General features: G+C 45.6%; 7 protein-coding genes, 1 long non-coding RNA gene and 2 other non-coding genes across 23 annotated transcripts; 2 read left to right on the plus strand and 8 right to left on the minus strand.

Moving 5' to 3' along the window:
* The first annotated feature begins 6,181 nt into the window (after positions 1–6,181).
* LOC111761475 (small nucleolar RNA SNORA70) lies at positions 6,182–6,316 on the plus strand. Its single transcript, XR_002794833.1, has one exon. It is a non-coding gene; the product is annotated as a small nucleolar RNA SNORA70 (small nucleolar RNA).
* A 36,622-nt stretch (positions 6,317–42,938) lies between these two features.
* On the minus strand, positions 42,939–49,270 carry LOC131279469 (uncharacterized). Its single transcript, XR_009186840.1, has 2 exons — positions 49,193–49,270; positions 42,939–44,174 (listed from the first exon to the last, which is right to left on the minus strand). It is a non-coding gene; the product is annotated as an uncharacterized lncRNA (long non-coding RNA).
* SPATA31G1 (SPATA31 subfamily G member 1) lies at positions 48,639–52,737 on the plus strand. Its single transcript, XM_058302025.1, has 2 exons — positions 48,639–48,869; positions 49,237–52,737. Exons 1-2 carry the CDS (start codon positions 48,639–48,641, stop codon positions 52,735–52,737), a joined length of 3,732 nt encoding a protein of 1,243 aa, XP_058158008.1.
* A 5,415-nt stretch (positions 52,738–58,152) lies between these two features.
* Positions 58,153–74,547, minus strand: VCP (valosin containing protein). The gene is made up of 17 exons (XM_004483970.5): positions 74,152–74,547; positions 70,721–70,832; positions 70,365–70,537; positions 69,121–69,263; positions 68,455–68,585; positions 68,174–68,305; positions 67,008–67,110; positions 66,322–66,455; positions 66,108–66,243; positions 65,636–65,748; positions 65,079–65,243; positions 64,866–64,988; positions 64,377–64,589; positions 63,872–64,180; positions 63,548–63,703; positions 58,981–59,135; positions 58,153–58,817 (listed from the first exon to the last, which is right to left on the minus strand). The coding sequence occupies exons 1-17, from the start codon at positions 74,166–74,168 to the stop codon at positions 58,712–58,714; spliced, it is 2,421 nt and encodes an 806-aa protein (XP_004484027.1). The 5' UTR covers positions 74,169–74,547; the 3' UTR covers positions 58,153–58,711.
* A 1,808-nt stretch (positions 74,548–76,355) lies between these two features.
* FANCG (FA complementation group G) lies at positions 76,356–82,510 on the minus strand. Of its 5 annotated transcripts, none has more exons than XR_011649424.1 (14): positions 81,915–82,472; positions 81,648–81,738; positions 81,173–81,304; positions 80,724–80,926; positions 79,916–80,051; positions 79,608–79,738; positions 79,360–79,506; positions 79,068–79,219; positions 78,636–78,702; positions 78,066–78,355; positions 77,868–77,914; positions 77,515–77,670; positions 76,904–76,995; positions 76,356–76,750 (listed from the first exon to the last, which is right to left on the minus strand). XR_011649424.1 is itself a non-coding variant. In XM_004483967.5 (14 exons), the coding sequence occupies exons 1-14, from the start codon at positions 82,008–82,010 to the stop codon at positions 76,642–76,644; spliced, it is 1,881 nt and encodes a 626-aa protein (XP_004484024.2). In that variant the 5' UTR covers positions 82,011–82,510; the 3' UTR covers positions 76,356–76,641. The 5 variants fall into 5 exon arrangements, 3 of the variants coding, with proteins under 3 accessions (XP_004484024.2, XP_004484023.2, XP_004484025.2); XR_009186842.2 differs by having other exon boundaries at positions 81,173–81,340; XM_004483967.5 differs by having other exon boundaries at positions 76,904–77,027; positions 81,915–82,510.
* Positions 82,511–84,415: 1,905 nt separating this feature from the next.
* PIGO (phosphatidylinositol glycan anchor biosynthesis class O) lies at positions 84,416–95,744 on the minus strand. Of its 6 annotated transcripts, XM_058302031.1 has the most exons (12): positions 95,630–95,706; positions 94,333–94,844; positions 93,566–93,709; positions 93,257–93,380; positions 92,779–92,938; positions 92,414–92,590; positions 91,932–92,156; positions 90,635–90,686; positions 89,902–90,108; positions 89,479–89,699; positions 88,781–88,851; positions 84,416–88,627 (listed from the first exon to the last, which is right to left on the minus strand). In XM_058302031.1, the coding sequence occupies exons 2-12, from the start codon at positions 94,841–94,843 to the stop codon at positions 88,498–88,500; spliced, it is 2,022 nt and encodes a 673-aa protein (XP_058158014.1). In that variant the 5' UTR covers position 94,844; positions 95,630–95,706; the 3' UTR covers positions 84,416–88,497. The 6 variants fall into 6 exon arrangements, with proteins under 6 accessions (XP_058158014.1, XP_058158010.1, XP_058158012.1 ...); XM_058302027.1 differs by having other exon boundaries at positions 90,635–92,156; positions 95,630–95,715; XM_058302029.2 differs by having other exon boundaries at positions 90,635–92,156; positions 93,566–93,737; positions 95,630–95,689.
* LOC111762045 (U6 spliceosomal RNA) lies at positions 87,895–88,001 on the minus strand. Its single transcript, XR_002795260.1, has one exon. It is a non-coding gene; the product is annotated as a U6 spliceosomal RNA (small nuclear RNA).
* A 3,245-nt stretch (positions 95,745–98,989) lies between the features above and the next one.
* On the minus strand, positions 98,990–102,474 carry STOML2 (stomatin like 2). The gene is made up of 10 exons (XM_004485333.5): positions 102,128–102,474; positions 101,755–101,892; positions 101,171–101,270; positions 100,989–101,047; positions 100,800–100,901; positions 100,521–100,655; positions 100,223–100,367; positions 100,024–100,103; positions 99,684–99,812; positions 98,990–99,240 (listed from the first exon to the last, which is right to left on the minus strand). The coding sequence occupies exons 1-10, from the start codon at positions 102,170–102,172 to the stop codon at positions 99,103–99,105; spliced, it is 1,071 nt and encodes a 356-aa protein (XP_004485390.3). The 5' UTR covers positions 102,173–102,474; the 3' UTR covers positions 98,990–99,102.
* Positions 102,475–103,203: 729 nt separating this feature from the next.
* Positions 103,204–114,723, minus strand: ATOSB (atos homolog B). 5 transcript variants are annotated; one of them, XM_058302035.1, is made up of 9 exons: positions 114,615–114,723; positions 107,135–107,278; positions 105,920–106,888; positions 105,707–105,765; positions 105,409–105,514; positions 105,121–105,279; positions 104,845–104,913; positions 104,579–104,754; positions 103,204–104,446 (listed from the first exon to the last, which is right to left on the minus strand). In XM_058302035.1, the coding sequence occupies exons 3-9, from the start codon at positions 106,811–106,813 to the stop codon at positions 104,293–104,295; spliced, it is 1,617 nt and encodes a 538-aa protein (XP_058158018.1). In that variant the 5' UTR covers positions 106,814–106,888; positions 107,135–107,278; positions 114,615–114,723; the 3' UTR covers positions 103,204–104,292. The 5 variants fall into 5 exon arrangements, with proteins under 5 accessions (XP_058158018.1, XP_058158017.1, XP_058158016.1 ...); XM_058302034.1 differs by lacking the exon at positions 114,615–114,723 and adding an exon at positions 114,158–114,345; XM_058302033.2 differs by lacking the exon at positions 114,615–114,723 and adding an exon at positions 110,123–110,208.
* Positions 114,724–126,884: 12,161 nt separating this feature from the next.
* Positions 126,885–130,902, minus strand: LOC101443736 (magnesium transporter NIPA2-like). The gene is given in 6 exon segments (XM_071216524.1): positions 126,885–127,690; positions 127,692–127,919; positions 127,921–128,010; positions 128,104–128,413; positions 129,389–129,412; positions 130,844–130,902. Coding segments are annotated over 6 exon segments (1,476 nt in total). The 3' UTR covers positions 126,885–126,925.
* Between the last annotated feature and the right edge of the window lie 10,326 nt (positions 130,903–141,228).

A 141,228-nucleotide genomic window follows, 5' to 3' on the forward strand; every position in this document is an offset into this window, starting at 1 on the left:
AATGAGAAATCAGCATTTATTCTTATTGAGGGTCCCTTGTACTTGACATTATGCTTCTCTCTTGTGGCTTTACATAATTCTCTGTTTATCTTGGCATTCAAAAGTTTGATGATAACATGCCACAGTGTGGGTCTATTTCATTTTATCTTGTTTGGAGTTCACTGAGCATGTGGGATGTGTGTATTCATGTCTTTTGTTACATTGGGAAGCCTTCAGCCAGTATTTCTTTGAATATTCTCTCTGCCCCTTTCTCTCTTCTCCTTCTGGGACTGTCACAATGCATTTATTGATATGCTTGATGGTGTCCCACTGGTTCCTCAGGCTCTGCTTTTCTTCATTCTTTCTTCTTTCTGTTCCTCAGACTAAGTGATTTCAATTGTCTTATCTTCAAGATCACTTGATTTTTTTCTTCATCAGCTCCTATCTGCTGTTGAACACTTCTAGGGAATTTTTCATTTCTGTAAATGTGGTCTTCAGGTATATTGGTTCCTTTTCATAATTTCCATCTCTCTATTATTATTTTCTTTGTGTTCATCTAGCATTTCCTGATTTCCTTCAGTTCTTTGAACACGTTTTTCTTTAGCTCTGGTCATATTTATGACTATTTTTAAAAAGTCTTTCTCTGGTATGTCCCACGGCTGGTCCCCCTCATTGATGGTTCTAATGGTTTGATCTACTCCTTTGCCTGGACCATAGCTCCCTGTTTCTTTGTATATTTTGTTGGAACCTGGTTATTTTTATATTTGAATGGGTTATTGCTGGAATTTAGACTTTGAGATGTCTTTTCCTTAAACTTGTATCCAGCTAGTGTTGTAACAGAAATTTCCTAGAATGCCAGGAGCTAACAAACAAAGTAGGAGGAGGAATAAATGAAACAACTTTCTGAGTATTGTAAATTAATCTTTCCTAGTGTTCTCCTTCAGGGCATATCCATAAAATGAGTTTAGAGATAACTCCAGGCCAAAGCATAGGTGCCTCCCTGAACCTTCCTGTGCATGTGTCTGTTTGGGGCATGTATGTGTGGCCCTAAGAATTCCCCCATTTAAATGGATATGAATGTCCCTTCTTCCCTAGGAAAGTTTCTTCAAGATTCCAGGCACTACACTAAATGTCCTACAGCCAGAAATCCCTTATCCCAGGCATCACTATGTGACTTCTTTCACAGTGTTCTGAAGGAGAGCTCTGTGAACTGCCTTGAACACTCAGGGCAAACACTGGAATGGTAAGTCCGTCAGGCTACCATAGACACACTGGGACAGATATACAAGTTCCCAGTATATGTACAAGGGTGACTATGCTCCCTCTAGAACCAGGACTAACGTTTGGCACTAGGAGCATGGGCTTGCATCATGCCCAGCCAGTCATGGATGGAGGGGGACAGACAGCTCAGAGACTAAACACCAGAGTTAACACATTAAAATATTAAAATGTGAAATGTACCACAAAAGCTTACAAGTCAAATGAAGAAACAAGAAATTATGGTCCATCCAAAGGGAAAAGATAAACTTCAGAAACCTTCAACAAAAAAGACCATGCTTTGGACATACCATACAAAGCCTTAAAAATGTGTCTTCAGTATGCCCAAAGAGCTAGAGGAAAATCAGAGAAAGAAATAAGGATATCAGGAAAATGATAAATGAATAACATGAGAATCTTGGTAAATGAAATAGGAATTATAAAAAGGAAACAAACAGGGAAATGGCTGTGGCTCAAATCAGTTGGGCTCCCATCTACCATATGGGAGGCCCTGGGTTCACATCCTGGGGCCTCCCTGTGAAGGCAGGCTCACCCACATGCTGCAAAGTGCAGCCTGGCCCACAAGTGCCTCAGGGAGCCAACTCAACAAGGTGATGCAACAAAAAAAAAAAAAAAAAAGAAAAGAAAAAAGGGAGACAAGCAAAAACACAGAAGAGCATGCAACGAATGGACACAGAGAGCAAAGACCAAGCAAGCTGCAAGGAGAGAGGGGAAATAAAATGAATGCAGACAGAAAGGAATGCACAGCAAATGGACACAGAGAGCAGACAGCATGCAAAAAGCCACAAGAGGAGGGGGGGATATTAAAAAAAAAAAAAAAAGGAAACAAACAGTAAAACTGGACTTGAAGACCACAGTAACTGAAAGTTTTAAAATTCCTTACAGTGATTCAACAGCAGATTAGAGCTCTCAGAAGAAAGTATCAGTGAACTCAAAGATAAGACAATTTAAATGATGCAGGCTGAGGATTGGAAAGAAAAAAGAATGAGGAAAAGTGAACAGAGCCTAAGAGATCTGTGTGACACCATCAAACATAAAAATATTTGCATTATGGAAGTCCCAGAATGAAAAGAAAGAGGGAAAGGAGAAGGAATACTAAAAGAAATAATGTGAGAAAACTTCCCAAATTTAACAAGAGCCATGAATATTCAAGGATATTCAAGAATCCCAGTGTATCCCAAACTGGATAAACTCAAAGAGAACTATGCCCAGATACACTGTAAACAAACTGTTGAATGCCAAGGACAAGGAAAGAGTTCTCAAAGCTGCAAGAAATGATAACATGTTATATACAAGGGAGTGCTAACAAGATTTCTCATCAGAAACTACAGCAGCAAGAAGGCAAAGGATAAAATATTTTAGGTGCTTGTATTAGCCTGCCAAAGGGGTGCCAATGCAAAGTACCAGAAATCTGTTGGTTTTCATAAGGGTATTTATTTGGGGTAAAAGCTTACAGTCCCAAGGCCATGGAAAGTTCAACTCAAGGCACCATAGAGATGCTTTCTCACCAAAGTTAGCTGCCACGTGTTGAAGCAAGATGGTAGGCAATCTCTGCCTGGCCTCTCCTTCCCCTTGGGACTTCCTCTTCCTCTTGAGCTCCATGGGCCCAGCCTCTTGAGATTTCATGCTTAAGTGATCAGTGATCCTGTAGTCCTCTCTCCTGGCATAGGGCTTGTTTCTTTCTGGATCTTTTCTATAGGTCTCAACTGTTCTGCTCTCTTCCCAATTTCAGATGTAAGCTATCAGGTAAAATGGTTTATCTGTCCCCAGGGCCTCAACTGTTTGAGTCTTCTCCTTTCTGTCACATGGCAGGATCAAAAATGTCCTCTCTCTTCCTGTGTCTGTCTGAGTGAGTGTCCCTTTATATTGGACCCAGTAAGTGGGCAGGGACTCAACCTGAGTCACACCCACTGATGTAGTTGAATCAAAAACCCTAAATCAATATTAACAGGTAATCTAATCAAAGGCCCCTCAACTGAATTTAATGCAATCAAAGGGTATCACTCAGGAAGAGATTAGTTTACAAACATAATATTTCTCTTTTTGGCATTCATAAAATAATCTCAAACTGCCACAATGCTGACAGAAATAATTGCCCACCAAGAATTTTATATCCAGTGAGACTTTTTCAAAAATGAGGGAGAAATAAAGACATTCCCAGATAAAATTTTTTTAAAAGCTGAGGAAGTCCATCACCACTAGACCTGACCTACAAACTATGCCAAAGGGAGTTATTCAGATTGAAAGGAAAATACACTGACAATATAGATTCAAGTGGCATAAAGAAATAAGATATCTGGTAAAGATAACCATATGGGTAATTATAAACACCAGTACTATTGTATTTTCAGTATGTCTCTCCACTTTTCACTTCTCACAGACCCTAAAATAAAAATTTATAAAAAGTAATAATAAATCTACGGTTCTGGACACACTGCATACAGATATAAATTGTAACTACAAAAAAGGTGAAAGGATAAAGGATATATGAACATGGTTTGTGCATGCTATTGAAGTTAAGTTGGTATCAAATCAAATATGATTGTTATAGATTTAGGATGTTAAATTTAAGCCCACAAAGAAAATATCTGAGAAATATACACAGAAGGAAATGAGAAGGGGCTCAAAATGGTTCACTAAAAAAAAAAAAAGTAGATACTACTGGATGAATTAAGGGACAAAAAGGTATAAGACGTACAAAGACCAAATAGTAATTTGGCAAAAAAAATTCCTGCTTTATTAATAGTGACTTTAAACGTAAATGGATTAAAATCTTCCATCAAAAAGGCATAAATTGGCAGAATAGATAAGAAAGCATGAACCAACTATATGAGAAATTCACTTTAAATTCAAAGACACAAGTAGAGTGAAAGAGAAAGGATGGAAAAAATAGTCCATGCAAATGATAACCAAAAGAGAGCTGGAGTAACTATACTAATATCAGATAAAATACATTTTAAGTCAACAACTGTTACAGGGAAGCAGATGTGGTGTCCGCTTACCAGGTGGAGGGTCCAGGGTTGGATCCCCAGGGCCTCCTGATCCATGTGGTGAGCTGGCCCATGTGCAGTGCTGATGAGTGCAAGGAATGCCGTGCCATGCAGGTGTGTCTGCTGCATTGGGGTGCCTCATGGACAAGAAGTGCACCCCACAAGAAGAGCCGCCCCATGTAAAAAAAGCACAGCCTGCCCAGCAGTGGCACTGCACACACGGAGAACTGATGCAGCAAGATAACACAACAAAAAAGAGATGCAGTTTCCCGGTGCCGCCTGATAATACAAGAGGACTCAGAAGAACACACAGTGAATGGACACAGAGAGCAGAAAATGGAGAGGAAGGGGAGAGAAATAAATAAAATAAATCTTTAGAAAAAAATAAAACTGTTACAATGGACAAAGATGGATACTATATACCGATAAAGGGGGAAATTTGACAAAAAGATATAACAATTATAAACACATAATAATGGCAGAGCCCCAAAATATAAGAAGTAAATATTGACAGATTTAAAAAGAAGAAATAGACAGCTCTACATTAATAGTAGGAGACTTCAGTACACTACTTTCAATAATGGCTAGGACACCTAAACAGAAAACTAGTAAGAAAATAGAAGACTCGAATGATATTCTAAACCAACTAGATCTAACTGATATCTATAGTACACTTCATCTAGCAACAGCAGAATACACATTCTTCTCTAATTCACATGGGTCCTTCTCCAGAACAGACCATATGTTAGGTCACAAAACAAGTCTCAATAAATTAAAAGGTACTGAAATTATACAATGTGTCTTCTCCAACCACAATGGAATAAAGCTAGAAATCAACTACAGAGTAGAATTGGAAAACTCCAAAAATGTGGAAATTAAACAACATACTCTTAAACAACCAGTGGGTTGAAGAAGAAATCAAAAGGGATATTAAGAAATATTTTGAGGCAAATGAAAAGGAAAACACAACATACCAAAACTTATGGGATGCAGCAAAGGCAGTGCTGAGAGGGTAATTCACACTTCTAAGTATTTCCATTTAAAAATATGATTAAAAACCACTCAGAAAACTAGGAACAGAAGGATACTTCCTTAACATGATAAAGGACATATATGATAAACCCACACTTAACATCACACTCAATGGTGAAAGACAGAAAGCCTTTCCCCTAAGATCAGGAACAAGAAAAAGATACTTGCTTTCAACGCTTCTATTCATTGTACTGTAAGATCCAGCAAGAGCAATTAGGCAAGTAAAAGATAATAAAAGGCATTCAAATCAGATCTTATATAGAAAACCCTAAAGGATCCATTAAAAAATTATTAGAGCTATTAATGAATTCATCAAAGTAGCAGGATACAAGATCAACACACAACAATCTGTTGTATTTCTTTACATTAGCAATGAACAATAGGAAAAGGAAGCTAAGAAAACAATTCCTTTCACAAAAGCATTGAAAAGAATAAAATATCTAGAAATAAATTTAATGAAGGTGAAAGACTTGTACACTAAAAACTGCCAAACAGTGCTGAAAGAAATTTTTTTTTAAAGATTTATTTATTTAATTAACCCCCCCCCCCCCCCCGTTGTCTGTTCTCTGTGTCTATTTGCTGCGTCTTGTTTCTTTGTCCGTTTCTGTTGTCCGCAGCGGCATAGGAAGTGTGGGCGGCGCCATTCCTGGGCAGGCTGCACTTTCTTCACGCTGGGCGGCTCTCCTTACAGGGCGCACTCCTTGCGCGTGGGGCTCCCCTTCACGGGGGACACCCCTGCGCGGCATGGCACTCCTTGCGTGCATCAGCACTGCGCATGGGCCAGCTCCACACAGGTCAAGGAGGCCTAGGGTTTGAACCGAGGACCTCTCATGTGGTAGACCGACGCCCTAACCACTGGGCCAAGTCCGTTTCCCGAAAGAAATTTTAAAAGACCAAACAATCTGCAGCCAATTAAGCCGACCAGCCACCTCTCCCCATGGGGGCCCGGTGTGCAGTGGCTGCAGACAGCAGCCTCCATGGTAGTGTATGTGGCCTGTTGCCTGTACAGGTTGCCCTAAGGGACCTTGGAGACAGCCCTTCCTTGCCTGTTGCTGGTCCTTTCTGTGACCTCATGCCATCCCCAATCTAGGCTCCAGATGGGTATGCGAGGTGCCTTTGGAAAGCCTCAGGGGACAGTGGCCCGGGGCCACATCGGCCAGGTCATCATGTCCATCCGCACCAAGCTGCAGAACAAGGAGCATGTGATTGAGGCGCTGCGCAGAGCCAAGTTCAAGTTCCCTGGCCACCTGGAAATCCACACCTCCAAGAAGTGGGGCTTCACCAAGTTCAATGCTGATGAATTCGAAGACATGGTGGCCGAGAAGCGCCTCATCCCGGACGGATGGCTGTGGGGTGAAATACATCCCCAACCGTGGCCCCTTGGACAAGTGGTGGGCCCTACACTCGTGAGGGCTTTGCCAACACTGCCCTCCCCTGACCCCCTGACCCTTGCCCTCCAATAAATGACTTCCTGGCTGGCTAAAAAAAAAACTAAAGGGAATGACATCCCATGTTGGAAGACTTAATATTGTTAAGATGGCAATACTACCCAAAGTGATCTACAGATTCAATTCAATCCCTACTAATATTCCAAAAGCTTTTTTTTTTTTGCAGAGGAAAAGCCAATCCTCAAATTCATATGGAATTTCAAGCGGGCCTTGAATATCCAAAACAATCTTTAAAAAGAAGCAAGTTGGAGGACACACTTCTCAATTTCAAAACTTACTACAAAGCTACAGTGATGAAAATAGCAAGTTACTGGCATGAGGACGGTCATTCAGACCAGCAACAGTACAGAAATGAACTCTTACATCTATGGCCAGTTGATTTTTTTTTTACAAAGGCGCCAAGATCATTGAATGGGAAAAAATAGTCTTTTCAACAAATGGTGCTGGAACAACTGGATATCCACATGCAAAAAAATGTACTTGGACCCCTCCCTTACACTACATGCAAAAATTAATTCAAAATGGACCAAAAAATCTAAATGTAAGAAGGAAACATAAAGGTAAATCTTGGATTAGGCAATGGATTCTTAGATACAATACCAAAAGCATAAGCAATGAAAGAAAAAAATAGATAAACTGGCCTTCATTAAAATTAAAAACTTTTGTGCATTACAGGACATTATCAAGAAAGTAAAAAGACAACCCATAGAATGGGAGAAAAAAATTTACAAGTCATATATCTGATAAGGGTCTAGTATCAAGAATATTTTAAGGGGGAGCAGATGTGGCTCAAGCAATTGGGTGCCCACCTCCCATATAAGAGGTCCCAGGTTCAGTTCCCAATGCCTCTTAAAGAAGATGAGCAGATACCACAACCAGCAAGACGCTGCAACCAGCAGACACCACAGCCAGCAGAGAGCAGATGTGGCTCAGGTGGATGGGCACTGGCCTTCCACATGGGAGGGCATGGGTTGGGTTCCCAGTGCCTCCTAAGAAGACAAGCAGACTATAAACAATGAGCAGACAGATGAGGAAGCCATCTTGGGGGTGGGAATAAAAATTTTAAAAATAAATAAAATAAAAAACAAACAACAAGCAAAATCAAATGAAAAAAAAAACAACCCAGGTGAGCCGATGTGGCTCAGTGGTTGAGCACCAGCTTCCCACATACGAGGTCCCAGGTTCAATCCCCTGCACCCAGTACCTCAAAAAGAAAAAAAAAGGGAAACGGACTTTGGCCCAGTGGTTAGGGCGTCTGTCTACCATATGGGAGGTCCGCGGTTCAAGCCCCGGGCCTCCTTGACCCGTGTGGAGCTGGCCATGCGCAGCGCTGATGCGCGCAAGGAGTGCCATGCCACGCAAGGGTGTCCCCCGCGTGGGGGAGCCCCACACGCAAGGAGTGCGCCCGTGAGGAAAGCCGCCCAGCGTGAAAAGAAAGAGCAGCCTGCCCAGGAATGGCGCCGCCCACACTTCCCGTGCCACTGACGACAACAGAAGCGGACAAAGAAACAAGACGCAGCAAATAGACACCAAGAACAGACAACCAGGGGAGGGGGGAAAATTAAATAAATAAATAAATCTTAAAAAAAAAAAAAAAAAAAGGACTATACGAAGAACTCTTACAACTCAACAACAAAAAGACAAACAACCCAACTAAAAATTGCACAAAGGACTTGAATAGATATTTATCCAAAGAAGATATACAAATGACCTATAAGCACATGAAAAAATTCTCAATTCCATTAGTCATTGGGGAAGTTCCAGAGCCATCACTCTCACTAGGATGGCTATAACACATGTATTTAAAAAAAAAGAAAGAAAGAAAAACAGCAGGTGTTAGCAAGGATATGGAAAAACTGGAACACTTGTGCATTGCTGGTGGAAATGCAAAATGGGGCAACCACTGTTGAAAACAGTTTGATGGTTCCTTGAAAAGTTAAACATAAAATTACATGACCCAGAAATTCCACTCATTAGGTATATATCCAACAAAAATGAAAGCTTATGTCCACACAAAAAACTGTACCAAATCCTTATAGCAACATTATTCTTAATAGTCAAAAGTGGAAACAACCCATATACCCATCAATGAACAAATGGATGAACAAAATGTGCTATACTGGGAGCGGATGTGGCTCAAGCAGTTGGGTGCCCACCTCCCATATAAGAGGTCCCAGGTTCAGTTCCCAGTGCTTCCTAAAGAAGATAAGCTGATGTAACGAGCAGACACAATGTGCAGACGAAGAGCCATCTTGTTGGTGGGGGGGGGGGTAGAATAAATAAATAAAATGTGGGGGAAAAATAATTTTTTAAAAATATGGTATACTGTGAAGTAAGTTGCTTCATGGTGCATTGTGGGAACACAGGCTCAGGCAAAACAAAAACTTTCCAAATGAATGGCTGCTTTATTAACACAGCACAAAAGGTCTAAAAGAGCAGGAGAAGAGATCCCATTATGGCTGGTCCCCCAGGGAGGCCAATGATTGGGTCAGGATTGGAGGATGGCAGCTTCACATGCCCTGCTTCACTTCAGAGATGAGAGATCCTGTGCTGCCCAAGAGCTAGGTATTTATACAACCCAGGGGGAGGGGGCCCTGCCACTGAGGAAAAAGCATGTATCAAGCAACCTTTGTGCAAGGTTCCCACCCTGATAAACAGCAGGGTCTGCTTGTTCCCAGTATGGGGTTCAACATATGGTCAGATCATTCCATTAGACCTAACAATCTCTCCCAGGCTGTGAAATGGAAACATACTGAAGCAGCTGCACACAAAGAAAATAGGGTGGAGGAGTAGGAGAGAGTTGGAGGATGGCACTGAGTGTAAATTCCCTAGCATATACCCATACAATGGAATATTATTCAGCCATAGAAAGGAATGAGTACTGAAACATGCTACAACTTTGAACCTTGAAAACATTACTCTAAGAGACTGAAATCCAGTCACAAAAGTCCACATATTATATGATTCCATTCTAATGAAAGTCCAGAATAGGGAAATTTATAGACAGAAAGTGGATTAATAGTTGCTTAGGCTGGGGGGGGTGGGGAGCAGGGTATATGGGAACCTCTTATGTTTTTTAATGTAACGTTTTGTGAGATCTATTAACTTAAAAAAAAAGATAATTTAAAAAATTAAATTAAAAAATTTTAAAAAATAGTTGCTTAGGGCTGGGTGAGAGAAAATGGGGGAAGAGGAAGGTGATAGCTAAGGGTACTAGGTTTCTTTTCAAAGTGATGAAAATACTCTAAAATTTACTATGCTATGGGTGGTACATTATCTGTGATATACTAAAAATCATTTAATTGTACATTTTTAAATGGGTGAATTGTGTGATATGTGAATTATATCTTGATAAAACTATTTAAGAATACAAACTGGGAAGCAGACGTGGCTCAACTGATAGAGCATCTGCCTACCATATGGAGGGTCCAGGGTTTGATACCCAAGGCCTCCTGGCCCCTGTGGTGAGCTGGCCCACACACAGTGTTGCCGCGTGCAAGGAGTACCATGCCCTACAGAAAGCACAGCCTGCCCAGGAGTGGTGCTGCACACATGGAGAGCTGATGCAGTAAGATGACGCAACAACAAAAAAAAGACGCAGTTTTCCCAGTGCTGCTGACAAGAATGCAAGCGGACACAGAAGAAAACACAGCGAATGGACACAGAGAGCAGACAACAGCAGGTAAGGGGAGAGAAATAAATAAAATAAATCTTTAAAAAATATATATATAAACTCATGCTGAAATTTTTAAAAATGAATAAGAGGGAACCATGAGTAAGAGATTGGTATCTTGAGAGAAAGTGGGTTAAGTGAAGTGATATGGTCCAGACATAAAGTAAGGTATAGCTGGAGAATAGGTTTCAGTATCTGAGTATACTCTGAAGGGAGAGGCAGAAAGGCAAGGGTTAGTGTTGGAAGAAAATCCAATAAGAAAAGTGGGATCCAAGGGCAAAAAGAGCTGGTGACAGAGAGGCACCAATGATGAGGGTAATAGATTGGTTACAAAGAGAAGCCCAGTCTTTATAATAAAAATGGGGGATCTGGAGGGAAGATACGGCCTAGTGGTAGAGAGGAATCTGTTGGCAAAGATGAAAAAGGCAGGGATGGGATCAAAGGAGTTTAAGTGAAAAAAAAGGAGGACCTAGCAGCAAGGAAGACTCTGAAGATGAAGGAGATGAAGTGATAGGTGGGTGTGTAAAGCAGGTTAGTTAGAATGTGCAGAGTGGCCTCTAGTGGCAGAGAGGAGGCTAATAGTGGTAATGAAAAGAGTAATGTGGGAGTAGAGTACATTGGGAACTTGGGGTATAATGAGAAGGAGACAATGAGAGACAGCTGAGATAGGGAGCAGGGTCCTAGGCTTTGACAGGATGATAAATAGGCCAGTGTTAGAAAGGGCTGACAGAGAGGGGCTATTAAGAAGTCTTCTGGAGGATCTAGTGAGAGTGTGGGGGCCAAAGGTAAAGAGAAGACTCAGACAGAGGACCTGTAAAAGCCAAATGGGACAAAGAGAGAGGAGGATCCTCTGCAGACTCCCCAAACAGCAAGGTCAGTTAATGCAGTTGCTCTATTGTGACTCTTCCACAAGAGATGTTGCTGCAAACTGCCCTCATCATAGAGCTTGCCCAGGTGGCTGCAAAAGACAGGAAGTAGAAGCTGCAGCTAGGAATAGAAAAGGAATCAGAGGGCCCAGCGAGCCTGGCAGGAGTTACATTGCTCCATATCCCTGATTTCATGATACTTTCATGTCTAATACTGAGGTTTTCTTTCACATTCCCTTTACTATCAAATCCCCCTCCTATGTCAACCTCAGACACAGCAGGGCCCTAGAATTACATAGGGGTATAGGAAAGGAGGAAGAGAGATTATTAATACCTTTTCTAAAGAACAAAAATTCCATGCCATTTCACCTCCTTTCCAGCAAGCTCGGCAAGATAGGAAACCAGGAGACGAAATTACATGTAGTGAAGGTAGAAGTAAGGATATCTTATAGGAAGCTGAATAAAATGACCCTTTAGAGGAAGCTTTTAGGAGACTAGACTCTGAGAGACTCAGAATTCACAATAGGGGAAACGGACTTGGCCCAGTGGTTAGGGCCTCCGTCTACCACATGGGAGGTCCGCGGTTCAAACCCTGGGCCGCCTTGACCCGTGTGCAGCTGGCCCATGCGCAGTGCTGATGCACGCAAGGAGTGCCCTGCCACGCAGGGGTGTCCCCCACATAGGGGAGCCCCACGCGCAAGGAGTGCGCCCTGTAAGGAGAGCCGCCCAGCGCAAAAGAAAGTGCAGCCTGCCCAGGAATGGCGCCGCCCACACTTCCCCTGCCGCTGACGACAACAGAAGCGGACAAAGAAACAAGACGCAGCAAATAGACATGGAGAACAGACAACCGGGGAAGGGGGGGAAATTAAATAAATAAATAAATCTTTAAAAAAAAAAAAGCATATTTAGGGTTCCTGGCAAGGGGTGGGTGCTCTCTCTCAAGAAATTAAGAGACATTATTCTCTGAGGAGAGTTGGTTCACCAGGGACCTGTTTGAATCTCCTCTGGGAGCCCTCACACAACCTTCCTCCTACCCTAGGAGAGAGGGAAGTGAGGAAGGGAGAAAAGGGGAAGGTCAGACTCCTAAGCAGTTTATTCAATTGCAAAGAGGATTCCTGCCTTGAGGCCTTGTCTGGTCTTTCTTGTTGGCTTATTTTCTTGTTTCTCCTTCCTCTTTATCCCCCCATGGCCCTTTCATTTATTTTTGTCCTTTCTCTTTATCTTCATTGCTCCCCCCCACCTTTCCCTTTTTCCCTTTTTTTTCCCCTTCTTTTCTCTTTTTTTTTTTTTTTTACATTAGGTGCTGCAGACAACAATTTTTATTTGCTGTGCTTCATCATCCTCAATTTCCTCCTCCCTGTGTGTACTGATTTTGGCTACCAACTCTACCCCCTTTCCTTTATACCTTTCTATCCTCCATCATTTAATGTTTCTCTTGCATTCCACCTCTTTTTGTTTACCCCCAATATTTCTGACTTTTTATCTCTAATACCTCTATTCTGTTTTCTATCTTTTATTCACTCTTTATATTACTGTCCTTTCTTTTCTCTTTACCTCTCTCTGGACCACACTGACCTTTTAATTCATACTATATTCCTCCCCATATTCAGTTTACTATCCCATTATAGGTACTCCACTTTTTTACTGTTAAAAACCCACACATCATATATGAGTTCAATATCCATTCTCCTAGATCTCACATGGTTCTTCTGCTAACACCCACTATCAATACTACTATAATCTTTTTCTTTTCTTACCTCTTTGGCTGTCTCTGGCCCTAATATTTTCCTTCAAGGTAACTTAGCCAACAACAAGGAAATAGAATAAGAAGAACAAAGTGACAAAGGGAAGACTTAAAACACACACAAAAACAACAAATTGAACCCTGACACTAAAAATTAATCAACTGAATAAACACATCAAGATACAATGATGAGGGAAGCAGACTTGGCCCAATGGATAGGGCATACGCCTACCACATGGGAGGTCCACAGTTCAAACCCCGGGCCTCCTTGACCCATGTGGGGCTGACCCATGCGCAGTGCTGATGCGTGCAAGGAGTGCCCTGACATGCAGGGGTGTCTCCCACATGGGGAGCCCCAAGCAAAGGAGTGCACCCCATAAGGAGAGCTGCCCACCGCGAAATAAAGTGCAGTCTGCCCAAGAATGGCGCTGCACAAAGAAAGCTGAAACAACAAGATGATGCAACAAAAAGAAACAGAGATTCCCAGTTCTGCTGATAAGGATAGAAGCGGGCACAGAAGAACACACAGTGAATGGACACAGAGAGCAGACAACTTGGGGAGGGGAGGGGAGAGAAATAAATAAAAAATAAATCTTTAAAAAAAATACCATACCAAAAATCAGGAAAGCATGACCCAATCCAATGAACAAACTGAAAACCAGGAAGAGGAATGGAACACTGAACAACTAATTAAAGCTCTCAAAACGTGTATCATGGACCAATTTAATAAAATGAAGGAAGAGATTAAGAATATTAAGAAAACACTTGGGGAGCATACAGAAGAAATTGCAATCATGCACAAAAAGATAATGGATATGATGGGGATGAACAGCACAATCCAAGAAATCAAAAATACACTCTCAGCAAATAACAGCAGATTTTGAAGAGGCAGAGGAAAGAATTAATGATTTGGAAGACAGTACATCTGAAATCAAACAGATAGTAAAATTGATCAATAAAAAGATAGAAAAAATCCAGCAGGGATTTAGGGACCTGAATGACAATGCAAACATGCAAACATATGCATTATAGGCATTTCGGAAGGAGAAGAGAAGGGAAAGGGGATTGAAGGGATGTTGGAGGAAATAATGGCTAAAAACTACCCATATCTACTGAGGGAGATGGATGTACATGTCCAGGAAGCACAACACACCCCAAATAGTATAAATCCCAACAGGCCTACCCCAAGACATATACTTGTCAAATTATCCAATGAACAAGACAAGGAGGAAATACTAAAAGCAGCAAGAAAAAAGAGAACCATCACTTACAAAAGAGGCTCCATAAGATTAAGTGTGGATTTCTCATCTGAAACCACAGAGGCAAGAAGGTAGTGGTATGACATAGTCAAGGTACTAAAAGAAAAGTATTTCCAACCAATAATACTCTATCCAGCAAAGCTAGTCTTCAAAAGTGATGGAGAGTTCAAAATATTCACAGATAAACAGAAACTGAGAGATTATGCCAACAAGAAACCTGCCCTTCAAGAAATGCTAAAAGGAGTTCTGAAGGAAGAAAGAAAAAAACAGGAGAGACAGAGTTGGAGGAAAGTGTAAGAACAACTAAAACAACCAAAAGAGATTTTAAAAAATCAAACAACATATGACAAACACAAATCCAAAGAAAATATGGCTGATATAAATAATTCCTTGTAAGTAATAACACTGAATGTCAATGGATTAAATTCATCTGTTAAGAAACACAGATTGGAAGAATGGATAAGGAAATATGACCCATCTACAGGCTGTCTAAAACAAAGACATCTTGGACCCAGGGATTCAAGGAGAGTGAAAGTGAATGGCTGGAAAACAATCTTAGAGGCAAACAATAACCAAAAAAGGGCAGAAGTAGCTTTATTAATATCAGATAAAATAGATTTTAAATGCAAAACTATTGTGAGAGACAAAGATGGATGCTACATATTACTGAAAGGGATACTCTTTCAAAAAGAAAGAACAATCATAAATACTTATGCCCCTAACAAGGGCACCTCCACATATGTGAGGCAAACACTGCAAAAACTAAGGGAAGGAATAGGTGCCTCAACAATTATAGTGAAGGACTTTAACACACCACTGTCACCATTGGACAGAACATCTCAAAAGCGAATCAATAAAGAAACAAAGAGCCCTGGACCTCAACAGACTTGCAGCTCCTACACTCTGTTTTATTGGACTTACCCCACTGAGCTAACATGGAGGTGAAGAAGGTCATCCACCACACCAGGGAGCCGAGTGTGTCTACAACTGAAAGCAGGAGAATTGCATTCAGCATCCATGTGGAATCTAAGCCCCCTCTTGATGTAGATGTGAAGTGGACACAGCCATTCTAAGGTCCACAGGATGGAGGAATAGAGAATGGATTAGAGTGGACTTACTGATATTCTATTCATGAACTATTGTGATTAGTAATCGAAGAGAATGTGGCATTGGTGTGAAGAAAGTGGCCATGGTGACTGCTGGGGGTAGGGAGTGGGAGGAGGAGATGTGAGTGATGTGGGGGCATTTTTGGGGGTTGGAGTTGTCCTAGGTGGTACTGCAGGGACAGTTACCAGACATTGTATGTTCTCCTATGGCCCACTGGGTGGACTGTGGGAGAGTGTGGGCTATGGTATGGACCATTGACCATGAGGTGCAGCGGTGCTCAGAGATGTGTTCGCCAAGTAAAATGAATGTCTCATGATGATGGAGGAGGTTATTGTTAAGGGCGGAGGAGTGGGGAGTGGGGTAGGGGGTGGTATATGGGGACCTCATATTTTTTTAATATAACACTAAAAAAACAACCTCATATTTTTTTAATATAACATTAAAAAAAATAAATAAAGAGAAAAAATATTTTAAAAAAATAAAGAAACACAGGCTTTGAACAATATGTTAGAGGATCTGGACATCATAGACATATACAGAACATTACACCCAAATACAGCAGGATAAACATTCTTCCCAAGTGCACATGGATCATTCTCCAAGACAGACCACATACTAGGCCACAGAGAAAGCCTCAATGAATTCAGAAAGATTGAAATTATACCAAACAATTTCTCTGACCTCAGTGGAATGAAGCTGGAAATCTGCAAGGGCCAGAGACCCAGATTCGGCACCAAGATATGGAAGTTAAACAACACACTCTTAGAAAAACAGTGGGTCAAGGAAGAAATCTCAAAAGAAATCAATAACTACCTTGAAACTAATGAAAATGATAACACAATATACCAAAACTTATGGGATTCAGCAAAAGTTGTACTGCAAGGAAATTTCATAGCCATAAAGTCATACCTCAAAAAAGAAGAAAGTGGGAAACGGACTTTGGCCCAGTGGTTAGGGCGTCCGTCTACCACATGGGAGGTCCGCGGTTCAAGCCCCGGGCCTCCTTGACCCGTGTGGAGCTGGCCCGTGCGCAGTGCTGATGCGCGCAAGGAGTGCCCTGCTACACAGGGGTGTCCCCCGCGTAGGGGAGCCCCACGCGCAAGGAGTGCACCCATAAGGAGAGCCGCCCAGCGTGAAGGAGCAGCCTGCCAAGGAATGGCGCCGCCCACACTTCCCGTGCTGCTGACGACAACAGAAGCGGACAAAGAAACAAGACGCAGCAAAAAGACACACACAAAAACAGACAACCGGGGGAGGGGAGGGGAATTAAATAAATAAAAATAAAAAATAAAAAATAAAAAAGATGTCTATCCTACGAAAACTGATCTACAGATTCAATGCAATTCCAAAAAAATCAGCACAACCTTTTTTTAAAGAACTAGAAAAACTAACTATGAAATTTATTTGGAAAGGAAAGAGGCCCTGAGTAGCCAAAGACATGTTTAAAAAGACAAATGAAATCAGAGGAATCATACTACCTGACTTCAAAACATATTACAAAGCTACAGTAGTGAAAACGGCATGGTATTGGCACAAGAATAGACACACTGACCAATAGAACCGAATTGATAGCTCTGATATAGATCCTCATGTATCCAGTCATCTGATATCGACAAAGCCATCAAACCCACTCACCTGGGAGAGAATGGTCTCTTCAACAAATGGTGCCTAGAGAATTGGATATCTATATGTAAAAGAAAGGAGAGAATTACCATCTCACACCTTATACAAAAATCAACTCAAGATGGCTGAGAGGGGAAGCGGACTAGGCCCAATGGTTAGGACATCCACCTACCACATGGGAGGTCCACGGTTCAAACCCTGGGCCTCCTTAACCCATGTGGAGCTGGCCCACACACAGTGCTGATGCGCGCAAGAAGTGCCCTGCCACAAAGGGCTGTCCCCCTGTGCAGGGAAGCCCCACGCGCAAGTAGTGCACCCTGTAAGGAGAGCCGCCTAGAGCAAAAAAAAGTGCAGCCTGCCCAAGAATGACTCCACACACACGGAGAGCTGACACAACAAGATGACGCAACAAAAAGAAACACAGATTCCCAGTGCCGCTGATAAGGATAGATGCAGTCACAGAAGAAGACAGGGAATGGACACAGAGAGCAGACAAGTGGGGGGGGGATATAAATAAATACATAAATCTTAAAAAAAAAAGGGGGGGGGGGATAAATGTTTTTAAAAAAAAGATGGCTGAGAGACCTAAATATAAGAGCCAAGACCATAAAGACCTTAAAAAATAATGTAGGGAAGCATCTACAGGAACTCGTAATAGGAAATGGCTTCATGAATTTCATACCCAAAGCACCAACAGCAAAAGAACAATTAGGTAAATGGGACTTCCTCAAAACTAAAGCCTTTGAACCTCAAAGGAATTTGTCAAGAAAGTGAAAAGAGAGCCTATCCAATGGGAGAAAATATTTGGTAACCATATATCTGATAGGAGACTTATATCCTGCATATATAAAGAACTCCTGTATCCCGAAAATAAAAAGACAAACAACCCATTTCAAAGATGGGCATAAGACCTGAACAGACGCTTCTCCAAAGAAGAAATACAAATGGCTAAAAAGCACATGAGAAAATGCTCAAAATCACTAGCTATTAGGGAACTGCAAATCAAAACTACAATGAGATACCATCTTACTCCCATAAGACTGGCAGCTATCAAAAAAACAGAAGACTTCAAGTGCTGGAGAGGATGTAGAGGAATGGGAACACTTATCTGCTGTTGGTGGGAATGCAGAGGGATCCAGCCATTCTGGAGGACAGTTTGGCAGTTTTGCAAAAAAACTAGCTATAGATTTGCCATATGACCCAGCAATTCCACTGTTTCCAGTAGAACTGAAAACAAGGATACAAACCGATATATGCACACCAATGTGCATAGCAGCATTATTCACTATTGCCAAAAGATGGAATCAACCCAAATGCCCATCAACAGATGAATGGATAAATAAAATGTGGTATATACATACAATGGAATACTACTCAGCTATGAGAAGGAATACAGTACAAATACATGTGATAACATGGATGAATCTTGAGGACCTTATGTTGAGTGAAGCAAGCCAGGCATTGAAGGACAAATACTACTTGACCTCTCTGATATGAAACAAGCAAAATAAGCTGTTTCAGAGAACTAGAGACTGGAAGATAGGCTTAAAGCATTTGTGGGGTGGGGGGAGGAAGGTTGCAAGTTGATGCTTACATGGGTGAAGTCTATGATAAGCTGGAGGTAAGTATTTGTAAAGGGAAGAGATAAGATGGGGGCATAGGGATACCATTGGGTGGAGCTTTGCATGCTTGAGGGGACCTAGGTTTGGAGGGATGGGTCAGATGGCCCAAGAATTGGTGGGGAAATAACTGAATATGGTAGAATCTCAGGTATATGGTTGAAACTATAAGATTGAGAACACGCTTTAGAAAATATAATAAGGATGGATTACATGTTTAAGGAGCTAAAGGGGGGGGCATCCAGCATGGGAGAAGGCTGCTAGGGAGTGTGTGAGTGCTCAGTTTGTCATAGTGTGTTATATCATTTGGTGGAGACTGTACAATGAGTGTAAAGGTGTACCCACATCCTGGGGAGACCTGATGTTCCCAAATGGAGAGAATTGTGTCCTTCAAGAGAATCGGTGGCTATGGAGCTTAGAGTGATTACAACTGAAAATGGGAGGATTGCATCCAGCATCCATGTGGAATTTGAGCCTCCTCTTGACATAGAGGTGCAATGGACACAACCAATCCAATGTCCACATAGAAGAGGTGGTATTGGATTGAGAAAAGTGGACATGGTGGACGATGGGTATGGGGAAAGGCAGGAAGAGATGAGAGGTGGAGGTGTCTTTGGGACATGGAGCTGCCCTGGATGGTGCTTCAGAGGCAATCACCGGACATTGTAAATCCTCACAGGGCCCACTGGATGGAATGGAGGAGAGTATGGGCCATGATGTGGACCATTGACTATGAGGTGCAGAGGTGCCCAAAGATGTACTTACCAAATCCAATGGATGTGTCATGATGATGGGAACGAGTGTTGTTGGGGGGGGAGAGGAGGGGTGGGGGAGCGGGGTTGAATGGGACCTCACATATATATTTTTGTTGTAATATTATTACAAAGTCAATAAAAAAATAAAAAAAAAAGAGAATCGGTGGCTCCCAATGGGTTAGGGCAGTCAAGTGTGTCAAGCCCTCATCATTGTTGCAAGGAACTGTAAATCTGGTTCCTTAAGTAGTGAAGATTGATTGTCACTGTGGGCCCCAAGGGGAGGGAGAGAGAGGTAAAGAATAGATGGAAGCAGGGCAACTGGGGGGCAATGGAAGTGCTCCACAAGATCATGCAATGCTGGTTATAGGACATGTTAACATACACCAAAAATGTATACAAGTTTATAAGCTAAAATGCAAACCGTAATGTAAAACAGGAAATTTAGAAATCTGTAGTCTAAAATATAAACCATAATGTAAACCAAATGGAACCGTGTTTGAAAGTCATGTTTCAAAATCTGTACATCAGCTGCAGCAAATGTAACATGGACATGTAAAAAGATCATTGCTGGGGAAGGGGGAAAGGGTTTGATATTGGATATATGGGAGTCCCCTATATTTATATGTGAATTACTGTGATCTAAAACTTTTTTGAAGACAAAATTAAAAATTAGAAAAAAAAATTTTTTTTAAAGGAATGGATGTAGACACTGAGGAAGAAATGAAAGGAAGTGCCTTGCCACTGTACATACAGGGCAACACCTATTACAGTGATGAAAGGCAAAATATTAAAAGCAAATCTCTATAATATTGTTCATTTTTATTAATACACCAATTTATTTTTACTTTATCTTAGTATTTCTAAATTGGTATGTAGACTTCTATTCTTTAAACCCATCACTATATTTCATTTTCCTATTAATTGAATTTGGCAATACATTAGGCTTCATTGTTGATTAAGTTTTGGACCACAGAGAGGTTCAACTATGACAGGGGAGGAACACTGGTGTGGGGTGTTATTGATGGAGGGGCACATGGTTAGGAGGGAGTTCTCAGGGCATGTATATAGGGGACATAAAAATGTTTAGATAACAGTTACAAATGACAACTGAGGGAGTGCTAAGTTCCTAGCCAGGGAAGCTCTATCACATTCCCCAGTGGAACAGCAACCATCCCCCAAGTACAATGGCAAAGACCAACAAAGAAGGATTTTCCAACAATGAGCTCTTGATACTAATGACTTTGCTTATGAGTCTGTGTGCCTGAAATATGAACTAGGCCTAGAGCTGCAGGGTACCTAAGAATTACCTCCTGAGAACCTCCATGTTGCTCAAATGTGGCCACTCTCTAAGCCAAACTCAGCATGTAAATGCATTACATTCCCCCCACTCATGGGACATGACTCCTGGGGATGAGCCTCCCTGGTGCTGAGAGATTACTAGCAAGCACCAGCTGCTGATGTAAATAGAAAAAGACCTTGAATAAAATGGTCAAGTCAGACCAGCAGAATATTTCAGCCCACATGTATGATCATGTGTTAAAAACTGCTGTTTGACCTTGAATAAAAGGGGGAAATGGCAAAGTCAAATGAGTTTATATGGTTAAGTGCCTTCAAAAAAAGAGTCAGGAGGTCCTCAGAGGGGTCACGCTTACACAGTCCTTAGGAGGACCCCAGAAACAGACAAAGTGGATACAACCCCAGGTATTAGTTCTCCTGAAGGCTACGGAGACCCACAGAGATATGGTCATGGCAGATAGCTCTGGAGCTCAGTACCATGTCAGTGCACCCTACTTTGGAATTTTTGTGTTCCTGAGTGTGATGAAGTTGGACTCAGATGTGACCTTTCTACACATGCCTTTTATGTCACTTTTACTGAACCTTTGGTTGGTGCTAGCGTTGGTGTATACTCAGGAGACTTGAATCTCTGGACTGTCCATGTGCCAGCTGGGCCCTGAGCCTCAGCAGAGTTGCAACTCCTACTCTCTGGTTCGTTGGGCTTACGCAGGTCAGCTAACAGGGAGGTGAAGATGGTCAATCACCACACCAGGGAACCGAGAGTGCCTACAACTGCAAGCAGGAGAATTGAATCCATCATCCACGTGGAATCTAATCCCCTTTCAATACAGAGGTGGAGTCAACATCACCATCCCAGGGCCAACACAATGGAGGAATAAAATATGGATTAGAGTACTTACTGATATCTATAAAACTTTTATGAAATTGTATCATTGACAGGGAGAAAGTGGCCATGGCAGTTGCTGAGAGCAGGAAGTGGGAAGAAAAGATGTGATGAGGGGGCATTTTTGGGACTTTGGAGTTGTCCCAAATGATATTGCAGAGTCAGATACTGGACATTATACATCCTGCCATAACCCACTGAATGTACCGGGGAAGAGTGTGAACTACAGTGTAAACTATTATCCATGTGGTGCAGCAGTGCTCCAAAATGTGTTCGCCAAGTGCGATGAGTGTGCCACAATGATGGGGGAGGTTGCTGGTGTGGGAGGATTGGGGTGGGGGGATGGGGGGGTATAGGGAACCGCTTATGTTTTTTATAATGTAACCTTTTCTGTGATGTATGTATCTTCAAAAAAATACAATTTACAAAAATGATTGGGGTGGGGCAGTGGGGTGGGGGTTATACAGGAACCTCTTATGTATTTTTAATGTAACGTTCTAATTTAAAAAATAAAATTTAAAAAAGGAAAAAATTTAAAAATAAAATAAGTCTATAATATTTGTTTCTGGCAGTTTAAGTAGGCTAGATATTCTGAAATGCCTTTCTACTGCAAAATATCATAGTGCTGGATAAATGAGAACAAATATACTACTTTTTTAAAAAGCATACAATATGTTATATGATATATTTGGTTCATAGTAACGCAATCATATAGTATTTGTCCTTTTATGTCTGACTTACTTCGCTCAGCACAATGTCCTCCAGGTTCATCCATGTTGTCATATGATTGACGACTTCATTTCTTTTAATTGCTGCATAATATTCCATCATGTGAATACACCACAGTTTGTTTATCCATTCTCTGTTGATGGACACCTAGGTTGATTCCAATTTTGGCAATCGCAAATAATGCCACTATGAATATCAGTGTGCAGGGAAGTGGATGTGGCTCAACTGATAGAGCATCCACCTATCATATAGAAGGTCCAGAGTCTGAACACAGGGCCTCCTGGCCCATGTGGTGAGCTGGCCCACGCACAGTGCTGCCCCGTGCAAGCAGTGCCATGCCATGCAGGGGTGTCCCCCGAATAGAGGAACCCCACACACAAGGAGTGCGCCCTGCAAGGAGAGCCACCCACACGAAAAGTGCAGCCTGCCCAGGTGTGGTGCCGCACACATGGAGAGCTGACACAGCAAGATGACACAAGATTCCCATGCCGCTTGATGAGAATGCAAGCGGACACAGAAGAACATACAATGAATGGACACAAAAGAGCAGACAATGGGGGTGGGGGGGAGAGAAATAAATAAAAATAAATCTTCAAAAAAATGATTATCAGTGTGCAGATATCTGTTTGTGTCACCACTTTGGTTTTTTTTTGGGTATATACCCAGTAGTGGTATTGCACAGTCACTTGGTAAGACTGTATTCAACTTCTTTAGGAGCTGCCAAACAATCCTCCACAGTGGCTATACCATTCTGCATTCCCACCAACAGTGAATAAGTGTTCCTATCTCTCCACTGCCTCTCCAACACTTGTAGTTCTCTGTCTTTTTAATAGCAGCCATTCTGATAGGTATGAAATGATCTCTCATTATAGTTTTGATTTGCATTTCCCTAATCGTTAGTGATGTTAAGCATTTCTTCATGTGTCTTTTTGCCATTTGTATTTCTTCTTTGGACAAATGTGTATTCAAGTCGTTTGCCCATTTTTCAATTGGGTTATCTGTCTTTTTATTGTTGAGGTGTAACATCTCTTTATATATCCTGGATATTAAACCCTTATCTGACATGTGGTTTCCAAATATTTTCTCCCATCAAGTTGGCTGCCTTTTCACCCTTTTGACAAAGTCCTCTGAGGTGCAAAAGTGTTTGATTTTGAGGAGGTCCCATTTCTCTATTTTTTTCTTTTGTTCTTCACGCTTTGGGTGTAAGGTCCAAGAAACCACCACCTATTTACAGGGTCTTGAAGATGTTTTCCTACATTTTCTTCTAGTAGTTTTATGGTCCTGGCTTTACTATTTAGGTCTTTGATCCATTTTGAGTTGATTCTCATAAGGAAGTGATATATGGGTCCTCCTTCATTCTTTTGGTTATAAAAATCCAGTTCTCCCAGCACCATTTGTTGAAGAGACTTTTGTCCAATTAACATGGACTTGATAGGTTTGTCAAAAAAACAGTTGACTGTAAAGGTGAGGGTTTATTTCTGGATTCTCAATGCTATTCCACTGAGCTATGTGTCTATCTTTATGCCAGTACCATGATGTTTTGACCACTGTAGCTTTGTAATATGTTTCAAGGTTGGGCAGTGAAATTCCTCCCATGCTTCTCTTCTTGTACAGAATGCTTTTGGCTATTTGAGTGCACTTTCCCTTCCAAAGGAATTTGGTAATTGCCTTTTCTACTTCTGTAAAGTAAGCTGTTGGGATTTTCATTGCCATTGCACTGAATATATAAATCCGTTTGGGTAAGATTGATATCTTCACAATATTTATTCTTCCAGTCCATGAACATGGAATATCTCTCCATTTGTTTAGGTCTTTTTAAATTTCTTTTAGCATTGTTTTGTAGTTTTCTGCATATAGGTCCTGTACTTCTTTGGTTGAATTAATTCCTAGGTGATTGAGTCTTTTTGTTGCTGTTGAAAATGGAATTTTCCCCTGATTTCTTCCTCAGATTGTCCAATACTAGTGTACAAAAAATTACTGATTTTTGCACGTTGATCTTGTATCCTGCCACTTTGCTGAACTCATTTATTAGCTCAAGTACCTTTGTTGTGGATACTTCAGGATTTTCTACATACAGGATCATGTCATCTGCAAACAGTGTGAGTTTCACTTCCTCTTTTCCTATTTGGATGCCTTTAACTATTTTTTCTTGTCTAATTGTCCTAGCTAGAACTTCTAGTACAATATTGAATAACAATGGTGACAGTGGGCATCCTTGTCTTGTTCCCAATTTTAGAGGGAAAGTTTTCAAACCTTCCCCATTGAGTACAACATTGGCTGTGGGTTTTTCACATATATGTCTTTTATCATATTGAGGAATTTTCCTTCTATTCCTATCTTTTTTTTTAAAGATTTATTTATTTATTTCTCTTCCCTTCTCCTCCCCACCCCAGTTGTCTGTTCTCTGTGTCTACTTGCTGCATGTTCTTTGTCCTTTGCAACATGGGAAGCTGTGTTTCTTTTTGTTGCGTCATCTTGTTGTGTCAGTTCTCCATGTGTGCACCGCCATTCCTAGGCAGGCTGAACTTTCTTTCGCACTGGGCAGCTCTCCTTACAGGGCACACTCCTTGCGCATGGGGCTCCCCTGTGTGGGGACACCTCTGCGTGGCACAGCACTCCTTGCACACATCAGCACTGCACATGGGCCAGCTCCACATGGGTCAAGGAGGCCCGGGGTTTGAACCGCGGACCTCCCATGTGGTAGACAGACGCCCTAACCACTGGGCCAAATCTGCTTCCCCTATTCCTATCTTTTGAGTGTTTTAATAAAAAAAAAAAAAAAAAGATGCTGGATGTTGTCAAATGCCTTTTCTCGGTCAATTGAGATTATCATGTGTTTTTTTTCCCTTCAGTATGTTAATGTGGTGTATTACATAGATTGATTTTCTTATGTTGAACCAGTCTTGCATACCAAGAATAAATCCCACTTGGTCATGATGTATAAATCTTTTGATATATTATTGGATTCAATTTGCTAGTATTTTGTTGAGAATTTTTGCATGTATATTCATTAGGGAGATTAGTCTGTACTTTTCTTTCTTCTAATGTCTTTATCTGGCTTTGGTATTAGGATGAAATTGGCTTCATAAAATGTGTTGGGTAATTTTCCCTCCTCTTCAATTTTTTTGGAAGAGTTTAACAGGATTGGTGTTAAATCTTTTCAAAATGCTTGGTAGAACTCACCTGTGAAGCTATCCGGTCCTGGACTTTTCTTTGCTGGGAAATATTTGATTCCTGCTTCAATCTCTTTAAGTGTGACTGGTTTGTTAAGTTTTTGTATTTTTATAGCATCAGTTTGGGTTGTTTTGTGCATTTCTAGGAATTTGTCCATTTCATTTAGGTTGTTTAGTTTGTTGGCATACAGTTTCTCATAATACTGTCTTCTGATCCTTTTTATTTCTGTAGGGTCAGTTATAACTACCCCCCTTTCATTTCTGATTATATTATTGGAATCTTTTCTTTTCTTTTTTTTTTTTTTTTCTTTGTTAGTCTAGCTAGGGGCTGGTCAATTTTATGGATCTTCTCAAAGAACCAGCTTTTGGTTTTGTTGATTTTCTCTATGGTTTTTTGTTCTCAATTTCATTTATTTCTGCTTTAATCTTTATTTCTTTCCTTCTGCTTGTTTTGGGACTGATTTGCTGTTCTTTTTCTAGTTTCTCTAGTTCAGTTAAATCTTTGATGTTAGCTCTTTCTTCTTTTTTAATATAGGCGTTTACGGCTATAAATTTCCCTCTCAAGACTGCCTTTGTTGTATCTTATAAGCTTTGGAAGGCATGTTCTCATTTTCACTTGTTTCAATGTATTTCCTGATTTTACTTGCAATTTCTTCTTGACCCACTGATTATTTAGGAGCCAGTTGTTTAGCCTCCACACATTTGCGAATCTACCTCTTTCCTGTCTGTTATTATTATTATTATTTTAGTTAGGCCAGTAATTTATTCCAGTAGGGAGGGAAGAGAAATGGGAGAAAATAACAGATCAGAGGTCCCAGGTAGAGAGGAAGTGGCTGAAAAGTGATAAAGAGGACTGACTGACAGGCTACAATTTCCCATTATAGGTTATAAATGCCCAGGTTTTACTTTCATGGTGATCCAAGTGGGGAAGAGGGCAGCTGGAGTCTGGGTCCAGAGGCAAGAGAGTGCAGAAGAGAGCAAGAGAGCTCATTCAGGCCTTGCATCTAGCTTTTTCTTTTTAAGATTTTATTTATTCTTTATTACAGTTAATAGATTACAAAGAATGTTACATTTTAAAATGTAAGAGGTTCCCATATAACCCACTCCGCCCACCCCCATCATTTTTGTAAATTGTATTTTTTTGAAGATATATACATCTCAAAAAATGTTACATTAAAAAACATAAGAGGTTCCTGTATATCCCCATCTCCCCACCCCACTCCTCCTACACCAACAACCTCCCCCATCATTGTGGCATACTCATCACACTCGATGAACACATTTTGGAGCACTGCTCCACCACATGGTGAACCTGTAGTTCACACTCTCCCCCAATACATTCAGTGGGTTATGGCAGGATATATAAATTCCAGCATCTGACCCTGCAATATCATTTAGGACAACTCAAAGTCCCAAAAATGCCCCCACATCACATCTCTTCTTCCCCCTCCCTGCCCTTAGCAACTACTGTGGCCACTTTCTCCACCTCAATGCTAGAATTTCTTCTATTACTAGTCACAATAGTTTTATAGTAGAATATCAGTAAGTCCACTCTAATCCATATTTTATTCCTCCATTCTGTGGTCCCTGGGATGGTGATGTCCACTCCACCTCTATATCAAGAGGGGGCTTAGATTCCACATGGATGATGGATGCAATTCTTCTGCTTGCAGTTGTAGGTACTCTTGATTACCTGGTGTGGTGGTTGACCATCTTCACCTCCCTGTTAGCTGATCCTCCTGTCTATTATTGATCCAAGTTTCATTACATTAGATCTGAGAAGGTTCTTTGTATTATTTCAATCTTTTTATATTTATTGAGAGCTGCATTGTGCCCTAACATGTGGTCTATCCTGAGAAAGATCCATGGGCATTTGTTCTGTCTTTGGTATCACTCACTCTTTCTTCTTTCATTTCAAGTCTGCTGATGTATGCCTCTAATGTAGTTTTTTTTAAAGATTGTTTTTGTTTTTTTCTCTCTCCTTCTCCATCCCCCACATCCCACCCCCCGCCCCAGTTGTCTGCTTTCTGTGTCCATTCACTGTGTGTTCTTCTGCGTCCGCTTCTATTCTTGTCAGTGGTACAGGACTCTGTGTCTCTTTTTTGTTGTGTCATCTTGCTGCATCAGCTCTCCATGTGTGTGGCGCCACTCCTGGGCAGGCTGGACTTTCTTTCACGCTGGGCAGCTTTCCTTATGGGGCGCACTCCTTGTGCATGGGGCTCCCCTATGCGGGGGACACTCCTGCATGGCATGGCACTCCTTGCGTGCATCAGCACTGTGCGTGGGTCAGCTCCACACGGGTCAATGAGGTCCTGGGTTTGTTTGAACTGTGGACCTCCCATGTGGTAGGCAGACACGCTATTCATTGAGCCAAGACCACTTCCCTAATGTGTTTTTGATCTCACCTATTATATCTTTCATTTCCATGAGCTCTGTTACTTTACTAATCAGTATTTCAAATTCTTCTTTGTGCTCACTCAAAGTCCTCTTCTGTTTTTTAAAAAGATTTCTTTATTTTTCTCTCCCCACCATGCGCCGCCCCCCACCTTGTCTGCATCTGTGTCCATTCACTGTGCATTCTCTGTGTCTGCCTGTCTTCTCTTCAGGCAGCACCAGGAACCAATCCTGGGACCCTCTGCAGTGGGACCCTCTGCAGTTCAATCTCCTGCACCACCTCATCTCCCTGGTCTGCTGCACCTCTTATTGTCTCTCCTCTGTGTCACTTTCTGTTGCATCATCTTTCTGTGCCAGCTCTCTGCTCAGGCCAGCTTGTCACATGGGCGAGCACTCCTGCACTGGCCAGCAGTCTGCTCAGGACAGCTCACCAGAGAGGCCAGCACTCTGTATGGGCCAGCTCTCTGCTCAGGCCAGCATGCCAGGTGGGCCAGGTTGCCTTCACTAGGAGGTACCGGGAATCAAACCCAGGACCTCCTATATGGTAGACGGGAGCCCACATCTGCTTCCCTCAATGTCTTCTTTTTTTTTTTTTTTTAAAGATTTATTTATTTATTTAATTCCCCCCCCTCCCCTGGTTGTCTGTTCTTGGTGTCTATTTGCCGCGTCTTGTTTCTTTGTCCGCTTCTGTTGTCGTCAGCGGCACGGGAAGTGTGGGCGACGCCATTCCTGGGCAGGCTGCTCTTTCTTTTCACGCTGGGCGGCTTTCCTCACGGGCGCACTCCTTGCGCGTGGGGCTCCCCCACGCGGGGGACACCCTTGCGTGGCACGGCACTCCTTGCGCGCATCAGCGCTGCGCATGGCCAGCTCCACATGGGTCAAGGAGGCCCGGGGTTTGAACCGCAGACCTCCCATATGGTAGACGGACGCCCTAACCACTGGGCCAAAGTCCGTTTCCCTCAATGTCTTCTTGATGTCATTTCTCTCTTTAGCCATATTGTCTTTCAAGTCATTAATTTGATTTTGGAAATTTGTGTGAATCTTGTTAATTAATTGTCTCAAATCCTGCATCTCTTCTGGGGCTTTGATATATTCCTTTTCTTGGGTCATATCTTTTCTTAGTATGGCTCATAATTTTTTGCTGATATTAGGCATCTGATTAGAATGGTAGTTTATTCAGATGTTCAATTTCTTTCTCTATCATAGGGATTTAGTGGTGGGAGGCTGTATGTTACTACTTCTCTTTGATTCTGAGTTCTACCTGGATCATTAGGATTGTTCCTGTTAATTGCTAAAAACTAGGCTCTGGATCCAGCAATCGGTTGTAGACCTGCCTCCTAGGGCCTTGGGGAGGGAGGCTATAAAGGCTGGAAAAAAGCCTCTCTTAAATTTTTTCATGTGCACTTCTTTTGTCTACCAGAAGATGGTGCTCTTTGTCAGTCCTCTCAGTTCAATGCCTGCAACACAGAGCAGATCAATGTGATAGAGGTTCCTGCCTGGAGGCTAAAAGCCTTGCATTTCAAACTTTCTCAGAAACAATTCTCCATCCTTCTCTGGTAGTCCCTTCCTTTTTCCTGGGTGAGATATAATACCACTCCCTTCTGCTCAGTAGAGAGGGAGATTGTGAGGGCTTCATCTCTTTAGTCCGGGATCTCTTTAGTCCCTTTCCTAGGGAGGTGCATCCTCAACAATCAGTCCCAGTTAGAAGAGAGGGAGATTGAGAGGGGTGGATCTCTCCAGTCCCATGCCAGCTCCCAGGGCAGCCTGGAATGGCTGGTGGGACATAGCAGACCAAATTTGTGGGTCAGAGGCTGAGTCAGCCTTAAGCTATGTGTGTCTCTCTCCCCTTTGCTAGGTCGGTGGATCCCCGGAGCCCCATTTGTCTGCAGCTGGCTCATCAGCCTCAGAATTCTAAAGTGTCTTTAGTGTGGGGGAGGGTGCCAGCAGTAGCAGCCTCTGGTTTCAATTCACAGTTTTGCCATCACTATTTCCCTCCTTTGTCCCTTTCTCTTTTGGTGGTGTCCAGCCTTTGCTTGGTATCCTAAATCTTAGCCATTCTCTTTCCAGGCCATTTCAGCCTGTCCTCTAGTTATTTTTCTGGGAGAAAAGAGAGTCCCATGTCTTCCTAGTCTGCCATCTTCTATACTGTTTCTTTTTTAAGATTTATTTATTTTTATTTATTTCTCCCTGCTCCCCCCACCCCCGGTTGTCTGTTCTCTGTGTCTATTTGCTGCATGTTCTTCTTTGTCCACTTCTGTTGTTGTCAGTGGCACGGGAATCTGTGTTTTTTTGTTGCATCATCTTGTGTCAGCTCTCCATGTGGGTGGCGCCATTCCTGGGCAGGCTGCACTTTCTTTTGCGCTGGGCAGCTCTCCTTACGGGGTGCACTCCTTGCGCGTGGGGCTCCCCTATGCGGGGGACACCCCTGCATGGCATGGCACTCCTTGCACGTGCATCAGTACTGTGCATGGGTCAGCTCCACACGGGTCAAGGAGACCCAGCGTTTGTACCGCAGACCTCCCATGTGGTAGACAGATGCCCTAACCACTGGGCCAAGTCCACTTCCTATACTGTTTCTTATAATTTCAATATCTGCAGTTTTTGCATGTCTGATTATTTAGTTGGTGGGCTTTTTAAATTTTTTATTTATTTATTTCTCCTCCCACACCAGTGTTTGTGCTCGCTGTCTGTTCTCTCTGTCCATTCATTGTGCGCTCTATGTGTCTGCTCATCTTCTGGAACCAAACCTAGGACCTCCTGTATGGAGAGATGGGTTCCATTGCTTGAGTCACCGCCACTCCCTGCTTTGTTGGGTCTGTCATTGTGTTTATTCTTTGTGTCTCCTTGTTGCATCATCTTGTTGTGTCAGCTCACCAAGCCAGCCCATCATGCCAACTTGCTATCTTGCTTGTCTTCTCTAAGAGGGACCAGGAACCAAACCCGGGACCTCCCATGTGGTAGGCAGGCACCCAAATGCTTGAGCCACATCTGCTTCCCTGTGGTTCTTTTTTGACTCTGCTCATGGAAGACTTTTACATCACATGTTTACTATATGTGATTAGGAGTTCATATTTGATTAAACTTTAACTTTGGGAATACTGAGGTGCTTGGATTGAGATAATTTGTCTTGGTTTCTCTTGGTTGCTAAGGAGCACTACCAACCTGCAATCATTTCTGTTTAGTCCTTGGACTAAGGTTTCTTGGACTGTGGGTGTGGTATAAATTCAAATCCTAGGACTGCATGTCATGAGGACTGTAATTATAAATTATTAAAGAAAACCACCAGTATTAATATTATTAGACTTTTCACCTACTATTAACAGAAACAAAGTGTTGTTCATGCTAATTCTTCTTAGTTCATATTGCTTAAGTTTGTCTCTCCAACAAAAGATATAACCCTTTTGGGTATCTGACTTATATGCAGGTATTAGGTTTAGTCCCCCACTGTATCAAGTTTAAATACTATTCCTCGGTGGAACTGATGATTAGCAAAGTCTTAGGTGTCTGGGTTGAAAAATACTTCTAGGGCAGCCCTGACATCTATGTTGGCTTTCTACTCTAATTTCAACTCTAGGATTTTTTTTTTTTTTTTTTTTGGCCATTGAGAGCTCCCCTTACTTTCTTGGAGTTCAGTAATGTATTTTAAAGTATATTTGCTAGGGACTTCTGGGAAGATGGCAGACCAGAAAGATACGGGACTCTCTTCTCCTCCAGAAAAATAGCTGGAAGACAGGCTGAAACAGCCTAGGAAAAGATCTTCTAGGGTTTGGACACTGCCCAAAGGAGAGGGGGAAACTGCAAGGAGAGAACTGTGAGTTTAAACTACTGACTGCTACTGCCGGCACCATCCCCCACAAAAAAGTCACTTTAGAATTCTTGGGCCTCTAGGCCTGCAACTACAGACAAAGAGGGCTCCAGGAACATACTACCCCAGAAAAGGGGAGAGAGAGGAACACATCCTAAGGCTGACTCAGCTTCTGATCCACAAATTTGGTCTGCTGTGTCCCACGAGCACTTCCAGGTGGACGGAACCACACAGTAATTTGCCCTGGAAGCCTGCCAAGGAGTGGAGAAACCCGACCCTCTCAATTTCTCTCTCTTTTGGTCAGAAGTGATTGTTGAAGATGCCCCAGGAAAGGGGAGAGAGAGGGACACAGCCTAAGGTTGACTCAGCTTTTGACTCACAAATTCAGTCCACTGAGTCCAAGGAGACCTTCCAGGTAGGGTGAGGCTGCACCATTATTGGCCTTGGGAGCCAGCAAGGGGCTAAAGATAAACGACCTTGCAATCTCCTCCTCTACTGGCAGGGACTGATTGTTGAGGACTCAGAGGGGCGTGGAAACATTTCCTACCTGGGAAAAGGGAGGGGGTTGCCAGAGCAGGCAGACTGTTTCAGAGAAAGTTTGAATTACAAGTCTCATAGCCTCCAGACAGGAAACTCTATCACATTGATCTGTTCTGTGTTGCAACAAATACACTCCAACCAGGCATTAAATTGAGAGCTGCCAAAGAGTGCCATATACTGGCACACCAAGGAAGTGCACACAAGAAAATTAAAAATAAGTAAGAGAGGCTTTTTCTGGCCTCTATAGCCTTCCTCCCCAAGGCCCTAGAAAATGGGTCTACAGCCAGTTACTGGGTCCAATGCCCAGTTTTGAGTAACCAGCAGGACAATCCAAACAATCCAGGTGGAGCCACATGTCAAAGAGCAGTGGTAACTCACAGCCTCCAGCCACTAAATCCCTACAAAAAGAAAGAAATTAAGCATATGAGTAAACTACATCCTAATCAGATGCCAAGATATCAGCAAAAAATTATGTGCCATACTTAGAAAATAGAAGACATGGCCCAAGGAAAGGAATATATCAAAGCCCCAGAAGAGATGCAGAATTTGAGAGAACTAATCAGCAAGATGCACACAAATTTCCAAAACCAAATTAATGACTTGACAGATAATATGGCAAAAAAGATAAATGACATCAAGAAGACACTGAGCAAGCACAAAGAAGAATTTGAAATCCTGAACAGAAAAGTAACAGAGCTCCATGGGAATGAAAGACACAAAAGGTGAGATCAAAAACACATTAGAGGCATACAACAGCAGACTTGAAATATAGAACAAAGAATAAGTATACTGAAGAGAGAAGAGCTGAAATTGAAGAGAAAAAAGAATGGAAAAAAATTGAGCAGGGACTCAGAGAGTTGAATGACAACACAAAATGCAACAAAAACCACGTGTCATAGGAGTTCCAGAAGAAGAGAGGTGAAAAGGGGCAGAAAGATTATTTGAGGAAATAATAGCTGAAAATTTCCCAACTCTCACAAAATAAACCTATATGTCCAAGAAGTGCACTGTACCCCAATCAGAATAAATCCAAATAGACCTACTCCAAGGCACATACTCTCTCTTGCCTTCACCCTGTCCCAGTGCCTGTCCTGGTGCCAGTCTATATGCCTGTTCCTGCCTTTTGCACCCTTTTTCCCCATCATGACGGCCCCACAAGTAAAACCTGGGCATTTACAATCTATAATGGAGAATTGTATTCTGTAAAATCAGTCCACTTTATCACTTTTCAGCCCCTTCCTCTGTACCTGGGACCTATGATCTGTTATTTTTTGCCATGTCTCTTCTCATTCCAAGTAAAATTACTGGCCTTACTCACCAGACATGCTTTTGAAATTCATTTCTGCAGCAGAGTCAAGAACCCAGACAAAACCTGGTTACAAATTTGGCACTGTTACCCAAGTGGTTACTGGTGAGTGAAATTATGTCCTACAGCCTGTTTAATGTCTTCCTTTGGTTATCCATTTTAAACACGTTCACCTACAAGCTCCCACAAGATGTGGGGGAGGGAGCCGGGGCCCAGGGACTCTCTGCATCCATACCATGTGCTCAGGCTTATTAGGCCTAACTCCAGCCAGGAGGTTAGGGGCACAGCACAGTTGCCCAAAACAGGGCCTTGCCAAGACAGAGGTTCCCCAACTGAGCACCGGGCACTGTGAAGCCGCTTTTTCAAGCCCTTTTACCAGCTTAGCTGTAAGCTTTGCCCTCGGGGCCGGCTGCCATTGCCTTTTCCCACCCTCTTCTCTCTAGGGTTGCACAGCAGTGACAGAGAACCAGGGGCTTGCACCTCCCCATGGGTCCAAGCCTTTGCAGGCCCACCTTCCTATCTACCACACCCAGCTACCTGGTCTGGGACGCGGTGGGAAGGCGGCAGCGGGCAGAGCCAAAGATGGATGCCGTGGGAGCCCCTTTTCCAAGGGGGGACACAGGCCAGGACACCCTTGCATACTTAACCTTTACCCATGTTTTACCATCCCACATCTACTACTGATTTTCTCATTCCAGGTTTGTGTCAAAATGCTTTAGAATGTCTAAAAACTGTAAAACTGAAAATGCCTTTGCTAAGAAGGAAGTTATTGTCGCAGGGCCAAAGATCTGTTAGAACAATTGATTTCTAATTACTTAATGGCCTTTTGATGGCTGGGGAAACCACCAGACAGTAAAGTTATTAAACCAGGAGGGCTTTCAAGACCTCTGTAAGAATAGGAAGATTTTTTCCTGCCCCTTCTCCAGGAAGGAGCAATACTCAGCTCAGAAGGCATCTGATCTATTTGGTCTGTCTTCCAAGTACAGAACGGCCCCAGAAATGCCCAGTGGTACGGTTTCTGTGATTCCCGGGGTGGCGGGAAACAGAGAAGTAACTCTGAATGTCCCCCAAGACTTGAAGGCTTGGTTGCTTTGATTCAGAGAGCAGCCAAACATTCCCTGAGATTTAGCTCAGGAGCTTCTGTTTGGGTAACCATGCAGTCAGTCTTGGACCCTGGAATGTAGGGGTACCAAAAACCAGAGCTGTTTACTCTAAATGGCCCCCATGCTCTGGGCTCTTCCATTCAGAGGGCAGCCAAATGTCCCCTGAGACTTATCTTTGGCCCTTCAGGAGATTGATGGGTGGGATAATCAATCAAAACAGCAAATAGCTGGGACTCCTCCCATGTCATTAGCAAAGGGGTAGAACAATTAATGGTTTAAAAAGCAAGATTTCTTGCTCTCTCTTGCCTTTGATCCATCCCAGTGCCAATCCTGGTGTCAGTCCATGTGCTGTTCCTACTTTCTGCACCCTGCTCTCACCATTTTTCCCCTGCCATCACAGTCATGCAAGTAAAACCTGGGCATTTATAATCTATAATGGGAAATTGTAGTCTATAAATCAGCCCACTTTATCACTCTTCAGCCTCTCTCTCTCTACCTGTTATATTCTCCTATTTCTCTTCTCACCATTCCTTAATAAATTACTGGCCTAACTAAAACAAAAAAACACATACTACTCAGAATGTCAATTGTTAAAGATGAAGAGGAAATACTGAGAGCAGCAAGGGAGAAGCAAACCATCACATACAAGGGACATCCAATAACACTTAGATTTCTCTTCAGAAACCATGGAGGAGAGAAGACAGTGGTATGAATCAATTAGGATACTGAAAGAGAAAACTGATAGCAGAAAATTCTTTATCCAGCAAAACTGTCCTTCAAATATGAAAGATAATATAAAATATTCACAAAGAAACTAAGAACATTTGCAAATAAGAACTCATCTTGGCAGGAAATATTAAAGGAAGCCTTAGAACCTTAAAGAAAAAGACAGGAGAGACAGGCTTGGAGGAGAGTACAGAAGAACACATAGCAGAAAGGATAACCAAAAGAGTAAAAAGACAGACAAAAGTAGGATATGACATATGAAAACCAAAGAATAAAATGGAGGAAGTAAACAGTGCATTTACAGTAATATCGAGGAATGTGAAAGGATTAAATTCCCCAGTCAAAAGATACAGGCTGACAGAAGTGAAAAATAAACATGAACCATCCATATACTGCTTATAAGAAACTCACCTTAGATAGAGGGATACAAACCAGCTGAAAGTGAGTGGGTGGAAAAAGATACTGCGTGGAAATAATAACCGGAAAAGAGCTGGGGTACTATATTAATATCAGACAAAACAGACTTTAAATGCAAAAAAGTTCTAAGAGATACAGAAGACTATTATATATTAATAAAAAGGACAATCCACCAGGAAGATAGAACAGTCATAAATATCAACGCACCTAACCAGGGTGCCCCAAAATACATGAGATAAACTCTGGCAAAACTGAAGGGAGAAACAGACATCTCTGCAATAATCATTGGAGACTTCAACACCCCACTCACATCATTAGATAGAACAATTAGAAGATCAACAAGGAAACTGAGAACTTGAACAAAATGATAAACGAGTTAGATCTAACAGACATACACAGAACACACATTCAAACTCCGCAAGCTAGACATTCTTCTCAAGTGCCCATGGATCTTTCTCCAGGGTAGACTACATGTTAGGGCACAATGCCATTCTCAATAAATATAAAAAGACTAAAATTATACAAAGCACCTTCTCAGATCATAATGGAATAAAACTGGAAATCAATAACAGACAGGAAACAAGTAAATTTGCTAATGTGTGGAGGCTGAGCAACACATTCCTAAATAATCAGTGGGTCAACAAGAAACTACACAGGGAAACGGACTTTGGCCCAGTGGTTAGGGCGTCCGTCTACCATATGGGAGGTCCGCGGTTCAAACCCTGGGCCTCCTTGACCCGTGTGCAGCTGGCCCACATGCAGTGCTGATGCGCGCAAGGAGTGCCGTGCCACGCAGGGGTGTTCCCCGCGTGGGGGAGCCCCACGCGCAAGGAGTGCGCCCTGTAAGGAGAGCCACCCAGCACGAAAGAAAGTGCAGCCTGCCCCGGAATGGCGCCGCCCACACTTCCCGTGCCGCTGACGACAACAGAAGCGGACAAAGAAACAAGACGCAGCAAATAGACACAGAAAACAGACAACCGGGGGAGAGAGGGGAATTAAATAAATAAATAAATAATTTTTTTTTTAAAAAAAAGGAGAAACTACAAGTGAAACCAGTAAATATATTGAGAAGAATGAAAACGAGAACACAATTTACAAAAATTATGGGATACAGCAAAGGCAGCCTTGAGAGAAAAATTTATAGTTTATAGCCCTAAATGCCTATATTTAAAAAGAAGAGCTAAAATCAAAGATTTAACTGAATAACTAGAGAAACTAGAAAAAGAACAGCAAACCAGTCTCAAAGTAAGCAAGAATAATAAAGATTAGAGCAGACATAAATGAAATTGAGAATAAAAAAAACCCACAGAGAAAATCAACGAAACCAAAAGCTGGTTCTTTGAGAAGATCCATAAAATTGACAAACCCCTAGCTAGACTAACCAAGAAAAAAAGAGAGAAGATGAAAATAAATAAATCAGAAATGAAAGGGAGGAAGTTACAACTGACCCCACAGAAATAAAAAAGAATAAGAGGGTTTTATGAGAAACTGTATACCAACAAACTAAACAACCTACATGAAATGGACAAATTCCTAGAAATGCACAAGCAACCTACACTGATGCTACAAGAAATATAAGAACTTAATAAACCAATCACATTTAAAGAGATTGAATCCTTCATAAAAAACTCCCAGGAAAGAAAAGTCCATGACCAGATGGCTTCACAGGTGAGTTCTACCAAACATTTTGAAAAGAATTAACACCAACCATGTTTAATCTCTTCAAAAAAATTGAAGAGGAGGGAAAATTACCCAACACATTTTATGTAGCCAACATCACCCTAATATCAAAGCCAGATAAAGATACTATTAATACAAGAAAAGAAAATTATAGACCAATCCCTCTAATGACTACTCAATGACCAGAACTCAATTTCTAGACCTTCTCATCTCATTTAGCCTAATCTGGACCTTCAAGGTAGATTCCCTGAGGAGATGATGCCTGAGTTTGGCTAGGACATTTAAGAATTAGCCAGGTGGAGAAAAGTGGTAAGGGCATTCCAGACAGAGAAATCAAACTCATGATGAGCAGGGAAGCGAATTTGGCTCAATAGATAGAGCATCTGCCTACCACATGGGAGGTCCAAGGTTCAAACCCAGGGCCTCCTGACCTGTGTGGTGATGCTGGCCCACGCACAGTGCTGAAGTGCCGATGTGCACAAGGAGTGCTGTGCCACACAGGGGTATCCCCCGTGTAGGGGAGCCCCACGCACAAGGAGTGCGCCCCGTAAGGAGAGCCACCCAGCGCTAAAGAAAGTGCAGCCTGCCCAAGAATGGTGCTGCACACACGGAGAGCTGACACAACAAGATGACGCAACAAAAAAAGAAACACAGATTCCTGGTGCCGCTGATAAGGATAGAAGTGGTCACAGAAAGGAAGTGGACTTGGCCCAGTGGTTAGGGTGTCCATCTACCACATGGAAGGTTCGCAGTTCAAATCCCGGGCCTCCTTGACTGGTGTGGGGCTGGCCCATGCGCAGTAGCGGATGCGTGCAAGGAGTGCCGTGCCACGCAGGGTGTCCCCCGCGTAGGGGAGCCCCATGCGCAAGGAGAGCCGCCCAGCGCGAAAGAAAGTGCAGCCTGCCCAGGAATTGTGCCGCACACAGGGAGAGCTGACGCAACAAGATGATGCAACAAAAAGAAACACAGATTCCCGTGCTACTGACAATAACAGAAGTGGACAAAAAAGACAGCAAATAGACACAGAGAACAGACAACTGGGGCTGGGGTGTGGGGGAAGGGGAGAGAAATAAATAAATCTTAAAAAAAAAAAAAAGAAGTGGTCACAGAAGAACACACAGCGAATAGACATAGAGAGCAGACAACTGGCGGGGAGGGGGAAGAAGAGAGAAATAAATGAAAAATAAATCTTAAAAAAAAATGATCAAAAAAAAATAGAACCTGGGTTAGAAAATAATCTGACATTCAGGCCAAGTTTTATGTTTTTGTAAATAATACAGTTTGTAAGCAAGTACAATTATGTACAAAGATATTAAACTCTCATGGTACCTAAAAGTCAAAGAACAATAGAATGGTTAAATTAATATGATATAGCCACTTCATAGGATATCATAATCATTAAAAACAATATTTTGGAGGAGTTTGCAGTAAGTAATATAGAAAAAGTGTATGATCAAATGTGTTTCCTACCTTTTAGAAAACACCTACATATTATTTTAAAATTTAAAAATATGAATAGCAAATCTGGATGAAATTACATCAAAATCTATGGTAATTATTTTGGAATTCGAAGTGCATGGGATTCTTCCTTCTATATAGTTCCCAAATTCAGTATATAATACTCTTATAATGGGGGGGGGGTACTATTTAAAGAAAAAAACAGAGTTCCTGTCAGACACAGGACCTGACACGTAGTAGTACCTCAATAAAAACAGGACCTCAACGAACGCAGCAGAATGTACCCCCGATACCTGACATGTGAAGGCTGTGGCCTCAGATTTTCCGCCTCTGCCAAGCCGGCGGCCTGGCCTGGCTGCTGGAGGCCTGCCCCGCGGCCCGGCCTGCGGAGATGCCACCCTGGAGTCCGCAGGGCGGCCCCGCGGTCCTCTGCCCCTCGGGCCTCGGCCTCATCTCTGGCCCCTGACCTGCGCCTTGAGGGGCCTGTTCGGCCCGCACACCCGTCCTCGCCTCCTGCGGGCAAGTCGGCCCCACGCTCTCGCGTCTCTGGAACAGTTCCGGCGGGACTGCGGGGCCATCCCCCTGTGCAGGCTGGTGCCGCGGGGACCTGAGGAGCTGAGCCCTCAGCGAGGGTGGAGGGGCTCCCTGCCTCTCCTCGGCCTTCTGACGGGTCCTGCTAGTTCCAGGACCCCCGGCCTCTGAGGGGCGCTGGGCAGGGCTGCCGCTCCAAGCCCACGTGGCACCCTGTGAAGAAGGGCGTGAAGGGTGAGGGGAAAGACGAGGAGGAGGAGGAGAGAAGGAAGGCTAGTGAGGCCAGGAAGGAGGCCGCGGGCTCGAGTCAGGGCTCTGAGGCCCAGTGGGCCGAAGTGGCAGGATAAAGGGGTCTGGAAAGTTCTGTCCGAAACTTCTCTGTGAGCTTAAATCCCCAGTTCTAGTCTCAAGGATGCCGAAGAGGCCGAATTCAGCGGCCCGAGGTTATAAGGAGTAAGGCTGCTACTGGGAAGCCTTAGGGTGGCGCCCGCAGATCCCGTCCTGGAGCAAGTACCGCCTCCAGAGCGCACCGGGCGGGGCCTCTCCCCAGAAATCCCGCCTATCTCTAATTCATTTCCCCAGAAGGGACTGAGCGCTGAGCCTCAGATCCTGGAATTAGGGCTATGGGTGAACGGATAATTAAGACACACGTTACAACCCAGCATGGAAAGAGCTGTGATGGAAGGAAACTTGGGAGAGTCAAGGAAGTTCTCCCAGATGGATAACTCATTGTAGCAGGAAGGAAAGAGGTAAGGAAGTGCGGGATGCAACGGTTTTTGATGATGGAAAAGTCCTATCTGATGCCTTCTAATTTCTCTGAGAAATGGGAGTGTGACACCTCTCCTGGGGTGAGGGAAAGTAGAAGCTTGAGGACAGGGGAGACAGTTTAAATTGGTTTTGACCAAGGAAACAATGATGTAAACTCTACAGGCAGGGACCTTTGTGTTTTGATCACCAATGTATTCCAAGTACATAGAAAAGTGTCTAGCACATAGCAGGCATTTAAATAAATGGAATGCATGAACAAAGGGTTTTCAGATGATGTTGGAGCTGACCATTAGTTGTATACCATGAGTTTATGGTGGCATCAATATATATGTGCAATTTTACCCAATAGCGCTGACCTACTTCCTAGATTACAGGTCTGTCAGGCAGAGTTGGGATTTTGCCAGGTAAGAATAATGAAAGGAGAATGGGTGGGGGTATTCAGAGTGCTGATTAAATGATGGACCACAAAGTCTACCATGGAGGGATGGGGAAATAAAGGTAAGGGGTTGCTCAGGGACAGGGGAGAGGGTAAGGATCAATAGACAATTAACAAGGATAAAGAATTTGCACCTAGTGGGCACGTCTGGCATTTAAGGTCAGAGAGTGGAATACTAGAAGGCAGAGCAGTTCCTGATGATAAGGCTTAGGATGTGGCCATAGAAGGATTGAAATAGAGCTAAAGGACTCTGAGATGCGAAGGTCCAGAAACTGAGGCCAGGTCATTGAGTGGTCTATCCATATGTGTGTGGGGGTCTCCCAGTGATTCCCTGTCTTCAAGATCCCTGCCATAGGGGAGGATCACTGGCGCAGGGTGTCAGTGGTAGAGGGATGTGTGGGGAAGGATGCACCTGGGGCATGCCTCTATGGAATATGAATATGTTCATGTGGTCATGGGGTGTTATCTCAGTGGGTGGAGACCCACACAATAACCAAAAAAATATTAAATCTCCATCCTGGGGAGTCCTGCTTCATTCTTTAATAGAGTGGCAAGAATCTCTAGCATAACATAGGCAGCACCAAGTTAAAGAGGACAGACCAATAAGCCAACCCCTTGATATTAATGTTTGTATATATGAACCTTATTTTTATAAAATTGAAACTTGTCCTAGTAATAGCTCTATTGTCTAAGAGTTACCTCCTGAAAAACCTCCTTGTTACTCAAATATGGCCTCTCTCTAAGCTAAATTCAGCATATAAACTCACTGCCTTCCCTTCCCAGCATGGAACATGAGTCCCAGGGACAGGCCTCCCTGGCACCAAGGGACTATTACCAAGCACCAACTAGTGATGCATTTGGAAGAAGACCTTGACCAAAAGGGGAAAATATTAAATACGAAAGAGTTGTTACAGTTAAGAGATTTCAAAGTGAGTTGGGATGTCATTTCAGAGGTTGGCTTATACAAGTCTCAGGAGGATCTCACTGACTGACGCAGTAAACAAAGCCTCAAGCAGGGGTATTCCCAGGGGCTCCAGAGACATCTGGACACTATAGGCAGGGCACACAACACCAGGAAATCAGAACCCCATCAGTGGCCCTTTCCTTGGAATATATGTTAACCTATTTCCCCAAAGTAACAAAGTTAGATCATTTATAATTTCTCTACACATGGTTCTTATGCCCCTCCCTTTTTTTTTTTTTGAGGTACCGGGACTGGGGAGTGAACCTTGGACTTTGTATGTGGGAGGCTGGTGCTTAACCACTGAGTCACATCAGTTGGCTCCTTCATCTGTTTGCTCGTTTTTGCTTGTTGTTTTGGTCATTTTTTCTCATTGTTTTGCTTGTTGTTTGTTTTCTTTAGGAGGTACGGAACCAAACCCAGAACTTTACATGTGGGAGGCAGGCACTCATCTACTTGAGCCACATCTGCTCCCTTATGCCCCCTTTATTTGAACTTATGAGTAGCACTATACCCATTAAATATATTTCCCAGGGACTTAAATCTTCGGTCTGTTCATATGCCTGTTGAGCCCTGAATCCCAGCGGAGTTGCAGCCAATGCCTACTCTCTAGTTCATCAGACTTGCCCAGGACAGCTAACAAAATGATGATGATAGACAACACCCATCCCCCAAAATGGAAAGTTATCTACAACTACAAGCAAGACAGTTCCATCAATCTGCCTCTTGGGATTTAAGCCCCATCTCAATCGGAAGCAGAGTGGATATCACCATCACAAAATCCTCAAGATTGAGGAATGAACAAACAAAAGGGGGCAATGCAACCATGGACCAAAATAGACATTATTATTCCAGTAATGGAAGAACTTGTAACATTGATATAAAGATAATGGTCAGGGAAGCAGAAGAGGCTCAAGCAATTGGGCTCCCACGTACCATATGGGAGGTCTTGTGGTTCAGTTCCCATTGCCTCCTAAAGAAGACAGCAAGCTGGCATGACGGGCAGGTGCAGCAAGCTGACACAACAAGATGACACAACAAGAGACACAAGAAGTAAAACATAATGAGAGACACAACAAAGCAGGGAGCAGAGGTTCCTGGTGCCTCCTAAAGAGGACGAGCCGGACAGCAAGTTGGCATGATGGGCAGGTACAGCAAGCTGAAATGACAAGATGATGCAACAAGAGACACAAGAGGAAAAACATAATGAGAGACACAACAAAAGCAGGGAACAGAGGTGGCTTAGGCAATTAGGCACCTCCCTTCCACATCTGAGGTCCCAGGTTCAGTTCCTAGCACCTCCTAAAGAAACAAAGAAGACGAACAGAAACAGCAAGTGCAAATAATGAGAGAGATAAATAAAATAAAATAAATCTTTAATTTAAAAAGCCAAAAAACAAAAAGATAGTGGTCACCAGAGGTTCTGAGGAGAGAAGGAGGAAAGAAAGAATAGGTGGAACATGGGGCATTTTTGGGACATTGGAATTGTTCTGCATGATATTGTAATGACGATTACAGGCCATTATGCATTTTGTGAAAACCTATAAAATTGTACAGTGCAAAGTGTAAACCATAATGTCAACTATAGACCATGATTAGTAGCAATGCTTCAATATTTGTTCATCAATTGTAACAAATGTACCACACTAATGAAAGATGTTATTAATAAGGGAAAATGTGAGGGGGGATGGGGCAGATGGGAATCCCCTATATTTTCCATGTAACTTTTCTATAATCTAAAACTTCTTTAAAAATAAAGTTAAAAAAAAAAAGATCCTTGCCGTGATTCCTATCCATCCCCTTCCCTAGTCTCCAGAGAATGTGCATTCTTTCTTCAACCTAAGTAGGTAAAACAGAATGCAGTAACACGGCAATAAAAGAAGGCTGTCTGGTTTGGTTTTGATATCCAACATTCAAACCCTTTCTGGAAACAGTTATCTCTCTGTATCCTCTGGGTGAACTACTAAGACCTTGCTTCTTCAGTCTCAGTCCATGTATAGGGGGAGTGGTTGCCCTGCCCCAACCCTCGCACCTTTACTCCAAGGCTGTGTCTATGACTTAGGGCTGTCAAAAGAAGCATTCTGGAAACAGGATGTGGCTCAAGTGATAAGGCCTCTGCCTACCATATGGGAGGACCTGTGTTTGATCCCTGGGGCCTCCTGGTGAAAAAGAAGAAAAAGCGTGCCTGTGCAGTGAGCCAGTGCCCATGTGGTGAGCCAAGTGCTCACACGGTGAGCCAAGTGCCCATTCGAGTGCCCATGTGGTGAGCCAAGTGCCTGCGTGGTAAGCAAAGTGACTGCACAAGTCCCCACGTGGCTAGCTGAGTGCCCATGCTAGTGCCCACATGGTTAGCTAGTGCCCGCGTGGCGAGCCAGTGCCTGCGTAGTGAGCCAAGTGTCCGCACAGCAAGCCAAATGCCCTTGCAGTGAGCCAGTGCCCATGCAAGTGAGTCACGCAGCAAGATGATGACGCAACAAAAGAGAGACAAGGGGAGAGTCAAGGTGAAGCGCAACAGAAACCAGGAACTGACATAGCGCAATTGACAGGGAACCTCTCTCCACATCAGAGGTCCCCAGGATCGAATCTTGGTGAATCCTAGAGGAGAAAGACGAGAAGACAAAAAGAGAAATATGATCAGAAGATGACACAGCAAATGGATACAGACAGCAAAAAATGGGGGAGGGGGAAGAAAGGAAGCACTCTTTCTCCCTAGCCATAGTGACTGGTTCAGGACACATGACCCATCTGGAGCCCATAAGGTGAAATGAGACTTTTGCAGGGACTGTTTATAGAGTGGCATCAATTTTCAGCTTCATTTGCTGACATCAGCATGCCATCTTGCTCCAACACAGGTCAGTAAACTTTGGTGAGGATGGTAACTTGTGCTTTATGGCCTGGTAACTGTAAATTTCTACCCCAAATAAATACCCTTTTTAAAAACCAACTGATTTCTGATATTTTGCATCAACATCCCTTTGGCTGACTAATACATATGGCTAAGAGACTTCAAAGTGAGTCAGGAGGTCAAGAGGTAATGCTTAAGCATGTCTCAGCAGGATCTCATGGACTGCCAAAGTATATAGTACCCCAAAAAGTGGGGCTCCTGAGGGCTCTGGAGACACCCATGTCTCTATGGTCATGGCACATAGCTCCAGAGTTTGGTGCTTTGCCAGTGGGCCTTACTTTGGAGTTTGTGCTCCCAAGTGTGACAGAGTTGGACTCAGTTGTGACTCTTCTACATGTGCCTCTTCTGTCCCTTTTATTTGAATCTATAGTTGGTATTGTAGTTTGTAGGTATACATCCAAGAGACTTGAATCTCTGGGCTGTCCATGTGCCAGCTGGGCCCTGCAACACCTACTCTCCAGTTCATTGGACTCACCAGGACAACTAACAAGGAGGTGAGAATGGACAACCATTATACCAAAGAACCGAGAGAGTCGACAACTACAGGCAAGAGAGTCCCATCCATCAGCCATATGGGATTGAAGTCCCCTCTCAATTAGAGGTGGAGTGGGCATCACCATCCCAGAATCCTCAGGACTGGGGAATAAAATATGGACTAGACTGGACTTACTGGTATTCTACTATAGACTTATTGTGATTCTAACAATGGAAGAAATTATTGTTGTGGAGACAGTGGCCATTGGAGGTGCTGAAGTCAGGGAGAGGGAAAAAGAGATGTAATATGGGGGCATTTTCAGGACTTTGAATTGTCCTGAATGAAATTGCAATGACAGATACAGGACATTATATATCCTTCCATAACCTACAGAATTGAGTGGGAGAGAGTGTAAACTACATTGTAAACTATAATCATGCTTAGTGGCAATGCTCCAAAATGTGTTCATCAATTGCAATGAAGGAACCACACTAATGAAAAAGTTGTTAATGTGGAGAAAAGTGGGAGGTGTGGGAGTGGGGCATATGGGAATCCTTTATATTTTTTATGTAACATTTTATGTAATCTAAGTATCTTTTTTAAAAAAATTGATATGATTTTCGATTTGGGGTGATATATGAGTTTTGGCAGTGGACAATGGGGATGGAGGCACAACTTTGTGTAGGTAATGAACACCATTGAATAAAATATTTGAAAAAAGATGTTTCCCTTTTTAGATTGTATATGTTATCACACATACACACCTGTAGAACTGTACAACACAATGTAAGCAAGGTGCTAAAGTTAATAGCAAAATTATAATAATTGTAACAAAACTACCACACTAATGCAAACTCTTAATAATAGAGAAAACTGTGTATCTGAGAGGGGGGTATATGGGAACTCTATACTTCCTGCATGTTTTTGTAAATCAAACCTACAACTGCTCTAATAAAAGAAAAGAAATGAAATTCTAGAATCATTCTCAACTCCCTTTCTGCCCCACCCCTATTCTATTGGAAACCAAGTCTGGTCAGTTGCATCTCTGGAATTCTAGTTGAATCTGTTGTTCTCCATTCCTACCATCACATCCTTGGTTCAGTCCTCATCTTTTGTTTTGCCTTAACTGAATCAAGTGTCTTCTAATTCATCCCTTACCTTTAGTCTCTTTGCCCTCACTATAGCCACTGTTCTTTCCAAGATGCACACTTGACCTTGTCACTCCCTCCTTAAAACTTCTCAATGGTTCCCCCATCATCTTCAGGATAAATTTCCAATGTTTAGTCTAGTATCCAGGGCTCTTTGTGATTTTGTCTCTCTAGGTCATCTCCTACCACTTCTCCGCCTCCCCTCCCCCCCATTTAATACTATAGCCACACTGATAAAACCCTCAATTTCCCAATTGGCACATGCTTTCTCTGCCTTAGCATGTTTACGTAGACTGTTACTACTGCCGGGATTATCTCCTGGTTCCCTACAATGCACTCATTTTCTTGACTCCTCAAGCCAAATGTTAATCATCTCTTCTCAGAAGTACCCCCTGACAAGTAACTCCCATCTCTGCTCCCATGGTACCATGTGCATATGTCTATTTTAATTGTCTATTACTTGACTTTCTGAAAAGGGACTTTAGGACAGAGACTCTGTCTTATTTGCTTCTAGCTCATCAAGACTGAGCACAATATCTAATCCATACTAGACACGTGATAAATGTATGTTGAATGAATAAATGAATGAATCATGGTACCCTGTGGAGAAACCTTTCTTCTCCAAGATCATGTGTCCATGTCTTCTCACTTTTAGCTCAGTGTTCTTTCTACCAGACTAGCTAGCCTTAGATGGAGGATGGACATATTAAATTGGAGCAGGAAAGCAGGGATTGAAGTTTGGCCCTGAAAGGAAGGGTTGACATGGAAGAGAGTGGTGGTTTTAGGGGGAGAGGAGCAAATGAAAAGAAATTATCACACATATTTGATTTGTCTTCTTTAACACGAATGCTTCTCAGAAGGATCTCAAACAACCTGAAGTCAAATAAGATAGTTTACAGCTGACATGAACATAAAAATGAGGGGGTAGGGAAGCATCCACCTATCACATGGGAGGTCCAGGGTTTAAACCCAGGGCCTCCTGACCTGTGTCATGAGTTGGGCCATGTGCAATGCTGCTGTGCTCAAGGAGTGCTGTGCCACGCAGGGGTGTCCCCTGCAAAGAGGAGCACCATGCACAAGGAGTGCACACTGTAAGGAGAGCCGCCCCATACGAAAAAAACACAGTCTGCACCACACACAGGGAGAGCTGACACAGCAAGATGATGCAACAAAAAAACACACAGATTCCCAGTGCTGCTGACATGAATCCAAGTGGACACAGAAGAATGCACACAGCAAATGGACACAGAAAGCAGACGGGGGGCAGGGGTGGGAAGGGGAGAGAAATAAATAAAAAATAAATCTTTAAAAAAAAATGAGGTGTTAGGGAGCAGATGTGGCACAGGCAGTTGGGCCCCTGCCTCCCACACGGAAGGTCCCAGGTTCAGTTCCTGGTGCCTCTGAAGAAGAAACAAATGGACAATGAGCAAGAACAATGAGCAGACAATGAGTAAAACAATGAGCAGAGGGTAAGAAAAATTACTGAGCAGACAGCGAGCAAAAAAACAACAAAACAGCAAGCAAAAACAAAAAATGATCAGGGAGCAGATGTGGCTCAAGCAATTAGGTGCCTGCCTCCCACATGGGAGGTCCCAGGTTCAGTTCCCATTGCCTCCAAGAAGAAACAAATGGGCAACCAAGAACAACAAGCAAAAACAGCAAGCAAACAGACAAGGGAGCCATGTCAGTGGGGAGGGGGATAAAATAAAATACCCATTTTAAAAAATGAGGGGGTAGATCCCATCTATTAAAGATGGAATGAGTATTGTATCCAGGAATCTGAGAAAAATAAATTTAAAAAAGAATATACCATGTAACAAGCACTATTCAAATCAATTAACTTTATTCATTTATGGATAAGAAAAATGAGACACTGAAAGATTGTCATTTGAGGTTTCACAAGTAGGCAGTGGAAGAGCTGGAATATGAAAAAAGACAGTGTGATGCCAAAATCCATGCCTTAACCACCATGCCTGAAGCATAATTCTGACCTCCCTGGAAATCAAGACAAAAGGAGGTCAACCCAGTTTCACTGTATTAAGTATGGGTTGCCTGGGAGAGGCAAATTTTCTGGCCCTAAATTCTGAGAGCAGGCTGTTAGGCCTGGGGCCTATGTGTGTGTTTGGGGGAGGGGAGGGGCCGTAGGAGTCCTTTTTAAAATTAAAACAATTATTTTTAAATTATCTTTTTCTAAAGTTAATAGATACACAAAATGTTACATTAAAAATCATAAGAGGTTCCCATATACCCCACTCCCCGCCTCCCCACCCCCATCAATTTAATTAATTGTATTTTTCTGAAGAAATGTAGATCACAAAAAATGTTACATTCAAAAATATGAGGTTCCCATATACCCCCACCCCACCTCATCCCACTCCTCCGACATCAGCAACCTCTTTCCCTCAGCCTAGCGGCAGTTTCCCCTGAGGTCATCACTGCATCACAGAACAAAGACCCTGTTGAGGGGTAGGAGTTCTTTGTTCTGTGATGCAGTGATGACCTCAGGGGAAACTGCCACTAGTTTGAGGGAAATGGAATGGCTGCTGGAGGGCCTGCTCGGTGCTGAGGGGGACATGACCCTTCTCTGGGGCCAGCTGGCCAATGTCCTGACTTGTAGCCACTGTGGTAGTAGCTGCCTCCACAGTCCTGGGAACCTGGTAACAATATTCTTATTCATGGTTTGGCAGATCCGGAGGTGGTGGCAGCTTGGGAAGTGGCGACAACTTCAGCCCTGGTGCCCTGGAGACATGAGGCAAAGCAAGGTGGGTGACCTCTGACCATGGATGTGTGGCTGGCTGAATGACTGCTGGTGCCACATGGATGTGGGCCCATGTGAGTGACTATAAGCCATAGATGTGAGGCTGGGAGAGTGACCATTATTGCCGGATTTGAAACCAGGTGAGTGATCAGTGACCCTAAATGGGGTTTTGTGAGGGGCTGCTGATCCTCGAATGTGGGCTGGGTAACTGACCATTAACATCAGATGTAGATCTGGTTAAATGACAGCTGATCAAAGATGTGGGACCAGGTGACTGACTCTGTTCACTCTGTATGTGGAAAAGGGACTGAGAGCTTCATGACATACCTTTTGTCTCTGAAAAGGTTTCATGCTCTTTGTTTACTATCCAGAGTCTACCAGTTCTGTACCTTGTGGACTTTCTTGATCACCTGTGGAAACAGAGATCAGAGGAGGAGGAGGAAGAAGTGGAGGAAGAGGAGGCACCTCTGGGTCCATTGAAGCCATTTTCTCCTTCTGGAGAAGCTCCTATTAAAAAGCAAGCCACCATAGCCCCACCCCAATCACTGCCTTGTGATTCTGAGGATTTCCCCAAAGCCCCAGGGACACCAGATCAAATCCTTGAGCAGCCCCCAAACCCTTCCAGATTCTTCCCCACCTTCCAGATCCTGACCAACCTACCCACGGGGCACAATTCAGCATCAAGAAGCCAACTGCAACAGAAGAAAAACCAGCTCTTCTGGGGTCTCCCCTCTCTGCATAGCGAGTCTTTGGAGGCCACCTTCCTGAATTCAGGTGGCCCTTCTCCCCTGAAATTGTCGATTGATCCTTCTATCTTCTTCAACAAGCTTGCCTTCCTGCCTAGATCCAACCAGCAGTTTTCCCAGTACCACCCTCCAAGCCAGCTTCCTAACCATCAAGCCCATACTATGAAAGATCTGGAGGAAATGACTCCTGATCCTCAGGTACTTCCACCTCCATCTTCTCCTTCTGTCCAACCCTCAGCCCTCCATCTTAAGCCCTTCCCTGCAGATCACAAAGGAGAACTATCTGGTTCTGAGGCACATGTACAGTGGCTTATGCAGCAGAATGATAACTCTTGGGTCTCTGAGGATCAAGCCCTACACCCTCAGCCTGAACTCCAAGGGACCAGCCCCTCCAACATCTTTCCTTCATCTGAGGCCTGTTTGGAGGTGCCATCGGACTCCAGCCTCCAACAACTCAGTCCAGATTCACCTCCTGCTTCTCTGATGTACTCCTCAAGCCCTTTGGTAGTCATGACTAGGTTTGAGTCCCTACAGAGGATCATGGGGCAAAATGAGGACCTCAAAGACTCTAAGCCAATAATTCCAGTTCGAAGCCCAACCCTAACCTCCCTGCCAGAACTCCAGGGAGTCAGCCCTGTAGAAGACCCATTGGAATCTGCAACCCTCTGGGAAACCATTGGGCAAAGAAAGAACCCTCAGATCTCTGAGTTTCCAAACCTAGCCCCTTGCCCATCCCTAGCCTCCATGGCATATCCTCAAGGAACTAGCACCTTGGGAGTTCCACCTGGATTTGAGATTCAGTGGGGAACCACAGGACATAAAGAGAGCCCCAAAGCATCTGAATCCCCAATGGCAGCCCCCTGCCAACCCTTAGATCTTCTGTCAGAATCCCAGAAAGTCATCCATGAAGGACGACTTTCTACACCTAAGGCCTTCTGGGGAACCATGGAGCAAAGAGAAAATCCTCAGGCCTTTGGCTCTCCAATGCAAGTCCCCTGCCCTCCCCCAGACCCTTTGCCAGAACTTCAGGAAGGCAGCTCCCTGGGAGATCCATCTGTACATGAGGCCCAGTGGGGATGCAGAGATAATTTGGGAAACCCCTGGGCCTTTGAGCCCCCAGCCTTGGACCTCAGTGCATGCTCAGTTCCTCTGCCAGGGCTCTATGGGACCAGCCCTGCATGTGTCCCAACAGGATCTAAGGCGCCACAGAAGGACGTGCAGGGAAGAGAAAATCTTTGGGTCTGTGCAGACCCAGTTCCATCTCCTGGCCCTCCCCCAGCTTCTCTGATGGAGTTCCTAGGAATGGGTTCCCAGGGAGTCCTGTCTGAGTCCAAAGCTTTGTGGAAGACCACAGGGCAGAAAGAGAACCTCTGGGTCTCTGAGTCCTCAGTCCCTCCTCACAGCCCATCTCTGGAGCCTCTTCTAGAGTCTCACAGAATCAATTCTGTGAGAGGCCACTCTGGATCAGAAGCTGCATGTAAGGACACTGAAAATTCCAGGAATTCCTGGGCTTCTGAGCCACTACCTTTGGCCCTCAGCCCACTCAGAGTTAGCCCCACAGGAGTCCTATTTAATTCTGAGTCTCTATGTGGGGACAAACAAAGGACAAAGAACTCCTGGGCCTCTGAGCTCCTTCCTTGCAGCTTATCCCAAGACCCAGATGGAGCCACCTCCTGGGGAGTCTTTTCAGATTCTGACACTGCTGGGGGAGCCATAGAGCAGAAAGAGAAGTGTTGTGTTCCTGTGCCCCAAGTTTGGGGCCCCAGTCCACCCCCAAATTCAATGTTAAAGTCTCACATAATAGAGCCTATTGGACACCACTGTGACTATAAGTTTGAGGGAAAAGCAGTGGAACAGAGAAAGAACTGCTGGGCCAATAAGCTCCAAGCCCCAGCACCCAGCTCACTCTCTGCATCTCTACCTGAGTTGTACATTGACCCTGATTTTGTGGGAAGAAATGTACTGCCAAGAGAGGGCCCCCAGGGTCCCAGTCTTCCAGCCGTGGATCCCCAGCAGCCAATGTCCTGGCCTCCCATCTTAGCTAAAGCTCTGAAGATTGATCCCATCCAGCCTGACCTACCTAAGGGAAAGACAATCCCAGGGACTAAGGCAAAGACTCCACCCTCCCAGGGTGAGGCTATCCAAGAGATGCCTACCTACTCTGAGGTCCGGCCCTGGCACTGGAGTAGAGAGTTGGGACTAAGGCTGAAGAAACTGAAAGAAAGCCCTGCTTCCAGATCCCCTGGCTCAAGTCAATCATTTCCCAGATCTTCCACCCCTAGTACGACAGCCCCAGGTTCCTGGGAACTCTCTTCCAGCCCTCCACAGCAGAGTCATCATTCCAAACTGTGCCCAAACTCTTCAAGTTGCTGTTGCCTGAAAATTCAGGCCACAGTGCCTCAGCCTGTCCAGGCCCCCCAATGTCATCATTCCTCTTCCCAGCCTCAGCCACAAGACCCTGGCAGGGCAGAACAAGGGTCTCAGAGAGAAGAAGTGAAGGAGAAGATGGTGACCCAGGTCCCCTCCCAGGGCCTACATGTTCACATGGAGGCTGGTAAGAACTATCCAGGCCCAGAACCCTCAAAACTTGAGGTCTGGACCTCAGGCAAGAGACAGGACAAGACTTCAGCCCTACCTTCAGCCAAGAGGGAGAGCAGCAGGAAACACAAAGCAGACCACAGACGAGAGGATGCAGGACTGGGGTCACTCACAGTCTCAGGGAAGAGCCACTCTGCCAAAACCGAAAGGCTAGCAAAAGTCCCTGTAAGCAGGCCTTCCCAAAGATCTCAGCACAGCGGGGAGAGTTCTCAATGCCCTGGTGTCCTTCAGAAGCTTCTTCCCAAGGCAGAGGGTCCCCAGGATCAGCAAGTGGCAGGGTTGAGAGCTGGTGACATCCTGAATCCTCAGCACTGTAAGCAGTGCAAGTACTGCCAGCACCACCCTTGGGCCCGCATCAAGAAGTGTCCCTTCTCTCTTCCACCTCAGGCTCCCCTTGCCAGGGGTATCCAAAGGGTGTTAACCAAATTTTTGGGTGTTAGACCCCTGCCCACCAAACCCAATCAACAAAGGAAAGGTAGAACTGGCACCCAGTACTCCCAAGACCTGAAGCCAAGCCAGACCACGTGAGGGGTGAAAGGGGGGTAAGATAAGCAGAGGAAATATTAATAAAACTAGTTGAACTGAACAAATTCCACTCCTGTCTTCTTCGGAGTCTAGGGTATTGGGAAGGTCAGTTTTTTGTTTTTTAAAGATTTATTTCTCTCCCCTTCCCCCCCACCCCCCCACCCCCCTCCATTGTCTGCTCTCTGTCCATTCACAGTGTGTTCTTCTGTGTCTGCTTGCATTCTTGTCAGCGGCACTGGGAATGTCTTTTTTTTGTTGCGACACTTTGCTGCGTCAGTTCTCCATATTTACAGCACCACTCCTGGGCAGGCTGTTTCGTGAGGGGCGGCTCTCCTTGCAGGGGCACACTTCTTGCACGTGGGGCTCCCCCACGCAGGGACACCCGTGTGGCATGGCACTCCTTGTGTGCATCAGCACTGCATGTGGGGCAGCTCACACCGGTCAGGAGGCCTGGGGTTTGAACCCTGGTAGGCAGACACCCGATCAGTTGAGCCAAATCAGCTTCCCCAGTTTCTTACTAAGGGCTACAGGGCCAAGGATCAGGGCCCAGAAGTAGCTTCAGGATTCTGCTGGCTTTTATTTTCCAATCCTTCACAGATGATCATATCTTAAGTTCACCTGTCACTATATGAGACTGTTGGACAAGGGGAGCAGTTCAGCGTTGGCCCTGAGAGGGGAAGACTTACAGAAGAAAAACCCATTCACATGAGCACAACTGGTCTGGATCTAGGTTCTCTGTCCTAGGTATGGGTTTCTTTCACCCATTTTCACACATTCTCATCTTTCTGACCATTTCTCAGCCCTCTGCTACTTTGTCAGCTCATTCATCCCCAAGACCCCACCCATGAAAACAGGTGGGCATTTTAGTGAGCATCTGGATTTCATCTATCACTGCCTGCTCATATCCTTTACACCTTTATTTCTTGGATATTGTATTGGTTTTTTACTGCTGTCATAATGAATTACCACAAAACACAAAAATAATTTGTCAAAAGTTTGACTTGGGTTTCAATGGGCTAAAATCGAGGCATTGGCAGGTCAGTGCTCCTTTATGTAGGTTCTGGGTAGGATCTGTTTCCTTATTCTGGCTTCTAGAGGCTGCTCACATTTCAAGGCTTGCTTGCAGTCCTCTCCATCTTCAAAGCTAGCAAAGGCGAGTTGAGTCCTCACATCACATCACCCTGGTCCTTTCTCTACTTATAAGGACCCTTGTGATTACATTCAGCCCACCTGGATATAATTCAAGATACTTTTCTTATCTTAAGGACAGCTGATTAGAAACCTTAATTCCATCTTCAACTTTAATTTCCTTTTGCCATGTAAGATATATTCAAAGGTCCCAGGGATTAGGACATGGGCCCATTTTAGAGGGCCATTATTTTGCCTACCACAAGATATTAACGACCTGTTATGCTGTAAATCCTTACTCCCAATCTATAGTTTGTTTTCTGTTTATGGCAACTTTTACTGTCCAAAGTTTAAAAATTTTATGTAGCTAAATCAATACTTTTCTTTATAATCGCAAACACGTTCATCTTGACACTTAAAGTTTTGTACATTTCTTTAGATTCCTAATGTAATTTTTCAATGTGGTACAAGATAGAAATCTTGCTCCCCCAAAAAACTAGATGACCAGTTTTACCAATACCATTTCTAAAAAACAATGTCATGCTGACACAAGATGACACAACAAAAAAGAAACAGATTCCCAGTGCCACTGATAAGGATAGAAGCGGTCACAGAAGAACACACAGCAAATGGACACAGAGCAGACAACTGGGAGGGGGGGAGCGGAATAAATTTTTTTTTTAATGTCATGAATCCACTCCACTAAATGTCCTATTGTAAAACAAGCGTCATTGTTACGCAACACTAGGCTTCAGATCCATTCTACTTGTCCAAAATGACATAGATAAACCTGTCATCCTTGACTTCTCCCTTTTACTCCCCTTTCTAATTCATCATCAAACCTTGTCAATTATACTTATGAAATATATTACATTATCACCTTCACCTCTCCATCTCAACCATCACTGTCTTAGTCCTGCCACAATTTCTCACCAAACTGTTCTCCCTGTTCCTTATAACCTATACTCCACATGGCTAAAAGAATGATTTTGGAGGGGGCGGGGGAGGGGAGTGGGTTATATGGGAACCTCTTAGTTTCTTAATGTAATGCTCTTTGTGATCTATTAATTTTTTTTTTTAAAGATTTATTTATTTATTTATTTAATTTCCCTCCTCCCCTGGTTGTCTGTTCTTGCTGTCTATTTGCTGCGCCTTGTTTCTTTGTCCGCTTCTGTTGCCGTCAGCGGCACGGGAAGTGTGGGCAGCGCCATTCCTGGGCAGGCTGCACTTTCTTTTCACGCTGGGCGGCTTTCCTCACAGGCGCACTCCTTGCGCGTGGGGCTCCCCCACGCGGGGGACACCCTTGCGTGGCAGGGCACTCCTTGCGCGCATCAGCACTACGCATGGCCAGCTCCACACGGGTCAAGGAGGCCCGGGGTTTGAACCGCGGACCTCCCATATGGTAGACGGACGCCCTAACCACTGGGCCAAAGTCCGTTTCCCTTAACTTTAATTTTAAAAAGTGTTTTAAAAAATGCATTTGGAGATCAAACTGAACCATTCTCTTCACCAAGATAGTGTCATAAAAGTTTGAGAGTAAAGGAATACAAAGGATGCAATTTATAGTCCTGGACTGGAAATGGCTTTGCTCAAAATTACTGTCTGGGGAGCAGATGTAGCCCAGTGGTTGAGCACTGCTTCCCATATGAGGTCCTGGGTTCAATCTCCAGTACCCTCCTTAAAAACAAAACAAACTACATTATGCTAAGTGAAAAGCCAGAAACAAAAGGACAAATACTTATATACCTGCCATTTCCCTGCCTAAACTCCTTAGAGGTTCTAAAACTTGTTTAGGATAAAGCTCACTAGTGGAATTTGTTTCTTCACATGGTTCCTGACCACTCCCAACTTGACTCCTGATTCCCTTGGCTAGTCGACTTGATGCTGAAAGCATGCACTATATTTTACTTTTTGCTCAAACTTCTCTCCCCACTTCTCCATGTCAAGTTTCCCCACCTTCAAAGCCCAGCTCAGAGTACTTCTAGAGCCTTATCACATTCTCTTCATGTGGTTTCCTTTGCAGCCCAACACTTTGTGCCTTATTGATGATGTCATGTTTCCCATTAGTATGGCTATCATGTCCTCTAAAGAAAGTGAAGTTCTGTGAGGTCAAGGTCAAATTTTCAATCATGATCTTTCCACTCTATTCCCTCTAGCCTGTATACTCAGAGGAAAAAAAGTCAGAAGGTACATGCTATTCCCCTGCCTCCTTTTAGTATCACTGTTATGCTCCAAAGCTTTATTTAGCCCAAATCTGTTTACAGTCCGAGTCCAAAAGTACCACCTGCTGGCCAAGGATGAAACTAAAGGTGCTCCACACCCTCCTGCCCCAAATACGGTCTCAAAGACAATTCAATTCAGAATTTCCACATGTCACAGGGGCATTTTATGAGTCCACATTTCTCCAGACAGCTTTATGAAAACTCAAATCATATATTTCTATTTTTAAGTCTAAGCACTCATAGGTTTTAGGGTTGTGCAAAGGTAACAAACCACTTGTCAGTTTGGCTCAATCTGTAATTAGCAGACCTATGTCTTAATGCGTATTGTGTGCCCACTGGACCCTTACGGTGATTTCTTGGATCCAAATGTATTTCAAAATGATAGGTTTACAGTTCCATCTTTGCTCTTTCCTGTGACATACTATTGTTCCTTATGATCAATTTGATGTCATCTTCTTTGTTAGAACCCATTCTCTAATCACAATACTTACATAATGGGAAAAAGTTATCAGCTACAGGAACATCACATTCCAATTACTGGGAATGCTGTGGGGGGAGGATGGACCACCTATCCTCCTTGCCTTCTGGTTTACATATGTAGGCTTCCGCAGGATCAGCTGACAAGGGTTGCTTACGCTGCTCTTTCAAATCTAAAGGCATTTTCAAGCACTTTATTGGCTTAAAAAGCTTGAGGCCCCCAAAAAAGCTAAGTACTTTATTCATGGCTATACTATTCAAAGCTCAAGTGCCAGAACTACAAACAGGTCTGCTAAAATTGGCGTCTCACTAAGTTTTTTTTTTTTTTCTGAAGGAGAATCTATAGAATTCCAACTCTCTCCTCTTCTACATCTTTGGACAGGCTTTATATGACAAGTGAAGACAAACCAACCATATCAACACGAATGTGTCAACCAGTATCTCTACATATTTGGGAGAAAATGGCACTTGCTTTCTGTACATCCCCATAGCTTGGAGAGGTACCAAATTTTTCCTCCAAAGGAACTTGTCTGCCAACCCACGGGGATAAGACAGAGTGGCAGAGTTCAAAGTGGGAAGAAGAATAAAGGTTAAGTCACTAGGAATAACTAAATGGTGGGAGGATGAGGGCAAAGGCAGACCAAAGACTGAACGGGGTGGGTAAACTGCCATGAAAAATAAGGGACAGTCAATTCAAATCCAAAGAATGCAAATGTATCTATTTCACAGCACATGAATTCCAGACATGTCCCAGTTTAATTAACGAGTTTAACTATCTTGTGACCTTATAGATTATCTTTCTCAGAGCTTGGTCTTTCTTGCTTGCTGCTGGTCTAAGTCCTAGAATGACTTATAATACAAATTTGATTCATTATTTTCTCTGTACCACATTCTTCACATTCTTCTTTGGGTAAAGCACCATGATCCTGTCCCTGGAAAGGCCAAGTGATTAATACCTGTTGAATGAGGATGCTTTCTACCTGTGTTTGGACAAAACTATGCAAGCAATTATCTAAGCAATCTGTGAGCTCTCATGAGAGGATGTTAGTTTGGAAAAAACACATCCAAAACTAGAATTTCACATTAGAAAAAGACCATTTTTTGTTTTTTTTTTCATAATACAAATTACATAAAATTGGACATAATTGTAATCCTCAACAAGATATGAATGCTCAGGATTTTTAGATGCATTAAAAGGAGGTGTAAATCGGAAACATTCACCTCCAGACAAAAATTCTTTTTGCAACTTTTAGATTTTTCGTGGAGGACGGCCCAATCCAGTCCTTGGTATGGATAAGGGAATGAGTCCTCTGCAAGCCTAGCCTTACCGTCCACATCAAATGTACATGGAGAGATACTACATTCTCCACATTTGGAGTGCCATTATGCTTTGCCCCCACTCCACCACAATGCTATCCAATGATACTGCAGACAGAGGGTGAAGTAGCAGGAGGTATCATACCAGAGGTTAATGAGAAGAGGGCACAATCCTACTTCCAGGATTTCACATTTGGAAGAGTGCCTTAACAGTGAGGAGTAGCTCAAGGCCCTTCCCCCAAAAAGAAGCAGGCACAGGGGCCAGGACTCAGGCTCCATTTTCACCCAACATTTATTGTCCTTTTACAACATGTCATTTTTGGTTTAGAAACTGCTTGTGATTAGTTTTCCAACATTAACTCAAGGCATGTAAATTAAAATCAACCTACTCTCTCTAAAACACCCAGCAACTGTGGCCCCTCACCTTTCTGCCCAGGTTGGTAGGGAGAAGAAGAGAGGGCTTGGGCAGCATTGAGTGAAGTGCAGATGCTTTATTGTGGGGGGTGGCGGTGGTGCCTTAGTTCACACCCTGCATAGGTCCTCAGCACTGCCCCAAACCATAACAGAAATGGTGTAGGCCCAAGGCTCAATTCCCTGTTTGTAATTCACTCTCTGCCTCCCAAATGACAATTGCCTTTATTTTATCACTTTTGTTTTATACATATTTTTTGCAACAGAAACCCTCTGTCCAGAGTCTGACTGTAGTTGAATTGTTCAGACTGAGGAATGGAGCAGGCTGTGGGCGCACCCCTGGTCCCTCCTGGGTGATCGCCCCCCACCCCCAGGGAACAAGGTCCAGCCAGGCCAGCTCGCTGCATGCTGGCCACCACCACTTAGCCATACAGGTCGTCATCATTGTCTTCCGTGTATACACTGCCACCTGTGCCACCTCCGCTGCCCTGACTGGGGCCAGCTCCACCCTGGTTCCCTGAAGGGAATCTGTATGCAAAAGAAAGAGCAGAGCCAGAAAAGAAGGTTAGGAAAGGGACTGTGTAGGATTTTCACAACTACCCTCAGACCTACTTATGACTCCCACCACCTTGTTTATATAGCCCCCAAGGCAACATCAGCACTGCCCACTCACTGCCCTCATCTCAGTTACCTGAAGCTGCCAAAGCCCCGACTCTGCTGAAGGGTCTGGGCAAACATTTCATATTTCCGGATGTCATTGTCACTGACAGAACGGCGGGCAAAACGCATGGCTTCCTCAAAGTGGTCTCGACGGATCTCAGGCACTGGATCATCCTCTTCTACCTCCTGTAAGGTTCAGTAATTACAGACTGCCAGAATGAGTTAAAGCCCAGTCTGGAATTCCCCTGGCCGCCCCACCCTATTTTCTGCAGTAGTTATTGGTTCCCTGCCTCTCCAATCCCTGAATATAATTGAGTCACTGCCCTACTTACAAACCTGTGACTGCACTCTTTAGAAAAGACAAAACTGTGAGAACAGAAGTCAGATCAGTGGTTGCCAAGGAATGATAGGGAGAAGGTGACTAAAGTAGTACAAGGGAACATTTTAGAATTAAAGTGATTTCCATCTCAGTCAGGGTAGTAGACTATGTATATTTGTCAAAAAGCAAGGAAATGTTATGTCTAAAAAGGGTAGGAAAAAAAGGTGAATTTTACAGTGTTAATTATACCTCAACAAACCTAAATGTTATAAAAAAAAATTAAAAAAAAAAGCCAATGGCCTTTAGTGCTTACCATGTCTGGATTACACCTTACCTACTTGCCTACTTGCCTCACTTCAAGTAATATATGCCCTTTTAAATCCAACCAGGTTTTCCCAATTCCTGCTATCCTACTTTTGTTTGGTCTCTTATTATTGTTCTCTTTTTAATTTTTTATTTATCTTTGTTGTGTGCGTTGTTTTAACAGTTTTATTTATTTTTTTTGGCATTAAAAAGATATTTATCTACACACACACACACACACACCATCCACTGTTTGCACTCGCTGTCTGTTCGTCTTCTCTTTAGGAGGCACCAGGAACCAAACCCAGGACCTCCCATGTGAGAGAGAGGTACTCATTCACTTTAGCCACCTCAGCTTCCTCCTTTGTTGTGTTCTCGTTGTCTTTCCCCTGTGTCTCCTTGTTGCATCATCTTCTTGTGTCAGCTTGCCACACCTGCCCCTTGAACCAGCTCACTGTCTTGTTCAACTTCTCCAGGAGGCACTGGAAACTGAACCGGGATTTCCCATATGGTAGGCGGGAGCTGAATTGCTTAAGGTACATCTGTTTCCCCATATTTTCTTGCAATTCCAATTCTTGAACCAGATATTTGAGCTGCATACTCCCTTTATCCAAACTCTACTCTCCCTTCACAGGCCAGCTCAAACCCTCTCTATCATTTCAAAGCCAACTCAATTACTGTGATTTATGAGACTGCTCCCTAGGATGAGAACATCAGTAATTCTTAACCTTGGGGGTCAGGGGGAAAGGATATTACAAGACCACTTTCAAAAGGTAAAGAAAGCCATTCATTCATTATTCACTTATTACCAAGTCCCTACTACATACCAGAATACAGTGAGAAATAAGATAGATACTGTAGCAGTTTGATATGGTTATGAATTCCAAAAATAGATATTGGATTACGTTTGTAATCTGATCTGTACCTGGCCACGATTGAGTTATGATTAGGGCGTTGGGGTGGGGACTCACAGATTAAAGGCATGGCGAAGAACGGAGTGGACGATTTCTGATGTGAGAGTTTAATGCTGAAGACTTAAGCTGGAGCCCTGGGAAGTCAGCACAGAGAGGAAAAAGGAGCCAGCCCCAGGTAGGAAGGAACCTTGAACCCAGAGAAAATCCAAGCCCCAGGAATGTAGGAACCCAGGAAGCCTGAACCCTCACAGACGTTAGCAGCCATCTTGTTCCAAATAGACTTTGGTGAGGGAAGTAACTTATGCTTTATGGCCTGGTATCTGTAAGCTCCTACCCCAAATAAATTCCCTTTATAAAAAAACAACCAATTTCTGGTATTTTGCATCAGCACCCCTTTGGCTGACTAATGCAGAACTTGGTACTGAGTGGGGAAGTGCTTTTGCAATTACCAAAATCCTGGAATGGTTTTATAAATGGGTAAGGGGTATTTTTTGGAGCAATTGTGAGATGCTTGATGGAAAAGGCCTAGAACGTTTTTGAAGAGACTGTTGATAGCAATGTGGATGCTGAAGAGACTTTTATGATACCTTAAAAGTAAATGATGAAACTATTATTGGAAACTGGAGGAAAGGTGATCAATGTTTTAAAGTTGCAGAGAACTTAGAAAGATTAATTCCTGGTGTTTTATGGAAGGCAGAATTTGAAAATGGCAAGCCTGGGCATTTAGCTGAAGAAATTTCCAAAGTAAATCCAGAGAATGCAGCTTGGCTTCTGCTTGCAGCTTATAGCAAAATGCTAGATGAGTGAGATAAGCTGAGAACTGAATTGTTGGGCACAAAGAAAACAGAAACTGATTCTGAAAATTTTAAATCTCTGGAGGGAAGAGGACTTGGCCCAGTGGTTAGGGCGTCCATCTACCACATGGGAGGTCCACAATTCAAACCCCAGGTCTCCTTGACCTGTGTGCAGCTGGCCCATGCGCAATGCTGATGCACGCAAGGAGTGCTGTGCCACACAGGGGTGTCCCCCGTGTAGGGGAGCCCCACACCCAAGGAGTGTGCCCCATAAGGAGAGCCTGCCCAGAAACGGCACTGCACACACGGAGAGCTGACACAACAAGATGACGCAACCAAAAGAAACACAGATTCCCATGCCACTGACAACAACACTGACAAAGAAGATGCAGCAAATGGACACAGAGAACAGACAACCAGGCCGGGAGCGGGGGGAATAAATAAATAAATCTTTAAAAAAAAAAAACTCTGGAAATCAGACTCTCAGTTGCAAGTGCCCAATCAGAGGATTTACTAAACTTGGAACTTGTAAATTAGGAGGAAAGATGCAGCTGTGTTGGAAAAACTTGTGGAAAATCTTACTGTCTGATGGCTTGGACCCCTGCTTCCTGCATGCTAAACCAACAAGGTTTTTGAGAGAACTGTATGAACAAAACCACTGTCAGCCTGGAATAAAAAGAACATGGAAAGATTGAAGGAGAAAGAGCTTTAAGAGGAAAATCATGGAAGCTAAGATCTGGAATTTGGATATCACCTTGGGCCAAGAGAGGAGCCCCACCCATGTGTACAGAGAGGGTGAGTTTGCCCCAGCAGTTGAAGAGGATGTATGTTCCTGTCCAATATTCTGGGAGAGTTTTGCTGCCTCAGGGTACAGAGAGAATGGGGCACATTCCCCAAGAATTAGGGCAGTTAAGGTCAGCACCCCACAGGTCTGGGAGGGGTGTACCTGTCCCCCAAAGGTTAGAGAAAGCCAAGTGGTCAATTTGTGCTCAGAGAGGGTTGAGCCTATATGCCAAAGGTTAGGGGGAATGTTGTCTTCCCATCACTGTACTAGGGGGGTTAAGACTATAACCCAAAGATTGAGTAAGGTATGGCAATCACCCCAACACTCTTGGAGGGAGAGGTCTGGAGCTTGGTCAACACCCAGATGCTTGATGAGGGTGGAACCAAGAAAATGGCCTTTGGTCAAGCATATGGAAAGGGTGGGTAACCATAAGGTCCCAAGGAGAAGAAACCATCATCTTAAGAATGACTCTCAGACTGAAATCGAATAGAGGATGCCCTAGAGGTCTACTGAACTGCAGAGAAACTGTGATTCATATTTCCCTCCCAAATTCTCATCGTAATGAAAATGTTTATCCTTTTTCTATCCATTTGTGTATTGGAAGCAGATGAATTGTTTTCTAAGTTTCAGAGGTCTACAGGACTTTGCCCCAAAACAAACTATATTTCTTTAAATTGATTGTGACATAATTTAGTATTTGCATTGTTACTGGTTTAAGTTTTTTAAAAAATATTATAATATCTTTTTGGAATTCAAGAGAGTGGAGTGTGGCAGTTTGATATGGTTATGAATATTCCAAAAATAGATACTGGATTATGTTTGTAATCTGATCGGTACCAGATAAAAGGCATGGCAAAGAAGAGAATGGAGGATCTCTGATGTTGGCGTTTGATGCTAAGACTTAAGCTGGAGCCCTGGGAAGTTAGCACGCAGAGGAAAAAGAAGCCAGGCCCAGGAAGAAAGGAACCTTGAACCCAGAGAAAAGCGCCCCAGGAACATAGGAACCCAGGAAGCCTGAACCCTCACAGACATCGGCAGACATCTTGCTCCAAATACATTTTGGTGAGGGAAGTAACTTATGCTTTATGATCTGGTATCTGTAAGCTTCTACCCCAAATAAATACCCTTTAGAAAAAACAACCAATTTCTGGTATTTTGCATCAGCACCCCTTTGGCTACTACAGAAGCCCTACTTTTATAGCCCTTGGTTAGAACCCCGGCTCTATCTGTTTTACTGCACAATCATACTTTAATTTCCCTCATGAAACCTAATTCAGATTGAGCACATAGCCTGTGCATCTCTTCTGAGCCTTTATAATTCCAGACTGAGGAGGTTAACCTCAGTATTCTTTCCCTTTGATGCCCTTTTAAGCATCTTCTCAGTGATATGCTCTTCCCAAAATCTTCTCTTAACTCAAGGGCATGGAGGAAACTGACCCCTGGTTCCCACACTTGGCACACTTACGGAAAGGATACAAGCTCACCATGGCTGATGGATTGGTCTGCCTTTCCCGCTCCCGCCTAATCTCACTCTCGATGGATTCACGGATGGCTAGTTTGCAAGCACGCTGGCAAATCTCTGTCAGGTCAGCTCCAGAAAAGCCATTAGTCATCTTAGCCAGGAACTCCAAATCCACATCCTAAAAGAATTAGAGCTACCATAGCATCTTGACTTTCCTACCCCAGGATACCTGATCTTGGGCCCACCCAAGCACTCCCAATTTATTTGCCTCCATCTTCTGCCACCCCATTTTATTCCTGACTATAGATTAGACAATAGTCCCTATGGCCCATGACTTTGCACCTGCCTTGGCAACTGGGGACTTGCGCAGGTTGGCTTTGAGGATGGCAACACGGGACTTCTCATCAGGAAGTGGGATGTAGATGAGTTGATCAAGGCGGCCTGGCCGCAGGATGGCAGGATCAATGATGTCAGGCCGGTTGGTAGCGCCAATGATGAACACATTCTTTTTTGTGGACATACCATCCATTTCTGTTAGGATCTGGTTGATGACTCGGTCAGCAGCCCCACCACCATCTCCAATGTTACCACCACGGGCCTTGGCAATCGAATCCAGCTCATCAAAGAACAGTACACAAGGGGCAGCTTGGCGGGCCTGTGGGAGAGATAGATGGACTCAAGCACTATCACAAGTGGGTCTCTCAGACTTCATAAGGGAAGGAAAATGAAGTGAACTGGCCATAGCTGAGCTGTCAGCGATGAGACTGTTTTTAACTCTCCCCAAACGACAGTCACTATATCCCTACCTTGCCCCCAAGCAAATAAATACAGTCCAGCCCCTTATAGCTCACCTTGTCAAAGATTTCCCTGACATTGGCCTCAGACTCCCCAAACCACATGGTGAGCAGTTCAGGACCCTTGATGGAGATGAAGTTAGCCTGGCACTCATTAGCAATGGCTTTGGCCAGCAAGGTTTTCCCACAGCCAGGAGGTCCATAGAAGAGTACTCCCTTGGAAGGTGTCATGCCAAACTTGAGGAACTTGTCTGGATGTTCTACAGGATACTGGGTAGAGAAAGAAAAAGGGGGTTTGGGGCTACCCCATAGTTTGGCAAATTCCTAACAGAATCATTCCCTCCACCATCCCATGGTGCACCCCATGGTATAAGATCGAGATTCCCTAGGAACAGGTTCCTCAGTGCCTCAAATCTTAGAACAGCAGGTTCTTAAGCCATGCTCTCACAACTCTCACAGTGAGTATGCTGACACCCAGAGACCACCTAGCTCAATTACGATGTAAGAATGCTAACCTTGAACTAACCCTGGACCAAGCTACCCTACCTGGACCAGCTCCTGGAGTTCACGTTTGACATCCTCCAGGCCCCCGATGTCCTCCCAGGTCACCTGTGGCACCTCCACCACTGTCTCCCGCAGTGCTGATGGATTGCTCTGGCTCAGGGCCCACTAAATAAAGAGGAAAAATTCGAGATGAGACTTGCCAGGGAGAGGCCAAAGTGTATGTTTGTGTACCTGAAGTGGCAGTATAGTCCTTACCCGGAAGTCATCCATGGTGACTGCCAAGGAGTTCATAACCTCAGCATCGATGGTTTCATCCTCTAGGTCAATGAGGTCCATCTTCTTGCGGATGGCCTGCAGAGCAGCCTCCGAGCACAGAGCTGCCAGGTCAGCACCCACATGCCCATGAGTTTCATTGGCCACCTGCAAGGAAAAGATCTACTTTCCATCTTGTCCCTAAATAAGACCCACTGTCTTAGAAGGCTCAGTAGCCCCTCACTGGTTCCTCCTATTTCTCTGAACACATACCAGCAGTCCCTTCATTGGTGGGGTTTTAATTGCTCAAACCTGAATTTGGGGTCTGAAAATAAAAGCTGCTCCAACAATTCTGATTTATTCTAGTGTAATGTCAACTGACAAACTGCCAACTCGTTTTCTGGATTCAATCTAAGATCACCTTTTTTCCCCTTTCTCCCCCTTTCCCCAGGGATCAAAATCAATCTCCGCACATCTTTCACTTATGTCCCTAATCAATTCCCTATAACAACCGGGAAAGGGACATTCTAATTTCTGGCCAGCAGTCATCACCACGCCACCTGTTCCAGGTCCACATCATCTGCCAATTTCATGTTCTTGGTATGGATCTGAAGGATTTCCAAGCGTCCTGTAGCATCAGGGATTCCAATATCTACCTCCCTGTCAAAGCGACCTGTGGGAAAGTGTGTGAGAATAGGGGTCATTTCTGGTCCAGAGGGAAGACGGGACAGGCCTAAGGTGACCAACTATTTTAGTTTGCCCAGGACTGTCCTGAGTTTAACCATGAAAGTCCATGTTGTAGGAAACCCCAGTTTGAAACAATTCAGGATAGTTGGTCACCCAAGACAGACCATGGGATGGAGGAAAAAGGACCCCTGGATCCTATCACTACGAAGAGCTCCAAAATTCAAGAAATCCTCACGATCAGGTGACTTAAATGAAGGACAGAGGTGGAATCAAGAAAATTAAGCCCGAAGAGCCATTATCTCCCCATGAACAAGAAGAGGTAGAAAGAAATTTGGGGTCTTTTACCAAATCGCCGTAGAGCTGGGTCAATGCTGTTGGGTCTGTTGGTTGCTGCCATGACAATCACATGTGCTCTCTGCTTTAGACCATCCATGAGGGTCAACAACTGCGATACGATACGCCGTTCCACCTCCCCATGGGTCTATCAGGACAGGATGCCTGGTCAGAAGCAAAGTCAGGACCTTTCAACCACCCACATACCCCATGAGGAAATTCCTACTTTCTCTCTTTTGGGAGCAATGGCATCCAGCTCGTCAATAAAGATGATAGCAGGAGCATTCTTCTCAGCCTCCTCAAAGGCTTTACGAAGGTTGCTCTCAGACTCACCAGCCAACTTGCTCATGATCTCAGGACCTGAAAGGATACAGAATAGAGACAATGGCAAAACTACTTCCTTTCCCAGCACCCCCAAAAATCTGATCTTTTGCTTCCCCAGACCAGAGGCAGATCCTGAGTGAGGAGGTAGTAAAGATCACCTCTGCCTACCTTCTCATAGCCTCTCCCAAAGAAAAGCTAAGGGACTCAGTACACTGTTATCAAAGTAGAGATCAAAGTGTGAAGATGACAGTAGATGCTCTGGGGACTTCTGGCCGAAACAGAAGAGGTAATACACCAGTTGGACCTCACCAGCTAAATATTATTCCCAAAGTGCCAGTTACCTCAACAATATCCCCCAGACCCTCTGAAATAAATTTAGCATGGGTCTTTTGATTTCTCATTCTAACTTGTTCATCCTAAATAGTCTTAGCCTGTCCACATCTTTCTCAAGGTGGGCTGGGGGACACCAGTGAAAAACTATCTTTCCCTTGTTGCTTATAGGTCAGTAATGTATTAAAATGTGAAACATGGGTACAAATGTATGTTTCCATGGACTCAGTCAGACACAAGATGAGCCAAGTCTCTTACCATTGATCAAGAAGAAGAAGGCTCCAGTCTCATTTGCCACAGCTCGAGCAATCAGGGTCTTCCCTGTCCCAGGGGGCCCATAGAGGAGGATTCCCCGAGGAGGCTGAGGACCAGTAGAAGAGTGTGATTAGGTTGACTGCTGCCTTCTAACCCTATTCACCCTAAAATGACTTGACTGGGACTCTATAGAGGATGAGAATCAGGACTCAACCATGACACCAATAAGAATGAGCCTCAGAGTTGAAAGCAAGGAAGAAAGTTTACTTCTGGCTACACTCACCCATGTTATTAGCACAGAAATATTGCCAGAAAGCTGGAAACAATTATGATTATAACTTGCACAGGAGACTAAGGACAGAGAAACCACCCTAAGAAACTCTAGGCTGAGTGTGGTCTAAAAATTCTGGGACCAGGGAAATGTAAGAGGCCATTTTCCCAAGTGTTGACTTCAGACATAACAAGGGCCCGGGACAATCTAAGTCATTTAAGAAAGCAGGACCTAGTCTCTGCATTGCCAGAGGCTCATTTACTCCAACAATCACAATTCTCTAGGATTTATTAACCCTCTAAGATGTATTATCACGTTGGAATGTTTTTCCTTATAGCAAACCACAATTTTCCCTTTCTCAAGTAGTATTTTTGAGGCCCCACCAAAGGCAGGAAATGTAAACGGCTCAAACAGATAAAATCATTTTTATGACATATACTGGGGAAAATGGTAATAATTTCATCTTGTGTATCCCACAATATGGAAAAGGTCAGGAAACTACATCCCAGACCAGTAGTTCTCAAACTTTTTGGTCTCAGGACCCTTTATACCTCTGGCAAATCTCTTTAATTTCTACTGCCCCTGGATGGCATCATTTTAGACAGGTTGACAACCCAATGAGATTTGTTTTTATAAGGCCTGTGATATTAGAAAAGTTTTTACATTTTAAAGAGCTGTAATTTTTGAAAAATGACAGAAAACTTATGTGGCCCACCCTACTCTAGATTATCAGTAGCTCTACTAAATTTAGAGTCCTCAGTAAATGCAAATAATATATTATTGCCAAAGCATTACATAATAATGAAAGTCATGGATGCAAACACAGCCCAGGATTAGACACTTAGCAGTCATTAATAATGACCCTGGACTTAATCACACAAGAGCTCAGGATACTCACCTTCACACCAATCGCCTTAAAGAGGGCAGGATGTCTCAGGGGCAGCTCCACCATCTCCTTTATCTGAGCTAGCTGCTTCCTGCAGCCACCAATATCATCATAGCCTACTTCATTCAAGGACTCTTCCTCATCCTGAACATGGGGAAGACAAAGAAAAAGAGGCTTACCCACCTCAGAATAAGAAGCTTAGTTCCAAAGAGAACCCAGTCCTAATAATTATACCACACGGTTGCCCCACTGGATAATCATGAAATTAGATATTGGGATCAAGGAGAACTCACCTCTCGTTTGATAGGCTCCCCTTCACAGTGGATCACTGTGTCTGGAGCAACAATGCAATAAGGGCTGGGATCTGTCTCTACCACTTTGAACTCCACAGCACGCATTCCACCCCGAACAAGAAAAATGTCTCCTATGAGAGCAAGCAGTTCAAGGAGTTAGAGGTGGTGTCAACTGTAGCTGACAAGTGAGAATTCCTTATCAAAATCAGGGGTCTGGAATGTCAAGCTCAGTAGATATTGCCCTCTCTCCAGTCTATCCCCAAGGTCTCATCAGGCAGGAAGAGAAACTAACCTATAAAGAATCCTTCTGCCACTTAGAGGACAGTAAACAAAACCTGAATATGCCTGATGCCCCTTATAATTTGACTTCTGTGGCACAGGTAACCAAGGCTTTTACTAGAACAACCAATGTTAGAGCTATATTTTATATTCTGACACAGCCAAAATGAAACTCCCACTTTTCTTTTAGAAATACATGAGAGGAGTTTATTCTCCTGCAGCAGAAAAGTGAGCAAGCAAGCAAAAGTGAGAGGGAATATACACAAGTGTATACAGAATGTATGTGCATGCACGTATATATAAGGAGGAGACAGAAAGTTTCCAAGGTCTGTTCCCAAGCTTTCTACCAACAACCATCCTTAAGCCCATTCTCTACAATTCTCTCACCTTTCCGGATGGGTCGATAAGCTTCTAGGAAGTACGGCTTAAGGTATACCTCGAAGAGATTGCCAGTGATGCCTTCCACTGTATCATCGATGGGTAGCACATGGATACGTTTGCCATACTTCACATCAGGGCATGGCTGGATGCTGAGGATAACAAGCAGACTCCACATTACCAACTACACTACAGCCCCAAGGACTGGGCAGAGGAAAGCACCTGGCACAGAGAGCTGAGGGAAAGTGAAAGAGAAAAGGCAGGGATGGCTTTAGGTGTAGAGAGAAAGGAGAGAAGGGTGGGAGTGAGGGTAGAGGAACAGCCAAACAGAAGACACTCAAGGCAGGGTAGTAAGGGGAATCACCAGAAGATGATGCTGCGGCAGCCCACTCCCTTTCAGTGAGCCAAAGGGAAAAGGCACCCCACAAAGACATGGGGTGTATATATCTTTAGTGAGAGACATTCCAGGATAATCCTTTCTGGCTAATCTTGGAGCCAACATTATAAGGGGAAGCCTTAGCCTTAAAAAGTGTCTGGGTCAGAGAAATGAAGTGAAAAAAAGAATAAAACAATCTCAGCCAGGTGGTCAAAACATCCTGAGAATGTGACTAAGCATCCCTAGGAAGGTTACATTAAATCTAGAATTCATGAAAAAGTACCAGAAACCTAAGATGATCCTAAGATGAGTCGCTGGGTAGTAATGGCTAGAGATGACTCCAAAAATGGAAGAGCCTTTTGCCTAAATTTACTAAGGAACAACCCAAATCACTCCAACTAGATATCCTAGATTTGGCTCCACATAAGGTTCTCACTTAGATGAAACTGAGTCCTTAAAAGATCCACTGGGAACCCACCCTCCTCGCCCACTCCCCCACATCATCCCAGCCCTAACACAAGTCACTAATTCAGACACAAGCAGTGAGTTTCTGAAGGTTATTTGGCCAACACAGACCCTCAAATGGCACCCTAAACCAGGGCCTAAGATGTAGTAAGTTCATCTCTTAGAGTAAAAAATGTAGGCACCAAGAAAGTCAAAGAAATGCTAATTTGTCCCAAGAGCCATGCAGAGGCAGATCTGGAAGTCCCAAGAAGGCAGAAATGAAACCTAAAGACTTCCCTGAAACAAAAGTCTTTCCATAATCAAACGAGTTCCTCTATCTGCAGTTGCCAAGGCTTTTGAGGTATCCTGCCTATAACACAGCCCGCCTGTCTCTGGCCTCCCATCCCTGAGGGACTAGGAACTCCAAACATACCTGATTACATCCCCTAGGCGTACACGAAGGTTATTCCGAACAACTCTATTCATTCGAATCTTCTCATCAGAACATGTGTCATCAGAAAGCACAATGCATACAGCTTCCCGCCTCTTCTTTCCTTTCAGCAACACCGTGTCACCTCGGAACAACTGCAGCTCATCCATTTTGGGCTAAGGAAAGAAGGTTAAGGCCTTTGGTCACTGAGCAGAAGAGGGTAGAGGCAGCAGCCCTGAAGGCTGGGATTCCCAGTAATCCCCAACCTGCGGTCATTGCAAGAAAAATGAGAAAAGTAACCTGGGAAAAGCCCTTACATAAACACAGTAAGGAAAGACTGTACTATGTATCCAACTTACCTGGGACAAAGACACCACACTGTTGTCTTCATTGATGGCTTCATCAACAATTAACCGATTGGGACGATTCTTCTGTTTAAGAATGGCTGTTGATAAGTCATCACCTTTTGAACTAAAAAGAGGCAATGTAATCAGTCACAATATATACGCCAGCCCCAGAGGCCCCACCAGTCTCTAAAACTCACACTTAGGAAAGAAATAGTAGATAGATGAACTGCCTGGTATATGAACTGCCCCTATACCAGGCCGCGGATGGAAGGAAATTTAGCCAAGGATATTGTCACGAGGAACAGTATCTAGCATATAATAGGATCTGAGCACTGACATCCCAGCTCTAAATCCCTAGGGTCAGGAAACGATGGCCTAAGAAGAGGGTGTAACAGAAGTAGAGGCAGAGTGGTAATTAGAGAAAGCAGCCATAAGGCTGAATAGCAGTGGTTAAGAGCAGACCTGCTGGATCTAAATTCCAACCCTGCAACTGATTTACTGGGTAAATTATTCAACCTATCTGACTCTGATATCCTCATCTGTAAAATGAAGGATAAAGTAGCAACTATCTGATAGGGTTATTGTCTTAAAGTGAGATAATGACTGTAAAATGCTCAATACAATGCTTGGCATGTTATTAATGTTCACCATGACTACTAACATTAGAAGATTTGCAAAACAACCTCAGAGGTTAACTATTTTCAACAGGTTGTTGATAGATTCATTCAAACACAAGCTGAGCTCCTCAAAGGAAAACATAAGCTCTTTCTCGGCTAACCTTCCTGCACGTGAGGTGAGCAAGGTAACTTCCCCTAAGGCTTTACAGCCCAAGTCCCACCAAGCCTGAAGCAGCTTCATCAGCACTATCTTCCTTACTGGCTAAAATGAATGCCAAAGCATTCCATGGTACAACAGGTATGCCAAGCACAAGGACCAACAAGTTGGGGTAGGGGGGGACTCTAAAAGATCTTGAACTTTCAGAAAGAGGCTAATGTACAAAAGGAGCTTCACAATAATCTCTCTTTGCAAAGCCACACAACTCCACCAAGTTGTTTCCAAAGGGTCAACCAAGAAAGGCTGACAGGGCCTTCTCACCCAAATCAAGGTTCCCTTCTCAGTTTCTATCAGTTCCTAGAAGCTAGGATCATTCCCTTAATAGTGACCACCATTTCTTATGTAGTTCATGTCTAAACTTTCACTGACTAGACTAAGCAGGCTTTCCCTTTGAAAACCTGCCTCTTTAAGTAAGGCTCTGGAAAATATAAGCATTAACCAAAATAGGGAACCCAGACAATGGAGGAAGAAAACAGACAAAAAGGTATCTCTTTCATTTCTTCATTCAATCAATTAATGACTATTATGTGCTAGGTACTGTTCTAGGAGCTGGGGATACAGCAGTCAACAAAAACAAGACAAAATAATATTCCCACTGGAAAAGTTTTCACAAGTTGCAAAAATAAGAGAAAAATTTAAAAGATGCCTGTGCTCTAGAATGCCAACCAGAGCATTACAGCGTCTTTACATCGTTTGGTCCTGATAACCCAGCAAAAAAATAAACCTCATTCAGCTGACAAAGTTGTAGGCTTTCTGCTGACCTTCACACACAGATGCCTTTTTAACCACTGTCTTTAAACTAGTTTTCAAGCATGGGTTTCCTCAGCCCAAACTTGTCTGTCCCAACACAAATGTGCCAGATGGGAACATGTATTACAGAGTAGGCAGACCCTTCCAATGCAAAGTGACTGCATGACCAAAGTGTCAGGGCAATGCAAACCCATCGGTTCCTTCTCTCCCTCCCAATGCCCAAACAACTTCTCCAAAAGGTACCCATCTTCCTCCTCATCTATAGGACAGGGGCAGGGCATTTTTTAAAAAGCCAGATGCCTCTTTAACATCAGTTTGTATTTCACTTTTAACTCCAAAGATGTATTCTAGGAAAACTTCCAATTTGCCTATCATCCCTAACTCCGGCTCTGGAGATGAGAGTTATGTCCTCCCCACTTAAGGTAAAGACCTCTAATTCCCTACCTATCTCCTGAGATCAAAGAAAGTAATCTTCAAAATAGGGAATTTAGCCTGACCATGGGTCAATAACAGTCTGGAATCTCTTTGGGGCATACTCCACTGTCTTCTGCATGAGTTAGTCCCCTTCCAGAACTCCAATGGGCCATAGGGATGGAAGGAGCTCAGGTAAATCATCAAGATGACCAAAAGAAAATGTCTATGATTCAGGATCCAAGAATTTTGGAGTTTTATTTTTAGTCTTGAAAATAAAAGATAGATAACCTAAGAAAATATTTTAAGTATAAATAAACGGTCCTTTTAAATAGGACACTGAATAACACTTCATCCCAACCAGATATTTGAGAAAAAGGAATACACCTCAAAAAACTAATCTGCTCAGGGCAGGAAGTTGATTTGCATAGAAAAGTTTCTGTAGGCTGGCAGTGTTTTTTTTTTCTTCTTTCTTTCAGTTTTCATTCTAAACTTAATAGCCAGGTTTTATCTGATTCTTTCATGCTGGGTGGAGATAGGGGTGAGCCCATAAAAGATTTAGGATTTCTCAATTTAGCAGGTTGCGGTTAAGGGGCAGCGCATGTGGGTAATAAAGAGTTTAGACAACTCTAACCTTCACAATACGAAAGTTGAAATCTAGGAAGACCCACAAAATACAAACTGAGGTTCGAACAAATTGTAAGAAAAGTTCCATTTTCCCCGCTCCCGGGTTATAACACCTAAGAAAGCTGGCTAAGCCTTCATACGATTAACAAGAGGCCTGAAGTAGTAAGAAAGCCAGAAGCGAAACGCCAGGCCCGCCCTCTCCCAAACAGCCTTTAGCTACTCCGGTGGCAGAAAATGCCAACCACCTCAGGTCGACTTGGCTCCGGCAGGAAGGCCTGTTAGCTTCCCTAGGATCACCAGGCCTTACCTAGCCCAGGCTTCCGCCTCAGTCTCAGAGCTCCTGAGGCCTTCACGTGGTTCAGAGTCCACGCCCACCAGGCCCAGCCGGTGCCTCCGGCCCGCGGGGCCTATTCTCTCTGGGAACCAAGGGCCTTCGGTGAGTGATAGGCCCAATCGCAGAAAGGCGTCCCAAGGCCCCGGGACTCTGCGCCGGCAGTGTGGGCTCGCAGACCTCACCAGGCCCAGACGCCGTTTCGAGGGAGTCACCCCGGCCGGCCGGGGCCTGCATGACACAGCACGATCTGGCCCAGGCCCCCACCCGGGCCCAACGCAAACCCCGCCTAGGGGGCGCACGGGTGCACAGCCCCATCGGGCTCACGGTCCCACATTCGCCCCTTTCCTTCCTTTCCTCCTCTCTCCTTCCTTGCCAGTCTCCACCTTTTGGACGTGCCGACCAAAAGGCCCTGCCGGGCCTAGCCAGCACCGAGGGTCTCCCGGTGCGGGCACCCGCAGCGGGGCGGCGAGCGCGCGCACACACTCACTCAGCTCCGGAGGCCATGGCGCACGCCTCTCCCGGCCGCCGGCTGTGGCGTCCCGCGGGTAACGGCTACGAAGGTGGCGGGCGACCGACTGGGCCGGGGCTCGGCTCTCCCAGCTGGGGGCGAGGAGGGCAACAAACCCGCAGGCGGCCTCCCTCTCGCTTCCTCCCAGCGGCACCGGGGCGGTGGGCGGGCGGGCAGGAGACGCGAGGCTCCTGATCCGCGAGGGGGCAGCGGCCGCGACTACTCAAACGACGGCTGCAGGCGCTTGGCTGAGACTGAACGGAGAAGAGCCGAATCATCGGAAGCAGAGCTGCTCTCACCGTAGCCAATCAGCGCCTGCCCTGCGGCCTCCCCGCCCGCCTCTCCTCGTCTCTCCCCAGCAACCTACGGACCGGAACCAATCAGGAAATTTCCTCGCGGTAGGCCTCCCGCCTCAGATGCAACACGCCTAGTAACGCCACGTCAATTGGTCCCAATGCTACGCTTCCTCGACGGATTGGGATTCTTGGCCAATCAACGAAGGGAATGGGGCCAGATCGACTAGCGAAACAAGAACCTTTAATCCCTTATGGAGCACTGTCCCGCTTGGCTCGTTTATTGGCTCCTCCTCCTGGAAGAATTTGGCACAGTAGATTGAACCCTTGTATAATTAGTCTAGGCCTGTTGTAGTGGTAATCCGCACGCCTATCTCCGAAAACGTGAGGATACTCCAAGATTCCATCCATACAAAGACTTTGTCACCCTTATTTGTGGACCTAGCTCTACAACACTCTTCTAGGTCCTCCAAAATGTTGTCTCCTACCCACAACCCCTTACTACCTCCCATACCCCAAAACTGTTGGGGGGGGTCCTCAAAAAATTAAACATGTAATTACCATATTACCTTGCCGTTCCACTCTAAGGTATATACCCCAAAGAACTAAAAGCAGGGACTCAAAACAGTTATCTGTTTGCCAGCGTTCATAACAGCGTTATTCACAACAGTCAAATGATGGAAAGGTGGAAGCAACCCAAGTGCCCATCAAGAGCTGAAGGAATGAACAAAATGTGGTATAACCATACAATGGAATATTAGTCACCTGTAAAAAAGGAATGAAGTCCATGCTATAACATGGATGACTCAAATTGTATGATTTCAATTATATGAGATACCTAGAACAAGCAAATTCATGGAAACAGAAAATTAATCAGAAGTTATCAGGGGCTGGGCAGAAGGAACGGGGGAAATATTAATGAGTACAGAGTTTCTGTTATGGGTGATTAAAGAGTTTTGGTAATGGAGGGTAGTGATGGTAGCACAACAATGTAAAAGTGTTTTGGTTTTTTTTACAACAATGTAAAAGTAACTAATGCTACTGAATTGTATACAGAAAGATGGTTACAATGGGAAATTTTATGTTATTCATATTTTACAATTTGAAAAATAGATTTAAAAAGAGGACAACAAACAAACAAATCCTACTTGCCCCAGCCACCCCTACTCTGGATCCTTTGACTAGCACACTGGCTCTTAATCCACCCTAACACACTGTTATTGTACCCTCTGGTTATCCCAGTCCTACAGGTTGTACAGTACCTCAGTTTAGGGGTATATGTTCCCCTTACCACAGGGTATTAATATTAATGGCTAGAGGGAGAAGAGCACTTAAATTCTGAGAGGGATCAAAGGACAATTACAGAACACACAACAGATTTAATAGAGTCCAAAACAGCAAGAAAATTGCACGTTGGGACTTAAGTCCTTGGGCCCAGAATGTCTGTTACTTCTGACAAAGTCAATAGGCAGCTCTCAGTGGCATATTGATTCAATTCACCATTTACTCCCTATTTACACAGACACATTTGACTGATCGGTCCAGTTTCTAGAATTTGGGGTTAGGAAACCGGCAAGTCATCCTGAGAGACTCAGAATTCTGCCTGTCCCTCCTATCTAAGTATTAAGGTCCCACCTTTGTCCTGGGAGGCCTTCCCACACCATCCTCCACACTCAGCTCCACTCATTCTGTCACCTCGCACAGGATCCTGGGCTTTGGGGCATTGGGAAGAACTAAAGACACAGATTCCTGAGAAAGGATTTGTGTAGCTCTTTCCTCAGCCTGACCTCAAGCTCATAAGGTAGGAGATGATGTTGGGAGAGACAACTAGCACTCAACTGAACCAAATAGCTGTGAGTCTTCCCACTCAAATAAATGCAGGAGGCAGGCAAGAGATAAATATGAGATTTTACTCAATATAAGAAAAGAGCTTACAGGAAAAAGGTACGATGAGCAAAGTCAGTGAATTGTGGGTAGCAGGGTTAATTCCTCTGGAACCAGAATGGCAGTGACTAGGCCAAATTTGGCAGAATTACCACCAACCTCTCCCAACCCAGAGTTATATAGGAATGGTCAGCTCTGACCACATTTACCAGTGATGGTAAAGCAGAAAGCCCTCCCCACAGAAAATGGTCCACTGGGATCCCAGCTGAAGCTGATCTGGGAAATATGGCAACTACTGTTCACAAGGCTCCAGCAGAGAAGTACGAAACTCTTCCAGGAGGGTTTCACAGTCAGGGGGGCGGGTCCAGCTCAAACATGCTTCTAGGTATAGGGGGAGAGACCTGGAGAACAAGAAGGATGATACTTCAGGGTGAAGGAGAGGCAGAAGATTGGGTCCTCATCCCCTCCCTTTCATTCCCTACCACCCCAAACAGGACTGAGGTTCTAGGATTCCAACAGCCCCTCAGCCCCAAGCCAGTAGGCCTCAGCCTCACCATATGGCATCCTCCTGGGGCAGCTTAGATTGAGCCTCCAATCTCCACCAGAGAGCAGTGGCCTCATCCCTCCGATCTAGCCTCCTCAGAGTCTGAAGCAGGTGAAAGGAAGCATCTTGATTACCTGTATCCCCACCCAAGAGTAAAGACAGAGACTTAGGCATCATTTTATAAAAGGGGAAACAGAAGCCTAAAGAGAAGTGGTTTGCCTATGGTCACACGTGTATCAGGGGTAGATTATTCCCAACCATTCCTATCCCAGGTCCACCTTGAATGTTCATCTACAAGACTAGAAGCTCTCTTCTTTGGCCTGCATAGGACAAAGGGTTCAGCTGGCTCTCCTACCCAATCCACTCCCAGTGAAGTCATAGTCTTTGTGTCTGAAGACACTGGGAAAACCAAGGAACTCTTGGGGAGGGAGGGCTTGCGTACCCACTTGTATGCATCTGCATGTGCTACACCTGGGTATATCCCTATATATATACAGCACAACCCCATTCATGCCTCCTATCTGGGAATACCACCCTTACATCTATGCCCAAATTGCTCCTCCATGGGCTTCTATGTCCATGCAAATCTGTGCATATCTGATATAATGCAAGTATACATACGTGGGCACATTTGCACACTGAGGAGGAAGTCCTGTAGCGCTTTGGTATCCTGGCCACTGGCCACCCATTGTAGTCCACGACTAATAAGGGCAGCTGCCTGAAGCTGTTGTAGTGTCACATTTGGTCTGCACCCCTGCTCACAGCTGGAAGCAGCCCCTGGGGACCATGTCCAAAATCAGTAAGTAGCTTCCCAGTCACACAATCACTGAAATCCCAAGTCCCCCTCTATCTCTTCTTGTGCCTGGAGGCCCCTTCCCTTAAGTCTCCTGGTGGGCTGGGACACATGGAAAGGAAACCCATCTCCACTACCACAACTTCCAGGAGAGAAGAGTAAAATTGAGAGTCTAGATCACCTTCTTCTTTGTCCTCAGGCATGGCCCGGAAAAGCAGCTCAAGGCACCTGAAGTGGGACATGAAGCAAGGGTAAAGAGAATTCAACCTCAGAACTCTGGGGCAGGTAGGTAAGGATGGTGCTCACCAACTCAGGTCCCAATCAGAAAATCATCCTCCCACACTTCCCCCCAGGACCCTGGGTAGCTTTCTGAGCTCACCGGCTAAATTCACTAATTGCCTCTTTTTGGGACCCCAGTTGCACCCAGGCCTGGCCCTGAAGCAGGTAGGTGGCAGAGACCCAGAGTGGGCAGTGTGGTGGCTCTTTGGCTTCTTTTCTGGCATCTTCCCATAGCCAATGCATCTTGGGGAGCAGGGATGATGTTCGGTGGAGAAGTTCCTCACATACGGTCAAAGCATCCTGGGCTCGGCCTGCCTCAATCAGTGCTGCTGCTGCCTCCAAGAACACCTCAGGCATACTAGGACCTGGAGGTAAGTGGGGTGGGGAGAACTGGGGTGGGAAGAGGGTATCGTGTCTTCAGGAAGCATGATCCACCACCCTCAACCTCTTCATCAGACTCTGGTACCATGCAGAGACCACTGATTGCTTCCTGCCCTGGACTTCTTGCTCTGAGAAGCCTTCTCAGTCTAGCTCCCACTCAGACCCACCCTACTCCCCAGACTGAACAGAGCGAACTGTAGAAAAAAACCCAGAAAATAGCAGTCTTGCTCCACTCCAAAGGAAACCCCAACCCTCCACACCATTGCAGAGAATCTTAAAGAACACCCACCCTAGGCTCCGGACCATCCAGCAACAGGGCCAGCAGATCCAAGTAATGCTCTGCAGCATCCTCTGCCCTGAGGAAGTCATAGTCATTAGCCTCACCTAAGGCCCTTAGCAGGGTCATCCAAGGGCTCCAGTCCTCTCCTAGCTAATGAAGGGATGCTTGAGAGCTCTAGGGGATGGGGAAGGTGGAGTCTTGGGGCCCCAATCCTGAGTTTGGATGTTCCCTAGTTCCACAATGCATTAGGGAGGTTAAAGACACAGGAAGTTAGGACCTGGGTGAAAAGTGGTCCAGGTCAGAAGCAAGGCTGGGGAATATGGTCTATATCCCACCCCTGCCTCCTCCCTCCCTGACTTCCAAGAACAGAAGCAGAGTCACACCCCAGGGAAAGTATCAGAAGTGGGAATAAGAGCTCAGGTGAACAAGAAGGAACCTCACCTGCCTGTCTGCAGGCATCGGCTTGCTAGTAGGTGCTTGGCCTGGCTCTGTGTGCCACAATGAAGGGGTGAAGCTGGGTCAGGTTGTGGGAGTAGCAATTTTACCTCAATAAGAAGCTGGGGGATTTCAGAGCTCTGGGTGATACTCAAGGCCTAAAAGAGAAAAAAGAAAGGAAGTATATCTATAATCTTTGGGAGCCACACTTCCTTGTATCTGTACCTTGACTGGTTGCTCCAACACAGGCATCTCAGCAATCTTCCACCCAGTATTTTCACCTGACACAGTTTCTTACCTCAACCAGCAGCTCCAGACTCTCCAGCTCTGCTGCTATATTTCCCAGTTGCTGATAGAGCCTGCAGGCCTCCAGAAGTGGAGGACCCCAGGCTGATCCCCCTTTCAGGGCTGCAACCAAGTATAGCAGTGCTCTCTGTGGATTGCCCTAAGCGGGTAGGAAGACACGGGTCTCAGTCATCCTCAAAAAGCAGAGAGCTACCCATAACACCTGTGGTTTCCCTGGACCCACCCAAGGAGTGCCTTTACCATCTTACGGAGACAGGTCGCCAACGCTGTGTACACCTGGACCAACACAGGCCGTGGACACAGGCCTGAGGCTGCTTCATGCAGGTTGCTCAGTGCTCTGGGCAAGTTCCCTGTGATCAGCTCCTGAAGGCCTGAGGGCAATCAGGTATGAGCTTAGAGAGGCTGATAGGGCCCAGCCATATTGGAGTAACAGGAGCCCAGTGAGTCTCCATGGGGCTGAATGAGATATGATAGTAAGGGCCTGAGCCCAGAGGGCCACCATAAGGTAGGGAGTAGGGAGGAAGGGATGAGTCAGGTTGCTAATTGACCTTGGCGGAAGGCAGATGCTGTCAGAAGAACATCCCGTAAGCCCCGGGTATCCTGCAGGCTCAATGGGGCTTCTGACTCCTCTGCTGGAGGGCTCCAAGTTTTTAGAAGCACCAGCAGATCTTCAGAGGCTCCACTCTGGGGAGAGAAGGATGACCACAGTCTCCAAGCCCATAACCACCCCCTTTTCTATCTCAGTCTGCCCTGGATGGACCTTGAGCTCTAGGGCCCTCCTGATTCCTGTTCTCCCAATTCTGAGACAAATAGAAAGCTGTAAGGCAAGGATAAAGGGAGGAAGAAAAATCTGGGATAGTGTGATCTATTTCAGTTCACCTTCTCACTCAGAATAAGCCTATGAAGGACATGAGGCAAGGACCATGTCTGAGTTACTCATGAGAAGACTGAGGCTGGGAGATGACTTGAGCAATGTCATAAGAGCCCTAACCCTATGTGAGATCATTAAACTATTGAAAAAACACTCCCGACAGAATCCCCCATTGAAGGCACAATCAGAACAATGTCACCCAAGAGTCCCTGAGAGAACCCAGGTCTTCTGACCATCAATCCAGCAGCCTTTTCAGCACATAATGATGCTATTGCACGCTGATAAGGATAGAAGTGGTCACAGAAGACCACACAGCAAATGGACACACAGAGCAGACAACTGGGGCGGCGGGGGGCGGGGAGGGGAGAGAAATAAAATAAATAATAAATCTTAAAAAAAATAAATGATGCTAATGCAGCCAGAGGGCAGGGGTTGGGCAGCGTGGGAAGGGGTAGTCCTCAAATCCAGTTAACTTCCCCCATTACCTGGCTCCCATTCAGGGTCTGCAGCAGCAAGCCTAGATCCCCAAGATGGTCAGTGCTCAGCCAAAGGGCAGCCTGTAGCCCTGCCAGATGGTGCAGGGCAGGGAGCAGCTCCGGCATACGGGAGGAAGAATGAAGGACAAAGTCCCACAGCTCTCTGAGCCCATATTCCGGCCGAGGGCCCAGCTGTGCCTGAGCTTCCAACACTGCAGAGTATATATACAACAGCTGGAGTGAGACCTCATCCTCCACCCCAGCCCCCACCCCCCACAGCCTCTGGACTTTCTCCTCTGCAGAAGCCTGACAGTCACAATATCTCAACCTGGTCTGGAGGATGAGAGAAGGGCATCTATTTGTGGAGGTGACAGATATGATGCTCCTCCCATCCCACTGCAAGGGCATAAACTCAGAATGAGGATGTCAGGGACAGGGATGCAATCTCTGGCTCTTACCTCTCTCTAGGCCCCTTTGTATCTCCTGGGCTTGGTCCTCAGTGAAGCCCTGGGCCAGACTCGCCCTCAGGGTAATGAAGTTGCAGATGACAGTCAGCTCCAAGGGGAGAGCAGAAACAGCTGCAGGGAGTCCTGCAGCAACAAATGCTGGTTTCCCTGGCAGCTCCCCTATCAAAGATTCCCCTAATAAGATCGCAACTTTTGGATTGCCCCACTCCAACCAAAATGTCCTCAATAAAGAACTCACACTCTGGACAGTTAGAAACCACCTCTTCAAATGCCTTCGTTTGTGTGTGTGTGTGTAAGGAGGAAGAGGAGTCACCTGTACAAAGATGATTTCACTCCAGTCCTATCTGTGCCTTAAAGAGGACTCCCTAACCCAGGAGTGATCACCTCAATCCAGAAATGTTAAAGAGGAACTAGTCTCTGGCTATGGAGGAGAGAAACTGACCATACTTGGAAGAATTCTACTTACCCTGAAGACTACGAAGAAGCCCCCTGAGCCCTTCCAGAGCATCCTGAGCCAATTGCTGCCGCCTCAGTGACACACCAGAGGTCTGAGCCACCTGCCAAATGTGGGAGGAGTTGTAAGAAAGGATCAGTTCTTTCAGAATCCTTTGCGGCACTAGCAGGGGATGTCATTCTCCAGTTACTACGGCACTCGTGGCTGGGATAATTCCTCTGCAAACCTGCAATCTGGGGACTTGGGGTTGAAAAGCGAGGGTCCCAGCAACTGCATTACCTTGGACTGTCGAACTAGCTGATCATTCTTTTCCCTCCACAGGTCTAGGCAGCTGGCGCGTGGCCCTGAGCAGTCCAGAGAGGCCTCGAGAGACATGGTGGCCGAGGCCGGGGTCGGACACCTGGATAGACCTTCTGAAGAGTGGGCCTCGCCCCGCCTAAGGTCCCCACCCGAAGGGGTAGGAGTCCGTGAACTTCTGCAGCCCACGCGGCTCCTTTGCTGCTCTCGGGGTCCCAGGTGTGCCGGCCCAGCTCTTGAAGGATAAAGGGACACTCCCTCCTCGCTGCCCGTCAATTTCCACTCTCTGGTTAACCCGGCCTGCAAGACTCACTATTGCCCTAGATCAACTTTCAAGAGTTGGTCCCCGTAGGAAACTTGGGAAGAAACACCGCGGGACCTGACAAGTGAGGGAGGCCAAGCGGGCGGAAGGCGGGGGCCGTGTCTAAGCGGGAAGGTCGTGCGTTTCGCCGTTAGGCCAGCTCGGTTCTTGCAGAGGCCAAATCCTGAGAAAGTGTTGAATGGAGCCGATCTCGGTACCACAGTCCGCGGCTCAGCCCTTTCCGGCAGTCGCGCTCCCCAGCGTGCCTGGATTTCCCGGTAGGCTGAGGGCTGGCCCTCGCCTTGCATGCTGGGAGTTGTAGTACCGCCCAGCGCAGCAACGAGAAGTGCCTGGGTCGAAAGGTTATCTCCTAAGGGAACTGACGGGAGGCCAAGCCCTCACACCACAGGTAGAATTAACTCAAAGTGGATCACAAACATAAAGGTAAGACCAAAAACTATAAAACTCCTGGAAGAAACCACAAGAGACCATCTTCGTGTCCTTGGGTTTACCACAGGTAGAATTAACTCAAAGTGGATCACAAACATAAAGGTAAGACCAAAAACTATAAAACTCCTGGAAGAAACCACAAGAGACCATCTTCGTGTCCTTGGGTTAGGCAACGAGTTCTTATACATGACACTAAAATCAGGAGCAATTTTAAAAGTTAAGAAATTGGACTTGAATAAAATTAAAAACTCTTGTGCTACAAAGGCAGTGTATTAGTCAGCCAAAGGGGTGCTGATGCAAAATACCAGACATGGGTTGGCTTTTATAAAGAGTATTTATTTGGGGTAGGAGATTACAGATACTGGGCCATTAAGCATAAGTTACTTCCCTTGCCAAAGTCTATTTTTACCGTGTTGGAGCAAGATGGCTGCAGACTCCAGGAGGGTTCAGGCTTCCTGGGTTCCTCTGGGCTCAGCTCCTCTGTTTACTGCACAAGGGCAGCTGTAGACTATGAGGCTCTCTAGGTTTTGCCTCTCTCCACAAGGTCAGCTGTAGACTATCAGGCAAATGGCTCTGTTTCTCTCCCTGGGGCTCCAGCTTTAGCATCAAACTCCAACATCAAAAGCCAGCAACTCTGTCCTTTGCCCTGCCGTTTATCTGTGAATCCCCACCCACCAAGGGGCGGGGACTCTGCCTTGATGTGACCCAATTAAAGCCCTAATCGTAACTCAATCAGGCCCAGATACAGATCAGATTACAAATATAATCCAATATCTATTTTTGGAGTATATCAAACTGCTACAGGCAGCATAAAGAAAATTTAAAGAAAAGCCACAAATTGGGAAAAATCGTTTGCAAATCTTCTATCTGGTACATATCTAAATCCATGAGATACCACTATATACATATACACTTCGATGGCTACAATAAAAAACACAGATAATAAAATATCAAGTATTGCTAAGGACGTGTAGAAACTGGAACCTTAATACACTGCTGGTGGGGAAATAAAATGGTACACTTTGGAAAACAGTTTGACAATTTCTTAAAAGTTAAACCTAAGTTTACCATACAATCCAGCAATTCCATGCCAAGGAATCTTCCCATGGGAAATGAAAACGTATGCCTACACGAAGGCTTGTACACAAATGCTCACAGTCACTAAAAATGTTCATAATAGCTAAAAACTGGAAACAATCCAAATGTCCATCAATTGGTTATTGCCATACAATGAATATGATTAAGCAATATTAAGGGGCAAAATAGTGATACATGCACTAACATGGATGAATCTCAAAAACATTGCTCTATGGGAAACGGACTTTGGCCCAGTGGTTAGGGCGTCCGTCTACCATATGGGAGGTCCGCGGTTCAAACCCCGGGCCTCCTTGACCCGTGTGGAGCTGGCCATGCGTAGTGCTGATGCGCGCAAGGAGTGCCGTGCCACGCAAGGGTGTCCCCCGCGTGGGGGAGCCCCACGCGCAAGGAGTGCGCCCGTGAGGAAAGCCGCCCAGCGCGAAAAGAAAGAGCAGCCTGCCCAGGAATGGCGCCGCCCACACTTCCCGTGCCACTGACGACAACAGAAGCGGACAAAGAAACAAGACGCAGCAAATAGACACCAAGAACAGACAACCAGGGGAGGGGGGGGGGAATTAAATAAATAAATAAATATTTTTTTAAAAAAAACAAAAAAAAAACCATTGCTCTAAAATGAAGGAGCCAGACAAAAGACTGTATATTGCATGATTCCATTTATTTGCATGTAGATTCCAATTATATGAAATGCCCAGAAAACAAAAATTTACAAAGATGGAAAACATCAATGATTGCCTGAAAAAAGGAAGAGAAAATGATTGTAAACAAAGAGTAGAGAATTTTGGGGGATGATGGTAATGTTCTAAAACTAAATTGTGGGATTTGGCAATGGTTTCTTACATACAACACCAAAAGCACAAGACACAAAAGAAAATAAAGATGAACTGGACTTCCTCACAATTTAAGTTGCACTCCAATAGACACTATCAAGAAAGTGGAAAGATATCTCCCAGAATGGGAGAAAATATTTGCAAATCATATATCTGATAAGAATCTTGGATCTATGATACAAAAAGAACTCTTACAACTCAATAATAAAAAAAGACAACCCCATTTAAAAATGGACAGAGGCTCTGAGTAGGCATTTTTCCAGAGAAGATAAACCTATGACCAAAAAGCACAAGAAAAGATATTCAGCATCATTAGCCACCAGGGAAATGCAAACACAAAACATGAGATACCACTTAACACCTAGTAGGTTAGTTAGAATAAAAAAGACAGATAATAACAAGTGCTGGTGAGGATAGAGAGAAATTAAAACCCTTATACACTGCTGGTGGGAATACAAAATGGTGCTGCCACTTTGGAAAACAGACCAGGAGTACCCTGAAAGATTAAACCATATGACCCAGCAATACCATTCCAATGTGTATATCCAAGAGAAATGAAAACAAATGCCCACATAAAAACTTGTACATAAATGTTCATAGCAGCATTATTTGTAGTAGCCAAAGGTAGAAACAACCCATATGTCCATCAATGGATGAACGGGTTTTTAAAAAAGTGGCATATATATATATATATGTAATGGAATATTATTCAGCTATAAAAAGGAATGAAGTACTGATACATGCTGTAACATAGACGAACCCTGAAAACATCATGCTGACTTAAAGAAGCCAGACACAAAAGGCCACATATTGTTGTATAATTCCATTTATATGAAATGCCCAGAATAAACAAATCTGTAGAAACAGCAGATTGGTGATCATCAGGGATTACTGGGAGGGGAGAATGGACAGTGACTGCTTAACGGTACAGAATTTCTTTTTGGGGTGATGAAAATGTTCTGGGATTAATAGATAGTAGTGATGGTCACACAACATTGTGAATGTACTAAAGGTCACTGAATTGTACACTTTAAGTTGGTTAAAATGGTGAATGTGGGAAACGGACTTTGGCCCAGTGGTTAGGGTGTCCGTCTACCATATGGGAGGTCCGCGGTTCAAACCCCAGGCCTCCTTGACCCGTGTGGAGCTGGCCATGCGCAGTGCTGATGCGCGCAAGGAGTGCCGTGTCACGCAAGGGTGTCCCCCGTGTGGGGGAGCCCCACGCGCAAGGAGTGCACCCGTGAGGAAAGCTGCCCAGCGTGAAAAGAAAGAGCAGCCTGCCCAGGAATGGCGCCGCCCACACTTCCCGTGCCGCTGACGACAACAGAAGCGGACAAAGAAACAAGACGTAGCAAATAGACACCGAGAACAGACAACCAGGGGAGGAGGGGGAAATTAAATAAATAAATAAATCTTTTAAAAAAAAAAATGGTGAATGTTATGAACTTTAACTCAATTTTTTTTTAAAAAAGAAAGTACTGATATATGCTACAATATGTAGGAAACATGAAAACATTATGCTAAGGGAATATATACTAAAAACCACTGAAATGTGTAACATATGGTTGAACTGTATGGTAGCAAATTATATCTCAATAAAATCATTAGGAAAAAAACTAAAGTGTGACATTTTAACTCCATAAATTTACTATTAATAATAATCATGAAACTGTATACTTACAATGAGCGAATTTTATGGTATATAAATTTTAGCTCAATAAAGCTTTTTTATTAAAAAAAGAATTAGCATGGAATGGGCTCTTTGATATCAAATGAGGCAGGGATCCAATAAGAAAGAATTTATTAATAATGTAAATCAATGTTCTCATATATCTTCCTCTAAAACATGGGTTCTTAACAAGGAGACTATGAGCTTGAATTGAAATTCAAAAAAAATTATTCTAATAAATACCCTTCATTAAAAAAATCATTCTTGTGGGGACATGTTGGTGTGGGTGTGATACACTTATTAAATAATACACAGTATAGTGTAGACTTAGTAAAGGGTCTGTGGTTTTCACCTGACTGGCAGAGGGGTCTATGGAACAAAAAATGTTAAAAACCCCTGCGCTAAAAGAATCTTGTAGATAGGTCAGAAAAAAGGGAAATAGAAAGTGGATGGGAATCAGTAGACTATTTTAGGACCGCCCCAAGCAAGAGGGTCCTTACTGGGGGGGAATGGTGAATGCTTGAGGAGAGGATGGAGCATGGGGGCTAGGGATGAGGAGGATCCTTTTTTCTCTTCACAAGGATATTTGTCTGCTAACAAAAGTATGCTTGGGAGTTGCCTCTGAGAGATGGGGGGCTTTTTCCTAATTCATCTTGCAGGCTAGCTGGGGCCTAACTTCTTCCCTGTCCCTACCAGGGCCAGCCACAAGACATTTTTCATCTTTCTCTTTGACCTCGGTAGCACTTGGCACCACTGGACAATAATAATTTGGACTTCTCTTAGCTACCCCTTCAGTGAATACTTTTACTTCACAACTATTGCTACCCAGCTTTTATTTTTCCTCTTGCCTATTAAAGGTAGGTACTACAAGTCCAGTTGCTAAATGCACAAAGCCTAAAAACCATGTAGGTGACTTAGCTGTGGTCAGAATAAAGTTAGGTGCTGCTACACAGTTCTAACATCTGTTCTTTCCCTCAGTGGCCTCATCAACTCGTCATAGGCACGCAGTCCTCAAACCCCAGTCCTGACCCTTCTCAGAGCTTCTTTTGAACTCCTTTCATGGACATCTCCACAAGAGTCTCATGCCAGCACTTCAAACATAACACAGGAGTGGTGGAATGGACAGAGAGCATGGGAGACATGCGAGAATTAGATTCATAGTTTTAGTGTCAAGTTAGGAATAATCAATGGCTCAAAGGGAACACTGTATAAGATGGGCAAGTAGGAATGACTTTAAAAAAAGTCAGCACAGGTTGGGAAACTATGGAGGACTTCACAGACAAGGGGGGCAAGGAGTGTTCGGGAGTGAAAAGACACAGTATAGGGCACACCGCATTACTTGGGGCTTCAGATAATGAAAGGAGTATCAATGAAAGTCCTACTGATTGGAAAAGGAATTAGGATAGTGAAACCCAATACTTCCAGAAGGCGCTAAGACCAGAGTTAAGGGACCACAATGGAGTATGAGGTAAAGGGGGAAGAACCTAGTGGTGGGACCTGGTTCCATAGAAATCTTCCCTATTATTCCCTTTCATGATAAAAGTCTTCCCTCAAGTCTGTATGCTCCATGCTGACTTGGGCCTGTCTTTTTAGCCTTCCCCATAACTTTTTTTTTTTTTAAATATGGAACGCTTCACGAATTTGCGTGTCATCCTTGTGCAGGGGCCAGGCTAATCTTCTCTGTATCGTTCCAATTTTCATATATGTGCTACCAAAGTGAGCACCCCCATAACTCTTTATCAGCCGAAACACAGGAACTTTATACAAAATGTGTTGCATAGCAAAGGAAAATGGCAGATGGGCTAATAGGAATGATTTGAAAGAGGTGGTGGCAACTCTCCAGACAACTCCACTTTCCAAAGGTTCTCAGGTATAGTCAGGCCTGGAGAGGATGACTGATCTGTGCCTGGTGAGAGGGAAGACTACCCTTCTCCTAACACCTACAGAATAATGGGGGGGGGCTCCCCCAAACCTCAGACACACATATTTACATTATTATTTTATTCCACCTTGGAGACCAATACTGAGGCCCTCATGGGCATAGAAATCAGGCCCTGCTGCAAGTCTGAGTTACAAAATAATGAAGTCCCAGATGCCAGCAGTCCCTGGCTGCACGGTGGTAAGAGGTCTGGCTGAACCTTTCTTGCAGATCATTCAGCAAGAGAGCTGGGTTGTTCTTCAGCTCTCTCAGTGTTCAGGAGTCAGCTCCTACAGCCTAGGCTACCTTTGCTGTGCCAGAACAAGCTGCCTAAACCAGGAGCTCACGGCACCATCCACTCGCATCACCAAAGCTATGCCCAGAAGAAGTCCCACGCTGCTCACAATGAAGCCCACAGCCTCAAAAATGAACCTACAAAGAAAGGTGGAGAATATCAAGGGCACTGAAGGCAGGCCTAGAGCCTTCTGTTCCCTGCAGAGGCAAAACGTCATCCACCCTGGATGTCTGTACTGCACTCCAAGCTTCATTCCCACCCACCTCCCCCTCTCAAGGAAATTCACTCACTTGGGGGCAAACACCTTCCACACCATGAGATGCCTGCGGAGGATGGAGGCTGCCAAGGCACAGGCCAGAATCTAAGGGAGGAGAGGAGGGGCTAAGTTATTTGGGAAGAAGAGGAGGAATCAGGGCAAAGGGAGTTCCCACAGGCCCCTGTGAAGAATGGAAGGAGGAAGAAAGTAGTACATGTCAGTGGAAAAAAATCCTAGGCTAGGAGTTTGGGGACCCAGTTCTTACGCTGGCCCATCCACTGACTCACTGTCTGACCTTGGGCAAGTCACTCTCCATCCATGATGCTAACACCAAGGCTCTGCTCCACGCCTCCCCCCACCCAGGTGACTGAAGATGTCAACACTACACCTTCTACCTCCAGAGGTTAGGAAGAGAACCCACGACCACAGCTTTGTGAAGAATCCTGGCTATCACCTCAGTTTTTCTAGCCTGTCCACTAATGTAGTAACCCCTGCATGCACCCAGCAAGGGCCAGAACTAGATTCTAAAGAGGAAATGATATAGGACTAGGATTTAGGAGACCCAGGTTCAAGTCTCAGTATTCCCATGAGTCCAGAGGCCTTGGACAACCACTTCACTTATCTGCACCTCAGCCAAGCCTCCATCCAGGATTTTGGCAAAATATGAATGAGAGAATGTTATGTACACACATGAGAAAAGGTCACCAATTTCCTGACCTCCCCTGCACCCACCTGAGTACCAAGGACAAAGAGGTACTTAAGGCCCAGTTGCAGCAGAGCTGCACTGAAGTGGTGAGGGGCATCCCAGAGCCGCATCTCCATCAGTGGTTCCTCCTCCTCCTCCTCCTCAGGCTTGACTCTGGCCTCAGCTTCATTCCCTGGGGGCTGTCGTCTCTTCTGAGGCCTTTGACTCTTACACAGGAAGGGCCAGAGCAGAAGCAATGGGCAACCTACTACCTCAGGGGGAGGGCAGAGCTGAAGTCAATGGAGGACCCAGGGACAAGTCCACCATGCCCCCATCTACCCAAGTTGGTTCAGGTTTCAATTAGCTTAGGTCAAGGAGTGTCAAAGACCCAACCCAACCACATCTTCCCACTCAAATCCTTCCACAAAGCAAAAGTAAGCCATGGAAGCAAGGGAGGGACGAGGATGTACCTGCAAAGAGGAGGTGGGAGGCAAAGGTGTTGGCTCCCACTAGCAAAGCAGGCAGCCAAGTGGAGGAGCCATGACCTTCTGGGAATCCCACAAAGGCTGCATGCCAATGGATGGCTGGAAAGACAGGCTGGTGGCCCGTTGAGTAGAACATATGTGCAGCCATGAGGGACCAAGCAGAGACTGCCTGCCATGGCACAATAAAAGGACCTGGTGGAAGAGATACACCTCCTTATACAGACATCCCATTCCCCAATCCATAGCCTATTGTCCCATGATCACATACTCCTACTAACTGAATGCTAACCCTTACAAACACACATGCCTATCACCCCAAGCTCCTTACAGTTAACACTGTTATTCTAATTCCCTCTGTGGTACAAAGCCCCAGCTCCCTAGCGAGAACTCCAATGTGGGTGATCTCTCTCTCTCTCTCATATACACACAGCTCCCCAAGCCATTATATACTCATAATTCCCCACTCCCATCACCAGGAAATCAGGAAATGCACTCAAGGGAATGCAGTATTTTCCTAAGAAGTGAGTCTTGCAGGACTCCTTATCTCCCTTCCCCTAAGGACCCTGATGGCCCTAAAAGCCAACAAGAGGGAACAATTAGCTTGAGTGAGGACATGAAGAACTTCCCTCATGTACTGGGCATAAGAATCTATATCAACACGAGGAACATAAGGAACTCCACCTCTCTGAAAACAAGAGGGGCTGAGATATGCATTTACCAGGGTTGGTGACGGGTATCCCAGCAGCAAGCAGATGCAGGAGAAGGAAGCTCTGCAGAAACAGAAGCAGGAACACAAGGCTGATGCGCTCTGCATGCAACAGTAGGAGTGGGAAGGCCAACAGGGTGAGAGCCGTGACCATAGCAGCAGAGTATATACTCCCCAACTGATAGGCAGCCACAGTCGGGGGGCCCAGAGATTTGGTCCTCTCTAGCTGGCCCTGGAACACTTCTTGCATGTGTCGGTAGATCTGAGGGACCACATACTCCAGGTCGGCCTGAGAAGTGGGGGGGCCTGAGAAGGGAGCGAGGACAGTCCTTGGGGTACTGACTTCAGCCTTTACCAGCACTGTCACAGGCCTCCAGAGCAGCAGCATAAGCCCAGACACAGCCAGCCCTGCCACAGCCCGAGGCAACATAACTGATGCTCCAGCAACCAGGGCCTGGAGACGTGGGGGTGCTTCATCTGCCCCTGATGCCAATGCCCAGTAGGCAGCAGTGCCCAGTGCCATTACAGGCAGCCCCCAGCGCACAAAAAGCACCAGGGGCTCAGGGCTCTTGAGATTACCATAGCAGCGAAGCCACAGGCGCACAGAAGCTAACAGAGCCACTAGTGCCCCCACGCAAGCTCCATACCACAAATTCTTGGCTCGACCACCCACCATGGAGGCCAAGGGACTCAGCCAGGGAGAGGAGCGACAAACAGGTGTCTCTTCTGGACAGCGATGAAAGAGCCCTGCTAGCCTCAGACATATGAGCAACCCAACTGCAAGCGCCAGGGCATGCACACCATTGTGCCTTGGGGGGCCTGTTGGTGTTAAAGAGCCAAGACGGGGTACGGTAAGCAGCTTAGACGGCAGCAGTTGGCCCTCCCAGTGAAGCCGGGCAACTAAGAGCAAGATGAGTGAACCCAAAAGGAATGGGGTGGCTCTTGCCTCAGCTATAACAAAGCTATCAGAGAAGAAGGGAGCCAAACGAATGAGCAGGAGGAGCAGCACAGGCCCAGGGATGGGAAGCAGGGTGGCCAGGTGCTTTCTGGCCCTCCAGCCAGCCCAGGCATTCCACAGACAAGGCAGGAGCGAGCCCAGTGCAGCCACAGCTCCTAGAACTACTGGATCCAACTTCAGCTTAGTAGTTGCCAGGACTCCGGCATATACTATGGCTCCAGCCAGGCCCCATGACACAGGTATCAGGAATAGAGAGTAGAAGGGGAAGCCTGGAAGAGTTGCCTGCTGAGATGCCAGTAGGCAGAGAAAGCAAGCAGCGGCCAATAGAGCGGCACCCCCTGCCATGCGGACCAGAGAGAAACGAGCCCAGGACTGGATGCACATGGCCCGAGCTCCCCGCAGGAACTGCTGCAGCTCAGCAATCACAGCCTGCAGTGTTGCCTCAGCTCCCTGGGGACTCTGCAGAATCCTCTGGTAGTCAGCAGAGGCTTTGGAGAAGAGACTCTGCAGTCGGTGAAGCTCCTTAACTTGGAGGTCCTGGGTAGCAGTTGAGTAGGTGTGAAGATATCGGGACACCTGGCAGAAAAGGTCAGACGCCAAGGGCAGCAGGTCAGAGACAGAAGTTAGGACAGAGGTAAAAGTAAATATTACAAAATGGGGTACATGGAAATCAGGGCCCAAACTTTATGAGGGATAGGCGGAAAAAGGGATGATGGAAGGGGAACATGTTTAAGGAAAGTGGGATTAAGACCAGACAAAGGACAATGGAGTCATTATGCTTCTTATGCACCCACCCTAACTCTGTCACCTAGAAGCCCAGTCCCCTTACCTACCTGCTGGGCATTGAGATGGATAGCTGAGGCTTGGGCCAGAGCAGAGTGGAGTTGGGAGTCCTCATTCCCTGAAAACACCTCAACCAACACTTCTCCAATATTCCCAAATGGGATGGGCAGGCCCAGCAGCAGGGCCAGTGTGGGTACCAGGCTGACTTGCGGAATCACCTCTGGCTTCTAGAGGGAAAGGACAGAGCCAAAGTAAGTGTTTGGGCTGGAAGACATTAGGGCCTAGGTAGGAAATAGGTGTGGAGGATGCTCAGGATCATAGATTTGGGGTCCTAGAATGGAGGGATCCATGAGGATGCTGTGATCATGACAGGGGCTGAACACCAAGAGACCAGACAAGGTACCCCAGGTCTCACCTCTGGCGGGGTGCTGCGGAAGAGGGCTGTGGGGCTGTACAGAAAGAGTGCAGCAGAGACTTCCAGCTCACTGTCCCCTCCATGGTCCCCATTCATGGTCATTCCATGGTCCCCAGCCACCACCAGCAATGTGTCATTCTCCAAACGTTCCACAAGGCCCCTAAGGGCCAAAAAAATCATCAGGAGGTAAGGATGGATAAAGAGTTTTGCCAGGGGCCCATTCACCCACAGCCATGATTTTCATTAGTAAGGCCTGGACCTTTGGCAAAGTGACACACCCTCTGCCATGACCCTGCTGCCCAAAGCCACACACTGAGTTACTCAAGGTAGATGACAGCCCTAGTTTCAGAAAACAGCCTAGAGAAGATAGGATTTAGTTAGGAAAGCAGTTCTAAAATATGGGCTTTTCCTCCTAGGGCCATATATGCTGAGGTTCCCAGACACAAACCCACTTCCCCAGCCAATACTCCACACTCACTGGATCACCTGGTCCATTTGGCTAAGTTTCTTGGCCATCTCAGGGTGGTGAGGGCCATGCTTATGGCCACAGTGATCCACACCCAGGAAGTGAGCAATCAGCACGTCCCATTCACCACTGTCCACTGTGGAAGGGAGAACACTGAGCACAAGGGACCAAGACCCACCCTCAAACCCAGCTATAATTTAACACTAGGTCCAGAGACAAAAGCCCTGGCCTTTGTACTGATGAGAGGCTCAGAATTTGTGGAATGAAGCAGCCCTCCCAGGCCCTAGTCTTAGTCAGACCTGCCTCTGGCCCCATGCTCACTGGTGGGATAGAGGTGCTCCAGGATGCCATTGTCCACTGTGTGCAGGTCTTTGACGTTGAAGGATGGGAAGAAAAAAGCTTGGGAGAAAGCTCCAGGGAAAAGGTCTTTCCAGGTATCATCTCCCATGAAGACCACACGCTTTCCTGCAGGACCATGAGAGTGGGTCAGAGCCTGAGCAAGAGTTGGGGCAGGGAAGAAGAGAGCAGGCCTTTTGAGGACCCACCAGGAATCCCAACCATGTACCCTAAGCCACAGCAATTCCACCCAGCAACTCTTTATCCTTCAAGGTCTGAAATTTTCCTCCAGGAAGCTTTCCCTTATAGCCACACTCCACTCAGACCTCTCATTCCTTGCTCCTATAAAATGTTCTCCCAGTTCTCAGTTTCTGGCTATCGTTGCTGTTTTTCCTGGGTATATCCTGCTTTTTCCAAGTCAATAAGTGCCTGTCAACGAGGCCCAGATCCCTCTGCTCTCTCCTCCATACTTGTAAGGGTACCAGGTCCACATCTACTACCATCCCCCTTTTCTGAGAGCTAAGAGTAAAACCAATGTTAATGTTTGAAGCAGATTAGAAGCTCCACAAGGAAGAAGCCTGGACCTCTTCTCCTTTGTCTCCAAAACTGAGTTCTCTACGTGCAGGGTCCTGGTCTCTTCTCCCCTATAACCCATTCAAGCATGCAGTTGGGCACACAAGGTCCTGGCTTCCTGACTACTAGAAAAGCAATCTGCCAAAGTACTTCTGGTCTCCAAAGGGGCCCAGACTGACCTGCGCTGGTGAGCTGCTTAATGAGATTGTCTTCCACTATGGCATAGCTGGCAAAGTTACTGCCAGCATCGATAAAGGTAGGCAATGAGCCAGTTGTGAGGGCCTTGAGGCGCTGCATGGTGGTGGTAGGGGGGTCAACTTGAGATCGGTAGAGCCGGGCATGGTGGGGCTGAATCTGCAGGATCCTATTCAAGGAGCCCAGTTTACCCAGGTAGGGCAGGGAGACAGGTGGCATCCCAGGAATGTGTGAACTCTGAGACTGGGTAAAGTCAAAACGCAGAGCATCTATAAGCACCAACACAACCCGGGAGAATCGCGAAGTCATCCAACAGGCTCCAGGCTCCCCTCGGTGCCCCCAGGGGATGGGCCTAGGACCTGGGAGCTCTTGGCAGCTGCTGTAGTTGCTGAGCTCCAGACGTGTGAGCAAGAAGCCGCTGGTGAAGAGCGCAATGCCGGCATAGAAGAGGAAGCAGATCCAGGCCAGGAAGAGCAGTACCAAGACCTTCTGCATCCTGGTGGGGATGGGGGAGGGAATTCATGACCGGAGGGCAAAGAACCAACGAATATTCTGGTCCCTCAATCCAAAACCCAGAGTAAGAATAACCTCCTCTTTCTTCGATGCCTTCCTGAAGATAAAGTCCCATAGCCAACCCAATGCAAGGTTCCTTTCAACTAGTATACCAGTGAGTGGACTGAAGGTGAAGTCCACAGACTCCTGGCATCAACCTGGAGCAACTCGTAAAAATGCTGGTTTCCAGGCCCCACCCACGATCGACTGTTTCAGAATACTTGGGTGTGGAGCACAGGAATTTGCACAGGTACTCCAGGAGATACTAATGCTGAAATACATCGCCCACGAGGAAAAGTGACAGACTGCTCTCTGTCGGCCCGTTTATTCGCCTCTCCACGCCCATCCCAATTCCCCTACGGTGGCCAAGTCTCGCAGCCGCTGGGGCACTCGGCCGGGCAGACGGCGCCTCCTGGAGGGGACAAGGGGTCGAAAGGGAGGAGTTACAGCCCACTCCGCTTCCGGATGCTCCAGCAACGCCAGCAGACACGACCTCTGCGGGATAGCGGGGCAGGGAGGCCGGGCTAGGGCCGGTAGGGCCTCGCTGGGACCCAGGTGTCCGGGCAGCTCCGCCTCTTCGGGTGGCTACCGGTCTCCGCCCGAGCACAGTGACCCTCGGCCTGGGCACCACAGGTTGTAGGTTGCGGGGAGGAGCTCCCTCACTTTAAAGAGAGGCGAGCCTGCGTGGAGCGGGGGGGTGGGGGCTTCTCCTGAGACCCTGTAGCTCACCTGGAGCGGCGCCCGGAAATGCGGTGGCAGAGCCTGGCACCTGGCACCACAGAGGTGTGCGGCCTAGACCGAGTGACCGGCCGGGGGGCACTAGCGCCATCTACCGGCGCCTCCAAGGAAATTCGGCAAGGAGCGTAGACCCGCCAAGAGGTCGAGTTTAAAGGGCGATTATAGTAATTTAGGAGAATTTGAGGAAGGGACTAAGTTTGAAGAAAAACCCAGGCAACCACTGTCCATTCGCAGTTTTGATTAAGAGCAAGATCTGAGTCAAACTTAGCTTGAATCCTACTTCTGTCACTCACTATCTTTGGGCATTAACTGTCTCTGGTTGCTCACCCATAAATGGGGATATGTTATACCTATCTTCCTCTTTTTGCTTAGCTGACTCCAATTGACAGTCATATTTTTAAATATTTTTTTAAATATTTTTAAAGATTTATTTATTTATTTCTCTCCCCTTCCCCGCCCCGGTTGTCTGTTCTCTGTGTCTATTTGCTGCGTGTTCTTTGTCCGCTTCTATTGTTGTCAGCGGCACGGGAATCTGTGTTTCTTTTTGTTGCGTCAGCTGTTGTGTCAGCTCTCCATGTGTGCAGCGCCATTCCTGGGCAGGCTGCATTTTCTTTCGTGCTGGGCGGCTCTCCTCACAGGGCACACTCCTTGCACGTGAGCTCCCCTATGCAGGGGACACCCCTGCGTCGCAGGGCACTCCTTGCGCACATCAGCACTGCACATGGGCCAGCTGCACACAGGTCAAGGAGGCCCCGGGTTTGAACCGCAGACCTCCCATGTGGTAGACGGACGCCCTAACCACTGGGCCAAGTCTCCTTCCCGATAGTCAGATTTTAATATTCCTCCTCTCAAAGATCTCTCCTTACTGAGTCTTACAACTCAATAATAAAAAGACAACTCAAATTAAAAATGGACAAATGATCTGAATAGACGTTTACCCAAAGATGCACATGAAAAGATGCTCAACGTCACTGGCCATTAGGAAAATTCTGGAGATACTATTTCACACTCACTAGGATAGTTATAATAAAAAAGATAAGTGTTGGCAAGGATGTGGAAAATTGGAACCCTCATGCATTGCTGGTGGGAATGTAAAATGGTGCAGCTGCTGTGGAAAATGACTGGCAGTTCTTCAAAAAGTTAAACACAGAGTTACCACATGACCCAGCAGTTCTACTTCTAGGTTCATATCCAAGAGAAATGAAAGCATATGTCCACACAAAAACTTGTACACTAACGTTCATAGCAGTATAATTCAAAATGGCCAAAAGGTAGAAACAACACAAATACGCAGCAATGGATGAATGGATAAATAAAAGGTGGTAAATCCATACAATGGAATATTATACAGCCATTTAAAGGAACAAAGAGCCTGAATGAACCCTGAAAACATGCTGGGTGAAAGAAGCTGGTCACAAAAGACCACATATTGTAAGATTTTTAAATGAATACATAAATACCTATAGATATGCAAAGTAAATTAGTAGGCATCTAGAGCTTGGGGTGGGGGCGTGTGTGTGACTGCTAGTGTTTATGGTTTTTTGGGGCAGGGTGATGAAAATGTTCTAAAATTGTGATGGTTGCATACAACTCTGTGAATATGCTAAAAACCACTGAATTTACACTTTCAGTAGGTGAATTATATGATATGTGAATTCCATCTCAATAAAGCTATTAAGAACAAAACTGGGGAGCCAGTGTAGCTCAGTGATTCAGCACCTGCTTCCCAAGTATGAAGTCCTGGGTTCAATCCCTGGTACCTCCTAAAAACCAAACCAAACCAAGAACAACAAAAAATAAAACAGAACATCTCCACTGGTTTCTCATCTCAGAGTAAAAGTCTAAATTCCTGCAGTGGTCCTCTATGGCCCCATGTCTACATACTGGCTCCCCCCTTCCCTAATTCATCTAGATGCTACTTCTTTGTTTCATAACTCTATTCCATTCACAACAGCTCCTTTGCTCTTCCAGTTACAAGCCAGGCATTCTCTGCTCCAAGGCTTTTGCAATCCCCCTGTTGGGAGCTATTTACTTCCAGATACCAAATGGGCCACTCCTTTATCCTCTCCATATTTAAGCTTCCTAGAATCCCTTACTTAAAATTACAGCCTGCCCCCTCAATTTCCCATCTCCCTTCCTTTCCCTAATGTCTTCCATAGCACAACTCATCTGCATCAGAAATATGACATGTCTTTGTTATGGTTTATCCCTGCCCAATAGACTGTTAAGTTAGTTGAGGGCAGGGAATTTTGTTTTCTTCATTACTATATCCTCAGAGCCTGGAGTATCATTAGGGTTCAATACTTATTGAATGGATACATTAATAAATCCTAATTCAGAAAAATGCTGTGTCATCTCTCCACCTCCATCCATGTAGCCCATCAGACCACAATCACCCTCTCCAGATCAAGGCAGTCTTCCAATTGTCCTCCCAGTCTCCCATTTTCAAATCCCTTCTACACCTTGCAGCAGGGGAGCTCTATCTAAAACACTAATGTGATCTGCCTAATCATAAAATTCTTCACAGGAAGGGTGGAAATCCTCCATCGTTCCCTACCACCTTAAGGATAAAGTCCAAATCCTTGAACCTAGTGTGATTTGGCCCTTGCCATACAGTATTAGCCGCATACCCCACCTATCCTTCAGCCACAGCAAACTCTTTGAATGTGCCAACTTCTCTCAAGCCATGGGCCTTTGCATATTCTAATCCCTTGATCCTAGCCTGGCGAATACATGTTAATTCTTCTAGCTTGATCTCAACATCAGTCAGCAACCTTGCTGCCCACAAGGTGACATGCTCTTTCCCCTAGGATCCCTCAGCTATACTTTCCTCCATCATAGCATTTATTACTTCATATCACTGTCAGCGTCCTTATCTGTTTCCCCAACCTGACCGGGAGGAACCACTGAGTATCCATTGTTTTTGTAACCAGTGTCTGGCATTGGGCTTGGCATATAGTGGACAAAACTAAGTGTTTTTTAATCATTAAGGAGTGTCCTCAGTCCCGGATGTCCCTTTGAACCTTCAGCATTACTACCCTGCCAGGGCAGTCCTCCCTCCTTTGAAAACTCCCCTCAACCACCTACTTCAAATACACATATCCACACTCCTTAACAGGAGGGGGATTACATTCCCCAGCTGGCAGCTCAGTAGACATGTGCTTTAAACGTCCACATATCCTAGAGTTCCTTCTGAAGACAGAAAGATGATTTCACTTTACTTGAGGTTCATTCTTGCTCACAGAGGTATCAGCTCCCAAGACCTGATGGTGCCAGTGGGTAAGAGTGGACATCCAAGGAAAATACTTGTGAGTTTCCCAGCTTCATTCCACAATCAAAGAGGACAGTTGCTGGTTTGCCACTGGTGAGTTTATTACATGATTAAAGTTCAAATAAAAAAATAAAAACCAAAATCTTGGCAGGGAGGCCAGAGCCAAAGTCCTCCCTGGCCAAGTCCAACTCTGCTAACTTAGCTTGACTCGATCAAGTTCCTCATCGAGAACTGCCTCTGTGCCCTGGACATCTCTGTTGCTCCTGATGGAGCCCGAGTCCTGGGCCTCTGGCACTGGGGCTTTGGTGAGGGCCCCATATACACCCATGGCCTGAGGAAAGAGGCAGAGACAGAGAGCTATGAGGACAACAGGCAGAGGGTATAGTCCACCCCACCAATGGCTATAAGGAAGAAGGTAGTGCTAGAGCCAGTGAGCTGGTTTTTCCTATCTCCCTTTCTCAAGCCTGAGTCTTACAAGCTTTAGAGTTGGTTCTAGGAATCTTAAAAGCTATTTCTTAGAGCAAGGTGACCCTCAGAAGGCGTGTACAGGTATATACGAAAAGAATGTCTCAAGATCTTCCCTATCTCCAGGGATAGGTGGGGTGACTCATCTTTAGAGATTCATTTCTGTACAGGTATGCAGGGAAGGAAGGGAGGTTTAGGCCTTGAGGCACTCTGAAAGTCTTTATGGTCTGGAAGTAGGGATGGTGCTAGTGGGGTCTCAGTCCCTCACACTGGTGCTCTGTGCTGCGTCCTCCCTCAGGGCACTCTAACCTGGGCCACCATACTGGTGACATCACCGGGATTGGAGGGCAGCAGGATGGTGTTGGAGTCCTTGGCCAGCTTGGAGAATGCGCTGACATACTGCTCAGCTACAGTTAGTGAGGCTGCTGCATCTCCATTCTGTGAACACAGGGGGAATAAAACCAAAGATCACAGAGGAGGACGGGGAAGGTCAGGCTCCTGGGGAGGGGGTATGCAGGTCACAATATATGAGATCATGTAATCTGGGTCAAGGGGGCCCACAAAGGCAGGGACACTGCACAAGGGCAGTTTGAGGGAACCCCTTCCACTGTCAATTCCCATTCCCCACCCCCACCCAGGGGCCTCTCACATGTTGTGTTAGAGCTGCAGCCAGGATACGAATAGCTTCAGCTTTAGCCTTGGCCTTGGCCAGAACTGCACTGGCCTCTCCTGGAAAAAAAAAAACAGTGCTTCACCCATAGGGTTAGGGTACCCCAGAGCTCCTGTCCTTTGCTGACCCTCAAAGATACCACATCCTGCTCCTCCCTTAGCTTCTACATTCTGCTGACCTGCTGCCTGATTTATTTGCTCAGCCTTTTCTGCCTCAGAGGCCAGGATTTGGGCTTGCTTCTTCCCCTCTGCCACGTTGATAGCCGACTCTCGGGTCCCCTCAGACTCTAGAACGGTGGCTCGTTTCCGCCGCTCTGCCTCCACCTAGAAGACCCCAGCAACTCCTCTCAACGAGAAGCCTGGGACACTTTTACCTAGACTTGCAACTATCCCCATCACAACAGGGAAAGGAGTCCAGGTTCTCCTGGGTCTGGAGGACCCTGAGGTCTTCTCCCCCACCCCTCCTTGGTCCCACACCTGCATCTGCATGGATTCTTTCACCCGGGGTGGCACATGGATATCCTTGATCTCATAACGGAGGCAGCGGATGCCCCAGCAGTCAGCAGCCTGGTTGATTGCATCCACAATGCTGGCATTCAAAGACTCCCGCTCCTGGAGGAAAAGAGGTATAAGCTCCATGGCCTAAACCCACCCCTCAGAGGCCTAAGCTGAAAACAGCCTGGGGCTGATCCTGATTCCAGGACTGGATGTCAAGCGCAGGTCTTCAAACCCTAACTCTGCCTCAGGTCCCTTTACCCGGAAGACTTTGTCCAGAGAGAGTTTGCCGAGCTCTGATCTCATGGTTGTCTGAGCCAGCTGGGTGACAGCATACTCAGGATCCTCCACACCATAGCTAGCCTAAAAAGGGCATGGATAGTGTAAGAAGCTTGGGTACATGAATTTGGTGATGTGACTCAGGAGGCAGAATAAAGCAGGGGCAGATACCTTATAAGGGTCCATGATACGCAGGTAAAGAACTCCATCAATTTGCAGAGTCACATTGTCTGCAGGAGAGAAAAGGGAGAAGGTGAGGATCCAAGTCTCAACCAACTCTCTCCTAAGCTCTGGAACTCCAGCAACTGCATCCTACTGGTCTCGGAGTACCCGTGACACCCTGCACCCCTCACCAAGAGTCACAGCCGACTGCTCAGGCACGTTGATGACAATCTCCTTGAGACTCTGCACATATCGGATCCGGTCTAACACAGGGATGAGGATGTTCAAGCCCTGGGAAGAGGAGTCATGGGTCCTCAGAGGGATGGGGACTGTAGGGTTGGGATCCAAAATTAGGCCTGGAGTGGGTAGGGAGTCATATGGAATATGTCCAGAAAAGCAGTACACCTCTGCACACACACACACACCCCTCCCCAAAAGAGAGCCTCAGAGGGTTGTGACACTGGCAAGGAAGCCCAAGAGAACAGGAATGCGAGGCTGGACCTCTTGACAGGAGGGGAGAATCATGGGAATGGAAGCCAGCAGAGCAGCCTCTATGCAGACAGGTGGGGTTGTGGGGGCAGGTAGGGACAATGTCAGGACTGGGGCCTGTGGGTTGTTAGGGCAATATGAAAAGGGGTAACATGGGGTGATGGTCAGCAGCCTGGGGAATCTCAAACCATAGTGGCCAGCAGGCCCTGTAAAGAAGGTGCCCATTCTCCATGCCCTTAGGGAATCGGGCTGTAGGCTGGCCCCGGGTGGGGAGAGAGATTCTCACAGGCTCCAGGATCCGGTGGAATCGGCCCATTCGCTCCACCACCCAGGCCTCCTGCTGCGGCACAAAGAGTACCACGGTGTTTCGGGGCAATCCAGAGGAGGCACGACGCGGGACGCGGCCAGACGCCTGCACAGAGCCCTGAAAGGAAGACCGGGTGAGCTGCGACCCCAGGTGGCCGGGAACTTGGCCCCCTTCAGTGCCTGAGTCGGAGGCATCTCTCCAAACCGCGACCCAAAGGATCCTCGGAGTGGACGCAAATGAGGACCATGACCTCCGACCAGGCCTCTCCCAAACTTAGAATCTCGCTACTTCCCAGCTGAGAACCCAGGTGATCTCTGACTCGACCCTCTGGAAAAAGCGGCCTAGCTCTTACCCTCAGCAAAATGCCCCCAGTGCCCCGCGCCGCACGCGCCAGCATTTCCCACCGCCGCAGCGACCTCCGGAACCAACGAGTCGCAGAGCAGAGCGGTCCTACTAAAAGGCGGACCCTAGTCTTTCCACCTTCAGTCCCACCCTCCGGAAGTACTACCGGTTGCTTCCTCCACGTTCCACACCCAGCCAATCACAGCGTTATTTGGCAGTTCGAGCATCTAGTTGTTCACTGGGAAAGGCAGAGCTTCTAGAGAGGGCACCGGACACGAGCTTGTTCCCGTTTTCGCTGCTTGAGCCCAAGATCCAAACTATGGTGGTCGAAATGGAGGCTAATTTCTGCATGCAGGTGGCCAAGAAACACCTCCCACCGAGTTCTACCCCCACTTAAGGCTTGTTTGCCCTCCTGTGCATTCTATTGCCCCCGTCTGTCACCATAGCTACCAGAAACTGGAGCTGACTCGTAGCCATGGTTGCCATAGTGACATTTTCTGGTAGTCCTGCTGTGTTGTACCCAGCCCTCCCACTGGGTACTGACCCCATTCCCATTACCATAGTGACTGGGCCTAGCATTGCCTGGTGATTGGACGGACACTTTACGTTCTCTTCTTTACCAAGGCACCGTACTCTGCACACTTCTTTCCCATCAGGGTCAGTCAGGTCTGGCCCCCTTGAATTCAGAGTCCAGCAGCACACAGCCCTAACGTTCAGGCGTGCTTGGAGCATGTCATCCTGCACACATTCCTGGTGCTGTGGTGCAGCCTTGAAAAGGCCTGCATGGCCACCCTTATTTGATATATGAGGGCACTGAAGTTCAGAGGGGCTAAAGTCGTCACCAGTAGAAGAATCCAGATCCATATTGGTGCTAGCTTCTCAGACTGGCCCAACCATACCTCTTTACCCATTACCCCAGCTCATTATCTGAAAAGAGCAAGACCAGATCCTAAGACTCAGCGGGCCCAATCCAAGACCTCATGGGCTCAGGCCTGCTGCCTTCTCTCCAAGAGAAAGGGTAGAGTCCCAGCTTATCAGGCCTTCTATCCCACTTCCCATCCTTTTTCCAATAGAAAATCAGGGTTATTTCAAGTTTCCAAACAAGAATTTATTCTTTTTTTTTTTTTCCTAAAAAAAAAAAAGTACCAGGTATAATTTTTTCCTGTTATTTTTCAAGTTTCAGCAAATGCTTGTTCCCCTCAGCCCAGCCCCAGGAGTCAGGGCTGAGGCTGAGTCAGAATCTGGTATGGAAAATGGGGTTATTGGGAACCACATGACTGAGTTTGAGGGGTACCCCTCATCCCAGCTGAGGTAGGTGGGTCAGAGTCTGGCCAGGTGAGAGGAGGCACCCTGGTCCTTGGCCCTCACTCTGCCCCCTGGACACCTTCCTCAGTCAGGACCCCAAAGCAAGGAGACACAGGTAGGAGAGGGGCAGCTGGAATCTGGAGCCCTAGGAGAGGGGTGGTTAACCCCATGTGTGTGCACATGCATGTACGCTCTCATACACAGACAACACACACACACACACACACAGCTGTGCACACACATACACACACATATATGTTGGCTTTCAGAGAGGGGTTAGAGGGTAGGGGAACTGAAGGGAACAGGGAAAGAGAGGGGAAGCCGAGTCTTTGGCTAGTGACTCAGTCCCTCTGGATAACGCCTCTGCCCTCAGATGAGGGAGAGTAGTTCTTCCCCTGCCCCTCATCAGCCTCCTCAACTCCTGAGGTTGGAGCACTATGTGGGAGTGGAAAAGAGGCGGGACACCAATTATCAAGTTTGGGAGGTCACCAAGGCAATCCAATTTGAATAAATTATAAATTAAAAATAAATAAAATAATAAGTGGTCCCTGCCCAGAACAGGGAGGCAACGCTGGCATGACTTGCCTGGGAACTTGGGACAACCTCAGGGTAGCTCTGGTTCCTCCCCACTACCTAAGCTGGCCTGGGAAACCCAAGGAAGGAGACAGGCACGTGGAGTACCCAGAGTAGGGCAGGGTGCAGTAGGGATCAGAGGCTTTAAATGCCCAAATAATCAATTCGGGCATGAGCATGGCGAGGGCTTTAATTCAAGCCTGAAAGGTCTCTCGCCACCTCTCTACATGTCTACTCTGTCCAGGATGGAGCAGGATGGGCAGATCCTTGGCCCACGTAGGTCCAGAGGGCTGGCAATCAGGGAAAAGGTGAATAACGTGGATTGTGAGGGGCCTCAGTCACAGCCTGCAGTTCATAGGGGAGCCCTGTGTCAAGCTCCAGGCTCCGGCGGGAAAAAAGCAGGCGGATGTCTCCATGCAGACTTAAGCGGCCTGAGCGGGAGCTCCGGAACCTGGAGGAGGATAATGTATGTGGTCAGGATATCCAGACAGTAGAGAAATGGGAGATTCCACTTAGAGAAGGGATACCTGGGTTTGGGAAGGGACACCTGGGCCTCCCCAATCAATCCCTGGACTGTCCTCACCTGAGGTGCAGCAAGTAGCAGAGGAGGCGGCGGGTGGGGCTAGCATTTCCCTCCTCACCCACAGGCACCAAAAAGAGGCGATGGCGCAGGAAGGTCATGTGGGCAGCAGGCATGTCCGAGAAGTCAAAGGTCACGAGGAACATCTTTACCACAGTCTGGTTGGGGTTAAATAAGGTCTAGGGGCAGGGCAGGACAGGACAGGCAAGGTTGGTAGAGCCTATGTGCTATTTTCCTCTCCCCCTCCCATTCTCTTAGGGTACACTCACCACTTGGATGGTGCCCACCTTGGGCACACTGTAACCCTTCCTCCCCAGGGGGTTCAGGTCCACGACGCCCTGGGAAAGCCAGGGAGCCATCAGCTCAGGTAGGGGTTGGGGCTATTCAGCCCTCTCCACAATCTCTCGCTCTATCTGCCCCTGCCCCACACTAGAGTTCTCCCCCACCAGCCTGACTCTCCTAGATGAGGAACACCTGAGAAATACCTCCTGCCTCCACCCCTCATCCTCCTGACACACTGACTTTGGGTTGGGGACAGGTCATACCAGGAAGGGGGCCGGGGCATTTTGTTCAGAAACATCAAAGAAGGTGACAGTGACAGGCAGAGTGACATGTTGGGGACAGTAGGATCCACTAGCTCCAATCTCTGCTGTGAAGCCCTCAATGTGGCCAGATGGTGCAATGCGTCCTCGCAGCAATGATTCCTGGGGTTGGGGTGGGAAAAACACATTATGAGAAAGATACCAGTTCTGTTCCTCATCCGTCCATCCAAGCCACACTCCACCATCCCATTCGCCAAGGATCCCCCAATCATGGAGCCCAAGGGGAGCTACCTCAAAGTTGCCCAGCAGGGTACGGCTGACAGCGGGGGTAGGAACAGGAGAGGCACTGGGGGGGCTCAGCAGGCCTGGCCCCTTCCGGAGGCTTCGAAGGGAGCTCCTGGTGGGGGAGGGGACATACAGTGGGTTGGCTTGAAGTATTCTGGGCTGACTACTCATGTCCTAGGTCCCACCCTTTGCCTCTACCAAGGACTCCTGCCCTGCGGTCCCCTATCCTGGGTTTGGAAAGAGGATTACAGAATTCTGTCCTCATTCTCAGAGACAGGGGCAGAGGGAGAAGCTGGTCACTTACAGTTTCAGGCTATGGGCACCTTTCAGCCTCCGCCCCATAGGACTGCAGTCTGTTGGGTCCTGTGGAGAGGAGAACAAGGACAGATGGAAGCCAGGTATGTTATAGGGCAAGGGGATCATCACAGACTCTCACAGGAAATGTCCCTTGCTAGGCCCCCACCTTTACCCATTCAGATATCCACTTGAGAGTAGATGACCTCCTCTCTGGGCTTACCAGCACAGGTTCCTTGGGCCCGGGCAGCAGGTGGCTCCAGAAGGGTGTGGCTTTGGCATCAGAACTGTTGGCAGCAGGAGAATGGCCCAGGGTTCCCCGGCGCCTCCGAGGGGCTGGCCCCTCATCCTCAGAGCTGACATCTGGGATTTCTCCAGCAGGAAGCAGCCTTCGCTTGGTAGGGCAGGGGCCTGGAGGTCCAGGGCCAGGGGGTGTGTGCTCGGGGCTGTGCCCATTGGCAGTGCCAGGGGACTCCCTAGGCCAGGGGCTGCCCCCATTGCCCACCCCAACCACTGGGCTTTTACTCCCTATTTGTGCAAGACTGTGCAAATCAGTGTCAAATGTGTGCAGCTGGCCTGGAGGAACTGGCCCTGGGGACTCCCCCAGGCATCCCTGTCCCCCTGGATCTGGGGAAGCCCAGTCTCTGGTGTGCAAAGTATTGCAGGAAGCATTTGATGGGGACCAGGGGGGTCTATGGGCCCCTGAAGTCCAAGGTGAGGTGGAGCTACCTCCCTGTTCCACAACACAGAGGCCACGATGGGAGAAATGCTGGCTGGCCACTCCCAGTCCCAGCCCCAATCCCTCAGGGCCCAACAGTCCCACAGTAGATGGTTCTTCAGGGGGTAGGCCCTCTCTGGCCCCCAGCCCAGGGCCTCTCTTCAGCTCCCGGGGACCCTCAATGGGTGGGGCTGGCCGCTTTAGGGCCCTATGAGGCTCAGAGGCACCAGCTGGGGGGGAAAAGATGGATACCTGGTAGACCCCAGGGGATGTCGCCCCTCCTGCTGGGCTGTAGCCCATGAGCAGGCCACCCTGGTGGGCCCCCTGCCTGGCTGGAGGCTGTGAAGGGCCAGCCTCTGGCTCTGAGGATGAAGACAGCTCCGCCTGCACGTGGCGCATGAAGCCCCCCTTGGGTCAGGGGGGCCCCCCCGTACGGCCTTTATGCTGGGCCTGGGTTGGGGGGCCTGGGGACATCTGTACAAAAGAAGAGAAGAAAAGGTGGTCAGGGGAATCAATGAGTCTTCTCCCTCCCAGCTAAGTTGCAGACCCTCCCTTGGCCTGAAGAGGTAACCCTAAGGGGTTCCTGGGGGTGGAGAGGTCAGAATTCCCAGATAAATTAATGGAATGCAGAGGTGACAGCCAGAACTCCTAAAAGGGTGACATCTTTAGCTCATCTTTCTCACTGGACCTGCTCACCCCCTCCCCTTCCCTGGTACTCACCCCGATGAAGAGGCCTCAAGCCTAGCTGTATGCTCCCTCTTCCTGACTGATGCTTTGTTCCCCTAGCTTGCAGTCTGGTCCATGCCTGCTGCACTGGCAAGGTGACTGCCACCATTCCGTGCAGCTCCTGGGCTCAGCAGGACCCTGAGGAGAGAAGACAAGACATAAGCCAGGATCCTTGGAGCCACTGGAGCCCAGTTGAGATCCCTGGAGCACAACCGTGGGCTAACAGAGTACACCTGAGACATGCACCTCTCATGTGAGGACCTCTTCAGAAATAGAGGGGACAGGCTTATAATCTAGGGCCCAGATGGCAGAGTTGGACTACTCATGGATTCAAGAGAGGTAGGTCTTGGCTCAAGGTAAGAAGTGAGATGAGACAGGATGACCACTCATCGGGGCTGTCATCTTGGGGACATCTGTGTTGGATGGGAGGGGGGATGAGAACGAAGAGACCATGCCCTGCTGAGAGGTAGCCAGGGCAAGAATTCAGCTCCCTTACTTAAGGCCACTGAAGGGCACAACTCCGTCCCATCTGCCTGTCTCCAAAAGAACAAGCACCACCCCAGAGCCCTAAGGGCAGAGGTCTTAAAGACACTCAACACTCTTCAAAGGTACAAGCCTCAGGTCAGCTCAAAGCTGACCCATCAGCCTTAAATTTCCAATTGTCTCCAGGAGTCTAACCCTTTAACAGGAGGCAACAAATCCAACCAAAAACAAGTTTTGGGGGAGGAGGTACTGCCAGAAGTCACTTCCCAGGTCCTGCCCCTCTGGGTCCTGCAAATTAGAGATAAGGCAGCAGCAGCTGGAAGCAAGTAGGAGCACCTCTCAATACCCCTCATTGAATGCTCACACCCCTAACACCCAATAAGCCCAAACCACTACTTTTCTGGCAAAGTGCCAAGATGGGCTTCACTGACACTCCAGTTGCAGGAGTCTACAGTGGATAAAGGGGAATGTCAAATTGAAAACCATCTTCCTCCAGAGGAGGAAATACTGACCCCAGAGTCAGCTTGTGGGCAGTAGCCTGTGCTGCCTGACATCCACAGTGCCCTTTTCCCTTCAAGGAATGCCACCTGTATGCATATCTGAGCCCTACCCTTCCTCCTGGGATAGGCCAAATGCCATCTCCTCCAGAAAGCCTGCTGTGGCCACCCAGCCCAGAAACATCTCTCTCTTCTCTTGAGACCTCAACTATGGCCAGTGTCACTTTACCTCCTGTAACCCAGTGACAGTTCTGCTTGCTCCTGTGAATAAGCCATCTCCTAGGCTGACTATACGGCTCCTGAGAACAGGTCTGTGCCCCATTCTTCTGCCCAACTATAAGCACAGGGGTAGGCACATAGTACAGCTCAAAAAAAGTAGAAGCAAGCCCCAAGCTTGGGTAGCAATCCTAATAGTGCAGAGGACGACCCCCAGGATGAGAAAAGCAGAGGGTTTAATTGCAGAGTGAGAATCAGCAGTTACAGAGGAGGGTGGACAGGAAGGAAGGGGAGATTTGCCTCTAGGGACTGAAAAGCTCTCCTATACCAAGTCCCCATCATTGTATGCCATATCATACATTTCACAAAGTTCTCAGAACTGGGATCCCAAGAAAATTCAGGGTTCAGATTCCCTGCAGTGGATGGGATGAATGAAAAGGGCAGAACATGAATGGGCAACATTGTCAGAGGGTACAACCTGCTCTCACTTCTACCCCTCCTTTCCTCTACCCAGGCCATTCACATTAAAAGGGCTTTATCCTCAGCACCCCCGCCTCCAGGCCATCCCATTTGGCTTCTTGAATCCTTACCCTGGGGAAGCCAGTTGATGACATGATGCCTTACTTGACCCCAGCATGCCTGGCACCTGCTCATTACCCCAGAGCCCTCTTAATTCCTGCCCCTTCAACAAGATGCTATAAGACTCACTCCCCTGCCGCCAAACCAGTTTGGCTCTAGATCATGGTTTCAAGCTGACTCATGGGGCAGGACTGCAAGGGTGGGGGTGGAGTAGGCTGAACCTCACCCTCTGTGCAGGGGATGGCCAGCAGCTGGCATCAAACAGCTGTGCCAGGCTGTGGTTGGCAAGGACTACAGATCCCAACATGCCAAGGAAGCAAGGCTAGTAAAAACAGCAAGTCCCAGAATACCATGGGTTCTTGCACCCTCAGACACCTGCTAGGCCTGGAAGGTGGAGTGTGTGTGTGGGGGTGCGTGTGTGCTGGTATAGGTATGAACTCGCAGGCTTATTCTCTCCCCTTCTCTTCAGCATTAAAGATACACATTTCTACTCTGATCAAGGAGGGTGACAAGAAGAATTCCTATGCATGTGCTTTCTACCTTTATCCTGCTCAGAGAGAACTGATGCCAGCTGCTCTACATTTTGCCCCTACATATACATATCCACACAAGTCGTTCTCACCGACCACCATGGTAGGTAGGAGAGTCAACCTCTGCTCTCCCATCAACCCCTTGGCCCTTAGCCTAGAGCTCTCCACCCTCAGTGGAGAGGGAACAAACCTCAGCACCCCTTCCAAACAGCCCAGCAGAGTCACTCTGGCTCCTGGACTCCTTGCTTTGAATGATCCCCCACCCCCTGCTCAGTCTCCCAGGTCCCTTCACACCCATCTCCTCCCCATAGCCTGGAACAGGCCCCATTCCCTAGTAAGGCTTCAGAGGTTTGCTCTTTCCTCCTAGCACACACTCACCCCGCTCCTAAATTGGCTTCGCCACGGCGGCCGCTGCTCCGGGCCCTTCCGTCCCGTTCCAATCCCAGTCCCTCCCCTCGGATCCCCGGTCCTCCCCGCCAAAGGGTCCCCAACCCAGACAAAGGGTTGCTCGGGCTGAGTCCTGCTCGCTTAGACTCTTCTCTGCTCAGCTTCGTGTGCAACACTATCCGGCCCGGGCGCCCGCAGCCCCCAGCCGCTGCCGCGCCCCTCCCCGCGACGGTTCCTCCCCGGGGCCGCCCCGGCTCCGCGCCGCCGACTCCGCTGCCCCTCTGACTCACAGGCCATTTCCTACCAGCTGATGGGGCCACCCGCCCCGCCCAGTGTCCCATCACCCCCGCCTCGGCGGGTCGAAGCCGCCACACCCCCTTTCCCAAACCACGCCTTCCCTGGGCCGCGGCCATGCTCATTGGCCCATAGGAGGCCAGCCTCCCGACGACCTCAAGGGTGAGGCACGCCCCCTTCAAATAACGCACGCCCATTGGCCTGTAGGGGGGCAGGCCTACCCAGGGTCACCCCGCCCACCTCCTTAACCCTTCACCGGCCGGAGCCCAAAGCAAGTCTCACCCTTGCCATTTAACCATTTCAAAGGCGGGGACCTGCCACTTCTCACCCCCGCCCTTCCTCTTTCGGGGGGGGGGGGGGGGGGATTAATAGGAAGTCCCAACGCCTTCATAGACATAGTTCGACAGCCCCCAAAGGTAGCCTGCTCTTTACACACCAGACTCCAAATTTTCCCAATCCCATTCTTCCCTCCCCACCTTCCAAACCAGAGAAATGTTGGAACCCAGGAGGATGCCAGAACATTGAAAAATGGCTCAAGTGGGACTCTATTTCCTTCCATTCCAAGAAATGGCATTCTTCCTTCTATTACACCATATTGATGTTCTTTTGTCTTTGTTAGAAGGGTCCCAAGAGTTCCTGAGATAGGGATATATTTTAATTCAGGGTCCAAGATATCACTCCATGTGTCTCTGAGATCAGCTGCCCATCTCTTTGCCTGCACTCTTTCTACTGCTGAAGGACTACTGCTGAAGGAGGCAAGGCACTCAAAGGAAGTGGGATAGGAAGGTTTCTGCCTAGAATGGGGAAATGTGCCCAACTCTTATGATGAAGTTCACCCCTATGACTCACACTCCCTTGAAACTCCCCACCATCCCCCTGAGTTACTGGGCCCCAGATGCAGCCAGATTAAATGGCAGCAGAACCAGCATCACTAATCCCTGCCTTCCTATTCTTTAAATGATAAGAATAGAAATGTTTGCAAGGATTGAGCATTCAAAGACACTTTTTAGAAGGGGGAGCCTATGAAAATAGATAGCTCTTCTATTTGGCCCCCTGCAGTTGTTGGCAAAATGGACAGTTTGGAAGAGGCTTTTCTCTACTTTTGTGTGAACACCAGAGCCAAAAGAGGGAAAGAAACTCAAACCAAGATCCTGGAGAATGGCATCAGCCAGGGTAGGCTCCCTAACTGACCCTCCAGAAGTCCCTCTTTTACAGCTCAGAGACTACAGAAGGCCCAATGTCCTTGATCCTGCCTTGTCTGCACTGAGGGCCCTGAGGGTCATGGAGGGTCCAAGATTGGTACCAGACAGGAAGAAGATGCTCCCCTCCCCCCACTTCCTCCTTGTGCCCTAGGCCTAGGTAGGACAGGCAAAAAACAGTTACTCTAGGTTCCCTTCTCATTCCTGAGATCAGGGGAAAAACCGTTGAAGAGAAATGAGGTTGTCTTAGACTGACTGCTTCCTTGATAGTGGCCTAATGCTGAGAAACAGGATTAAGGAACATTTCAATACCCTGAACAAAAGTTTAGGGTACCAGTGAAAGAGCCTACTTGCCTTAGTAAAAACTGATGGCTGGGAAGACAGACAGAGACAAGGAACAGTGTATGAAAGAAATAATCCCTTGGTAATCCCACCCTGTTCTGTCTTATTGCCACTACCATAGGCCCTGGCCTTAGTTACCCATAAAGGTCAGGGGGCAATAGTTCAGGGGGAAGGATCAAAGATGTTTCAGGTCTCAGTATACCTTGGGAGAGCAGTATGGCACAACTGAAAGGTCTTACTTAGCCACCCTAAACCCTTAAACTGCTTTATTATTATTTCATAGCAGTTACCATCAGTTGACATATTACACATACAACACACATACACACACACACTTCTCTCTCCCCTTATTAGAATGGAAGCTCTATGAAAGCAACAACATTTTGTCTGTTTTGTTCATGCCAGTATTCCCAGAATCAACTTCAGGGCCTGGCACATAAAAAGTGCTCAATAAACACTGGATGAAAGAAAGAAGGGGCTCTGGGCTGAGTGAACAGACAATCAGGGGATCTGGTTCCTAACTCCTGCTCATTCACTGAGTCCTTGGGAAAATCGCATTCTCTCTAGACCTAAGTTTCCAAATCTGTAAAATTTGTATTTTACAGGGTTTGTATAAACAATAACAACTGACGGCCTCTACAACTCTGGCCTTATACAGCTATAATTCTAATGGCTGTTGTTCAAGCTCATTCATTTCTAGAGGGCAGCCCCTGGTGTTTGAATGCCCTGCTGCTTATACAGAAGCAGAAAGGCGCGCAGCAAATTGTGCTCTTTTTCTCCACGCCCCACCTACTCGTACAAAACGTCCAAGTGCTAAAGAAACTGGAGTGAGTCTGTCCTAGGCCCGCCCCCTAGGAAAGACAGTCTGGGAAGCAGTGTTGCCATAGCAATCAGCTCCTCCTCAAAAGCCTTTCAGCCTGCCCTCCTTTACCCCACCCAACCCCAAGGCTTTGTCTGGTCTCAGCACTCATACCCCCAACCCCCCACCCCCAGCCAGTTTTCAGCTATTGGGTGGTTGATTGTGTGAGGAGGCCGGCCTGCGTCCCCTTTCAGCAACACTGTCACACTCATTCAGCCACTGTGCAAAAAGCAAGTCTTTCCCACCCTCTCCCAGCCAGTCCAGGGGCAAAAAGAACTCTGGCATTACATCAAGTCCCTCAGGGAACCAGAGGAGCCCTCTAGAGGACTAGGCTCTAAGTCTCACATTTGACAGTCAACTTCTGAGCAAGAAATGTGGGGAGTCACTCCCTCTTCCTACCCCAGTTTAGAGTCCTAGGTTCAGCCTACAATAATGACCCACCTCCCAAAACACAGATTAAAGACCCTTGATACTCTTTACCACTTCCCCACTCTCATAGAAGCCCAGAAATTTTGAGGGCCCTAGGGTTTCCCACCCAGGAGACGAACAAAGATGGTGCAAATCAGTTTGTGGCAAGTGGTAAAAATGTGGTTATGTCATTTGGGGGTCTGTCAGGGAGACCTTGGGGGTAGTAGTGGGAGTGGGATCTAGATAGTGCTGCAGGTTACCAGGGTCTCTGGTAACTAAGTACAAAGTCTCAGGCAGGGCATAGCTCCTAGGAGGGCAAGGACCAGGCCAGGCCCCAGGGCGAGGAAGGAAGTGGGAAATGAGCACACCCAGAGCTTAAGGGCAGGGCAAAGTGGGGGGTTGGGTAGGGGGATGGGGGCGTGAGACAGGGACCCAGGCAGGCTTCAGAGAGGAATAGGAACTAGGGTGGGGGGTTGACAGGAACTGAATTGGAAAAAGGTCCCAGGAAAAGAGACCCCAGTCTCAGCTGGACAGATCCAGAACAGACTGAGATGGCAAGTAGGGGGGCCTGGCTCTCCTCTAAGCGTGCTTAGGCAGAAGGCAGAGTGGACAGCAATCTGAGGAGCCAGAAACATTACAGATTGGCTTCTTCACCCCACTAATTCCATCACCCCTTTGATCTTAGAATATGGTACACAAACCTTTTGGAGTTCCTACATGCCCCTAGAATATTACTTTCTTAAAGCACCTGAGTTTCTGTCTCTTTACTCAGAGCCTACAACCTTTCCCCCTCACACAGCGCCCAAAGCCCTATCCCCTCGCAGAAGGTCTCTTCCTCCACATAACCCCTCCGTTCCTCCCACACACTGGACCACCAGCCCTTCTCCACCACACAGCATCCCCTCCCCCCAAAGCGCGTCCAGATCCCCTCTCCCTCAAGAATAGCCACCAACTCTCTACATCAGTCAGCTCGCTCCCTCACATTGTACGTATCACCCCCACAAAGCATTCCCACCTTTCCCTCACAGGGCTCCAGGAGATAGCACCTCCTTGCCCACACATTAAGCCCCCAATCCCCCCCCCCCCAAATCCATGTCCTTCCTCCCTCCACCACCAGCCGTCTCCGGATCCTCTCTTCCCCTAACGGTGCCCCCCATCTCCTCACATCCGCCCAAGCGTGCTCCCGTCCTTTTCCCTTCTTCCACAAGCACCCCTACCCACACCTGTAGTTCCGTGGGTCCCGTGGCACCTTTGGAGGTAGTGGATTGGAGCAGTGACTGAGCAGCCGTCGCTGCAGCCTCGGCCTGCAAACCTCGCCCCTACGGCCCGGCCCCGCCCCGCCCCGCCCGGGCCCACCCTCTCTTTGGTCCCACCTCCCACCTTCCCCAGGCTAGTCCTCTTTCCTTGTTTCTTTAATTCCTCGGGTTCCTCCCCTGAAATCTAGGCCCCGCCTTCACTGGCCCCGCCCCCTCACGTCTTCTCTGCATTTCCCCAGGATCCTCCGCTTGCTCCTAGCCCCGCCCCTGGTCCCCGCCCCCTTGGGGGTCTCTCCGCCTTTCACCAGGGCCCGCCCCTTCGGATTCCAGCCTGGCGGAACCGGCGCCCTACCGCCGTACCACCGCGAGCTCTCGCTCATCTCAGAGCCTCTCCTTCCCCCGCCCCTTCTGCCGCTCGCCTCACCCGGGCGCTCGCGCTCCAGCCGGGATCCGCTGGCTCTGATTGGCGGCGGCGGCGGCCCCAATGGATGGCGGAGGAGACAAAGTGATGGCTGCAGGTTGCCTGAGGTCCCACCCCGGCCACGTGCGGCTTCTGTGATGACAGATCTAGAGGGGCGGGGCCTCAGCCCGCAGGCTGCGGACCAAGACCGACCGGATCCTCGCGGAGGGCAAGCTGGGGCCAAAGGACTAGCCTGAGAGCTCTGAGGCCCTGCTGGAGCTCTCCGGACGTTTTCACGCTGGTGTGAGCTGCCTAAGGAACTTGAGCCTATTTGTGGGGCTGTCTGGGGTAGGGCGTTCATTTGTCCTCCTGGGGGAGGTCTATGGGGTTTGCAAGGTAATTAATGCAAGGAGCCTCGGGGGCCTGTGAAGATGGCATCTGAGAGGTGGGGGTCTCAGGTTTGGAAAGTGATCTGTTTCTGCATGCTATACTTGTGCGGACGGGTCTGGATTTTGAGAGATAAGCGATAAAAATCATTTCTATACCTAAAATGGGTCAGCTAGGAGGTCTGCGAATTTTACCAGCCTGTGTTAATACAGAGTTAGAAGGGCCTGCCCTCGTTGGAGAAGAGTTGGGTCTCTGCCTTGAACAGGTGTCGAGTGAATCTGTACAGTTACATATGTGACAGTTACACGTGTTCTATAATTTAATTACCTCCTTCCGGTTCCCAAGAGATAGCAGGAGAGATCGACGCTTCCAAGCTACCAGCAGGTGACAGCACAGGACCTTTGCAAAATTGAGTGAGGCTGGGCTCAGGGCCACTCTCCTGCCTCTCGGAGAGTGACTGCAAGCTGAAATTAACAAGGTCTCTAAGTCTCAGATTCATTAGGTCTCTGATTTCATGTGAGTAATTTACTTAAGCTTTTTTACCGCAGTGGTGTGCTAGGAACAAAAATGAAAGAGAAAGCACTTTTTCTGACCTTAAAGAGCTTATCATTTAGTCATGCAAATACCTATATAATACTAGAGGGAGTAAGGTTGATAAGGTCTTGTGTATTGGAAAAAGCATAGAAATTGAAGTCTTCTGGTTTGGTGTCCAAACGTGGGCATTTACTAGCAGTATGATTTGGGTAAGTTACTTGATTTTTAAAAAAATAAACTTATCATTTTAGAACAGTTTAGATTTGCAGAAAAATTGGGAAGATAGTACAGAATTCCCATATACCTCTTATCGAGTTTCTCCTATTAATTAATGTTATATTAATGGTAAACAATTAACGAACCACTATAATGCATTGCAAACAATTAATGAACCAATATTCATACATTATCATTAACTAAAGTCCATACTTTACTCAGATTTCCTTTGTTACCTCATGTCCTTTTTCTTTTCCATCATGCCATCCAGGATAACACACCACATTTAATTATCATGTTTCCTTAAGCTCCTTCCTCTTGGCTGTGACAGTTTCTCAGACTTCCTTGTTTTTGATGACCTTGACAGTTTTGAGGTGTGTCGTAGAACATCCTTCAATTGGGATTTGTCCAATACTTTTCCCATGATTAGACTAGGATTATATATTTTGGGGAGGAAGACCACAGAGATCAAGTACCATTTCCATTACATCGTATCAAGGGTACATGTATTAGCATGTCTTAGTACTTGATGTTAACCTTGATCACCTATCTGGGTTGGTGTTTGTCAGGTTCCTACACTTTATTTTTTTTTTATTTTTTATTTTTTATTGACTTTGTAATAATATTACATTAAAAATATATATGTGAGGTCCCATTCAACCCCACCCCCCCACCCCCCCTCTCCCCCCCCCAACAACACTTGTTCCCATCATCATGACACATCCATTGGATTTGGTAAGTACATCTTTGGGCACCTCTGCACCTCATAGACAATGGTTCACATCATGGCCCATACTCTCCTCCATTCCATCCAGTGGGCCCTGTGAGGATTTACAATGTCCGGTGATTACCTCTGAAGCACCATCCAGGGCAGCTCCATGTCCCAAAGACGCCTCCACCTCTCATCTCTTCCTGCCTTTCCCCATACCCATCGTCCACCATGTCCACTTTTCCCAATCCAATGCCACCTCTTCTATGTGGACATTGGATTGGTTGTGTCCATTGCACCTCTATGTCAAGAGGAGGCTCAGATTCCACATGGATGCTGGATGCAATCCTCCCATTTTCAGTTATAATCACTCTAGGCTCCATGGTGTGGTGGTTGTCCTTCTTCAACTCCATCTTAGCTGAGTGTGGTAAGTCTAATAGATCAGATTGTAGGTGCTGGAGTCTGTTGAGGCTCAGGACCTGGCTATCACATTGTCAGTCCAGAGATTCAGATCCCCTAAATATATCTTAAACCCCAACATTAACTGCACCTCCAGCACATTAGCATGAAAGTCTTATGAAGGGAGATCCCATCTGAGTCCAGATTCATCACACATAAACACCATTTCCAAAGAGGGGCCATCTGCCCTGGTAGTTAACCCCATCGGCCATGACCATAACTCCCATGGGTCTCTTTAGCCCTCAAAGGAACCAATATCTGGGGGTTGTATCTGCTTTATCTGTCTCTCTGACTCTGCTCAGTTGTGCATGAGGGCAATCCTTCTGCCAGCCTCCAGACTCTTTTTTAGAAACTCGTAGCCATATAAACTCATTTCTCCTTTCCATTTCCCCCTTACTTTAGGTCAAACAGCATTTTAAAGTCATGGTATTTTATGTAGACATGGATATTCTGCTGATCCGCATTGAGGTTCCTACACTTTAGAGTTACTCTTCCTGCCCCCTTTCCACACTGTACTCTTTGGGAGGAAATTATGAGCAACCCACACTTAAGGAGTGGGAAGTTATGTGCCACCTGCTTGAGGGCAGAGTATCTACATAAATAATTTGGAATTCTTCTACATGTGGGAGATTTGTCTATTCTCCACTCATTTATTTATTGCTTAACTTTTTTGAATGCCAGTTTCCTTGTTTGTAAAGAGGCTAATAATATGTACTTTATAGAGTCGTGAAAAGTAAATGAAATAATGAATGCTCTTGTCACATGGTAGGTAACCAAATTAAAATTTTTTAAATAAAAAATAAGCACTGTATGAAGGTACAAACAATATGTAATGGAGAGAGATTACGTTCATTAAGTTTGAATTAAAGAAGGCCTCAAGGAGGAGGTGGTATTTGTACCTAATTTTTAATTATAAGCTGGATGAGTGATTAGGAAATGAATCTAAACTAGCATGGACAAAAATGAATAGGCAGGAATTATAACTATAGATTCCAGCGCAGTAATTTTGTTTAATCAAAGTGAATAGCTGAGTCACTTATTCATTCATTCATTCGTTCATTCATTCAGAAACTATGTTTCTCTCCATGTATCAGAGCTGTGCTGCTATTTGAACCCTCCAGGAGAGACCCAGCTTAGTCTAAGGGTCAAGGACGGTCTGCCTAAGGATGTGGAATACATCTACGTGAAGGCTCAAAGATCAGTAGAAGTGAGCCAGATGAAGTTGGGGCAAAGGATGTGGACAGCGTCTCAAGCAGGAAAAGCAGCAAATGGAAAGGTGAGATGAGGGCATAAGATCAGTTCCAGGAACAGAAAAAACTGTTAGTGCAAGGTTGGATCAGGACAGTTACAAAACAGTAGTAGAGAACCGTTTATAAAAGGCCTAACCACACAAGTTTTTCCAGATTAGCCTAAAGGCACTGGAAAGCTGCAAGCAGCTTTAGGCATAGAAATGGCATGAATAGATTCCATTTTACAAAGACCCTTTCTGGCTGCTGTGCAGAGTATGACCTAGAAGGGGAAGAGTAAGGGTAAGGAAACCAGTTCAGAGGTAGCTGTCACAATCCAGTCGAGAGATGATGGTTGGTCTGAACTACTGCAGTGGTGTAGAGATGGAAAGAAGTGGATAGAATTGAGAAATTTAGAACATAAAATTGACAGACCTTGGAGACTGAATCAATGTCAGAAATGAGAGAGAGGCAGGAATTAAGGATGACTCCAGGTTTCCAGCTTAAGGAACTGAGTAGATACTCTTGCTATTTACTGATCTGGGGACACAAGAAGAAAATATTTAAGGAGTATGAAGAAGAGTCAGTTTGGAATTTTTAAGAATTGGCGTGGTTGTGAAGACAATGGAGGTGTGGAAGATGACAGTGAAGTTTCAAACTTCGGGGACCAAAAGAAAACAAAGATGTAAGGAAGAAAGGCTGGGGTCAAGCAGAGGGTAGGGATGGGCAAGAAGAGGAAAGGAAAATATGCCTTAGTTAAAAAAAAAAAAAAAAAAAGACAAAGTCCGTGGTGGGGATCAAATCATGTCCCCCAGAAAAGGCATGTTCAGGTCCCAGCCCCTGGGCCTGTGGGCCTGGACCCACTGTAAAAGAATCTCTTGAAGATGTTACTTCAGTTAAGGTATGGTCTCTAACTGAACGAGGCTGGCCTTTAAAGTATTGCTGGAGTCCTTCATATCAGATGACCTTCAGACAGAGAGAAAAGCCATGGGGAGTATCCAGAAGCTGGAAATTAAAGGAACCCAGAAGAGAAAGAAGTGCCACAGTCTTTGGGGAGAAAGTGTGTTCTTGCTAATGCCTCAGTTTTGGATTTCTCCTAGCCTCATAACCATGAGTCAATCATTTCCCATTGTTTAAGCCAATCCATTGTACAGTATTTGTTTTAGCACCTAGGAAATAAAACAGTCCACAAGTCATGGTCATTATTGATTCTTTAAATGGCTAATGGACATATTATAGCTACTATTTCACAGGGTAACCTGAATATATAATCTTTATTCCTTTTAAAGAGTGTTTTTCCTGATTATAAAAGTGCACGGTAGAAAATTTAGAAAAATTAATAAAACACAAAATAAAAAATTACCCAAAATTCCAACAGCTTGGAGGTAATCATTTTTAATATTTTAGTTTATTTTCCAGCCTTATTTCTGAATGTGTATATATGGTATATTCACACACAATATTGGCATTTTTTTTTTCATTTCTCTCCCCTTCCCCACCTACCCCCCTCCCCCAAGTTGTCTGCTCTCTATGTCCATTTGCTGTGTGTTCCTCTGTGCCTGCTTGTATTCTTTTCAGCTGCACCTGGAATCTGTGTCTCATTTTTGTTGCGTCATCTTGCTGCATCAGCTCTCTGTGTGTGCGGTGCCATTCCTGGGCAGGCTGCACTTTTTTTGCACTGGGTGGCTCTCCCTATAGGGTGCGCTCCTTGCACATGTGCTCCCCTATGCGGGGGACAACCCTGCGTGGCATGGCACTCCTTGCACACATCAGCACTGTGCGTGGGCCAGCTCGTCACATGGGTCATGAGGCCCTGGGTTTGAAACTTGGACCTCCCATATGGTAGGTGGATGCCCTATCTGTTGGGCCAAATCCACTTCCCATTATTGGCATTATACTGTATATTTCATACTATAATCTTTTTAAAATCCAGTGGTTCCAAAACATTATCTGAATATTCTACAAGTTTTAAAGCTTTCTTTGGGAAATATTTTAGGCATACAGAGGCATATTACAGGGTTCTTCAAGGAAACAGAACCAAAAGAATATATGTATAATGTAAATATTATGAGATTTATTATAGGAATTGGTTCACACGACTGTGGGAATGGACAAATCTGAATTCTGTAGGACAGGCTGCAACCTAGGAATGCTGAAGAAAGTGTCTGATGAATTCCCCAGGAGATCTCTGGCTGAAGTAGAGTTGGAAATTCTTCCTTCTGACCCCTGAAATCATCAGTTCTCCCTTTAAGGCCTTCAAATGATTGGATGAGACTTCTGTTAATGTTGAAGGCAATTTTCTTAGTTGATTGTAGATGTAATCAGCCATAGATGCAAAAATTTACTGGTGATTTAAATGCACAAAATGGCGGCGGACTTGGCCCAGTGGTTAGGGCGTCTGTCTACCACATGGGAGGTCCGCAGTTCAAACCCTGGGCCTCCTTGACCCGTGTGGAGCTGGCCCATGCGCAGTGCTGATGCGCGAAAGGAGTGCCCTGCCACACAGGGGTGTCCCCCGTGTAGGGGAGCCCCATGCACAAGGAGTGTGCCCCGTAAGGAGAGCTGCGCAGTGAGAAAGAATGTGCAGCCTACCCAGGAATGGTGCCGTACACACAGAGAACTGACACAAGATGAGGCAACAAAAAGAAACAGAGATTCCTGTGCCGATGACAACAACAGAAGCAGACAAAGATGATGATGCAGCAAATAGACACAGAGAACAGACAACTGGGGTGGAGCGGGGGGAAGGGGAGAGAAATGAAAAAAAATCTTAAAAAAAATTTATTAAAAAAAATAAATGCACAAAATATCCTCACAGTAATAATCAGGCCAGTACTTGATTGACTAAACAACTGGACACCATATCCTACCCAAGTTGGCACATGAACTTAACCATCACAGAAGGTCATACAGAATGATAAAACAAACATCCACATTCTTCTCACAGCTTTATCAAATCTTAATATTTTATTATATTTGCTTCAAATTCTCTTTTAAAGAAATTAATAGTTCAGATAATGTTAAAACCCTTATATACCCCTCTCTAATCTCATACCCTTCTCTCCCTCCATTTCCACCTTCTCTCCCCAGAAAGTAACCACTACCCTGAATTTAGTGTTGATTTTTCCTATGTGTTAAATAAATGTATTTATTGATGTATAACATACATACATAAAGGTACACTCTCAAAAGAATACAGTTTGATGAATTTTCACCATTCAGATAAAGAAATAAAAATGCTGGAACCCCAGAAGTTCTCTTGTTGTCGTCCTAGTCCATATACCTGTGGCAATTTAATATTGTTTATGAATTCCAAAAATAGATATTGGATTATATTTGTAAACTGGTCTGTTCCTCTGGACATATTAGATTATATTGGATTCGGAGGTTTGACTGTTACTTGATTAAATAATGATTAAGGCTTTCATTGGGCTATGTCAGTAGGACATTGCATTCCCATCTCCTTGGTGGGTGGGGACTTACAGAGAAAAAGATATGGCAGAAGACAGAATTGGGAGTTTTAATGCTGGAGCTCCAGGTAGTAAATACACAGAGAAGCAGATACACAAGGAAAGAGAAAAGGCTCCATTAGACATGGCAGAGGCCCTGGGAAGAAAGACGAGCTGTTTGCCTGATAGTTAACAGCAGGTCTTGTAGAGAGAGCAGAGCATCTGAGCCCAGACAGAAACTAGCCCTGGGAAAGAGAAGAGACTTATCCCAGCCTATAGCTGATATGGGAAGAAGCTGGGACCATGGAGCCTTAAGAGGAAGAGGAAGCCTGAACCCTTGCAGACGTCGGCAGCCATCTTGCGCCAACACGTAGCAATAGACTTTGGTGAGGGAAGTTAACTTACGCTTTATGGCTTGGTAACTGTAAGCTTCTACCCCAAATAAATACCCTTTATAAAAGCCAACATATTTCTGGTGTTTTGCGTCAGCACCACTTTGGCTGGCTGATACAACACCCTATCCCCAAAGGTAACTAACAACCTAGATTGGTTTCGCCTATTTTAAAGCTTGATATAGGGAAGGGGGTGTAGCTCAGTGGTTGAGTAGTACCTCCTAGAAAACCCCCCAAAAAACATTTATATATATGGAATCACATAATCTCTTTTGTGTCTGCTTTCTTTCATGTTTATGTAGTTGAGTCATGATATGACACATAGGAGTCATTTTTTTTCTTTTTCATTGCTGTAGAGAATTCCACTGATGATATACCACAACTTATTTATCCCTTCTACTTTTTTTTAATCCCCCCCCCTTGCGGCTTGCTTGCTGTCTGCTCTCTGTGTCCATTTGCTTTGTGTTCCTCTGTGTGTCTGTATTTTTATTTATTTTTGAATTTTTAAAATTTATTCCACCCCACCCCACCGCGGCCTGCAGCTTGCTTGTGGTTTGCTCTCTGTGTCCATTCACTGCGGACTCTTCTGTGTTTTCACTTGTCTCCCTTTTATTTGGGTCACCTGGCTGAGTCGACTCTCTGCAGTACTGGTGGGCTGGTGGCCCTCCACAGGACTCACGGGCCGGGCGGCACTCTGTGGCATGCAGGGAGCCTACCTTCACAAGGAGGCCCTGGGACACGAACCAAGGGCCTCCCATATGGTAAACGGGAGCCCAACTGATTGAGCCACAGCCGCTTCCCTATCCCTTCTACTTTTGATGGATGCTTGAGTTGTTTCTAGTTTTTGGCACCTATGAATAAAGCTATGAATATATTTGTGACCCCACTTTAGGTGTACATGATTATGCATTTATTTCTATTGAATATATAGTGCAGAATAGAATTGCTGGTTGTGGACATGTTCAGCTTTAATAGATATTGTCAATCAGTTTTCCAAAGTGTTTGTAACAGTTCACACACCCACAGGAATATGTGAGTTCTAGTTTCTTCACATCATTGCCAACCCTAATGTCAGTCTTTTAAATTTCAACTAATTACACTGTGTGTTAATGGCATTTTTGCATTTTCCTGATGTCTATTGAAATTAAGTACTTTTTAATGTCTATTGGATATCTTCTTTTGTCGCTGGCCTAATGAAGTCCTTGGCCCATTTTTCCATTTAGTTTCTGTCTTTTCCTTATTAATTAGTAGGAGCTCTTGGCATATTCTGGATATGATTCCTTTGTTAAAGAAAGAAATGTATTACAGGGAAGTGGACTTGGCCCAGTAGTTAGGGCATCCGTCTACCACATGGGAGGTCCGCACTTCAAACCGCGGGCCTCCTTGGCCCGTGTGGAGCTGGCCCATGTGCAGTGCTGATGCGTGCAAGGAGTGCTGTGCCACGCAGGGGTGTTCCCTGTGTAGGGGAGCCCCAGGTGCAAGGCGTGCACCCCATAAGGAGAGCCGCCCAGCGTGAAAGAAAGTGCAGCCTGCCCAGGAATGGCGCCGCACACACGGAGAGCTGATGCAACAAGATAACACAACAAAAAAAGAAACACAGATTCCTGTGCCGCTGACAACAACAGAAGCGGACAAAGAAGAACACACAGCAAATAGACACACAGAACAGACAACTGGGGCAAGGGGGAAGGGGAGAGGAAAAAAAAAAAAGAAAAGTATTACAAGTGTTTTCTCCTACATTGTGGCTTGCTTTTTTTTACCCTTTTCACGGTGTCTTTCCACAAACAGAAGTTAATTTTAATATTGTCCAAGTTATCTTTTCTTTAATAGTTATTACATTTTATGTCCTGTTTAAGAAGCCTGTTTAAGACGGCTACCTAAAGGTAATGAATATGTTCTCTTATGTCATTGGCTAGAAACTTTTGTACATTATTGGGATTAGATTTTGTGAATAGGAGTCAATATTCATTTTTTTCTCACACAGCTATCCAGTGTACCCAACACCTTTTATTGAAAACACTGTCAAATGACAATTTTCAGGTAATTAAAAATATGATTCTTATAAGAATATAGAGACTTCTGGGAAGATGGCAGACTAGAAAGACATAGGACATTCTTCTCCTCCAGAAAAATAGCCAGAGGATAGGCTGAAACAGCCTGGAAAAAGATATTCTAAGGTTTAGGACACCAGGCGAAGCTGGACACCACCTAGAGGAGAAAGGGACAAAGGAGGGAAATCACAAGGACAGAACTGTGAGTTGAAACCAGTGGCTGCTGCAGCCAGCACCTTATCCCACATTAAGACATTTTAGAATTCTCAGGCCTCTGAACCTGAGGCAACAGACAAAGGGGGCTCCAGGGATTCACCACCCCAGGAAAGAGGAGATTGAGGGACACAGCCTAAGGTTGACTCAGCTTTTGATTCACAAATTTGGTCTGCTATGTCCTAGGAGTTCTTCCAGGACTGGTGGGGAGGCACCCTTGTTTGCCTTGGGAGCTGGCAAGGGGCTAAAGATATACAACCCTCCCAACTTCCCTACTAACCAGGACTAATTGTTGAGGACTCAGAAAGAAGTGGAAATTTCCTGCCCAAGAAAAGGGAGGGGGCTGCCAGAGAAGGCTGGAGAACTGTCTATGAGAAAGTTTGCTTAACAAGGCCCTTAGCCTAGGCAGGAAGCTCTATCACATTGATCCGGTCTGTGTTGCAACAAATACCTTTTGATCAGGCACTGAACTGAGAGCTGCCAATGACCACCATCTGCTAGCAGATCAAGAAAATGCATGTGAGAAAATTAAAAATAACTAAGAGAGGCTTTTTCTGGTCTTTATAATTCCCTCCCCAAGGCCCTAGGACATGGTTCTGCAACCAATTACTGAGTCAAGAGCCAGTTTTGAGCAACTAGCAGGGACAATCCTAACAATCCAGGTCAAGCCCAATAAAAGACCAGTGGCAACACTCAGCCACCCACCACTAAATCCCTAAAAAAGAGAAAGAAATTGAGCATCTGAGTAAACTACATCCTATTAGATGCCTAGACATCAGCAAAAACATAAGAGCCATTCCAAGAAAAGGGAAGACATAGCCTAAGGAAAGGAATATATCAAAGCCCCAGAAGAGACACAGGACTTGAGAGAACTAATTAGCGAGATGCACACACATTTTTCAAAATCAAATTAATAAGTTGAAAGACAATATGACCAAGAGATAAGTGACATCAAGAAGACACTGGGGGATGCAGATGTGGCTCAGGTGATTGGGTTTCCATCTACCATATGGGAGGCCCCAGGTTCGATTCCCAGGGCCTCTTGGTGAAGGCAACCTGACCCATGCCACCATGGAGAGCTGACAGCCCACACTGCCACAGAGAGCTGAAAGTAGACAGTGAGTGCAAACAACAAGAGGGGGGGATAAATAAATGAAGTAAAATAAATGTATCTTTTTTAAAAAAAAAAAGACATTGAGCAAGCTCAAATAAGAATATGAAATCATGAACAGAAAGTTAACAACGCTCATGGGAATGAAAGACACAATAGGTGAGATAAAAACACATGAGGCATACAACAGCAGACTTGAAATGACGGAAGGAAGAATAAGTGATACTGAAAACAGAACAGCTGAAAATGAATAGAGAAAAGAATGGCAAAAGTTAAACAGGGGCTCAGAGAGTTGAATGACAATACAAAACACAGTAACATATGAGTCGTGGGAGTTCCAGAAGAAGAAGAGAAGAGAAAAGGGGTAGAAAGAGTATTTGAGGAAATAATACCTGAAAATTTTCCAACTCTCAAGAAAGAAATGAACTCACATCTCCAGAAGCATACTGTATCCCAATCAGAATAAATCTGAATAGACCTCCACCAAGACAAATACTACTTAGAATGTCAAATGTCAAAGATAAAGAGAAAATTTTCAGAAGATCAAGGGAGAAGCAAACCATCACATACAAGGGATGCCCAGTGTAGCAGTTTGATATAGTTATGAATTCCAAAAATAGATATTGGATTATGTTTGTAAACTGGTCTGAACCTGGGCATGATTAAGTTATGATGAAGGCTTTGATTGGGCCACTTCATTAGGGTGTTGAGTTTCCACCCCTTGGTGGGTGGGGACTCACAGATAAAAGACATGACAAAAAACATAGTTGAAGGAAGCGGACTTGGCTCAGTGGTTAGGGTGTCCGTCTACCACAAGGGAGGTCCGCAGTTTAAACCCTGGGCCTCCTTGGTCCGTGTGGAGCTGGCCCATGCGCAGTGCTGATGCGCGCAAGGAGTGCACCCCATAACTCCGTAAGGAGAGCTGCCCAGCGCGAAAGAAAGTTCAACCTGCCCAAGAATGGCGCCGCACACATGGAGAGCTGACAGAACAACAAGATGACGCGACAAAAAGAAACACAGATTCCTGTGCTGCTGACAACAACAGAAGCGGACAAAGAATACGCAGCAAATAGACACAGAGAACAGACAACCGGGGAGTGGAGGAGGAGAAATCTTTAAAAAAAAAAAAAGACAGTTGAAGCTTTTTGATACTGGAAGTTTTTTTTTTTTAATATATGGGCAAGGTACATCCAAATAATGTATTTGGATAGTTTTCTTTTTTAAATTGAAACACTTTAAAATGGCTAGAGATTGATAGAGAAGATGACAAATGTACATATCAGACGTTTATCACCAGTAAAAAAATAAAGCATTTTTATAAACTTAAAATTGTCATTAGTGCATTTAGTTTTGGGTAAAGGACTCAACATTTAAAATACCTCTAAAATAATACAGTGTTAATAGAAATTGGCCACATTCTGAGGTCATTTCAGTGTGCTACCTTCATTGAAATGTAAGAAAAGTAGCGAAACCTTTAAAAACTGTCTTTAGAGAACCTTATTTGAGGACACTGCTTTTTAAGACACAATCTGATACTCAAATTGACTATATGGTAGAACTATAGATTAAACTTTTAATTTTTTCTTTTTTAAAAAGCTGTCAGATTCCCATTTCTTCGGGAGATATTTTCACCAGTGTGTTGTTCAATTCTACAGGTTAAGCTTTCTTCATTACTATTAACAATTTCATACATATTAGAGAGATTACCATTTGTTGCTTTCTCATCTTTTCGAAAAGACAATGGCAGACTCGCTAGACTAAAACTGACATCTTTAAAAGCATGCAATAAAAATATCCCCACAATGATGGTAAGGAAGCCGCTCAAAGTACCAATGATATCATCAACAGGCATGTCTTGCCACTCCTTAAAAAGAGTAGCTGAACAAGTTAAAACTGATGTTGTGAATAATACATAATATATTGGTGTCATGATGGAAGTGTTGAATATGTCCAAGGCCCTGTTCAGATAATTAATCTGTGTGCTCACACATACTATCAGGCTCAGCAGGAGAATCCAGGCCAGGGGGTGTCGCAGAACAGGCTTTCCAGCAAACAGTTCTTTAATAGCGATGCCCAGGCCTTTCACACAGGAGACGGAAAACACTCCAATCACGGAGCAGATTGTTAGGTACACAAGAACGTTTGTCTGTCCATGGCGAGGTCCCACCACGAAAATTAATATCAAAGACACAATGACCACAAGTGTTGCAAAGACCACAAAACCTGGATCACCTAGTTTGTGAAACATTTCATTTAAGGTCTCTATCTCCTCTTCTTTTGGAGCATGGATGACCATAACTGTAGACCCTAAAATACTTAACAAACATACAATTTTCCCATGAAGATTTAAGTCTTTCATTTAGAAAATATGAAGAAAGAATGGCACTCTCTAAGACACCAAGAGCTCCCAAAGGAGTCACTAATGTGGCTGCAGCAAATGCATATGCTGCAAAGTTGGCCACCTCACCAGCTCCCATTGATTGCAGTGCAGCCCACCACAGCCATTCTTTAAGATATGCATGGCCACCTTGACCTGCTCTCATGGAGCCTTTTCTGGCAAGTCGCAGGAGGCCTTTTTTTTTTTTTTTTTTTCAGAATGAAACTCCCTCCAATGAAAATGCTGCAGCTCATAGCCAATCCCAGACCAATATGAAAGTCATGTTTTCCACGGCCCTAGATCATTTCGTTGTCTACTTAAGAGGTTCCTGTGAATCACATTGATCACAGAACAGAGAAACTGCTGGTACTAGAGACAGGACAAGATACGTCTTCAAATCCGGTCAGAAGGCCCGTCCCGCGGCTGCCCCTCCTGGATCCGGCTGGGTCACCCCAGCTCACAGCCCCGCAGAGGTCGCCACAGCCGCCCCCGCCTGTGCTCGTGCGTGAACTGCCCTGTCCCTGCACAGGAGGAGGTGCAGGCGTCCGGGACTGCAACCCTGTGCGTCGCCGCCTCCATGGAGGAGCCCCTGAGGGGAAGTCGCCAGGGATGACCTCCGCCCCGCCTCTGCCGCCGCCGCAGCTGCCATCACTGCTGCCAGGACCCAGGATCGCCTGAAGAAGACCACGACGCGCGATGCTAGAAGATTTTGATGTTGGAGTTTTGGTTTGGAGCCCCCGGGAAGTTAGCACACAGAGGAAAGAGAATCAAGCGTGGGGAAGAGAGGACCTGAGCCAGGAGAAGAAAGTAGAGGAATAGAAGTGCTCCTTACACACAGCAGAAACCCCAGGGAGAGAGAGAGAGTCGATTGCCTGATAGTCTAAGCTTACATTGTGGAAAGAGGCAAAGCCTAGAGAGCCTCATAGTCTACAGCTGATCTTGTGGAGAAAACAGAGGACCAAAGCCCGGAGAGAAGCAAGACCTGGGAAGAGAGGAACCCAGGAAGCCTAAACCTTGGGAGACATTACCAGCCATCTTGCTCCAGCATTGGAAATAGACTTTGGTGAGGGAAGTAACTTATGCTTTATGGCCTGGTATCTGTAAGCTCCTACCCCAAATAAATACCCTTTATAAAAGCCAGCAGATTTCTGGTATTTTACATCAACACCCCTTTGGCTGACTAATATACCCAGTAAGACTTAGTGCAGACTTCCCTTTAGAAACTAAGGAGGTGAGAAGATAGTGGTATGATACAACTAGGATACTGAAAGAGAAAAACTGCCAGCAGAGAATTTTTTATCCAGCAAAAATTCCCTTCCATTTTGAAGGTGAGTATAAAGTGTTCACAAAAAGAAACTGAGAGTTTGAAAAAAAGAATCGACCTTTACAGGAAATATTAAAGGAAGCATTTGAACCTAAAATAAAAAGACAGGAGAGAGGGGCCTGGAGGAGAGTAAAGAAGAAAGAATAGAGAAAAGATAACCAAAAGAGTAAAGACAGACAAAAATATCATATCATATATGAAAATCAAAGAATAAAATGGTGGAAGTAAATAATGCATTTACAGTACTGTCATTGAATGTGAATGGATTAAACTCCCCAATCAACATATACAGGCAGACAGAATGGATAAAAAAACATGAGCTATACATACACTGCTTACAAGAAACTTACCTTAGACCCAGGGATACAAAACAGCTGAAAGATAAAGGGTAGAAAAAGTTACTCCATGCAAATAGTAACCAAACAAGAACAGGGGTAGCTATACTAATATTGGACAAAACAGACTTTAAGTGAATAAAAGTAATGAGATACAGAAGGCCATTATATATTAATAAATGGGACAATCCACCAGGAAGATAGGACAGTCATAAATATCTATGCACCTAACCAGGGTGCCCCAAAATACAAGAGAAAAACTGGCAAAACTGAAGAGAGAAACAGATACCTCTACAATAACCATTGGAGGCTTCAACACACCACTCACATTGTTAGATAGGACAACTAGATGGAAGATCAACAAGGAAACAGAGAACTTGAACAAAATGATAAACGAGTTAGATCTAACACATTTAGAACATTGGTTCCAAACTCAGCGGGATATACATTCTTCTCAAGTGCTCATGGTCTTTCTCCAGGATAGACCACATGTTAGGGCACAATGCAGCTCTCAATAAATATAAAAAGACTGAAATTTAACAAAGCGCCTTCTCAGATCATAATGGAGTGAAACTGGAAAACAGATTACAGCAGAAATAAATGAAATTGAGTACAACAACAACAAAAAAAACCATAGAGAAAATCAACAAAACCAAAAGCTGGTTCTTTAAGAAGATCAATAAAATTGACAAACCCCTTTGTTAGCTAGACTAACAAAGGAAAAAAGAGAGAAGATGCAAATAAGTACAATCAGAGATGAAAGGGGGGAAGTTACACTGACCCTATAGAAAAAAGATCGTAAGAGGATACTATGAGAAACTGTATGCCAACAAACTAGACAACCTAGATGAAATGGACAAATTTCTAGAAATACACAAACAACCTACAATGATGCCACAAAAAATGCAAGAACTTAAAAAACCAATCACATTTAAAGAGATTGAATCTGTCCTCAAAAATCTCCTGGCAAAGAAAAATACAGGAACAGATGACTTCACAGGTGAATTCTAATAAGCATTTTGAAAAGAATTATCACCAATCCTGTTTAAACTCTTCAACAAAATTGAGGAGGAGGGAAAATTGCCCAACACATTTTATTAGGCCAACAGCACTCTAATACCAAAGCCAGATAAAGATACAAGAAATGAAAATTACAGACCAATCTCTCCAATGAACATAGATGCAAAAATTCTCAATAAAATACTTGCAAATCAAATCCAATAGCCTATCAAAAAACATACATCATGACTAAGTGGAATTTATTCCTGGTATGCAAGGCTGGTTCAACATAAGCAAATCAATCAAGGTAGTACACCACATTGAAGGGAAAAAACACTTGATCATCTCAATCAACACAGGAAAGACATTCAACAAAATTCAGCATCCTTTTTTTGATAAAAACACTTCAAAAGATAGGAATAGAAGGAAAATTTCTTAATCTGATAAAAGCCACATATGAAAAACCCACACCCAACATCATACTCAATGGAGAAGATCTGAAACAAGACAAGGTTGCCCATTCTCACCATTGTCGTTCAGTATTGTACTAGAAGTTCCAGCTGGCAATTAGACAAGAAAAAAAATTAAAGGCATCCAGATTAAAACTTCTACATACTATAGGAAAATAGGAAGTAACCCACTATTTGCTGATGACATGATCCTGTATATAGAAAATTCTGAAGTATCCACAACAAAGCTACTTGAGCTAATAAATGAGCTAAGCAAAGTGGCATGATTTCAGCATGCAAAAATCGTAATGTTTTTGTTCAACGGTACTGAACAATTAAGGAGGAAATCAGGGGGGAAATTACATTTTCAATAGCAACCAAAAGACTCAAGGGAAGCAGATGTGGCTTAAGCAATTGGGCTCCTGTCTACCATATGTGAAGTCCAGGGTTCAATTACTGGGTTCTCCTGGTGAAGGCAAGCTGACCTGCATGGCGAGCTGGCCCGAGTGGAGAGCTGACCCATGTGGAGTGCTGGCTCATGCAGCAAGCTGGCTGGCCTATGCGGAGTGCTGGCCCATGTGGAAAGTTGGCCCAAGTAGAGTGCTGGCCCACGTGGAGTGCTGGCCTGTGTGGCTAGCTGGCTGACGCTCAGGAGTGCTGGCCTGCACAGAGAGCTGGCACAGCAAGTTGACTCAACGAAAAGAGACACAGAGGAGAGACAATAACAGATGCAGCGGACTAGGGAGCTGAGGAGGCACAAGAGATTGAGCATCTCTTTCCCGCTACTGGGGTACCACCTAAAGAGAAGATAAACGCAGACAGAAGAATGCACAGTGAATGGACACAGAGAGCAGACAACAAGGCAGGTGGTGGTGGTGGGGAGAAATAAATAAATCTTTTTTAAAAAACCATACCCTTAGGACTTAATTTAACCAAAGAAGTACAGGGCCAATATGCAGAAAACCACAAAACAATGCTGAAAGAAATTTTAAAAGACCTAAACAAATGGAAAGGCATTCTGTATTCATGGATTCAAGAATAAATATCATGAAGATGTCAGTCTTACCCAAACTGATTTATAGATTCTGTTCAATACCAATCAAAATTCCAACAGCCTACTTTACAAAAATAGAAAAGGCGATTACCAAATTCATTTGGAAGGAAAAGTGCACAAACAAACTGGTGTATTCACACGAAGAAGATGAAATGAAGTTGTCAAGCCTATGACGACATGGATGAACCTGGAGGACATTATGTTGAGCGAAGCAAGGCATGCACAAAAGGACAAATAGTGTATGGTTGTGTTACTATGACCCAAATATATTGTGTAACATATTGTATGATTTTTAAAAAATATATGTACCCTGAACATTTAGTTGAGAAATGTATGTTTTTATTCAACTATTTTTTTCTTTTTTAAATTATTCTTTAAATTTTCAATTACTAAATTTACAAAATAAAGTTAAAAAATTAAAAAAGAAAAAAGAATATAGAATAAAAACATGTCAAAGATTCATTTAACTAATTTAATCTGTTTCTGGGCCTGCTGCCTTCCCTTTGCAGTACATCCAAGTTTTGGGTGATTTTTATGAACAAGACAATCCTTTCACTCACTATTCTACAATGTCTCCTTTGTTATAAAATAAGTATACATAATATGTGGGTCTGTTTCTGGACATTTTGCTTTGTGGGTTTATTTGTCCATCCTTCACTGTCTTAATTACTGTACTCTTGTAATAAGCTTTAATATCTGGTAGGGCATATCCTCCAGCCTTGGTTTTTTTTTAAAGATTATATTAGCTCTTCTTGGCCTTTTATAGCTATATAAATTTTAGGATCAGCTTGTCAGTTTTCATACATGCACACACAAAACTACCTTTGGGATTGCATTATAGATAGATAGATAGATAAAATGGTTTTATTGTTTCCAAGATTTTGCTATTATAAATAATGTTCACATTCCTTTATTCAGAAAAGGAATTGTAGAATTTTATAGTCTTTTTACATTAAGCTCAAAGGAAAAATAATAATTTTATGACTTTAAGTGGATTGATCTTTTAAAACAAAGCATTGAGGGAGATTTTTGTTTTGCCAAGTAGAATTTATGGCTCAACAGTAGTTTATATACTTTAAGGCTCTTGAATGGTTGTAGCATTTTACATGCTGAGATTGGGGTACCAGAGTGACATCCATGTAGAGAAATCTAGAAGGCTACTGAGTACAAGAGTCTGAAGCTCAGGAAAGTAATCTTAACTGAAGACATAGATTTGTAACTTCTTTGGCATATAGAGATAGCAGATATCTGTGGGTAAAGTTTAGAGTTTATGGAGGAAGAATTAAGGCTGTTTACAGAGACTTGGGGCTAACCCTTTCTCTCAGGAAGAATTTATGTAAGTAGCAGACTTTTACTGAAGCTTTGGGTGTAATGTCAGTGTAACCAGATTTTGTCTAGATTCTTGACTATGCTGCAGAAATGAATTTTAAGAGCACATTAGGTTAGTTAGGCCAGTAATTTATTAAGGTCAGGAGGGAAGAGAAATGGGAGAAAATAACAGATCATGGGTCCCAGTTAGAGAGGAAGGGGCTGAAGAGTGATAAAGCAGGCTGATTTACAGACTGAAATTTCCCATTATAGATTATAAATGCCCAGGTTTTACTTGCCTGGTAATCATGGCAGGGGAAAAACGATGAGAGCAGGGTGCAGAGGGTAGTAACAGGCATATGGACCGGCACGAGGACAAGCACCGGGACAGCAAAGGCAAGAGCGAACAAGAGTTTAGCTTTTGTGCTTGCTTGTTTTTGTTTTTTTTTAAAGATTTATTTTTTTTAATTTATTTATCTCCCCTTCCCACCCCTCCCAGTTGTCTGTCCTCTGTATCCATTCCTTGTGTGTCTTCTGTGACTGCTTCTATCCTTATCAGTGGCCCTGGGAATCTCTGTTTCTTTTTGTTGCGTCATCTTGCTGTGTCAGCTCTCCGTGTGTGCGACACCATTCTTGGGCAGGCTGCACTTTCGCCCTGGGCAGCTCTCCTTATGGGGTGCACTCCTTGTGCATGGGGCTCCCCTATGCAGGGGACACTCCTGCGTGGCACGGCACTCCTTGCGCACATCAGCACTGCACATGGGCCAGCTCCACACGGGTCAAGGAGGCCCGCGGTTTGAACCGTGGACCTCCCATGTGGTAGGCGGACGCCCTATCCATTGGGCCAAGTCCACTTCCATGTGCTTGCTTTTTAAACCATTAATTATTCCACCCCTTTGCTTATGGCAGGGGAGGAGTCCCAGCTGTTTTCATTGACTACCCACCCATCAATCCCCCAGGAGGGCCCAATAATAAGGCCCCTGAAGAATACCCAGGACTTCTCCTGACTTCCAGAGGAAATCTCATTCTAAACTGGATTTCTTGCGAGAGTCTTCCAGGAGCCATCTTGGGGTTATTGTCCATGTGGATTTCTTGCTAGGCTCCAGACCCATCTATTGATTCCCAATCTTGCTAGTCTGCTTCAATTCCCCCTCAGAGTTTATACCTTTATTCTTAAAGGAGTGCTGAAGGGAGATGGTCTTTCTTCTGTAGCTACTTCCTGCTGGTTAGGGGTTTCTGCTTCCTACCCGACAAGGTGTAAAACCTTCCTGCTATTCTACCTCTGTTGGAGGAAGACAAATCTGGCAACCTGGGTGAAGCTGGATGAAGTCTCCATATGGCTAACAAGATGTTGATTCTGGAAGAAATAAACTTGATTAGAATTGAGAATATATGGTCCCACTAAAAAGCTACTGGACAACAACAATAGAAAGGGCCAGGTGCCCATAAAATCTGCAATTTCTCAAAGTTTGTGGGAAACAGTATTCTTCCTAGAGTTATTTTATGCTGTTGGTTAACTCTAGGGAGAGATAGGCAATGGGGTTAGGTATAAATTGCCAATCCAAGTTCCTATGGTAGAGGAGAGAAATGAGAAGAGGTAGTGCCTTTTTGTTAAGCTACAGGAGATGAAAACAGATAAGGTTTTAAAAAAGATATCTGGTTTGCCCTCCTCTTGGCAATAGACATTTGGTCTAGAAAGTTAGAGGGAATAGCTGGCTTTCAGCTGTTGGGCTAGAGTTAGAGGGAACAGCTGGCTTTCAAGAGACACTACTTAGCTTTGTCTCTTGAAGAAGTATTACAGGCAGTCCAGTGACTGGCACTCATGCCTCATCAGAAGCTTCTGGTGAGCTGGCACTTTCTTGGGTAGCTAGCTTCATTCAGGGTAAGTACACCAAGCTGGAAATTTTTTTAAAAATATTTATTTATTTATTTCTCTCCACCCCAGTTGTCTGTTCTCTGTGTCTATTTACTGCGTCTTCTTCTTTGTCCGCTCCTGTTGTTGTCAGCGGCACGGGAATCTGTGTTTCTTTTTGTTGTGTCAGCTCTCCGTGTGAGTGGCGCCATTTTTAGGCAGGCTGCAGTTTCTTTCACGCTGGGCAGCTCTCCTTAGGGGCGCACTCCTTGCTCATTGGGCTCCCCTACACGGGACACACCCCTGCGTGGCACGGCACTCCTTGCGCGAGTCAGCACTGAGTATGGGCCAGCTCCACATGGGTCAAGGAGGCCCAGGGTTTGAACCGCGGACCTCCCATGTGGTAGATGGAAGCCCTAACCACTGGGCCAAGTCCACTTCCCATGCTGGAAATTACTTTAACTTTAATAGCTGTGGAAGTAATCAGGACTACAAATTAAAGTTCCTTACATTTTGGCTCTAATTGAAAGTGAGGCCTGTTTCCTTGCCAAATTCTGATCAGAACCTGGTTTCCAGGTCATGGGTGAGGAAAGGTTACTCATGGACAATCTCAACGGGGCTAAGCTGAAGTGGGTCTTAGCCACCTCGTTTGCTGTTTCCCTTGTGGTGGGAAAATGCTTAGCCCTGGTAGGATGGCATGTGGATCTGCCAGTCCTCCCCAGGGCATGAGTGGGACTGGTTCTGGAATAAGGGCTGGGAGGGAGACGTGGGCTAAGCATGTCTTCCACCTGGCATGAGGTAAAGTCTGAGAAGTTGCCCCCATGCGGTCACCCCTCGGGCTGAAGTGTGGTTTGCTGGCCTGGCAGGGGAGCGGCCGCGGTAGGCCTAATTCCGCTGCCCCTATAATAGTGTGGTTGGTCGGGCCCACCGCCACCCCTGAAGGAAGCTCGGCATGGGCGCAGAGTGCCCTCGGGTCTCCCCTTCTCGGCAGCCATGCTTCCGCGGCCGCCCCTCCTCCAGGATGGCGCCACCCGATGCCTTGTGGGGCGGCACCCTTCTTCTTCCTTCTCCCTGCGCAGGTGCAGGGCGGAAAAATCCAGTCTGCCCTTTTCCCCTCCCCCGACAGCAGCAACAGCCAGGCGTGGGCGGAAAAATCCAGTCTGCCCTTTTCCCTCCCCCCGACAGCAGCAACAGCCAGGTGTGGGCGGGAAACTCCAGTCTGCCCTCCACCCCAGCAACAGCAGCCACCAATCCCTAAACCCTGCCCCTTCCCCCAGCAACAGCGACAGCCAATCCCTAACCACCACCCCTCCCCCGTCCGGTACCGCCCACTGACCTTTCGCCGGCAACCAATCAGAACAGGGCGTGGCTTCGACCAATCAGCCTTCCCAACCCCTATAAAACTGTTGCCTCTCCCTCAATAAAGTGGACTTGCGTGTTTACCTTGTCTCCGCGGTAGTTCTTCTGCCGTGCGCCCTCCAGTCCTGAGAGCCCCTGACAAGGGCCTGGCCTCCCTTGTCCCCAGTTCGTCGCCTGCTTCTCCGGGCGACCCCTTTGTCGCCGGCTTTGCCGGGCGACCCCGTCAGCCGAACCGCACAACCCCTTGTGAGACCGATCCCTCGTCTGCTGCCGGACTGACCCCTCGTCCCAAGCGGGACCGACCCCTCGTCCAGAGCTGGACCGACCCCTCGTCCGCAGCCAGACCCCACCTCTGCCGACCGAGCAAGCCGCCGCACCCCCAAATTAATTTGATGGCTTTTTATTATTTATTTATTTTTTAAAGATTCATTTATTTTTTATTTAATTCCCCCCCCTCCCCCAGTTGTCTGTTCTCTGTGTCTATTTGCTGCATCTTGTTTCTTTGCCTGCTTCTGTTGTCATCAGCGGGCCGGGAAGTGTGGTAGGTGCCATTCCTGGGCAGGCTGCACTTTCTTTTGCGCTGGGTGGCTCTCCTTACGGGTGCACTCCTTGCGCGTGGGGCTCCCCTATGCGGGGGACACCCCTGCATGGCAGGGCACTCCTTGCGCGCATCAGCCCTGCGCATGGGCCAGCTCCACACAGGTCAAGGAGGCCCGGGGTTTGAACCGCGGACCCCCCATGTGGTAGACGGATGCCCTAACCACTGGGCCAAGTCCGTTTCCCCTGATGGATTTTTAAATTAAAAAGTTTTTTACCCCCGCTGCTCTTAGGCAAGGTGGCTATTCCTTTATCTTATAGGCACATTCATTAACTACTTAGAAAATGAAGTTTACCAGGACTTTGAACATCTTCAGTGTTGCTCCGCATATGATCTAGAATAGAAAAGCTATCACCATAATCATCAGGCATATATCTAGAATAGGATATAGGTTTAGTACTTAATACTAATTAATGTACTACCCAATGCATAAATTTCCTCTTTGAGCTGCAATTAATATATTTAAGTTCCAGGTTTGCAATACCTTACTTGTTATCTCTCCATGGGAACAGGCCATAATGCCAATTGTGTTTAAGTTCTACTCATAGTACTCTGATGATCATTGCTCCACTTGGTATGTCTTTCACACCAACAGCGTGCTGCAGCACCATTGACCATAGAGAGAAGATAGGAAGGTAAGTTCCAGTATTCCACTGGCTTGGTGCATAGCATCGTTTGGCACAATGAAACTGTGCCCATCTGGAGGTGATATCATTGTACATATGTCTATATAGAGCCACTGCTGGCTGCAGCAGGAATTTGAAACTGCAACATAGTCTCCATTGACTTCAGGAGCACAACCAGAGATGTAGAAGATATCTTTCTCGTCTTACAGGTCAGTGATCAATCTAGCCAATAACTCAAATGGAGAGGCAACCTGCAGTGTATTAAGGCCTGGTTTGAATGCACAAGATAGTTTTACAATGCTGAAGTCTATCTCTTGATTTTATACACTTTTTAAACACTTCCAATGCAATGTGTAACATATCAAATGAACTTAACTTCTTAGTACTTTGCTTCTTACTTCTACACTTTTACCATGAAGATGTTAACTAACAGGTACGTAACTTTAGCAGTACAGGAAAAACTACTTTTTCCATCTTTTGGAAAGATTTCCAATGGAATCAAGGTAATTTTTCATTACCACCACCACTTGAATATGCAGACTGAGGTGGCTTCCAATGGATTTCCTTGTTATGAAGTTACTTTTTGCCATTAATAACAAGTTAGGTTTCTAATTAATAATGGCTTCCTGGAATTACCCATTGACCATGAAGTTTTGTACAAGAATTTTGTTCCTTAACTATTTACTTATAACCAAAATGTCCCCAGTACTTTAACACAATTTTCCTTTGCTCCATGTATCACTGCTCACATGGAGAGCTGACACAGCAAGATGACGCAACAAAAAAGAGGCACAGATTCCCGGTGCCACCAAGAATGCAAGCAGACACAGAAGAACACACAGCAAATGGACACAGAGAGTAGACAATGGGGGGGGCAGGGAAGGGAAGATAAATAAATAAATCTTAAAAAGAAAGAAAGAAAGAAAGAAAGAAAGAAAGAAAGAAAGAAAGAAAGAAAGAAAGAAAGAAAGAAAGAAAGAAAGAAAGAAAGAAAGAAAGAAAGAAAGAAAGAAATCTTCTGGAAGAAAATAAGCTCACCCAATTATGGAGAAGAAAGAATTTATTCTCAATCTTGCAAGAAGGGGCACACAACCAGAAAATGTGGCTGGTGCCCCAAACAAAGAAAAATGACACAATTTAAACCTCTAAGCCTAGCATGCAAGCCCTTCCTCTTTTTCTCCATAGATTGGATACTTCAGAATTATAGCCTATCTGAGAAGGCTAACTTTCCTGTGCAGGTTTTCCAATTTTTGATTAATCACTTCCCCCATCACTTTCCAACCATTTTAGCTTTTACCTGCTCCTTTTACCAAATAAGGAATGGAGTTTAGCGCTGATTGTATTGACTTACCTCTTTCTTGTGCATTGTTTTTACTTGCTATAGGACTGGCTTAAGCTGGTTTCCTTTGTTCCTGAGCTTAACCCGGGAGTAGGAGATTGAGGCAGTAGGCTGCCAGGTTACATTAATTAATATTTTCTTCCTTTATGTGAAAACTAAACTAATCTCTATTTCTTACAACTGCCCCTCTTTCTTTTAAACTCTTTTTAGTTTTCACATTTCCATTCTTCAAATTTCCTAAGAGCTATCTCATACTCTTCGTCATAGGGATCTCCTTTTATAAGGGAGTACAGATTGTTTTGTTTATACTGTAAGGACATTTGTTTGGTCAGGGTGGTTTTAATGAGTCTTTGAACTAGCCCTTGGGCACATGGAATGATACAACATCCAACTGTGGTAAGCGCCCCAGCTGACATAATGAGGGAAGTTCAGATGGACAGTGCAACCCCTTTCCATTTTCCAAACCAATTCTCAAGCCATCCTGTGAGTTAATTGCTAATGTCAGAGTTCTCTGCTAATTCCTCAGATAGGGCTGTTAGGCCTTGTGAAGCTTTAGTGATAGTTTTGTCACAGCCATTGTTATTGGGGGTGAATGTACAGGAACTACCTCCAATCATAACACAGACTCCCCCTTTCTCAGCTAGCATCATATCTAAGGCTATTCTATTTTCCCCTGCCATTCTGCTAGTAGCCTCTAATTGTTCTGCAATTCCCTTAACTGCATTCCTAGTGTAATTAATAAATCTCTGTTGATTATAATAAATGTAAATAATCTAATCCACATTTTTATTAATGTTGACCCACCAGAACAAGAATGACTCAAACCCAGCTGCTACCTGATTTGTAGCCTTATATTCATTTGGGGGAAGTGGATGTGGCTCAACTGATAGAGTATCCATCTACCATATGGAGGGTCTAGGGTTTTATCCCCAGTGTCTCCTGACCCATGTGGTGAGCTGGCCCATGTGCAATGCTGTGGTGTGCAAGGAGTGCCATGCCATACAGGGGTGTCTGTGTAGGGGGGCCCCCACATGCAAGGAATGTGCCCTGCAAGGAGAGCCACCCCACATGCAAAAAGCACAGTCAACCCAGGAGTGGTGCCATACAAATAAAGAGCTGATGCAGCAAGATGACGCAACAAAAAAGAGACACAGTTTCCCAGTGCTGCTGGATAATGCAAGTGGATGCAGAAGAACACACAGTGAATGGATGCAGAGAGCAGACAATGGGGGGGGGGAAGGGGAGACAAATAAATAAAAAATAAATCTTAAAAAAAATTCATTTGGGACTCTTCGGGGAACTCCTATATTGTCTAGATAGATCTGCTTGTCTGACTTCTCTTCTCTCTCCCTCCCTGGGATGTTATTTTTGCTTCTTTCTTAAATGCCAAGGTGAATGGGATAGCCAGTTGGACCAGAGCACAGGTTCTGCCCCACCTCTCAGGCAGTATTGGTAGAAGAACACCCTTTCCACAGTACCACTACAGGTCTACTCGAAGTATGACCAAACTGGAGAAATTGGCAGTACTACTACTGCTCGCATTCCACACTTGTATACATGAGGCCATGGTTCTAAGGTCCTGGAATCCTTCCCCCTGTCTAGAGAGACAAGCAGAGTGATTCCCTGGGCCTAGGTGGGAGGCAGGTATGGCCTTGATGTTTCTGTTTTTGACTGATGGGAAGAGAGAGGACAACGTACTACAATTTTCACCAGGAGTAGCATTCTGGAAGAGGAGTATCATGCACTTAAATGACCTTTCATGCTTTTCCATGCCTAGTGGAAAGGGTACAGTATGAGCTGTGGGTCGACCTGTTACACAAGTGTAACAGTTGCTCTTGTTCAAACTCTGGACTGTATATTTTATCCATTCTACCCAGGCATTTGTGTCCCCATATCCTGTCTCTATTTCTCTGGTTTGCTTTAAATCTTCTGCCTTGAGTATCCTGACTACTTTGGGATCATTTTGAAATAGGGAACTGGCTTTTGGTTGTTTTCCTGTGGTATTTCTGAAGGGCTAGCTAGAGAGGGTGTTGTCGATGTCATATGTACAAGGAGAGGAAGGACTTGAATATAGAACTTCCCAGAGGATCTTTACCTGTAACATTTGCTCCCATTCCATATACTCCAGTGACTACTTGGTCCCTGGTGCTGCTTCCAGTTTCTAATTTGTCTGCCTTCTTAATAGTTATTACTACAAGATTGCACTGAAGACTTTTGCAGTTTGGCGGGGTTTTGCCTTTATGAAAGGTCATCTTACCCTTTAATGGCCTT

The sequence above is a fragment of the Dasypus novemcinctus genome, chromosome 8 (genome assembly GCF_030445035.2).
Source record: "Dasypus novemcinctus isolate mDasNov1 chromosome 8, mDasNov1.1.hap2, whole genome shotgun sequence".
Lineage (NCBI taxonomy): Eukaryota > Metazoa > Chordata > Mammalia > Cingulata > Dasypodidae > Dasypus > Dasypus novemcinctus.

Excerpts from the sequence above, each read along its gene's own strand:
- FANCG (XM_004483966.5), bottom strand. The coding sequence starts at position 82,010 with ATGTCTCTCGAGGCCTCTCTGGACTGCTCAGGGCCACGCGCCAGCTGC. Across the intron at positions 79,507-79,607 it reads CGACCTGTCTCCGTAAGATG|GGCAATCCACAGAGAGCACT; the intron begins GTAAAGGCACTC and ends CTACCCGCTTAG. Across the intron at positions 78,356-78,635 it reads TGGATGGTCCGGAGCCTAGG|TTCTCCCCACCCCACTTACC; the intron begins GTGGGTGTTCTT and ends TTCCCACCCCAG.
- VCP (XM_004483970.5), bottom strand. Across the intron at positions 66,244-66,321 it reads TTGCTCCCAAAAGAGAGAAA|ACCCATGGGGAGGTGGAACG; the intron begins GTAGGAATTTCC and ends CTGTCCTGATAG. Across the intron at positions 65,749-66,107 it reads CCCAGCTCTACGGCGATTTG|GTCGCTTTGACAGGGAGGTA; the intron begins GTAAAAGACCCC and ends ACTTTCCCACAG.
- STOML2 (XM_004485333.5), bottom strand. The coding sequence starts at position 102,172 with ATGCTGGCGCGTGCGGCGCGGGGCACTGGGGGCATTTTGCTGAGG. Across the intron at positions 100,368-100,520 it reads AAGAATCCATGCAGATGCAG|GTGGAGGCAGAGCGGCGGAA; the intron begins GTGTGGGACCAA and ends GGGGTCTTCTAG. Across the intron at positions 99,813-100,023 it reads CTGCAGCTCTAACACAACAT|AATGGAGATGCAGCAGCCTC; the intron begins GTGAGAGGCCCC and ends CTGTGTTCACAG.
- SPATA31G1 (XM_058302025.1), top strand. The coding sequence starts at position 48,639 with ATGGAATGGCTGCTGGAGGGCCTGCTCGGTGCTGAGGGGGACATGACC. Across the intron at positions 48,870-49,236 it reads GAGACATGAGGCAAAGCAAG|AGTCTACCAGTTCTGTACCT; the intron begins GTGGGTGACCTC and ends TTTACTATCCAG.
- ATOSB (XM_058302035.1), bottom strand. The coding sequence starts at position 106,813 with ATGCGCCACGTGCAGGCGGAGCTGTCTTCATCCTCAGAGCCAGAGGCT. Across the intron at positions 105,515-105,706 it reads GGTGCCCATAGCCTGAAACT|GAGCTCCCTTCGAAGCCTCC; the intron begins GTAAGTGACCAG and ends CTCCCCCACCAG. Across the intron at positions 104,914-105,120 it reads ATGCCCCGGCCCCCTTCCTG|GGCGTCGTGGACCTGAACCC; the intron begins GTATGACCTGTC and ends TGGCTTTCCCAG.
- PIGO (XM_058302027.1), bottom strand. The coding sequence starts at position 94,843 with ATGCAGAAGGTCTTGGTACTGCTCTTCCTGGCCTGGATCTGCTTCCTC. Across the intron at positions 92,157-92,413 it reads TCCATCTCAATGCCCAGCAG|GTGTCCCGATATCTTCACAC; the intron begins GTAGGTAAGGGG and ends CTTTTCTGCCAG. Across the intron at positions 88,628-88,780 it reads TGGAAGGTGTTTGCCCCCAA|GTTCATTTTTGAGGCTGTGG; the intron begins GTGAGTGAATTT and ends CTTTCTTTGTAG.